The sequence below is a fragment of the Nyctereutes procyonoides genome, unplaced genomic scaffold, assembly GCF_905146905.1.
Source record: "Nyctereutes procyonoides isolate TBG_1078 unplaced genomic scaffold, NYPRO_anot_genome, whole genome shotgun sequence".
Taxonomy (NCBI): domain Eukaryota; kingdom Metazoa; phylum Chordata; class Mammalia; order Carnivora; family Canidae; genus Nyctereutes; species Nyctereutes procyonoides.
Genome location: NW_026575136.1, coordinates 18,881,282 through 19,010,543, shown reverse-complemented (window position 1 = coordinate 19,010,543; position 129,262 = coordinate 18,881,282). Strand labels below are relative to the sequence as shown.

At 40.5% G+C, this 129,262-nt stretch overlaps 1 protein-coding gene across 1 annotated transcript; it reads left to right on the top strand.

Moving 5' to 3' along the window:
• Positions 1–32,964: 32,964 nt before the first annotated feature.
• LOC129495443 (methyl-CpG-binding domain protein 2) lies at positions 32,965–95,341 on the top strand. Its single transcript, XM_055302938.1, has 7 exons — positions 32,965–33,642; positions 48,439–48,598; positions 65,178–65,315; positions 86,560–86,650; positions 88,152–88,329; positions 92,743–92,881; positions 94,867–95,341. Exons 1-6 carry the CDS (start codon positions 33,092–33,094, stop codon positions 92,867–92,869), a joined length of 1,245 nt encoding a protein of 414 aa, XP_055158913.1. The 5' UTR covers positions 32,965–33,091; the 3' UTR covers positions 92,870–92,881; positions 94,867–95,341.
• Positions 95,342–129,262: the final 33,921 nt, after the last annotated feature.

Here is a 129,262-nt window from a genome sequence, read left to right as displayed (position 1 = left end):
GGCCAACGCGGCATCAAAAACAGAAAAAAAGGTGTTTTCAGTGTCGGGAGGTTGAATGAACTCACGAAAGCTACACATGCTTGCGCATTCCCGTGTCTGCAAAGCCCGGGCGCCCCGCAGGTGCTCCGCAAATGCTGATTCCCTTTGCCGCCCTGAGGATGCCCGAGGATGCCCCGAGGATATCCCGAGGATGCCTGAAGATGCCCGAGGATGCCCCACAGATGCCCGAGGGTGCCCCAAGGATATCCCGAGGATGCCCTAAAGATGCCCGAGAGTGCCCCGAAGATCCTCGAGGATGCCCTAAAGATGCCCGAGGGTGACCCGAGGATGCTCCGAGGGTGGCCTGAGGATATCCCGAGGATACCCCGAGGATATCCCCAAGATGCCAGAGGATGCCCCGAATATTGCCGGAGGATGCCCCAGGATGCCCTGAGGATGCCCGGAGATGCCCGAGGGTGCCCCGAGGATGCCCGAGCGCCCGCGTGACTTCCAAGAGACGGGGTGGGGCATTTCTGTCTGCTGAGGACGTATTTGCGCTTACGTTCACACACTCGTTTTGCCTTTCTTTTTTCTCCTATTTAAGGCAGGATTCTGTTCTTTCAAATAGGGTATGAGACCCTTGACAAATCCTTTAGACAGGCTGGTGCATCCTTAACATAAGAAGGAATGACCCACAGAACTGGGGCTTGGTTTGCAGACCAGCTCTTCCTCTGTGGGTGTTTCACTCTAAGACATCCGGGCCACACTGATCCCTTAAAAGTCTCCAGTCCAGGATCTAAAATATTTCGAGCTGTGCCGCTTTCTTTGCGAAAGCTGTTGGATAATTTGGATAAAGAGCTTTTCAAGTAAGTGCCTCTCAAGCTACTAAGTACGTCTTGGGCTCTCATCAAGCATCCAATTTCTTATAGACAACTGAAGTTTTTTTATTTTTAAAGATTTTATTTATTCATGAGAGAGAGAGGCACAAGCACAGGCAGAGGGAGAAGCAGGCCCCACGCAGGGAGCCCGACATCGGACTCGATCCCGGGACTACCGGGTCACGCCCTGGGCCGAAGTCGGCACTAAACCGCTGAGCTACCCGGGGATCCCCCCCCCCTTTTTTTTTCAATTCCTCCGTGTTGAGAATGAAACAAACCCCTAAAATGCTATGGCAAATTAAAATAGGTCCTTCATAATAGCACTAGGCTCACTGACACTCAATAGCTTGAGTAAAAGTGAGCCCGCATTGAAAAACAACACACACAGTCAAGCCCTATTTGGTTAGTGACATTTATTTCCCTGTCAATTGTCAGATTGAAGAGGGGGTTTTAATTTAGTGGAATAAACAAAGGGAAGGTTGAGAACCCTAGGGGAGTAAGCAGGGCTGGCTTTATGAGAGTACAGCTTGTGCAGTAGCACAGAGAGCCCCCTGCTCACAAGGGCCCCTCACTTGGTTTAATGTTTTGTATTGTCATCTTGAGATTCTTAATAATTCTTGAGCAAGAATTTTTTATTTTGCACTGAATCTCACAAATTATTTATCTTGGTGCTAGGAACAAAGGCGGGAAGTGGTATAGAAATGACACTAATAAAAAACCTGTATGGGGGATCCCTGGGTGGCGCAGGGGTTTGGCACCTGCCTTTGGCCCAGGGCGCGATCCTGGAGACCCGGGATCGAATCCCACATCGGGCTCCCTGCATGGAGCCTGCTTCTCCCTCTGCCTGTGTCTCTGCCTCTCTCTCTCTCTCTCTCTCTCTCTGTGACTATCATAAAAAAACAAACAAAACAAAACCTGTATGTCCGGCACAAGGCTAAAAGCTTAAAACATGATCTCATTCAACATGCCCTTGAAGGTAGGTATCATCATTCACGTTTTACCAAAAATGAAACAGGACAGCAGAGACTAAGTTGCTTACTTACTCAAGATTATTAATTTAGTAATGGTAAATCAACTTGTCACAATTCTCCATAGAGAAGAATTTGTTTTTGTTTTTGTTTTTTAAGATTTTATTTATTTATTCATGAGAGACACAGAGAGAGAGAGAGAGAGGCAGAGACACAGGCAGAGGGAGAAGCAGGCTCCATGCAGGGAGCTGGACGCACGGGACTCTATCCCGGGACACTGGGGTCACGCCCTGGGGCTGAAGGCGGGGCTAAACCGCTGAGCCACCCGGGCTACCCATAGAGAAGAATTTGCTAATAATGTTTCTTCCATACAGGAATCACTTCCTCTGCCCATTTTCCTTGGTGCTTCAAATACCAGGTAACTTGAAGTAGGGAAAATAAACATCCATTGCATATATTAAGATGCATAAAATACAGTTTATTCGAGCTGATATGTGTTTCTTTGTTGTGCAATGAATTAGGAAGTGATTTTTTTTTATTCTATAAATCCCATCCTCAGTTTTCATTACCTAGTTCTAATCTAGGATAATTTCAGGAAATAAATATGTTGAGCCTAGATCATAACTGCCTACTTAAGGACCAAATGAGAGAATTGCAAGGCAAAATAAACATATTGAATTAAAATTATGGTTGAAACAATATTCACATGGGAGCATGGGTTGGGGTCTCAGTGTGACTAGCAGATGAAAAAAAAACCTGGGTATTTGTAAGCTTCAGTAGTCAAGACACCATGAACTTAGGCTCATTGCAAGTGACAAGCATGAACACTGATGTCTGTGGAGGGTGGGAAAGTTACCAGTGCCTGCTTCTCTCCTCCAAGCCAAATTGGCTACATAGGGCTCAGAGGAAGAGCTCTAGACAATGTTCAAGGGCCTCTACTTGAAAAGTGTGAAGGTGTTTGTGAGTGTCTTCATTGTATGTTTGGTAGTTAGGTACGTAGAGGTTGACTCTGAGGTCAAAGGAACAATTTGAATTCGCAAAGGTACAAAGCGTTTGGTTTTGTAGGGTTCGGGGCCTAGTGCAGTGGTTCTCAACTGGGATTGATTTTGGTGCTAGGAGATATTTGGCAATATCTTGGTGAAACTTTTTGGTGATCACATCTGGGGACTGGCATCTAGTGTGTAGAGGCCAGGGATATTGTTGAACATCCTAAAATGTGCAGGACAGCCTTTCACAGTAAAGAATTATCCAGCCCAAAGTGTCGGTTGGGCCAAGGTTGGGCACTTTGACCTAGTAGTAGCATTGTTACCATCCTGCTCCCAACTGTCTCCTCAGCTTCAGGTCCCCAGTTATAGTGAAGAACCAATCTTTGGATATGTGCTTTTAATTAAAAATAGACATTTTTAGAGAAAGAAGATAAGAGAGGGAGAGAAGTATTATTTAATTGCCCCTCATTGTGGGAATTTACATTCTGAGGCTAAAAAAATGAATGCATTTGCTAGAAAAGAGATTTAAGAAAAATATCGACATTTTTATGGAGCTTGTGAGTTGCCCCTAGGGTGAAAAGCTGATGAGTCAGAAATAATTTATAAGTCTTAGAAGTTGAAACCAGAAAACACAGAAAGGCTTCAGTTGGTTGAAAGCAAACTATAATTATGACTTGCTGTCATACAATGTGCATGTCATGCTGTATTTACTTAACAACTTTTATCCAAGGATCTCAAACCCTTTGCACAAAAACTTTAATCACTAAGAAACCCTCTTCTCTCTCTGTCTCTCTTTGCACACCAAGGCTGCAGCTTCAGATTTTCTCCATGTAACCTAAAAATATTTGCTTCATACCATGTGATTGTGGCTATGAGAAGGTGTAAGAGGCTACAGTTTTTCTAACAGTCAGCTTCTCTTTGCTTTGACCTTTCTTTGTGGTTCTGTAGAATTCTAATGAAAAGCCTGCATAGTTGTTTTAGTAATGCCATTTAAAACACTGTCAGGTTGTGCTCAGTGGACCTTGCTTTGTCATTTTGGAGAGAGATGGGGATCAAGGTGATCACTATGCAAGTGATTTGGTCCCAGTTTGTAAATAAAGTCTGCAAACTTCAGCCACTGTGGGAAAGAGAACTACTGGATGTCATATAGAAAGTGCAAGCAGCTTGAAATATATCATGTTTACTATGTTATATTTATAGGCACCCTTAATGTAACAGTTTTAAAAAAAAAAAGAAACCCTGTTTCTGATTGCAAAGGTAATTCATGATTATTATGGAGAATTGGGAAAATATAGAAAGGAGGTAAGAAGAAAATAGAAATAATCCATAAGAATCCATAATTTGGGTGCTCAGAAATAACCGTCCTTTAATAGTCTTTTCATAAAGCACAACTTAGAAAGATATTTTTTAATTTAACAAATATATTTCTGCATCTATTTATTTACCAAACCACAAAAACCACTGTGAGATGTATTGTCAGAACAAATGACATAGAAAAACATTATACATTTATTTGCTTTTGATATTAATTTGAAGGAAATGAATAAATATGGTCTCACCATCATCTTGGAGATGTTAATAATTTCAGTTTAATCAGTAACCTCCATGTTCCTGGTTTGAGTTTAATATAAACTCAAAAACAAAAATAATATTTATATGTTTAGGACTTCTTAAAGTTGATTCAAAGACTTTATTAAAGTACCTATTAATCCTAAATGTACTGCTTGTGACTGATTTTTTTAAAGTTATTTTTCTTCTCATTAAGATTTTCTTTTAAAAAGTATAAGGTGTAAAGTGAAAATCTTTACATATCTTTCCATAACCCCCTCTGCACCTTGATTTAGCCACTGTTAACAGTTAACCACTATTAACAATATAGAGATGTAGGGACGCATGGGGGGCTCAGTGGCTGAATGTCTGCCTTTGGCTCAGGTCATGACCCAGGTCCTGGGATCAAGTCCCACATCGGGCTCCCCATGGGGAGCCTGCTTCTCCATCTATGTCTCTGCCTCTCTCTCTCTCTGTGTGTTCTCATGAACAAATAAATAAAATCTTAAAATATATATATATATATGGATATATATTGCATCAGACTTTCTATTATAATGCTTAGGATAGGATAGACATAGTGATAATCATTTCTAGTTTATGTGAGTGGGCTCACACCATACAGACTTTCTGAACTATGTTTTTTCAATTAGTATCTGTTGAACATTTATTTTCCATGCACACAAATATGCTGTATTCTTTTTAGTGGCTGCATTATTTCACAATTCCAAATTGATAGACACTCATCTCTGATTTTCTGTTGCAGTAAACATCCTTGTACATTTGTCTTTGCCCTTCTTCAGGAGTGTGAACCCACCCTTCCCTAGGACAAATCTAACCTCAAGATCTAGTAAGAATGTTATTTTTATCTTTTTAAATTAATAAAACACCATGTGAAAGCACACCGTGATACATGAGGCCTATCAGTTCTGCTTCTAGACATGCTCTGAAATCCCTCCACTCCTCTGAATTTGCACCAATGCACTCCATGTCCAGACCACATACAGTTGTTTCTGGTTTAGCCTATGGCAGTAGCCTCCTAACATCTTCCTTTTACCATATATGGGCCCTAGAATGATATTTTAATGATCTATAATTTCATTTGCTGGCTATGAACCTTTCAAAGGCTTCCCACAACCTTTAGAGTAAAAATCAAACGCCTTGCTTGCCATGGTCTTCATGGCACCACTGGGGCACACTTGACCTTTCTTCCTTACTTCTTCTCATAGCTGTTTATCATTTTTCCTTGCACTTGGGCCACACCAGCCTCCTTTCTATTCTGGGGGTAAATATTAGTCTGCAGTCAGCAATCTGTAGACCTAGGAGAGCTGGATATATAGTTCCAGTCTGAGCCCACAGGCCTAAGTATGAGGCAAGCCAGTGGTGCAAATTCTAGTTTGAGTACAACTCTGAAAGCAGAAGACCAGTGTCTTAACTATTTGGTGGGTAGAAAAAGCAAATTATTCCTTAGTATCGGAAAAAAAAAATATTCCTTAGTTCGTTTTTTGGCAGTATTCAGGCCTTCAGCAGACTGGATAAGGCTATCCACACTGGGGAAGGCACTCTACTTCATTCATTCTACCAATGTCAATGTTAATCTCATCCAGAAACATTTTCATAGACAAACCCAGAATAGTGTTTAACCAATATGTGAGCATCCTGTGGCCTAGTCAAATTGATGCATGAAATTAGCCACCGGACAACCTCCAGCCTCCAGACCACTCTATCATTCAAAAGTTTTTTTTCACATTAACTGGCTTATTCTCTTTCTCCAGTTCTCAATTCAAATGTCAGCACCTCCAACTGACTTTTCCAAACCACATTCTCTCAGATAGCCTCCCCCAGAATCACATTCTCTTATGACATATTACGTATCATTTATAACACCCAAATATGTAACATTTTATTTGCTCTTTACTTGATTTGATTTTATTTTTTTTAAGATTTTATTTATTTATTCACGAGAGACCCAGAGAGAGAGAGGCAGAGACACAGGCAGAGGGAGAAGCAGGCTGCACGCAGGGAGCCCGACCTGGGACTCGATCCCCGGTCTCCAGGATCACAGTCCGGGCTGAAGGCAGGTGCTAAACCGCTGAGCCACCCAGGGATCCCCTCTTTACTTGATTTTAATCTCTGCCTCCTACTAGAATATAAATTGCATTGCAGCAGGGACCCAGTATATCTTGTACCTTACTGATACTTGCCAAAAATATATATGCAGTAAATGAAAGGCATTATTTCGACATCAGCTGGCTAACTTTTCATGATGTTAGATTTTTAAAAGTCCTGCATAGACAAATCTTTCAAAATAAAACCTCAAGTTTGTGGAAATACATCAATGTTGATTTCTTAATTTTGGCCAAAGTACCGTAGTAATAGAAGATGTGAACACCTGAGGAAACTGGTAAGGAGCAAGACCTCTTTATTATCTTTGCAACTTTTCCCTAAGCATAGATTTATTCCAAAATAAAAGGCTTATTTTAAAAAATCACAAACTAGAATTTCAAATATTTAAATATAAAAGAACACAAAAACGATAAAGACAGTCCTCTAGATTCAGCGCGCACACACACGCACACACACAGGGAACTAACTCTGAGGTGATGGTTGTGTTAATTAACTTGATTGTGGTCATCATTTCACAATGTGTACATATATTAAATCATCGTGTTGCATACCGTAAATATGTATAATTTTTATTTACAATTATACCTCAATAAAGCTGGGGGGGAATATTACATGTCGCTGCTGATACTCGAAAGTGCAATGAACACTTTGTTTATTAGTTAGCATGTGTATAAATTGATAACTACCGTCTTCTGAATTATGTTTACAAAATTTTTAAGCCTCCTAGGTCTTAACTATTGTTTTCCACTTCTATTACCATAATGTAAGATTCCTTGAAAGATGCTATCTGTGTAGTTAATGCCCATTTAATTTTTATAATTGAAGGATATTTTTGAACATACTGGTACCTGACAGATAATTACTACTGTTAAAATCATCACTCCATAAAAAGAGTTTCCACATGAGATGATTCTTACTTGTCTATAAGTTTTAGCTTATTTTTCTTTTGAATAAAAGCCAGCAAGATTATTAAGAAATCAGTGGTAATGAGAACCTGAAGTCAGAATTGCTGAATGTGCAATCCATCTAAGGTGATGGACATGGAGTACTGCCAGCAGATTCTTCTCCAATGTCGGGAATGGTTCTTACTATAAGGTAGTAACTACCCAAGAGCAAAAGCACTTTGTTACTTTTGTTGTCACTCAGGCAGTTATATTCATTCAGATAGTGGCATCTGCTACATTCACTTGTATAATGACAAATTAATAAAAAATCCACTGTAGAAAATATCCTACTTTTGGATTTGTACAGCATTACCTAAGAATTCTTACTTGAGACATTTATAAAAATGTCAACTTCAGTTTTTTTTCCTACATGGAGGCACAGATCAAAATAAGGAAAGACTAAGGAAGATGAGAAAATGTCACAGATTGGAGAAGACTAAGAAAATGTAGCAAATAAATGAGAGCTAGGATCCTGGATCAGATCCTGGGACAGAAAAAAGGAGGTTGGGGGGGCGGAACCCAGTAAATTTGAATAAGCTATGCAGTTAGTAGTTTTGTACCCGTGTTTGTCTCCTGCTTCTAATAATTTTATCATGGTTTATGTACACTGTTAACATCAGAGAGACTGACTAAAGGGGAGACAACAATTTTCTGAATTATTTTTGCAGCTTTGTTGCAACTTTTGTAAGTCTAAAATTATTTCAAAATAATTTTTTTTGTAATTGTGTTGGAAAATTCCTCAGGAAGTTGTTACTTCAGAGAGAGACATACTATTTCTCAATAGTTCCAATAGAGCTGGTTTTCCCTCCAGCTCTGAAACAGAGCATCGTTTCTTTGGTTGAGCAGTAGATAAACGACAGTTACTGCTGTACTTGCTTTAGGAATATTTTGTACAGAAATACACATTTCAAGATACCAGATTTATACTTTGCACTGCAAAATGTCCCTACTTGGAGAGGCCCACTGGAGGTAAGACCAACTGAGAGAAAGATCCACATTTCCCATCTTGTGTTTATGCCAGATTTTGGCTCATTGAGTGGGTTATTTAGCTAAATTGCCTAGACAATGTAACATTGGGGAAATTTTTTTCCTCTTTCCATTTTGTTCTTTACTGTCAAGTGCATATAGCTGAATTTGAATAAGTAAAGTGTAGATATTATTTGACTTCATTGTGGTCCAGTGGAGGAAGTAAATACCCAGGAATTTTGCTAGTCGAGTGCTAGGGGAGTTTACTCTTTGAGATCATCTTGTAAGTGATAATCATTAAAAAGAAGTCCTTTTGGCAGTTCAGCAATAATATATACCATTTTCTAATTACTATTCAGTAATCACCTAGCATGTGCTTACGCACTTGTCTCTCTCTAGTCTAATACATAACTCAGGAAGAAACATCTCTATTTTACAGAGGAAGGGAAATGGAGGTTCAGAAATGTTAAGTCACTGCCCCAATCTAGGCTTTGACCTCCGATTGGGCTGTCTCTAAATGTCTCACTATTTATATTTGTCTGCAACAAATTCTACCCTTAGTGTAGTTGTGTCATAGTGAGATTTCACTATGACATATTGGCAATGTTCTGCTAATTTTAAGAGGAAATGTGATAGTTGAAAATGGTCTTATATATTTATATTTTCTTCAATATGTAGAAATACATGAGGAAATCCAAGGTCTAGGTCTTCTAGTTGTTATAAGGTTCTATTAGTAATGGAATGTATTAAGCTAATAAATTATGTATTTCATAAATACATTAACTTAACTATATCAAGATCCTAGAGTGACTTTTAATAATGTATAGGATGGCAGTATAATAAATGTGTTTTTTTTAAATGTGTTTTTTAAAAGCTAGAAAAGAGGTCAGTGATCTAAAAGAAATAACTCAATGTTTACTTTAAAACCTCTACTTCTTTAGCCCTTTATTTACCACTCAGAACTATAGTGAAAAATGTATGGGTAATCTCCTTGGCACAAAGTCACCCTTTCAAAGCAAAGATAAATAACCAAGCTTACTCTGATCTCTTTGAAAGTCCCAACTAAAAAATTTAATTATGGACTTTGGACATGGGAAATATTATTCAGTTGAGCTTTTATTCTAGAATACAGATGCTCTATAATTGGATTGGTAGACAAAGATCATTTACTTGATGTAAGAGGGAAGGAAAACGTTGTGCCTGTTGCGGCTTTCACCTTACAATTAAAGCGACATAATTAGATACTGTACCTTCGCACCCTGTTATAAGATACAGGTTTAAACCTATCCCCTACATCACAAAAACCAACACGTTTCATTCCCTGTGCATCAGCAGCCCTTCTCAGTGAAGTCGACATGCAGTAAAGGGGTTCTGAGATCCTCTTTGCCTGATCAGATCACATTCTCTCCAAGGAATGTAAGAAACAAAGAACACCAGTACTCCCAACCTGAGTTTTCAAAACTACAATGTGACCTGGATGATCACGGTTCCCTAAACTTTCCAGAGCACAAGAATAATCTAGATGCCAATTTAAAATACCTTTTCAAAAAAAAAAAGTAAATAAAAATAAAATACCTTTTCCTAGGCATGTCTTCTAAAAATTCTGATTTTTTTATTAGATTTTTATTTACCCACTTGAGAGATTTTATTTACCCATTTGAGAGATAAAGAGCAGAAGTGAGAGAGCACAGGTGGGAGAGGGGCGTAGGGGATGGTTTGTGGTGGGGGAGTGGAGCAGAGAGAGGGAGCAGCAGGCTCCCCCACTGAGCAAGGGATCATGACTCATGCAGGAGGCAGATGCTTAACCAACTGAGCCACCCAGGCGCCCCTAGAAATTGTAATTTAATAGATTGTAGTGGGGCCTACGGTTCTGAATTTTAGACAAACATCACAGATGACAAGGCATATTTGAGACTCAAATTTTTAAAAATAAAATAAAGCATCTGGTACCCCTATCAGGTGTTATCGGCACCCTAGGGATAGTAGAACTTAGGCTATTTGTCAAATTTCAGTTTTCCTCGTTTATGGATTTTTTAACCTCTCCTCCAATGTCTATTTTTTTAATTTATTTTTTATTGGCCTTCAATTTGCCAACATATAGAATAACACCCAGTACTCATCCCATCGAGTGCTCCCCTCAGTGCCTGTCACCCAGGCACCCCCACTCCCCGCCCACCTCCCTTTCTACCACCCCTAGTTCATTTCCCAGAGTTAGGAGTCTTTATGTTCTGTCTCCCTCTCTGAATTTCCCACTCATTTTTCCTCCTTTCCCCTATGATCCCTTTCACTATTTTTTATATTCCCCAAATGAATGAGACCATATAATGTTTGTCCTTCTCCGATTGACTTACTTCACTCTGCATAATACCCTCCAGTTCCATCCATGTCGAATCCAATGTCTATTTTAAAAAGCAATCATAACATCTACCTCTTAAATTTATAGTAAGTATTAAAGATGAAGGATCCGAGCTCCTGCTCAGGCTCTAGACTCTTTGGGGGGCGGGGTGATCAGCAGTTAGCAGTCACTGAGAACTTATTAAACACGCAGAATGTCAGGCCCTGCCCCGGACCTGCTGAATCTGTATATGCTTATTAAGAGGATGTCTTGGGTGATTCATAAGCACATTAAAGTTGGTGAAGCTCTGAGCCTAGTCACTGAGTGAGTGTTCAGGAAATGCTAGATTCTTTTCTTCTCGTTACAGTCGTACCAATAATTCAGTTCTGCTGGGGCTCAGTGACTGTCACCACCGTTTCTTGTTGCTAGTCTCAGCCCAGCAGCTACACTTCCATCCCTTGCCCGGTGGAAAGGCATCCGTAAATAAACAAATGCATGGACTAAAATTGGGCTACTGCAAAAGGTAACTCAGGATTTCTGTGTTTGCTCCTTCACACTTCCCCAGGCACGAAGCTGACAACAGGCATTTTACAGTGTCTCCTAAGTATTATTTCAGAGCTTCTCGAGTGTACCTCACTGAGAGTTTCCTGCACAGCTTTTTGCTACCATTTAGCAATTGTTGGTGGCGGAGGAGGCCTATTAAGTTAATGATTAAACTGGTCACTGCTTGAATACGAAATTGGGGAAGGTTTCATACAAAGGTTTTGGGGCTTCTTTCTTTCTTCTTCTTCTTCTTCTTTTTTTTTTTTTTTTTTTCATTCCAGGTTTGTCATTGAACCCTGCAGAGTCAGAAGAGGAGAATTAGGTAGAACCTGTCTTACTGCATCAAAGACATTTTCAGTAATTGCCTGCATTAAGATGCGCAGCAGCACATGTTAGTACATGACAAATGAAAATGAAGACTGTATTTTAAATGTCAGGGGTGTACTCAGGGAACAATGGAAAAGGCCGGCTGCTACAATTAACATTTTAGCTGGAATGCTTTTTTATTAAAGCTGTAAATAAACTTAGTTTAGTGTTTAAAAATAAATAGGCTATTTTTCAGATGTATATAGTTTTCTAGCCACAAAAAGAAAGTCCTCTTCAGTGCCTTATGTTTCTTCATAAGTTTGCTCCCCAACAGAACTTAGTGAAATCTGGTCTTTGCTAGTGTCTTTTTTTTTTTTAAGATTTTATTTGTTTATTCATGAGAAACAGAGAGAGAGAGGCAGAGACACAGGCAGAGGGAGAAGCAGGCTCCATGCAGGGAGCCCCACTTGGGACTCGATCCCAAGACCCCGGGATCACGCCCTGAGCCAAAGGCAGATGCTCAACCACTGAGCCACCCAGGTGCCCCCTGGTCTTTATCTGTGTCCTATCACTTCTATGTTCTTATAAAAATAGTCTTTTTGATTTTCCCACAGGTGACACAGGTGAATGCCCATCCTTGGTGGCTTCTGCTTACACTATACTCCAGCCAAGCCTGCAGACTGACCTCAAGCAGGAGCACACCTCTCATATTTTCTATGCTCTGCAGAGAGTGGTAGATGCATTCTTATCTGTTGTTCTTAAGTTCTTGGGGAAAGATCCATATATTCAAAACCTGAATACTAAGTTGAGTATTCCTGAATTCCACATGTAGGTCTTTGAAATCACTACCCATCCTTTGCAGTGTTGTGGAGGGCAAGCTCATCTGCCCTCTTCCCTTTTGGTTGGCTAGATTCAGTAGTGAGGCCAGACAGGTCTAGAAATTGAGAAAGTTAGGGAGAACATCTTACACTAGGATCAATGGATCACCAAAGAATTAGGTCTTCAACTAAAAGGGTCTTGTACCTAAATTCACCAATTAAACCGTCCTTCATGTTATAGGTTGAATTGTATTGTCTCCAGATTCCTTTGTTGAAGTCCTAACCCTCAGCACCTCAGAATGTGACATTACTTAGAGATGGGGTTTTTATAGAGGTAACCAAGTTAAAACGAGCTCTCTAGGGTGAGTCCTACTCCGATATGACTGGCGTCCTTCTAAGGAGAGGGAATTTAGACACAGACACTCACCGTGGGAAGACTGTGAAGAGACATGGGGTGGAGATGGCCATCTATCAAGTCAAGGAGAAAGGCCTGGGACATATTTGTACTGCACAGAAGAAACAAACCCTGCTAAGGCTTTGATTTGGGGCTCCTAGTGTCAAGAACTGTGAGACAATAAACTTTCTATTTGAAGCCACCAGTCTGTGACACTTTGTTGCGACAGCCCTAGCAAACTCAGACACTTCCTGAGTCCCTGGGAAGAGCAAACAGCAAGGGATGTTGTATCAGTCAGGATTAGGGTGGCTAAACTGACTATAATGTGCTTATAGTATAAAACAACAAGACTACCCATAGGATTTTTTTTCCCCATCTAACCTTGGCTTGCTTTTTGCTGAGTCATAACGAGGTCTATTATCACCATAGTACCTATTATGGTCATATTACCTGCCACAGTTCAGGAATGGTTTCACTTGTGTGATCTCATTATCGTTGGAAAATATTTTCTTATTTGTTAAACCTTGAGCCACACGGGAGCTTAGCACATCATCTTCAAGCATGGAGTCAAGTACCAGGAACTTCACTAATACGTCCTGTCTATAAACCCTGCTGATCTTCCGTATCCTTATGGAACTGGGTAGGATTGTACCCAGCCCCCCAACCCTGGTCGGGAATAGTTGTGTCAGGTAGGAACAGAAAGCAGAACATACCTATTCGGGTTTGTCCAGAAATTGTCTGGCTGGCAAATCAAGGGAGAAGTGGACCTAAGGACCTCTTTGTATGGAAATGGTGAGATTCGAAGGTCACTACCTAAGGATTCACACCGTCTCACATCTCCACGGTACTACCAGCGTCCCTGAAATTGGATTCTGGTACAGCCCTTTCCTTTGTTCAGGGCAAATATCCCTTCACGAAGTTAGAGATTTGACAGGAGAAGTTCCTTTGGGTGCTTGTGTGGGGAAAGGCAAAGATTTGTGGGAAGGGACAAAGATTAACTCCCCAATTACAATCGACTTAAAAATGATACCTATAATGCAAGGATGAATAAATGCAGCTTATAGTCACCTCCCTTGATTGAATTCAAGGGCTTGTCCCAGCTAATCCAGCTGACTTTAAAGGCCACTTTCCTTTTGAACTGAATGTCTGCACAGAAGTCACTGAGTTTCCTGAAATTTATAATCCAGACTGGTTTTTATATAACCTGGGAGTTGGCAAACTTTTCCTATAAGGGCCGAGTAGTAGATATCTAAGATTTTTAGACATAAGATGTCTAATGACTAACACAACTATTCAGCTCTGCCTTTATAAGTGAAAGCAGCCATAGACAATATATAAACAAATGGGCATAGCTATATTCCTAACTTTATTTATGGATACTGAAATTTGAATTTCATAATTTTTATGAGTCATAAAATTATTCCCTTTTTGTTCCTCAAACATTTTAAAATGTAAAACCAGTCTTGGGACACCTGGGTAGTTCAGCAGTTGAGCATCTGCCTTTGGCTCAGGGTGTGATCCCAGGGTCCCGGGATTGAGTCCCGCCTTGGGGTCTTCACAGGAAGCCTGCTTCTCCCTCTGCCTATGTTTCTGCCTCTCTCTCCGTGTCTTTCATTAGTAAATAAATAAAATCTTAAAAAAAAACTAAACTAAAAAAATAAAAACCATTCTTAGTTCTGGACCCTACAAAAGTCATCTGTAAGCTGGATTTGGCCCATGGGTCCTCTTTGTAAACCTCTGATACAATACAGCTCCCCGCCCCCCAACAGTTGAACTCCATTACTTCATAATTGAAATCATTCTTAAAGCTCAGCTGGTTTGGTAACTTTGGGAGAAAAATTTTGTATTGAAGAAGGGGAACCATGTGTCATGTTCTTTTACCCCTTATCACACCAGTGTGTATTTCCTAAATCAAGGAACTCATTTTGGCATGTATTCACCGATCTTTTTTTATTGCAGTCTAACCCTTGAGTTTATATCCTTTCCTGGTTTCAATTCTTCTAACCTGGTACAAATTTTATATTTTTCACATGCTTTTGCTTTTCAAATACTCTCAGTCTATGAGTTTTCCCATTTTACCTCACTGACTAGTGAGTTTCCCAATTCCCTGTCTTCAGTTGTGGCGTTGTTCTCCTACTGCCTCCTATGCTTTATCTCTACATTTCTGGTAAGGAGTGGTCATAACTGAATCATAACTTTGCTCCACACTGCCACTTCAAATTTACCCTCCCAGAGCACAGCTATTGTCTCTCAATCTCTTATAATTACCCCCATATTCATATTACAGTAGAGCACTGGTGATTTTTATTACTTTTATGTGTTACTTCCTTCTACTTTGAGCTTAGCATGGTCTCACTAACTAAAGGCAGTATCAGTGGTAGAAGTAATTCATGCATATAATTAGTGATTCCAAATAGGCTTTCTCTTAGGGCTTTTTGTGGCCTACACAGAAATTTGTGGGAACTAGAAGACCCCAGTTCATGTTCCCGTCCTCCTATTTATCACATAGGTAATCTCTTCTGATCACCAATCTTCCTAAAACCTTAGCTGCCACATCTAAAATGATACCCACTCCTCTATCTATCCTGTAAAGACCTGCTTTGCCTACTTTAGTGATTTTTTTGAAGGATACAATGATAAAGTATAGTGAAAAGGCTTTAAAAGAAATCCCAGAATATTTTAAAACTGTATTTATTCAAACATTCCGAGTTGGGAGAGATCATAGAAATTATCCAGTCCAACTGGGTCATTTTACAGATGAGGAAAGTAAAAACCAGAAAGATTAACTAACCTGCTTGTGGTCATTGAGCTATTTAGCAGAGCCAGGTTTCCTGGTTCCTAAACCAGTGCTTTTTTTAAGTCTTAACAAACTCTTCCTAGACAATGTACCTCTCAGGGTGTTCAGCTGTATGCTTTGATGGTGTGAAAAGCACAATCCTAAGAGCCAAATACTTTTAAAGCACCAATTCTGCAGGGCATAAGTAAATATACAAATTTACAAAGAGCAAGACAATTCAAAGATAAATGCACAAGGATTATAGGTAACTTAGAATTTTTTTTGACATTATTGTGAAGTATCTGTCTGGAAATGATTCTTGCTCACTGAGATGCAGGTTTTATAAAAGTATCAACAACAAGGATTTATGTTAAGTTTAAACAGATTAGCCTTTGCTTCAGGGTCAATAAATGGACAACACAAGCTGTCAATGATCATCATTTTCAAATGATTTCATTACAAAGATGTTAAACATGGGGTAACAGGTTAATAGTGGAATGGTCCTGCCTGAAGTTTAATTCAAATTGATGTAAAAATTTAGACCTGGAATTATTGAAGGGGATACTGACATAATTTTTAGATGAAATAGACAACAGATTAAATTTGTTTCCGGTGTTGAATTTTGGAAGCATACTCTCTTGGACATTGGATTGAATCCACTCTTTGTCCCTTTGAACAGAATCTCACTGGTAGAATTTAAGATAGAGCTGGTGAGCTTCAGAGTTCTTATATCTCAGTCAAATCTTTGAACTATTCTGACCACAAAAGTCTTCTCTCTATAACTTATTTAATTCAAACTTTTAATTCAAGTGAATAAGGAAGTATTACTAGGTGTCAAATCAGAACAGACTATAGTGGGCAAAGTTTAGAACAGTTGTCCTAGGATATTAGAATGGAGAAGGCCTCCCAAATTTTGTCAGTTGGGCTTCTGTAATCTCATGCACGGTTCTCACTGAAGTTTCAATGACCAGATCCAGAATTTTATACATATTTTAATAGATAATAAATTCAGAATAAAAATGAAAATTATTGAGTTCTCAGATGGCCTCTTTGGAGTCAGTGCCTCTAGCTGGCTCACTAGTCATGGACGTTTAAACATGAGAAGGATAAAGTTAGTTTTAGGCTGGTACTGCTCTGTTTCTCTATATCTCAGGCAAATTCCAAGACATGATAGAATTTGAAAGCCCACGATTTTTGACCTGGCCATTTAAAAAAGTATTGCTACAACCTTGATCATAAAGAACACACAGCGTGAGGAGCAAATGCACCTCGAAGAAATATGCACGTGTTTAACTCAATAAAGTAGAATGCATCTACTTTAGCAACAAACCAGATTTGCTAGCATTAAATATCTACTTCAGTAGGGTCACCCTTGTCCTGTGTCACCATTATCCACTGTTTAGGAAAAATTGCTAAGTAGATTCTCACATTAACATCATGTTCTCAGACTGTAACTCTTTTATTTAATGCTTTCAAATCAGCTCTTTCTACCTTGAAAATTCTTTTACTTATCCTTGTGTTTATTATGCTTTCCCTCATTTTCTACAAGTCTCCGCAAATGCTTGTGTAACACGCAGTCTTTTTACAAAGTATCTCAATACCTTAGTATTAGCCTGGAGAAGAGAGTTTAGTCTTGAAGGTATATACCAAAAGGGTGGGGCAAAAACAGAGCTCACCATGAACCACATCAAGTACGGGTCCTCTGAATTGGGCAATACTTCCATGAAGGCAACAGAACAGAGTCACACATTTACATAAGTCAATTCAAGCTTTTCTTTCTTTCTTTTTTTTTTTAAATCTCACAGCCCATAGCACAAATTCCTTCCAAATCTACTAACTCAGAAAGAGACCCGAGGAAACAGAAGATGTTTTCATTCTTAACTTTATTAGTGGCAAAACGAGGTTTGAAGGAAAAGACGTTTTCTTCCCCCTCTACCTCCCAGATCGCCCTACCCACAGTGAATTGAAGATAAATAGCCCCATGTGAATAGCCAACCTGACTTTCCCACCCAGTAACAGGGTAAGAAGCTAGTTTTGAGACAGCAGAGGCCTGTCGGGGCATGCAGGAGCCCCAACTCACCTGCCAGTTGACTGATTAGAACCTGGAAGCACAGTGTGCCAGCAATGCCTCAGGGGAGGTGATCCAGGAGGGATTCTAAAGGCTTAGCACGTTAACCCCACCTGGCCTTAAGATTGCTGGGCCCTCCTCCTCACTAATTAAGTAAATACCTTCTGGCCTTGGGGAAGAGCAAAGAAAGGATAAAGAAAGAAAAAGAGAGAAAGTAAATACATTGCCTCCGGGGGAGTAGAGCAGAGGTCCTTTTTGTTACTAAAATATTAGAAGCAAATGTTTAACACCACCTCCCAATCTATAATAGTTGGAAAAATAGGTAACCACTATTATTTTGGGTGTGACTCCATTCTTTTATCTGTATTTTATCAGGCAATATTGATTTCAAAGTCCAATTATACATACAACTTAGCTTTGAGATTTAAGGTATTCAAGATTTAGAGTAAAGTGCTATCAGTCACTGTCTATGGAGTTGAAAATATCTACCCTGAAGAGGGTAGTGAGCAAAGAGAGCTAAAACTGGTTTTCAATCTCTCTTGTTTTAAATAGTGCTAATTCAAGGGTAAATATAAGGCTTCCCTTAGATTTCTACTGGCAATATTTCGTTATTTATTTATTTTTAATATTTTATTCATTCAAGAGAAAGAGACAGAGACAAAGCATGAGCAGTGGGGAAAAGGTAGAGGGAGAGGGAGAGGCAGACTCCCCTCTGAGCAGGGAGCCCAAGCAGGGCTCCATCCCAGGACTAGGAGATGATGATGGAGGTGAAGGCAGATGCTCAAGTGACTGAGTCACCCAGGTGCTCCTCATTTATTTGGTGATCTAGTTAGAGAAGAGTTTTCCATTTAAGTTGACATACTCTCCCTGGAGGGATAATCATAAAATCAGACACAAAAACTCTTCTCTCATTCTACATTGATTGTACCAATTCCAGAGCTCATATCTCCTATAATAATATATGTTACAAGATATGAAAGATATAAATCTAGAGGTAGAGGACATCTAATATACTAAGTGATCAGATCATGCAGCACAGAACAGATTCTTGTTATAAGAGAGGAAAGTAGCAGTTGCCTCAAAGTTGGTGAAAATCAAAACGATTGACTTATCATTTGCAGAGCCAAAATGTTCAACATATGGAAATAGGTTATTTAGAGCACAAGTCTTGGGATCCCTGGGTGGCTCAGTGGTTTAGCGCCTGCCTTTGGCCCAGGGCATGATCCTGGAGTCCCACATCAGGCTCCCTGCATGGAGCCTGCTTCTCCCTCTGTCTGTGTCTCTGCCTGCCTCTCTCTCTCTCTCTCTCTCTCTCTCTCTCTCTTTCTCTCTCTCTGGGTCTCTCATGAATAAATAAATAAAAATCTTAAAAAAGAGAGAAAAAAATAAAGTCCAAGTCTTTTCCAGACATATTCATTAAAAATACACTGGACAACCTAGCAAGAAAATGGTCAAAGAATTTAAACAGACACTTAACAGATGCTTAGCATCATTAGTCATTGGGGAAATGTAACTTAAAACCACTGCAGACCCATTAGAAAAACTCAAGTTCTAAAAACTGACTACACCAAATGTAGATAAGGATGTGAGCAACTCAAACTCTCATACATTACTCATGAGAATGCAAAATGATGCAATGACTTTGGAAAGCAGTGTGACAGTTTTTTTTAAAAAATTTTTTATGATAGCCACAGAGAGGCAGAGATACAGGCAGAGGGAGAAGCAGGCTCCATGCACCGGGAGCCCGACGTGGGATTCGATCCCGGGTCTCCAGGATCGCGCCCTGGGCCAAAGGCAGGCGCCAAACCGCTGCGCCACCCAGGGATCCCCTAGTGTGACAGTTTCTTAAAAAGTTAAACGTAATATTGCCATATGTCATTCCATTCCTAGCTATTTGTTTTAGAGAAATGAAAATGGATGCCCAAAGACCTGTATATGAAAGTTCTTATCAGGTTCATTTGAAATAGCTGAAAATTGGAAATAACCCAAATGTCAATCTGTAGTGAATAAATAAACAAAACTGTTACATCCATACAGTGGAACACTACTCAGCAGTAAAAAGGAGTGGACAGGGCAGTCCGGGTGGCTCAGCGGTTTAGCGATGCCTTCAGCCCAGGGCCTGATCCTGGGGGCCCGGGATCGAGTCCCATGTCGGGCTCCCTGCATGGGGCCTGCTTCTCCTTCCGCCTGTGTCTCTGCCCGCCCCCCCCCCATGTCTCTCAGGAATAAATAAATAAAATTTTAGAAAAATAAAAAGGAGTGGACAATTGATATTCATTACAACATGGATGAATCTTAAAATGAATGGCTGAGTAAAAGAAGCCAGGCAAAAAAACAGCAATTGCATGAAAACATATATAAAATTCCAGAAAACGTTAATTAATCTATATTGGTAGAAAGATCAGTGGTTCTCTCTTGAAGGGAGTGAAGGCAGGGAAGGATTACCAAGGGGCAAAGGAAATTTCTAAGGCTATGGGAAATGTTCATTATCTTGGTTGTAGTACGTGCATATGTTAAGATGGACCAAAGTGTACTCTCTATACGTGTGTGATCTGGTACACTTCAATAAGATTAGAGAGAAAAACACCTTGAGAAACCTAACACTTTAGGACATTTAGATTTAGGTCATTACCTGGCCCCATTCCAGGAGAGGAAATCTTAGTCATTTAGGAGGCATATACCAAAGAATCTGTTCTGTTTGGAAAATTGTATCGTGGACTTTACGCAGCCTACAGTTACGTAAAACCATAGCTGACCATTGAGGGAACTGGCCTTCTCTGATAAAATGCATATAGTCAGGTGGTGGTAGGAGACTCATATATTCAGATATAGGCTTTACTCAGGGACACAAGTTGAGCTATTGTACATCTTTGTAAGAAAGCATGAACGGGGTCTTGCTTGGATACAACAAGCCCTTTGCTGGGGGAGGTGATGTAGGTAGTCCTGTTACATGCGGTGGATGTACAAATGGTCAAATTATATAGCAGTTCCACTAGTCCTTCTAAAGAAATCATTGAATGAAATTATTGCTTGAATAAGTTCTGAATTTTCTGGATTCATTCATTAGCTGTAGACTCAGCTTTCCCATTACTATTTTGTTCAAACTTTTTTGTGATTTTCAAACTTGCTTTTAAAGCAATAGACTTTTAGGGCACTTGGGTGGCTCAGTTGGTTAAGTGTCTGCCTTCAGCTCATGTCATGATCTCAGGAGCCTGATCGAGCCCCATGTACCGGGGAGCCCCATGGCAGGCTCCCTCCTTAGCAGAGAGTCTGCTTCTCCCTCTTCTGCCCCTCCTCCTGTTTATACACTTCTGTTCTCTCCCTCTCTCTCAAATAAATAAATAAAACTTTAAAAAAAGCAAGACTCTTTAATCAAGTAAAATTTCACCCCAAACACCACCTCAATCATTGTCCCTGCTATAAAGTAAAAACTTATGACTCTATGTTTATTTTATAATATTATGTTTTGTAATTCTTATCAGTTAGTGCAATGCAACTAAAGAATTCAACCTATGGTTAGTGGATGATTGTTGTTCATATATCAACCTCAGCATCTATTTCTTTATCTTGTTTGGATTATGGGGTTTTCAGAAATTCCAGAATCATAGAGATAAGCAGTTTCAAACAACATTTTTTTTTATCAGTGCCCAATTTAAGCTGAGTATTCTCTTCAACTGAACTGATCCAGAAGCTGGAGAGGATGTTAATAAATACCTCTAAGTTGAATCACCAATAATATCTAACAACTGATTTCATTCCTTACCCCAAAAAAGCAGGCTAGAAGCACTAAAAATTTGCAGTAAGTGTTAAAATTATTTAATATGAAAGTATCAGAACCCAAGGTGCTGTGCGTTTCCTGTTATCATACAACTTCTACTCTGTGGTGAGCACACGTAAAGCACACATATCCAAGTCTCGCCTGATATTTCACAATGGTGCACACATGTTGCAACAGTGCTTTTGCTTGTACAGTTTTATGTGTTCAGACATGTGAGAATCTAAATTCAAACTGAAAAAAGAAAAAGCTGAGTCAGAACTGAGTAACAGACTCAATAGCCAGTGAAGTAACACAAGAAGTTCAAGAATCTACTAGTCCAGATGGCAAAGGGGTTTTGCAGGTGTAATGAATGTCCCTGAGTGGTTTATTTTGAGTCGATCAGAAGGGAGATTATAACTGATAGGCCTGACTTAACCAAGTGAACCCTTTAAAAGAGGGTCTAGAGATCAGAAACAGAAGCCAGAGACTCTTCTGTTGTCCTGAAGAAATAGGCCACCCTGAGTTCTATGGCTACAAGGAAAGAATGCTGCTGCCAACCAAGTGAGCTTAGAAAAAGACCAAAGCCGCAGATTGAGACCTTGGCCCCAGTCAACACCTTTAATACTCTCTAGAGCAGAGGACCTAGCTCAATTGTGCCCAGACTCCTGATCCATGAAAACCATGTGATAATAAGTGTGTGTTGTTTTCAGATGCAAAGTTTGTGGTAATTTATTCTCCTGCAATAGGAAACAAATGCAGATACTTTATTCCCAGGCAGATAAATACCATGAACATTTCAGGGCCATCATTCAGTGTTAACAATTCTTTAAGCTCAGAAGTGTAGCTGAGAGTAATCTCGGGTCAGCTCAGAAAACTCAAATCAAATAAAGAAAAAACAATATGAAGAGGTATTCAAAATTATATAGGGACCCGTGTGATATAGTAAGCAACATCCTAAACTCTACGCAAACATGAGTTAAGCTACCGACTTGAAATGGCCTCCAATGAATTAAAAGCTGATTTATAACATATTCAAGTGTGTTTTATTATCATTTAAAAAATTTTAGTTTACACACCTAAAATGTATAAATTACAAAGGTAAAAAATGTAACTTTACAGTGAAAGAGCTTTCCAGATGCCACCTTAGATAAGTGATCAAAGTGATCACCAGTAATGGGACAAAAAGAAATCCTGTGTCAGCTGATAGGCTGTAATGAGAACACAGTGTCACTTTTGTGATGCTCTTACTGAAGATGCACGTTACCTAAATTTAATCGTGAAGAAACATCAGACAAACCCAAATTGAAGGACATCCTACAAAATACCCAACCTGAAATCTTCAAAAGCTACAAGATCATGAAAGCTGGCAAAAGACTGGAGAACTATAACACAATTGAAGGAAAGCAAAACTACATGACAATCAAATGTGCTGTTTGATTCTGGACCAGTTCTTTCTACTGTAGATGACATTGCTGGAACAATTGGTAGAACTTGAATGCTGAGGTTGTGTATGCTCATGTGTGCTCATGGTTGTGTATCAATGTTAATTTCTTGATTTGATTGTTTCATTGTGGCTGTTGTAAAGAAAAATGTCCTTATTTTTTAGAATTACACATTAAAGTGTTTGAGGTTATACAACACTACGTTAGCAATTTACTTTCAAAAAGTGAGGAAAAAATGTTCTTAAAAGTTTTCTGGAAGCTTGATTGTTTTAAAATAAAAGGTACACAGAAAACTTTGGGACTTTTAAGAAAGTATGCATTTAAGGAATCCCTAAAGTGCTTCTCATGAAATTCTGATTTTAAAAAATCTGTTTTGTTTTTTCTCCAAAATGGATACAATATTAAACAAAACTATCTTTAATCTATATGGCAACCATACAGTTTTTTCTACTTATTTTAAAAACTGTAAAATTTATCATTTTTCCTTTCTGCTTAATATTTTTCTTTTTAATAGATCATGAATTGCATAATCATAGGCTTTGAAAAATCTGAGTAAAACATCCTTCAGTGGCTTCCTGGGAGGGATCTCTTGGGTAATTCATGTTTTGAGATTTATCTTGCAGTTCTGAAAAATGTTTTTTTTTTTAAGATTTTATTTACTTATTCATGAAAGACATACAAAAGGAGAGAGAGGCAGAGACACAGGCAGAGGGAGAAGGAGGCCTCATGCAGGGAGCCCGACGTGGGACCCGATCCAGGGTCTCCAGGATTGCACCCTGGGCCGAAGGCGGCACTAAACCACTGGGTCACCTGGGCTGCCCTGAAAAACGGTTTTTGACAGGGTATAGAATTCTATTTTGAAAATAATTTTTTAAGAATTTAAAGGCCTTTTTTTTTTCTCGCAGCTTTAAGCGTTGTTGAGAAGTTCAGTTGTATTCTTATTGCTAATGCTTTATGTGTGGATTTTCTTCTCTCTGGGAGTTTTTAAGACCTCTCTTTTACCTATGATGTTCTGAAAACTCACGATACTCTATCTAGAGGCGAGTTTGTGTTTTTCATTTGTGCTGGGACCTATCAGTCTGGAGACTCATGACCTAGGAAAATTCTTAAATATTTGTTTTTGGGTTATTTGACTTTTTGATTTTTCTATCTTTATTTCTGAAATTCTTATTGGCCAGATGTTGGACTTGCTAGTTTGATTTTTTTTCAATATTTTTCTGGAAGATCTTCTTAACTTAATTTTTCATTACTTCTGATTTTTAAAAGCATTCTGTGATCATAGTCACACTTCTAAGAGCTCATTCTTGTTCTCTGATTTTTTCTTTTTGTTTTTTGATTTTTTTCTTTTTAATATCATCTTGTTCATCCTGAAACATCTGAGTAAATCTCTCAGTATATTAATTAAATTTTTTAAAAAAGCTTATTCAATTCATTTCTGTTTCTTTCATTTTTTATTTATTTATTTATGATAGTCACACACACAGAGAGAGAGGGAGAGAGAGAAAGAGAGAGGTAGAGACACAGGCAGAGGGAGAAGCAGGCTCGTTGCACCAGGAGCCTGACGTGGGATTCCATCCCGGGTCTCCAGGATCGGGCCCTGGGCCAAAGGCAGGCACCAAACCGCTGCGCCACCCAGGGATCCCTCATTTCTGTTTCTTTCAAAAAAGAAAATCTTTTTTACTTTTTTTTTACTTTTTTTTCCTTTTTTTCCCCTATTTTTAAGGGTTTTCTTCAAGTGTCTAGAGATTCTAGGCTGCCCATATTAAAGACTAAAATATGAGAAAATTGTTCAGAAGCTCTGTGCTCTTGTACAGGAAAGATTTTAAGACTGTCTTGATAGAATAAAGAAGTAGTATAATACAGAGAAAACAGGGCATTTACCTAGAAGACTTGGGGATAAGTACTGAAGAGTTAAATAATATCTTTTGAGAAGAAATAGGATTGGAAGAAACCAGAGGTTGGTGCTTAGACCAACCTGGTAAAACAGTTGAAATGTAATCAGTTGAAAGATCTTATCTGATTAAGATGCAGTGAGAAAGAACCATAAGAGCCTAAGAATGGGGTGGTGTTATTGAAATGATAGCAAGAGGGACGCCTGGGTGGCTCAGTGGTTGAACATCTGCCTCCGGCTCAGGGCATGACCCGGGGGTCCTGGTATCGAGTCCCATGTCGGGTTCCCCGCAGGGAGCCTGCTTCTCTCTCTGCCTGTGTCTCTGCCTCTCTCTATGAGTCTCTCATGAATAAATAAATAAAATCTTAAAAAAAAAGAAATGATAGCAAGAGAAAACATTTAGAAGTGCATTAAGGATTGACTGTTAGGCTGAAAAATCCAGTGATAATATTTTAACCTTAGAGCAAGAAAGAAAAGTCAGTAGTCTGGGCATTGTATTGCTTCTATGGGGGTGGAAATGACATAGGCATGGTCTACCTCTGGTTAGGAAGACAAGACTATTATCAAAGTACGGATAGAATAAAGGAATATTAACATTTGGTATTCTGATTCTCTCTCTATATTTTACAATCCAATGATCTCAGCAAGGGACATGCAAAAAGTTCTACCTGCAACACCCTCTATTCCCTGCCCCCCCATTCATGTATATTTTGAATAAATAGTAGTCTAAAATGATATTTCTCTGGCAAAGAAAATTCACATTCTCAGAAGAGATAGAATGAATGGGAAATTTGGGAAAGAATAGGATCTTTGCAGTTCAGCTCCTTCTTCTCTTTCTTCCCCTTGGCATTCTGCTGCTTGCTCAGCCCATTTGTTCTTGATTATTCTTGGCCATGTTATAAAGACGAACAGTAAAGGGACGCCTGGATGGCTCAGCGGTTGAGCTCTGCTTTTGGCTCAGGGCGTGACCTTGGAGTTCAGGGATCGAGTCCTGCATCGGGCTCCCTGAGGGAAGCCTGCTTCTCCCTCTGCGTATGTCTCTGCCTCTCTCTCTGTGTCTGTCTCATGAATAAACTTTAAAAAAAAAAAAAAAAAAAGAACAGTGAAGACCAGACCACTGGAGAGTGGAGGGAGAGACTCTATGGAGTCTGTTCCTAATCTCCCAGGTTAGTCTATTGCATTTTGGGTTCAGTAACAAGCCTATTAAACTCTCACACTCCGATATGTCCTCTGACCTAGGCTTTCTCAGTGAGAGAGGAGTTTTATTGGACATCACCTTTTATATTCTTTTTCTTATTTCTTTTTTAATCTTTTAAAATATTTTGTTTATTTATTCATGACAGACACATATATAGAGAGAAAGACAGAGAGAGAGAGACAGAGATAGAGAGACAGAGACACAGGCAGAGTGGGGAGCAGGCTCCATGCAGGGAACCCGATGTGGGATTGATCCTGGGTCTCCAGGATCAGGCCCTGGGCTGAAGGCAGCACTAAACCGCTGGGCCACTGGGGCTGCCCATCTTTTTCATATTTCTTGATTTGATTCTCTACTCAAGAATGATAGATGAGGTTCCAGGTTTTGGATCCCTCAAGACCTCAAAAGTAGCCAACAAGTATGATTCTCTTTTTCATCTGAAGAACCACCATAAGGTATTTATAGTAGGATGATCTTGCCAATGCTGCCTAAGCCATGCTAACATCACAGGATAGGGCTCAATTCCTGTGGCTAAATCTGGTGAGTAGACGACATTGCCAAGGGAGAGAGTGTTGAATGAGAAGACAAGAAAAATTAGAGCTGAGACAGAGGTGTCCCTTGGAATGCTTTCCCTTCCATGAGTGTGAAAGGGAGATTGTTATTGATCTGTTACTGCTAGGGGCACAGTTTATCAACTATTGTCCTTTGATCTTTTGCTCTCTCCCTTCTCACTGACTCTCTACTCTTTGCAATCTCTTACTCAGAGGTTTTAAGCTTGCGAGATGCCTAATTTTCAGTAAGATATACTCTACTCATTGAGGGAAGGAATTGCATCTCAGTAAAGAATGCTTTCTGCTGCAATTGTCTAAGACCCCGACAGTGGCTTAATCCAAAAATGGTCTAGTTTCTCATGTACTATAGCAACCTGGAAATAAATGGTTGCAAGACTTGGTTCAGCTGCTCAGGAAGTTCATTCAAGTTCTCCATCCTCTGGCTCCCCTGTTCTTATGGTGTTTGCCTTTTATCTTTGTGATCTCTGCTTCATAGTTGTAGGATGGCTGTCATGGCTTAAGAAATCATGTCCATATTTAAGGTAGGAACAAAGGGAAGAGGATAGGGCCAACCCTGTTTTTGTTTTTCTTTTCTTTTCTTTTTTTTTTAAAATGATTTCCTCTTGTGGGCTTTTAAAAATATTTTATTTATTCACGAGAATACACACACACACTCACAGAGAGAGGCAGAGACACAGGCAGAGGGAGAAACAGGCTCCATGCAGGGAACCTGACATGGGACTCGATCCCGGGTCTCCAGGATCGCACCCTGGGCCGAATGCGGCGCTAAACCCCTGAGCCACCCGGGCTGCTCTGTTTTGTTTTAATAGAGAAGTAGAAACTTTTTTCAGAACCACTCCCAGCTCTCCCCTCTTCTCACCTAGACTGGGAGGGTGACTATTTAGATTTCCTAGTCTCTATGATGTAGGTTCATAATGGGTGTTGGGTTAGACTAAGTAATGTGTCTCTCACAGATGGTGACCGAGAAAGTTACCTCATCACTGCTCTTCCTATCTTCCACCTCAGCAGACTTCCAAGCTATGTGGAAGAATATGTGACATACATAATAGATCCTGGAAATAAGCAAAAAGAGCACTCAAGATTAACTGTGCAATTGTGATGAACTTGTTGGGAAGTCGAGATAGATGAAAGTTTGGGATATAAAGTCTGAAAGTACTTCAGAATAGGATCATTAGGGCAAATCATGGGCTCTCTATTATTTATTATTATTTTTTAAGATTTATTTTCTTATTTGAGAGAGAGCAAGAGTGAGCGAGTGGCTTGGGTGAGGGGCAGAGAAAGAGAATCTTCTAGCAGACTCTCTGCAGAGTATGACACCTAAGGCAGAACTCAGTCTCAAAGCCATGAGATCATGACCTGAGCTGAAACCAAGAGTCAGATGCTTAACCGACTGAGCCACCTAGGCACTCCTCTCTATTAGTTTTTTTTTTTTCTAAGCTATGCTAAAACCACAGACTAGGGGTAAATTAGAAATTAGTGAAGCCGAAAAGAAAATACTCTGAGAAAAACTTTGTAAAAAGATTCCACCATAACAAAATATATTATTTCAGATAACAGTAGGAATCAACTTATTTGTAGTCAGGGAGCAGACATAAATGTAGATAAATATACAAACTCAGAAATGGTTGTTTAGAAGTACAGTCTCATTTTGTGATTAAGACTTTTATGGTACATATTCCACAATCTTTTTGAGGAACTGATGAATAAAATTACTTTCAGTTCATGTAGAAGAGACCACTCTAATGAAATTGTTAAACTGTCTTACAATCAAACATGTTTGTAAAGTGAATTTAAGCCTCACCTTTAATTAAGTCAAATTTATTGTTAAATATCTCTTGGGACCTGGAAACTTAATCACATTTTCTAACTAGAACAGCACTTTTTTCTTTGCACTGGGGATGCTGGGGTGAATATGAAGAACAGCTTTCTAGGTTGGTAGGGGGAAAGACAATGAAACATCCAATTATAATAAATGGACAGGGCTAATACCTAATGGTAGCACAGAGCCCACGGGTGGTATCAAAGGTGAGGAGACCTCACGGATGCGTAGGAGTCAGCCAAAGAGAGGCACAGAGGTAGGAGTGGAGGTGGAAACAAAGGAGCCAACTCCAGGGTGAGAAAGCAGAGACTTGGGTTCTAGTCCTAGCTCTGCTACTTCCAGAAACGTGTGAAAGCCACTTACAGCACAAAATCTCCTGGCAAGAGGCATTTATGTATTTACTTGCTTGCTGCCCCTCCCCCTGTGGTGAATATCAGCCACATTCAGCCCTTATTTCTCTTAGGATCACGTGTCCTAGCAGTTTGGTGTTCTGCAGCCCGAATTAAGCTTAAAAACTACTATTTAGTGTGTTACGTGGTACCTTGGGCTCTGAAACCCAAAGAGCATTTTCTCTTTACCGATAGTACTGTGTTTTCTATTTTTAGGAAGTTAAATCAAATCAGCATCTCTCCATCCCTTAATCCTGAACACTTAACACTAGCCACTTGCCTATAGCTAATGTAACAAGCAGAAAAATTTGTGTTCTGAAATAAATCTTCTCAGTTCAAAATTTACCTCTCCTTGTTTTCTCTTGCTTTCCAAGTAATTAACTCTCCTCTTTTTAGTTTGAACTATGCAGTGTAAGATTCCTCTGTAGTCATTCCAAGTGGAAAGCAATTAAAAAAATCTTTATTTATACTGCATGTACTTGAAAGTGTCAATCAGCTTCCTGACGTGCCATGCCAACAGCATTTCATTTTGGTTGGGAATTAGGTGAACAGTAGTTGGGCCAACTCAGTGAATCATAAAACCTGCTAATTGGAGTTGGAAAATATTTTTTGGCTATGCCCTGCCTCCTGTTTTAATACTATGACAAATTCTGACCATGCTGCTTGAACTCTGTGAAAGAGGAAAGTGGTTGCCCCTGTCGTCACTTGATCCAAATATGCTCCTTGGAAAAAGTAAGGTTTTTCGACGTTTAGATCCTTCTTTTACTGGGTATCTTATTACACTCATAAATTCAAAAGTACATTATTCATTTGTCAATAAAATATACAGGTCTCAAAACAGGCATTACCTCCCAACAGGTCTTTTTAGTTTCATTCACCGAATTTGTTCTATTTTTCTTAATGGAAACACAAACTAACACGCATGGTGTTTTTCTCGGGAACTACTTTTTCTTTAAGGACTTAATCCCAGTTTTCCCAGGCACACAATAGAGGGGAAAATAATGGATAGTTTTCCAGGGGTGACAGCTGGTGTTTCAGTACCTGCTTTTACATCTGGGAAGTGGAGATCAGCAGTGGTTAAATCTCTATTGTTTGTTTAATAGACCCGATTTCATACTTAATTCTTGCCCATTGTCATTTTTCACTTGCCATAAAGTAAGGCTAGCAAGACCTTTTCCGCTTTGAGAGAGATGAAACTGAAAAATTTGGTCACAACCCTACTGCTTGAGGAAAAACAATGCTGCCATTCATCAAGGAGTGAAATAAAATGCTTTTCCCCATTAGTATAAGTGGTGTATTATTTGTCCTACATTTTAAGGGAAACAAAGTGAGCTATCTTGCAGGTATTTAGCAATCTGTTCTCAATACTTTTAGGGTCTCAGTCTAGATTCTGTAAGAATTTAATGTTTCCTTATTTAGATTTCTTTCTTCTTTTGGGAGAATTAAAAAAATCAAAAAATTTTTTTCTTAGTTTATGGTATCAGAGCAAGGAAAATACAAGTGTGACCCCCAAGAAAGCTTTTGAAATACCTATGTGAGCTTTCTCTTAATGGAGGGAACATTAAACTATGATCTAGTAAATGGAATCTGGCAGAAGTCAAAGTGATTACGTTGGATTCATAGTAATTTTTTTTAAAATTTATGATAGTCACACACACACACACACACAGAGAGAGAGAGGCAGAGACACAGGCAGAGGGAGAAGCAGGCTCCACGCAGGGAGTCCGACGTGGGATTCGATCCCGGGTCTCCAGGATCGCGCCCTGGGCCAAAGGCAGGTGCTAAACCGCTGCGTCACCCAGGGATCCCAGATTCATAGTAATTTTATTCCTTTAAATGTGCTTTTGTATCCATTATATCACTTGATCTATATAGCCTTTCCATGACAGAGCACGGGTGAACAATCCAAAAGTGTATCTTTTCCCATGTATTGTTTCGACGATCATTTTTACTGAGATTTTTGCTCTTGTTTACTCTGTAGGTGTAATTAGGTGTGAAAATTGAAGGCCTTTTCTCTTAAAGCCTTAAAGACTTTATCTCCTTCTCCCTGCAAGTCAGTATTTACTAACCTGTGTTGCTGAGGTCTGGTGGCTGTACAAATGATCCCTATACTGTAATAACAGAGTCAAGATACTAGAGGTGGATATTTGAGTCATTTACACTTACACACTACACAGCGAACTGATATTCATGATGCATGGTGGTTTTATTAGTGATTGTGTCTGAAGCCTTGAACTTCCAACGGCTTCTTATGTGTGAAACCTTCCAGGTTTGCTTCTGGTAAGTGGGAATCTGGGTTCACCGCCGCCTCCTGGAATACCTCTCTGCCTGCCCTTCTGGGTTGTTTTCAATGCCATTAGTCAAAGTTGGGTTTGCCATCTCATGCACAGGATATCTTGTGCTGTTCCTTGCTGTCCTCCATACTGTTTAGGCGTCTGGGAAAATCAATCTTACACAATTAGTACAGAATATCTTCAGAAAATGGGAGACAACAGGAGAGTAGATAGGAAACGAGACCGAGAACTTTAAGATTTGTTTCAGACCAAATGTTTTTCACGTAGGATGCAAAATGTTGGCACGTCATAAAAATATGGATGTGTATCTCGTTGTGCTCAGTTGGTAGTGATGGAAAATATATTTTACTTTGATCAAATAAATGCTGGAATATTAAAACAAAACACCCAGGCACCCCTGTGGGTACAATTTTAATGTTAGTAATAGCAATAGGAAGTTGGTTCCTGCCCAGATGGCAAAGAAAATAAGAGCTCTTCTTGTTGTCCTTCACTTAAATCTGACTTAAATCGCTTATTTGTGAGCTGGGTGTGCATTCATTTATAACTCTTTTTTTCATGGGCTCTAAAGAATTCTGCTAAATTTAGGGGAAGGAGGAGTCACCTAAGGACAATAGATCAAGAAATCACACGGTTTTTACGCAGTGCGTCCTGGGAAGTCAGTAGCCCCATAACGGAAATGAAACCTGTAAGACTTCGGGGTATTCTGGAACTTCAACCATTTTCCCAAATTGTTACTTTCTTATTATTTTCTGTCTTCCCCAAGATGAGCAGTAAAGCCTTTACACAAAGGGGGGAAAAAACAAACAACAGAAACAGGCTGTTTGTCATCCAAACGTTGATTTCATTTTTTTCTCTGACTTTAACGCCCTCACCTGAGCCAAAATGCAGGTGTTCCTTAAGCTTTAAATTCTTGGTCCACTCTTTATTTTTATTAAAGGAAAAAAAAATCATCGTTGTTACGATCGTCATCACCAGGTAGGTGCTTCCTCGGGAGCGGGGCTCCCGGCTGCCTGCAGACTTGCCTTCACGGCGCGGCGGGCCCGGCTCTCGGCTCTGCGGGCACGTGTCGGGGCCGCCTCCCCGCGGAGGCCGTCGTTTGGCACATCGCCAACCACACCTCAGACGGGCCCTGCGGCCGGGCCCGGACACCGGCCAGAGCGTGGGGCGGAGTCCGTGTCTGCGCGCGTTGCAAAGGCCCGTCAGAGAAATCTGGGTTTTCTATCACAATTTTTTTTTTTTCTAGACATTAAGCTCGGCCCTCGACTTTTAGGTCCTGTGTGTCTAAAAACCGGAAGGCGCCATCCATCGCTGCGGTCGCTCTGCTCGAACGTGCACGACGCCCTTCGGCCTCCCGACGTGCCGCACGCTGTCGTCTTCACTCGCAGGAGCACGTTCCCGGGGCTCTGGGGCGTCGCACGCGAAGCGCGCTGCTGCCGGATTTGAATCCGGTTTGTGGCATCCGCTCCGACTGCGGCCCGAGGGGCGAGCCGGCGGATCCCGGCGGATCCCCGGAGGGTCGTGGGACTTCGACCCAACTAGGCCGCGACGCCAGGAGTCACGTGCGGGCGGCAGGGGAGACGTCCCCAGGCGGTGACCCCGAGGGAGCCGCACCCCGGCGCAGCGACGTTCACCTCCGGGGGCGCCACGAGGTCGCGCCGAGCGGGCGCCGCCGGGCTCCCACCGCCTGCTCAGGCCAACGGCCGGGTCAGCGACGGCAGGCGCACGCCGGGGCCTCAGCGGCCGGGAAGCGCAGCGACGCCCGGAAGGACGCCCACCGGCCGGAAGCCGCCTCACCGCAGGCCCTCGGGCGCTGCCCCGCCTTCCGGCCGCCGCGCGCGCCGCGGGGGCGGGACCGGAAGGGCGCGGCCGGAGGGGGCGTGTCCGGAGGCGGGGCCGGCAAGGCTGCGCGGCGCGCTTGGAGGACCTGAGAGGCGGCGGCCGCGGCCACGCCCCGGGCGGGAGGGCCGCTCTGTGCGCGTCCGCTCTATGATGCTTGCGCGCGTCCCCCGCGCGCCGCGCTGCGGGCGGGGCGGGTCTCCGGGATTCCAAGGGCTCGGTTACGGAAGAAGCGCAGCGCCGGCTGGGGAGGGGGCTGGATGCGCGCGCACCCGGGGGGAGGCCGCTGCTGCCCGGAGCAGGAGGAGGGGGAGAGCGCGGCGGGCGGCAGCGGCGCTGGCGGCGACTCCGCCATAGAGCAGGGGGGCCAGGGCAGCGCGCTCGCCCCGTCCCCGGTGAGCGGCGTGCGCAGGGAAGGCGCTCGGGGCGGCGGCCGTGGCCGGGGGCGGTGGAAGCAGGCGGGCCGGGGCGGCGGCGTCTGTGGCCGTGGCCGGGGCCGGGGCCGTGGCCGGGGACGGGGCCGGGGCCGGGGCCGGGGCCGCGGCCGTCCCCCGAGCGGCGGCGGCGGCGGCCTTGGCGGCGACGGCGGCGGCTGCGGCGGCGGCGGCGGCGGCGGCGGTGGCGGCGGCGCCCCCCGGCGGGAGCCGGTCCCTTTCCCGTCGGGGAGCGCGGGGCCGGGGCCCCGGGGACCCCGGGCCGCGGAGAGCGGGAAGAGGATGGACTGCCCGGCCCTCCCCCCCGGATGGAAGAAGGAGGAAGTGATCCGAAAATCTGGGCTCAGCGCCGGCAAGAGCGATGTCTACTACTTCAGGTACCGCCCTGGGGGGGGCGGGGCGGGGTCGGGGGTCAGGCGGGGTCAGGGGTCAGCGGCCGACCCGGGCCGGGGGTCTTGGCGGGGGGGCCCGCCCCGGACTCGCCCCGCGGGCCGGGCGCAGCGGGGGCGCAGCGGGGGCGCAGGGCGGCGAGCGGGGGGGCCCGTCACCCGCCCCGGCCGCGCCGCACCCCGTGCCGCGCCCACAGGTCACCGGCGGGTCAAGCCCGGGGCTCCGGGGTCGCGGGGTGCGCGGCCCCGCCAGCGGCTGTGGACTCCGGTGGAACTTCCTTGACACGTTTACTCACTTCGTCTATTTACTTATTTTTTTTTGTTTTAGAAGATTTTATTTGTCTATTCATGAGAGAGACAGAGGCGTGGACACAGGCGGAGGGAGAAGCAAGCTCCTTGCAGGGAGCCTGACGCGGGACTCGATCCCGGGACCCCGGGGTCACGCCCTGGGCCGACGGAGGCTCCACGCTGAGCCGCCCGGGCGGCCCCGAACTCGCTAACTTTAAAACATAAAGCATCTAGTTGATAGAACGTGAGCGTGCTGTCCGGCGGTGAGCGGGGCCGCCCTCCGGGCTGGAGGCCCGGGTGCCAGTCGGCGGGACGCTGCCCTCGGCGCGCCCCGCAGCCCGCAGCCCGCACCCCGCACCCCGCAGCCCGCGCTGTGCTTCCCACCGGGCTTGCAAACGGTCTGAAAAATACACGACCGTCTGTGTGTGTGTGTGTGTCCTCGTGAGGATGTGGTCCCCGGAGTAATATGTGAGTGTGGACGTCGCCCCGATGTCCTGATCGTCCCGTCGTCACACGTACGGGACAAGGGTTTCCGTAAACTTCTGTCATCTTCTCAAGGAAAAAAAAAAAAAGTGAAAGTGGAGTTGCATTAGAACTTATTTTGTCAGTTGATCTGAGACCACTTGTTCTGAGATCTTAGAGGGTACGATGGCAGACGTTATAAATATTCAAAAGTAATGATCTTCTGTTTCCCCGTTATTAAATATTAAGTTTACTCCACTGACGCTGAAAGGGTCACTGCGGAACAGATTAATATTCCTCAAGGTCACGTGTTCCATTTAGTGCTATTCAGTTAATCACTTTTGCGCGCTCTTTCTTTAACAAGTTCTGTTTTCTAAGCAGGTAGTTCGCTGCCTTCTCTCTGAGCTGTGTGCTGGTGCCTCGTAGCCAGTCGTGTTTTAGGAGAGTTGTCTGTGCTGGGGATTGAACTCCTTGAGGAACAGGACACTAGTCTATTCTCAGTGGAGCATCTTAGCCTTTGAGTTTCACTCTCTATGTCATTTCTCCTGGGATATAGTTTGTTTGGTTTTGGGATGACGCATTTGTTCAAACTGACTTTGGGTTATTGCAGTTTGTTTTGTTTTGTTTTGTTTTCCTTTCAGTAGCTGGAAACGTTATTTCAAAAGGTCATCTTGGTGTAGTGCTCGTTTTGATTTGTCATCCCCCTTTTTTTTTTCAAATGTGTTTTAAGTTTTTTAATTTTTTTTAAAATGTAAACTCAGTAAGTATTTTACGGTAGAAAAGCTAATATAATTATTTTAAAGTGAACTTTCCAAACAAATTCATTTCTCAATAAATGAAAAACCAGTGTAGTGATAGTTATTTTCCAGATTAGAGTCTTTTTATTAGTGCAGCGTGATTTGCTTTTTACTCCTTTATACAAAATGACAAGACATTTTGAACAAACAGATTTGTGCCACGGGTGTTCCTCAGTGTAGGGTTGGAAGGAATGTTGCCTAAATGTTCATGGACTACCTGGGACATATTAGTTACTTTTCAGGATTGTAACCTCCAGTCTTGATTACCTTCTGAGACGTTACCTTCTGAAGTCCTGGGTCGCAGGGTAGCATGACGTATTTGTGATACAGCAGTTATTCTGACTTTGACTTCTGCTTGCGGTGACGAGTGATGGAGGGCACCTACTCCTAGTGAAGGTGAACACGTTATTTTTCAGTCAAACTGTCGCAGCTTTGCATATCAGCATCCCCATATAGGCCTCGCCCGTTAAAAAACCAGTAGCTCACAAAACACGGGCCATCTCTGTTAATAGGTGGGTTAAGAGTTAACGTTCCCATTGGTAATGTGAACACCTGCACCCATTTGTTCACACAGATTCTAATAATGCTAAGTCCTGAATTAGCCTGCCCCTGGGGAGATTAAACAAATCTGTGCCTGTTAACGTAGGGTGTGGCTTACGTTTATTAATTGGGCTGAAATGAAGCTCATTAGGAAAGCCTCAAATTTTGGTAAAATGGTGTTTTGGCTGTTTCCTGAGACTGCCAAGTACTAGTAGGAAGGCGTGCCTCGAGTTGCCAGTTAAGCAATATAATTATGCCTTCTGTCAGGATTACTGATAGCGTTGTGGCAGTTCATGTATTATCATACAAAGTGTGTTTTTAAAAAAGGTGTGGTTAGATAAAGTGCTAGATCCTTGGTAATAGTTTCTGAAAAGTTTGCTGCCATCCTATGAACCCATTACGTGAACAATGATTTTCTAACTGGCCTCCTCGACTCTTGTCAGTTCTAGTTTTTGGTTCCTTGTACTTGCTGACTGGTATTTTTGAAATATGATTTTCCTCTGCATAGGACCCTGTAGAAACCAACTCATGCCGTTTTTATCAAGTCTAAACTTGTTGGTTTTTAGATTTTTGGTTATAATAAGGGTTAAAGACCTGGGAGTCATGGTAAACTGTTAAGCTGCTGCCTTGAAATAGGTGGTTGGATTTTGGAAACATAATAGTAAATATTTTTGATTCTTGTATCAAAATGATGATGCATTTGTACCCTATCACATCCCTGAAAAAAGGATACAATGGAACTGGAGAACAATTAAATAATCGTAGGGAACAGGTGCATGAAGAGAGACTAAAGTTATTTCGCTTTGATCTGGAAAGAAGAGGACTCAGAGGCAGTGTAACCGAGGTCTGTAAATCATGAGTGCTAGGATAAACGCAGAAGTCTCTAGGGAAGGCAGCAGAGCTCCGGGATGAGGAGGTCTAGCTAGAGTTGGTGCTATTCTAACTGCGCTTAACCATTTGGTGCACCCTTGAGCTTGTCACTCACACTTCCTGGTCCTGTGGTTTGTCGGTTTGTAAAGTGCACATGATTTTACCTGTACTACATAGTGTTACAAGGATTCAATTTCAGATCAGTAAAATGAATACGGAGATCTCTTGAAGCTTCGGATATGTTTAAGGACTAATTAAGGAAAACAATTCATTAAATCAAGTTGTATGGGCTGAACATAATAATGAATAGGTTAAAAAAAAACGTGTTAGGTATATCTGACTTGTTACCAAAGGCTGGTATGGTGCCTTGAGGGTATGAATTCTGAATCATTGAAGATGTCAGAGTTCAGCCAGGCCTTTCCCTCTTTTTTTTTTTTTTTTTTTTTTTTTTGGTCTTTTGCCTTAAAAAAAAATTTTACTCTGCCGTATAGTCTTTGTTGGAAAAAACTAGCTGAATGGACCCACGGAGAGATTCATTGTCACATTTCTTAAAAAGTAAAGTCTTTTTGGCTTTCAATAAATTCTTTTCCCCTAATATCTTCTCTCTGGCTGTCCCTATGTAGTTCAGCCTGGTGTCTTTTGTGTTACTCTCCTGTGTATTTCCATAGAACCTATAGCTTCTCCCCCTCTACCCCCCCTACCCCCCCAGCTACAATCCTGAACACATAGATGCCATTAAGTAAGTGTTTATCAATTGATGTGACTCTTAAAAATTTGTGAAACAAGTCTTAAATTACTTTTTAGCTATTGCTTTAAATTATCTGGTGGTGTGCTGGGATGAAATTGGTTGAAATATTTTATTCGGTCCAAACATTTTCCAGTTCCCTATTTTCATCATTAATGTTGAGGATATTTTAGAAGTCTGGAAAGCATTGTAGAGATATAGTGAAATGGTAAGTAAAATGCTCATAGTGCAAAGATAGATACAAGTGAGAAATCAACATTTGAATTTCACTGAATTTGTAGTAAAGGGTCTTTTTTAGTATTGGGTCTTATGTGTTTTAATTCTTTGTGCTGTTTTTTCATTTTTAAAGATTTTATTTACTTGAGAGAGAGAGAATGTGCAGAGATCAGAGCGGGGAGAGGGGCAAAGAGAGAAGCAGACTCTCTGGTCCATCCCAGGACCCTGGGATCATGACCTGACCTAAAGGCAGATGCTCAGCCGACTGAACTCCCCTCCCCGCTGGTGCCCCTCTGGTTGTGTATTGTGTCATAGTTCTCATAGTCTTGGCGCTGTTAGTATTATTTTGCTAAGTGCTATCTTATTGGGTTCTTTTAACCCTGTTAGCTATAGGTACAGTTGTCTCCGTTGTACAGATGGGGACTTGGGACAGGGAAGTTAAGTAATATGCTTGAGGTTGTACTTTTGCTAAGGGGAGAGTTAGAATCCTGATGCAGGGGATTTAACCCCAGAACTTTTACCCCCCTGCTCTGCTACCTCCCAAAGAGATCTCTACTTGTGACTCTTAGATACTGCAACATCTCATGCCTCATCTACTTTATTGAGCTCGGTGGCCTACTGAAATGATGTAATTAGTTATTACTATTATACTTGCACCCTTATGTTGACAAAAGGTAAATTTTAAATACTATTTGGTGGTGGAGCTGTTCTATCAAAAGATAATCTTGCAGCTCAATATAATATTGGAGAAAAAAAATAGAAAAATTGCGATAAATAAATTAAAGCAGTTTTATTCTGAGTAATAGAAGTGTTCATTTTGTTCAGAAATGTTTCCTGCCTTTTCTCTTGCTTGCTGTCTCCATTTTTGTTTAACTTAACTGAGGATTGACCCTGTTATTTCTGTTTTTTTTTTTTTTTTAAGATTTTATTTATTCATTCATGAGAGACACACACACACAGAGGCAGAGACACAGGCAGAGGGAGAAGCAGGCTCCCTGCAGGGAGCTCAATGCAGGACTCAATCCCAGGACCCCAGGATCACACCCTGGGTGGAAGGTGGGCGTTCAACCGCTGAGCCACCCGGGCTGCCCATTCATAGAGGCAGCATGTTCCCTAAGGAGCAAGCTGTAGGTCATCTTCATTTTAAGGGCTTTCACTTAAATTAGAAGAAATCAAATTGTAACTTGAGGGCTAAATTGTAGCTTATCAGATACTTTTATGTGTTTCCTGCAAAAAGCTCATGTACTTCTTTCATAGTTGAGGTACAATTGAAATGTGCCCTACAGACCAATTAAAAAAAATCTCTTTAGTTGAGAGGAATGAAATGTAATGTTTATTACTAAGTGCTTACTGCATAATTGCACGTTTGACTTGCTTTTAGTCTTTTTTCTTGATATTACCTGATTGAAGCCTGGATCTGGAAATAAAAGATACGCAGCTGTGGTGGAGATGGTGCTCTGATAATTCTCTCTCAGCTGTACCGTTGCAGTTTTTTGTGTTGTAGGAAACTTTGTTAGGGTGCAACATTGCCATCTGTCCTACATCTGATTTTTTAAATCTGACATGCAAAGTCTCACCTGCCAGAACACCCATAATACCTGTAGTAGAGGAAATACATAGCTCAGAAGGAACCGATACACATGTTCTAAAAATAATCTCAAACAGAAATTGATGATTTTGTCAGATTGCTTTTAAAATTTCTTTTGTGAGATGAAGAGCCATAATTTAATTTTTCATGATTTTAATTAATGGAACAGAAGCTGGTGATTTGCAAAGGAGGTGATACTTTGTGTTTTTGTGTCTCTGGTTTTTTTAGATTTCATGGTAGGACTAATAGAAATTCACAACTTTTTAGCCTGTGTTTGAGATCTTTTTAGATCTGCATGATGAATTAGAAGTAAATCACCAGGGGGTGCCTGGGTGGCTCAGTGGCTGAGTGTCTGCCTTCAGCTTAGGGTGTGATCCTGGAGACCCGGGATGGAGTCCCACGACGGGCTCCCTGCCTGGAGCCTGCTTCTCCCTCTGCCTGTGTCTCTGTCTCTCGCTCTGTGTCTCGAATGAATGAATAAATCACCAATTCTTATTTTATGGACTTTTTGGCTTGGAGTATTCATTTCCTTTGCAGCCCTTGTTTATTGGTCCTTTTTTTTTTTTTTTTTTTTTAAGATTTTAGGTATTCATGAGAGACGGGGGGGGGGGGGAGAAGCAGGCCCCATGCAGGGAGCCCAACGTGGGACTCGATCCCAGGTCTCCAGGATCATGCCCTGGGCTGAAGGCGGCACTAAACCGCTGAGCCACCCAGGAATCCCCTGTTTATTGGTCTTTTACTGCTATTTGCCATTTCCACTAAGAAATGACTAGGCAAATTGTAAAATGAAGTTTTGCTTAACCTTATCAGAACTTCTAAAAACTAAAACTTCCCAAAGAAGACTAAAAGTATGGAATAGAATGATTTAAGTTAATATCTGTGGATCTTTTTTTTTAATTAAAGATTTTATTTATTTATTAATGAGAGATACAGAGAGAGGGGCAGAGACACAGGCAGAGAGAGAGAGAGAGAAGCAGGCTCCCTGCAGGGAGCCCGACGTGGGACTAGATCCCGGGTCTCCAGGATCACGTCCTGAGCCGAAGGCAGGCACCAAACCTCTGAGCCACCCAGGTGTCCGAATATCTGTGGATCTTATGATTTTGCCTTGTCTTACAATATAAATTCAAACTCATTTGTTTGGGAATTTGATTGCATGAGCTGTAAATGAATATAAATAATAGTAAATATAAAAATTAGATTTTAAAACAGCATGTCACATTTGTCAGGTATAATTATGAGCTATTTACAAGTGAGAGGAAGAAGAACATATTACAGATTTTTGAGGTATATTTTGGTGTTCTTTTTGTACTGGAAGAATCCATCGGTTAAAGCAAGGATGAAAGTCTGAATTCAAATTATTTTTAACATCTATACGTTGATATATGCATCTCTTTAAAAAGGACTTTCCTGGGGGCCTCTAGCAGAAATGGGCAAGTGCTGTGGCATTTTGAGCTAAGCATAATTCTGTTGACCTTTACCACTTTTGCTATAATGGTTGACTGTCTTGCTGACCACCAGATTCTGAACCTCCTCAAGGTCAGTGGCTGAGTCTGATTCATTTTTAAATCTCTAGTATCATCCACAGTCCCTGCTATACGGAAAGCTCTTAAGAGTTGCTTGCTGAATGAAGTTAGTAATTCATACATTTTTCTAAGTGATACAAAAAACTTCTGGTTACTGCTGGCTGTAAATAGAGACCCAAGACCATCTCTTTGGTGGTGTTGCCGCCCAGCAGCCTGTCTGTCTTGCACTATACCAGGTATGCAAATATTGGATAGCTGAAGTAAACATTCTTACGTGTGTTTAGTGTTTGTGTATATATTGTATATAGATTTTTAGACCTGGAGGGATCTCTATAGGGCTTTTGGTGTCCCTTTTCATATTAAAAAAAAAATCCTTTTATCCGTTGCTTTAAACATCTACCATCAAAAATTGCCTTTGTATCATCATGAGAGGATAATATATTTCTATTTACTTTTAACTAATTTATTATTTCTTTGTGCTGTAACTATGAAATTGTTTTAGTATCTGGTAGGAAGTTTATAATAAAAGATAAAAATAATGTAAAAGTAGACATACAAAATACATGTTGCAGCTTTTTACTGCTAGATCCTACAGTCCTAAGCTTACCTGTCAGATTACCATAGCAGTTTCTAAATGCTTTCTCTCCACTTCTGCTTATTTGAAGACCAGTAACCTGTCAGTACACTACACTTGTGTTGCACTGGCTTAGAATAAGAATGGAGACTTTTGGGTCAGAGAATTGGAACTTGATCTTGAATCTTGCTTTACTGTTTTAACTGGGACAGATTTATAAGCTTCCATAAATAAGCCCCTGATTCCTCATATGTAAATCAAAGGTAAGAAATCTACCTCATGGAATTTTTTGAGACGAAATGAAACATGTAAAGCATTTGGCATGTAATAGATGGTCAGTAGATCAATAAGATGGTAGTTTCTTTCCCTTCACTTAACATAAAGAGGTATGTGCTTGTTAATTATGAGGAGATTCACAGTATGTTGTTTTATTTTGAGATGTGATTATGGCAGATCTTAGGTTGTTGTACATGTTCATCAGAGTTTTTAGAAATATTTAATTTTTTCCCCTGATTATTAAATGACCCATGCTCAGTGTGGAAAACTGGGAAAATATGGAAGAGTGTAGAGAGAGCAGTGACAATCAGCCTTATAGTCCTAAAGAGAATCAGTGTTAAGATTTGGACACATTGCCTTCCTCCTGTGTGTATATGTGTTTATGTTCTTCTTTGTTCTTTTTATACTGGAAGAATCCATAGATTAGAGCAAGGATAAGTGTCCTTATTAAAATTATTTTTAACATGTACGCAGTGTTGTATTCATCTCTTTAAAAAAGGCCTTTCCCAGAGACCCCCAGCCCTTTTTTCAAAACATCGTCTGTTTTGGGGGTATACTTACTGCCTATTTTCTTTATCATGGAAGAATTCAAACAAATGCAAGAGCAAAAGTAGTTAGAAGAGTATAATGAGCCTCTCATCTGCTCATCAATGAGTTTTAACAGTTATCAACTCCTGGCCAAACTTACTTCATCAGTATTAAACCCCTTTTCCCGGGATCCCTGGGTGGCGCAGCGGTTTGGCGCCTGCCTTTGGCCCAGGGCGCGATCCTGGAGACCCGGGATCGAATCCCACGTTGGGCTCCCGGTGCAGAGCCTGTTTCTCCCTCTGCCTATGTCTCTGCCTCTCTCTCTCTGTGACTATCATAAATAAATAAAAAAAAATTAAAAAAAATAAACCCCTTTTCCTGTTAATAGTTTGAAATAATTCCCAGGTGTATTTAATTTCTGACATTACCCTAACAGTATCCAGTCACCAATTCAACCAAAATAACCAGTGTGTTTCCTTTTTCCTTTCTCAAAAAGTGAGTGCCTTAAGGCAGTAGGATGGGATTAGGTACAATTCTACATTTATTCACTTTTCTGTTTTTTAGTGGATCATGTTAGCTTATATTTTTTAAACTATGATATAGAGATAATAGAATCTACCAGTGATATACTGTTTGCATGTAATTTTTGTTACATAAGTGATTGTTAATGGCATAAGAATGATTGGTACAGAATTTGAATTATACTTAAGGTCTTTTATACCATTTAAAAAACTGCATTGATGATTTCTTAAACATTTATGTCAAGGGAGAAAGTGGAATGTTGTCACAATTTACCGGCAGCCAAATAGTGAATTTTTCTCCTTAATGATACTTTAAAAATAGTTCTCTACTCCTCCCCCAACTGCTAAGGAAATTCTTTAATGCTCAAATTTGCCCAAACTCCCCCCCCCCTTTTTTTTTTTTAAATCTACTTTCCAATTTTCAGGGAGTATATCCTGTTTGTATACTTCAGTGTTTATGTTCTAAACATTTTATTTATAGAAATTTTCAAACACATATAGAAATGTAAAGAGAATCATATAAGAAATTACTAAGAATCCAGTTCAACAATTGTTCATCTTATTTCTTCTATATCCCAGTCCACTACCCGACTCAACTTTCATTATTTTGTAGCAAATCTGACATCATATAGTTTCATTCATAAATAATTACTTCAGTACGCTGTTTGCGAAGACTTAAACTTGTAGAAGTTTTATAAGCTCAGTATTTCAAAACTAGAATCCAAGAGATGCCAGCGGGCAGTTCATGATTCTTTACCTGATACTGGCAGCAATTGCTCTATGGTTCAGAGGAAGGAGACATTTCACTACTTCAGTTGGGAAGGCTTATGGAGGAGATACAATGTGCATTGGTGTTTCGGGGCTCTTGGGGATTAGGGCTGGACTCATGCGTTATAGATCAGGTTAAAAGATAGGATTTGCAAAGGGCTCAAGAGGGGAACCGTCCAGCCTGTTCAGAACAGAGTGAATAAGCCAGTATAGTTGGAGCAAAGGTCACTGGGTAAGAGGAGTGGAAAGTAGGGTTTAAAGGTTCAGAGGAGGCTAGATGAAAAAGGATCTTAAATGCAGGGCTGAGATGTTTGGTTCCCTTTTGCTAATGGGGTAAAGTCATTAAATGCTTTTAAACTGGAACCGTATGGTCAGAGTGGTGTTGTAGGAAGTGTAATTTGGATAGTGGAGAATGCAGAGACCATTAGAGTTAGCCTGTCCTAGTGATTTAGACTCAAGCTGATAAAGACTTGATTTAGGCAATGGCATTGGACAGGAAGGGTGGGTTTTTTTTTTCTTTTTTTTCTTTTTTTTTTTTTTAAAGATTTTATTTATTAGAGCATGAGCAGTGGGGAGGGGCAGAGGAAGAAGCAGACTCCCCCCACCCAGGGCTCAATCCCAGGACGCTGGGATCATGACCCTAGCCGAAGGCAGCCACTTAACTGACTGAGCCACCCTGGCGCCCCAAAAGGATGAATTCAGAGGTGAATATGAAGGAACTGGATTTAATAACTGACAGGAGATGGGAGGATATCAGTACGACAGGAGAAGATAAAATCTGCAGAGGAGTCCCTTTGGGAAAGGCCTGCATGTGAGGGTTGGGAGGAAAGGAATTCGAGAAAGATGGATTAGGAGCTAACTTGTATTAGATTTCTCTGTGCGTATGGGTCACAGCTTCGAAGCAGTGGCAAATATTATTTGAATTAATTGATATGGCACTTTTCTGATGATATATTTTTATACCGAAGTACAAAAAGATCATTTCAATTTCAGATCTTAGTCTCCGCCAAAACTTGGCTTGCGGAGACACTTGAGAAATCTTTTTCTTCCAATACTTACTTTGTAACTAACAAGTAAGCGGTAACATTTAAAGAGGCAGAAAACAATAGAAAGTTGATGTTTCTTTATTCTCACAACTTTTCCAGTGCTGTAGCTTAGAGAATTTTTAGTGTGGAGGTTTTTATTGTTCCTCACAAAGTAGAGGGTGATGCCCTTGGGAATATGATCTTTGGCTACATAGCTGCCGTCTCCTGTCCATATTCCTCCTCGTCCCTCATAGGCCAGCTTCACCTTATTGCACTCGGACTGTTGCCACCCCCACAGTTCATCCTGTTGGAAACTGGCTTGAAAATATACTTGTGTTTGCTCAGACTCTGGTCTCCTCATAATATTTGACTAAATGTCACGATGATCCATGTTACCCAGGTAACATGAAAAAATAGGTTCTGCTCTGTTAGAGGAGGGTTTTCCGAGTGCAGTTTGCAGAGTGCACGGGCAAGCCACAGGTTCTCAGAAGAATTAATTTTTACGTGGAGACTAGCAGGGCATGTTACAGTTGGGTAGCTCAGGGAATGATGATTATAGGTGAGTTTATAGAGTGATAAAATGTGAATGTCACTAAATTAAGGTAACCATAATCTAAGTAGTTTCTGGTATCTCAATGAAAGTTTCGTAGAGTTGAAAGTCAGATGCCAAATAAAATTTCTTTCTTTTTGATAATCTATAGTTAGAAACCTCTGAGAGTTAGGCTTAAGAAGTGCTTTAGACGGTTCAACCAGAGTGAAAGCTGGCAAAGACATGTAGCTCAAATGATGAAATGTTCGTATATGAAAATAAAACTCATGTCTTTGGTTTTCATTTAATCATGACTTTAGGGTATTTGGAGGGTAGGAGAAGTTAAAGGTGAAATCACAAGTTGGTTCAGGGCTGGCATATCGAGGGGGCAGTTGGTAGGGAATTTTTTTTTGTGGTTGAAAGTGAAATATTAGTATTTCATTACTGGGATTAGAAGTAATCACTTTTGGTTAGAGAAAACAGAAAATGACTAATATCCTTCCCTACTCTAGTAGAATTTTTTTTTGAAAGTAATTTCCCTAAGTTATAATTTATTGCTTTTAGAATAAAAGCTTAGTCACGTTAAGTTCTGGTGTGTGTGAGACTGGGACCTACCGCAGCCATCTTATGGGCTGACATAACTTAGGCACTCTGGGTTAAGACCAGAGCTTAAATGACATGCATCATTTCTTCATCTAGCATTATTTCATCTGCCACTTCCAGGATCATTTGGTGCTACGCAGATATCTTAGATCTGATGGGCAGAGTTCTTAATGAACCATTCCGCTGGGCCTTACCTTTCTGTGCACTTGCCTTCATCTGGTGCAGAGGAAGAGCCCTTGTTTAAAATCTCCTGGGGCAGCCAGGTAGACTTTCCTTAAAGCATCAAGCACAAGCTACAGCAGTTACAGAGAAGACAATGCCTTGTACCACTGTTCTAAAGGCAGCAGTGTGTATGACGAGTACTTGGAGCTATCCAATATAGATGCTTCGTAGAATTCCATCTTTATGACAGGGCACAGTGATTTGGTATGAATGACTGGTTGGTTACCAGTTGATAATCCACCTTTTTTTGAGATATGTTAATAGTTAAACTTGATTTCCACCTCTCTTACTTCATTACTGATTAAGTTTATTAGTGAGTGTCTCAAGGCCTTTCTCAGTTTCCATTTGATTTTTTTTTTAAATCGGTAAATATAGGAACAATTTCAGCCATATTACAGTACTAATTTATTTATTTATTTTTTTTAAAAAATTTATTTATTCATGATAGAGAGGCAGAGACACAGGCAGAGGGGGAGAAGCAGGCTCCATGCAGGGAGCCCGACGCGGGACTTGATCCCGGGACTCCAGGATCGTGCCTTGGGCCAAAGGCAGGCACTAAACCTCTGAGCCACCCAGGGATCCCCTACAGTACTAATTTAGATCATAAATTGGGCAATCACATTTCATGAGTATGGCCTTTTAACTGGGTTAAGTATTTGGATTTCCTTAATTTGGGGAGTAGTGTCTACAACCGATCTCTAATGAGTTTTGTTCTATGGAGGAATGTCGTAGTGAGGCTCTATAGTATGCTTTCAACAGCAGTTTGGAAATGGCATTCCAACTGTTCCATTAGGAATGACTCATTGTAGGGCTCATTTGCAAAATTAATCAGTTGATTTCTTTTTTTTTTCTTTCTTTTTAAAGATTTTAAAACATTTATTCATGAGACAGAGAGAGAGAGAGAGAGAGACAGAGGCAGAGAGAGAAGCAGGCTCCATGCAGGGAGCCTGATGGTGGGACTCGATCCTGGGCCTCCAGGATCACGCCCTGAGCCAAAGGCAGACGCTTAACCGCTGAGCTACCCAGGCGTCCCAATTGATTTTTTTTTTAAAAAATGACTTTCTAGTTGTCTCTAAGCTATATCCTTAAAAATAATGGTGCTTATCTTTTTGGTAGAAGTTGCTACCTTAGTTTTTCATCTTCTGGAACACTAGTATATCGAAACTAAATTCACTCTTAAGCTCAGCTTTTACTGCACTAATGAGATGTCTTATTAGTGGGCTGCTTGAGAACTGTCAGTTGTTACTTCCATCTGTAGGTTGAATTTTAGAACTTGAATTGTGTTTCAGGAACACTTACATTATGTGATTGTGGAAAAAATGCTGATTTGATCATGATTTGTCTTAAAGTCAGTGGTGGCAGAATGAATACCAGAGTTTGTGACAAAGTGTGGTGTGTTGCTTTGGATTTGACCCAGAGAGAAGTTTTGTTCTTCCAGGGCAGTATTTTATTGCTGGTTTCCCAGCTAAAATTCTCCATTGTCGTCGTCTTCAGTTATTTTTCTTTTATTGTGGTTGATTGGTACAAGGCTAAGTTCTAAATGGGATACGTTGGCTTTTTGGAGAAATATTTTAGAATTCTTACAGTTTTCTTCTGGAAACATATCTGTGTCGACCTTTAACAGTTGATTTTAGCACATTTGGCTCAGAAAACTTATTAGATAAGACAGGGGCATTTTTCCTAGAAGAATTTTCTTATAGAGCAATGCCAATGCCAGACGGCAAAAAAAAGTTTTAGGAAGGAATGGTTTAGCTTTCTGTATAATTCTGGCACTTCTATAAATTTTCAGCTTTGACAGTATTTCTTATGAGAAGTAAGTAATTCTTGATAAGCTTTCCCAAGGTCAGAGTTTGGCTAATAAAACTCATGTCAGCAGTGTATAAAAACAGTTGCAAATGTTTGCCTTAGTTTTCTCCTTTAAGTAGTTTCATTAGGGAGCCATTTAAATATTGTTGGAATTCAATATTTTTTTCTATTGTAAATATTCAGAGTTCAAATTGATAATCCGAGGAGTATACATGGATTCCAAGTATTTGTGTGTGTGTGTGTGTGTGTGTGTGTTTAATAAGGATTGTTGACTTCAGAGAGTTTTTTCTGAAATTCTAAATACTACTGACATTGTGTATATGTAATACTTATCTCCCTCCCCCCAAGCATTTCAAAAGTCAATTTGGAAATAAGTTTGTAATACTGAAGACATTTGTAGTGTGCCTATTGTGCTGTGCATGCAGTTCTTATGGGGTTTCTGTCCCAGGCTGCTGAGTGACAGGGCGGGGAGGGGGGGATAATCTGCAGTAACATCTGTTATGTACTCCAGTGGGGTACCTAGTGGAATGTAATAATTCAGTGACACATTATCTCTTTTTACAGGGAAGTTATGACATTCCTTTAAAACTTTACCGTATCTTTTGGGGCACCTGGGTGGCTCAGTGGTTGAGTGTCTGCCTTTGCCTCGGGTCATGACCCCCGGGTCCCTGCTCATTAGGCTCCCTGCAGGGAGCCTGCTTCTCCCTCTGCATCTGTCTGTCATGAACAAATAAATAAAACCTTTAAAAAAATAAAAAAAAACCTTTACCATACCTTTCAAAAAAAAAAAAGTAAAAATGTGGTGTAACAATTGGGATAGAAAGAAATGTGAAGAAAGGTTTATGTAGAGATCTAGAGGAAACATTGTTATCTTTTGTACAATGAATGTTCTCTTTCTTCTAGTCCAAGTGGTAAGAAGTTCAGAAGCAAACCTCAGTTGGCAAGGTACCTGGGAAATACTGTTGACCTCAGCAGTTTTGACTTCAGAACTGGAAAGATGATGCCTAGTAAATTACAGAAGAACAAACAGAGACTGCGGAATGATCCTCTCAATCAAAATAAGGTTGGTGAATTTACTTAGAGCATATGGATGCTATTTCAGAAGCTCTCCACAAAGCATTTTACATTGTAATTATGTCACTAGGATTTTGGCTGGCTGAATGTCCCAGTCTCTCCCCCCCACCCCCCCCAAAGCATTTGGATTTAAAAATCTGATTAATTTTCTGGTAGTTGGCAGTACTTTGCATAAGTAAATTGTGCACAGTTGAAAATAGTATTTCAGGATCTGTCTAGGCCAACACCACATTTTTGGCCCACTGGGACTGTTTACAAAAGATTTCTGTGTGATGTTACTTGCCTCATTTTTTTTTTTCTTAAAATAGCTCCCGTTGCCCAAAAAGAGGCAAAATTTTAATGTGGCAAATATCCTTACCACATAGTTTATGCTTGCCTATCAATTTTCAGGATTAGGATTTGAGAAAGGGCAGTTTTTTAAACAAGTAGCATTTGAATTATTATGCTAATTTAATTGTATTAGAGCACCCAATATCTTTACTAAGAAAGCTTCTCCCACATCCATGAGGACAACTAATCTCATATAACCATTTTGCCTCAATTTTTCTTCCTCTAAATTTCAGAGATATATGTGTATTGCCACCCTTGTCATTTCACATTGACTGTGAAAATAGTGGAGGGAAAAGTAAGGGCTTTCCTTTCCAGGGCAGATATAACCTTGATACAACCTTGCATGCCACTTGGGAGTACTGTGTTCATTTTAGGAACCCAGAGGCAGTGTGTAGGATGGGATGGGCTTTGGAACCAGGCAGGCATGATTTGATATACTGGCTCTACCACTTACTGACTGGCTCAGGCAGTCATGGGTAACTCTTTTAGCCTCGATGGTCTCAGATCTCTCATTTGTAAAACTAAGGTAATGAACTCTTTCCCTTTGCATTATTGCAAGGAGTAAATAGGAATTTATATGAAAACATCTAATAAAGTATTTGACCCATGTGAGTTCCTTTCCTTTCCCCCCTGTACCTTCCTAAGCACCAGGCTTCCTTGGTGAACAATGTTGCTTGGTGGCCACTGTACACGGACATTTTTTGACCCAAGATCTCTTCCTCTGTATCTTTTTACTTTTCCTGAAGGATATGGGTCTCTGCTTCGTATCTCTCTTTATTCAGAATTCAGCTTAATGGTTTGTTAATCATTTAATTTCCAAAAATTTGTATGGGGGTCAGAGTACATTGTTTTTTCATCTGTTGCATTGGTTACCATGCATCGATTTGTCACAGGGACAGTGTCAAATAGCTTGTTTATAGGCAGAATGGGAAGAGAAGGCTGAAATTGCTTTCTCTGTTGCTTAACAGTGGGGTTACTTTAGGTCGATAGCTATGAAGGTGTTAAGGGTAAAAGATAGTGGTGCTAGAAGGGAGCTCAGATACTGAAAGTGAGGACTTGTAGTGTGTATAGCTCTGTGATTCAGTTTAAGAAAACCTTTATTCTGGGTTCATTTTGCTTAAATATACAGAAGAAAATTAAGATTTAGTTTTCTAAAACTGCCTTTTAAAAAACTCTAACCACAACGCTGGGTACCTATCCAAAAGGCTCAAATATTTATGAAATGAATGGAATGCTTTCAAACTGCCTTATTGTTGTCAGTGTCAGAGTTAAACTACACTAAGTATAATATGAAGATATATTCCTGATAGTTATGATTCACTAAAAACCAAAAACTAATTCGTCTCTTTAGTTCGTGTGCACCTTTATGCTCTAGCTGCGCTGGACCGCCCGTCGTCCTGCACCATGGCATGTGCTTTCAAGATTCTGCTTGCTCATGTGCTGTTTCCTCTGCTTGGAATGCGCTTCCCCCCTTCCCCTCCACCTGGTGAGCTCCTCATCCAAGGCCCAGCTCCATTGTCTCCACCTCTGGGAAGCCTGCCCCTGCGTTCTCCAGGCAGAACCAGTCCCTCCTTCCATAATGCCTCCCTAGTGCTTTGCCCTTGTACCTGTTACTGTTTGTCTGCTGCAACTAGACTGTGAGCTCCACGAGGGCAAGGGACTGTGTCTGGTTTGTTTTGTTTTGTTTTGTTTTTTCTGTATAGGTAGTGTAAAACCTAGCACACGGTAGGTACTTAGTAAATGTTTGCTTCATATTTATTTGCATTAATATCCACCTCATTCCAGAATTTTATAGTGGCCATAAGTATTTATTGAATAAATTAATATTCCACACGTTATTTTGAAAGTGCCTTTCATTGTCATTGTTTTCTGAAGTTTATCTGAATTTTTTTTGGGGGGGAGGGGCCCTAGTCTTATATTTGCAGTTGATTTTATTTTAATGAACCAATCACAAAAATGGAATTTTGCAGTTTTAAAAATAAGCTCTCTTGGAGTAATGTCAACATTTAATATCTCTATAAAGCAGAACGTGTATTCGTGGCTAATTATGTATTCTATCTTTTTAAAAAATAATGTAGTATGGAGAACACTCCATTAGTAAAAGGAATGTTAGCTAGTTTTGCTGTATAGTTATAAACTTGGCTGAAGTGCATTATTGATTGTGTTGTTTTTGAGGTTTTTAAAAACCCTTGAAGGAATTTGAAATGTAATTAACAAAAATAAACTTTGAAACAGGTTAAATTGTAGTTTATAATGACTGATTATAATGAGACCTTAATACATGTTCTATATCAAAAGTGAGTTTACTGGGTATGTAATATTTCAGGTATGGTTGAGAAAATATCTTTTGAAGATCTTTGCAAAGTGGTAATTATTTTAGAATGAGCAGGTACAGTGGAGTGGGCCTTGTCTTTTGATTAATATTTGCTATTTACAGTACCTAGTCCTGCTTGTCTCAGTCTTAACCTTACCCTGAAAATCTGATCCATTCTTGATTATACCTTACTGATTTGCTACTACCATAATTATTTCTAGTTGCTACCTCCATCTTTCTAACTGATAAAGTATTTTCAAGTAGGTTACTGAAGATATTCCATTAGGTTAATGGAAAAAGACTAGACAAAGATTTGGAAGTCATCAAGTTTGAAGTAATGAGCAGCTTTCTTAAAGCTTACTCGAAGGGAGAAATTATTAGTTACATAGTCATAGAAATGTTTTAGCCAGCAGCCACCTGTGGTTGGCTGGTGAGTAATTGGAATGTGGCTAGTGAGACTGAATCACTTGATTTTTAGTTTTATTTAATTAAAGTTTAAATAGCCCCATATTTCTAGTGGCTACCGTATTGGTCAGCATTGAGAGCTATGCCTCTCCATATGTAAATAAGACAAAACCTTTGCTTTGAGAGCTAAATTTTTTTTTTTTTAATTGATTGATTCATGAGAGGCACAAAGAGAGAGGCAGAGACACAGGCAGAGGGAGAAGCAGGCTCCCTCCGGGGAGCCTGATGTGGGACTCGATCCCGGGACCTAAGGATCATGATCTGAAGCAAAGGCATACGCTCAACCACTGAGCCACCCCGGTGCCCCGAGAGCTAAATATTTAGGCATTCGTGCAGGCTTTGATCTTTTAAAGAGGGGAGATGTTCCAAGGTTTCAAAGATATGATCCTCAACATTTTAAAAATGAAGCTAATTTCTTAAAAAGGTAAGTTTCTTTAAAAAATGTAACTGGAAAGACTAGGATTGGATAAAAAAGAGTATAGTGATTCTGAGTTCAAACTATGTTTTGGGAACTCTGCTAGTTTGTTTTTGTTGCCAGCAATTCCTATTGTTTCAGTGTTTCAGGTTTGTAAACATTAAACTGAATTCCTTGTCCTAGTCCTTAACAACACTAAACATAAATCTACAAAACTCATAATATCTAAGTTCCCTAACATTAATGTAATGTATATATTTTATAAAATGCTCACAATAGGAATATGGCATGGGATAAGTTACTTTTTAGGTTGGCTTGTCAGTGCTACTAATACCTTGGAAAGACTCAGTTCTTTCATCACATTTCTCTATTCACACAGATTGGGTACATTTGGAGATAAAGAGCATCCTGTTTTCTTGAATCAATTGTAAAAGTCTGCCATTATTCATTTCTCATGAATTACTTTGGTTTATGGTATGGTATGCTATTGTGATTTTATAAACACAGCCTTGGATTCTATGTGTCTGTGACCTAGGTATGTAACCAAATGATCTAAAATGATAAAATTAAAATGATAATTTTAATTATCCTCAACAAAGTAAAAAAAAATTCCTGTAGAGAGCTAGTATGTCTTCGGGGCAATTTCTGCAGTTTGAGAACTTAAGTGAATAGGTGGTGGTGGTTTTGGTGGTAGGAATCAGGTTGACTATTAGATATAGAATGGGTGCAGTATGAAGAATGGATTTGGGAGATGACACTAGAATTAGGGATAGTGGTTGGGCTGTTGTAGTCTAGAAAAGCAATGATGGCAACTAATTCTATAGCAGGGGTTATGGAAAGGTGTGAGATTCAACTGAGAAATTAGTAGATAAGTACTGATGATTTTAGAGAGGCAGAAGTGTTCATGCCTGCTGCAGTTCTGGCTTGAGTCACTTGAGGTGAAGGTCAATAAATGCTAGGGGAGGAAGAACAAGTTTGGGGATGAAGTGAAGAAGACCGAGTTAAAATAGTTTTGTTTCTTGGAGTTCTGAAAGGATCTCTTGCTCCCCCAGGAACTCCCAGGTCATGCTTTGAGAAGTCCTTTCATTGTGGTTTGTCATAACTGTTAGGATTGCCTAACAAAGGGGCAAATAGGAGAAAAGTATCTTGTCACATTGTTAGTAGTGAATAAATGAAATAAATTAGTCTTGTGGGGAGTAAGAAGGAACTTCTTCTAGAAAGGTAATAGGAGAATCAAGAAAATGTAGTGTACTAAAAACCTAAGAAAGAAAACTTTTGTTAACTGACATGGCAAGATCAAGGAGGCTAAAGACTGTAGTATCTATTGGATTTCCAAATTAGAAGGCATCTGGTGACCTTTCATAACCAATTTTGAGGAACCAGAAGTCTTATTTAGAATGCTGAAAAGTTTCTGGGAAATGAGAAATTAGAAGCAAAATGTAGCCTGCTTATTTAAAAGTTTTAAAATTTTGATTTGTTACTATTTGATTAGGTAATTTGTACACAGGGTCAAAGTATATTCAATAAAAAAGCCTCCCTCCCTCTCCAGCCTCTCTGTTAAGGTCCTCTTCTCGAGAGGAAATTATTGTTAATCTTTTTTTTTTTTTTGTATGTCCTTCCAGAGCTTCTGTGCATTTACAACATGTACATACATATATGTGCATTTTTAACCTCTCTCCCCATAAAAATGGTTAGACTAGTCTTACAGAGCTTAAATGAGGGAGGGAGGAGAAAGGACAGTATTTAGAAGAGAATGCATTACTAAAGAACATTATCATTATTATTTTTTCCTTTGATGGATGAAAGAGGCCAATAGAGAACCAATAGAGAAGTCCGCCCGGTGTCCAGCCTGAGAGTACATTCTTCAGAAGGCCTCCAGGAACCTTTGAACTGAGTGCAGTAGTTTCTGTTATGCTTTTTTTCTGAGGAGAGAGTCTATTATCTTTATCAAATTCTCAAAGGAAAATGTAGCTGAGAAAGCTAATAACCACAGTTTAGAAGCAGGAGGGGAAGCAAGGCCTTGGCAAGATATGAGGGACCCACTTACTTGCTGTAGCTCAAATTAGGCCTTTGTTGAACAAATTAGGGATTTTTCAGTTATTGAAGATAGTATCTTAGTTGGGCTGACTTATTTCTGTCCTTGGGAGCTTGTACTAACCAGTACTAATGAACTCTGTGGTAGGATCAATTCTGATTACAAGCTCCTGATAGCGCACACTATGTGCTCTATCCAAACTGCCCTTTGGATTCTTCCTAGACTCTTTCCATCCACACTGAAAATAGTGATCTCATTCCTTCTACCAATGTTCTTGGCTTGTAGAGAAAGTAACTAAGATATTTTCCAAGGGTGCTTGCTGGTGTCCTCTTTATCAGTGTATTAAGTACTTGTTGAATGGAGTGTCTTCTTGTATCTCTCTAGTGGATATAATTAGGGTGGAGAGGGAGAGTGAGCAGATCACAGGTGATAAACTAGTATTTCTAGGCCTTCGAGTCCTTATAAGGGATTGTTGGCATCTCCCTTAAGTGTGGGCCACTGTTGAGTCTAGTTTCTGATAATTTGAAATGAAACGGACAAAAGTGGAAGTGAGCAGCAAGTACCTATAGTAGTGTGCTAATAAATGGTGATGGTCTGGATGTGTGGTGGAGAGAGGTGGGCAGTTTCTTGATCTGTTTTTTTTTTCTTGATCTGTTTTGAATGTAGAATTTACATGATTTGCTATTGATTGGGTGGGGGAAGATGACAGAAAAGAGAAGACTTAAATGTGAGACCTTAGTTTTTATTTTATTTTTTTAAATTAAAAAAAATTATTCATGAGAGACAGGCAGAAAGAGACATAGGCAGAGGCATGGGGAGCCTGATGTGGGATTCAATCCTAAGACCCTGGGATCATGCCCTAAGCAGATGCTCAATCACTTGAGCCACCCAGGTGTCCCAAGACCTTAGTTTTTAGATGAGTGGGTAGATTGGGTTACCGTTCACTGAGGTCAACCTTAGGAGAGTTCATATGGATGGATAAAATAAGTTTTGAATAAGCAAGAGGTTGAGTTGCTTATTAAACATCCAAATGGATATGTATTGTATGCAGTTAGTGTGCTAATTGAGAGATCTCAACTGGAAAGTCATCACATAGGTAGTAGTCTAAGTAATGGGACCAAAGGAGATTACCCAGGCAATAGGATCCAGAACCAAGCTCTGAAAATATTCAATAATTAGAACTAGGTTAGAGTGGAAAGAATCAGCAAAGTGGATTGATAAGGAACAGCCAGTAAGGTAGGAAAGACAAGGGAGAGGAGACTGCTTCAAAAAGAAGACTGGTTAGTTGTATTGATGCCACTGAAGGGTTGAGTGGAGGACGACTGAGAAACTTCCATGAATTTGGCAACACGAAACTAATTAATAACCTTGGTTTACATTGGTAACAGAAGCCAGATTGGATGGGGTTGAAAGTGAGTGAGAGATAAAATTAGCGTGGACAAGTCACTCAATAATTTTTTTTTGGATAGAGAAGAGAATCACTGCATGGTAGGTGAAAGAGATGCTGATTTAGACAGTCTCCCAAGTTAGACGACTTTGAAAAATTTAAGAAGAATGGGGTCTGTAGCTCAAATGGAGAAACCACAGAGGTCAAGAAAGTTAAGCACATTTGCATTATAATGATGGACGTAGAACCTGTACTGGATAGGGAGGAATGTGAAAGGGGTTAAGGCAGAGTGAGAAAATAGGACAATGAATAGGAGATAACAGCTGGGGTGAAAGAAGTGCAGAGGGCAGTTCTGAGAAAGTGCAAGGATAGGAAGTAGGAATTGGAGAGCTGGATGCTTGATTGAGATACTGGAGATGACGTAGTTACTAGTGTTGACAAGCCTGTGCCTATAATGTTAGGTGAGTGAAGGTGGGTGGACGATTAGGTGAAAGGACTCAGGATGTTGGGTGAGTTATCCATATGAATATTGAGGTCTCCCAGAATGAGGACAGGAGTTGGGATGGAAAGGAAGACTGTAAGGGAAACTAAAGTCTAGTGAATGAAGGAGGAAGGGAGGAGAGGAAGACATGAGTACAGCCAGACATGAGTTTCAAAGAACTGGTGTTTTTGAAGGATCAAAAATGGAGAAATTATTTGAGAAAAATGGGAGAAAGGAGAAAACTACCATCTCTTGGCTTTTAGATATGTAGTTGAGAGTGATAAGGAGAAAGGGGAAGTGGGAAGGGAGGGATGGAAAGAGAAAAAGCTTCATTTGAGAGAACCTTTTGAGGGGAGATAGTATCTTCAAGGGATGGCCAAGTCACTAAGTGCAGGAGCTGCAGAGAATATTCAGAGAAAATATTGAGGATGTAGGAAAGTTTGGTCAGTCATCAGGAGTTACAGTGTAAGGATTGGGGATGGGATGGGTCAAAAAAGTTTGAAAGCCACTGGACAATGGGGTAGATGAGTGGATGTAAAGAATATTACGGGGATGAGTGATGGGTGATAATGTAGGATTGGAGGGACTTAACTATTTGGTTACTACTGAGATAGGAATGTGATGTGCAGTGGTATTAATTTTGATAATTGTTAGAACAGAGTACACAGTTAAAATATTATGGTCCTGGCTGTGGGCTGTCTTTGTGACTCAGAGGAAGACCCTGGTCAGATACCTATAAGTATTCGTTGAATAGTAATAAATGGAGTAAGTCTTGGGACTGCTTCTCTTATGTTGATAATCTCAAGACAGATAATAAAGATGACTCTATTCTTTACCTAATAGTTTCGAGATGGATATTGTAGACTGTATTGAATTCTACTTTCCATCTATGTAGCACCTGTAAGTTTAAAGCAGAAAATGAGACTATTGAAGGGTAGGGTCTGCATAACAAGACTTTATGTGTAGTAGACATTTTATGCATCCATTTATCCCACAAATTTTTTAGCATATTCTATGCTCAGGTGTTATTGCAGACCCTGGGAATATAGTAAAGGAAGTTTCTGTGCTTATGGAACTTTAATTCTAGTGGCATTACAAACTAATACACAGTATAAATATTAAATGTGGTACAGTGAATTAAGTAAGGGTGATTGAGACTGATTGGGTGGCTGTTTAGGTTGAGCAATCAGTCTCTCCAAGAGGGTGATTTTTTTGGCTGACATATGAATGACAGAGTGAGCTATACAAAAACCACAGGGAAAAAGCACGCCACGTAAAGGGAATAGCTAGCCAGTGCAAGATCACTATGGCAGGATACATTTTGCCTGTAAGGGCAGTGAAGGCCACAGTGGCTGGAGTTTAGTGAGTGGGAGAGGGGTCTAGGTGAGGTCAAGGCTGTAGACAAACCTAATCACAAGGCTTGTCAAGCCAGAACAAGGAGTGGTATGGGATGCTGTTTTCAGACTCCATGTAAGGAGCAATAGGATCGCTTTGGCCGGTGTGCGGAGAATATCTTGTAGAGGTGCAGAAGTGGAAGTTGGGTGCCAGTTTCGGAGGCTGTTGTATTTATTGAGGCAGGAATGATGGTGACGTGCTTGTTTAGTGAATCAATAAAGGAAGAAAGGATAAAAGCAAAGGACTCTCATCTCAGAACCCTTTAGTATTTTGCCCAGAGTACTTCTAATTTTTTCATATGCAGAAACATACTTGATAAAGCTAACAAGTGAGGAAAAGTTATTAGCTAACAACACCATTCTACTCTTTTGGCTAATTTGACAGCGGATACAGTTGATCCTTCAACACAGGTTTGAAATGCTCAGGTCTACTTATATGCAGATTTCTTTTGATAAATACAGTGCAATACTGTAAATGTATTCTCTTATGATTTTTTAACATTTTCTTTTTTCTAGCTTATTTGTAAGAATACAGTATATAGCACATATAAACTAAAAATATGTATTAATCAGCTGTTTATGTTAACTGTAAGGCCTCCAGTCACAGTAGGCTATTAAGTTTTTGGGGAATCAAAATTATATGTGGATTTTTGACTGTGAGGCATTTAGGTGCCCCTAACTCCTGCACCATTGTTCAGGGATCATCTGTATTTAGATATTGATTGGACAAAGATTGCTAAGGGGGACCAAAAAGTAAACAGAAAAACTTTACATGTTGGCAAAAAGGCTTGCTGATGAGAATAATCTGTTCAGTATGATACTAGGTTTATCATTAGAAGTTAGTGCTTTAAATTTATCCAAGTATGAAAGATAGGCCCTTTTGAGAGGGTTGGGATTGGCTTTCATGCTAATAAGATAGATTTGGAGACACAGTTGCCTATGCTATGGCTTTGGCAAGACTTCTTTTGGATGCCTAGGTTTTTGTTGACAATCGAGGCCTATTTCACTATTATATAGGGTCCTGAAGAGTTCCCTGACATTGTAGACTGTAGGTCAGCAAAAGAAACCTATAGAAAATAATTTGTGTGACTATTTCCACAACTCTCCCAAGGATGTGTACACAGCTAGTGATAACCAGATGTAAAGGGAGATAATGAGTTCCACATAGTGGCTGTCTTAATTTGAGTAGGGCTGTTCTTAAGTACTGGGTTGAAACTCCCATTCCTATGTTTTGCCATAAGTCCTTTAATGACCCTCTACTCACTAAAGCTGCAAGAAGTTGTTTTTGAAGTAGAACTTTTCAAAACTTGTGTACAATGATGAATTTTAATCCTCCATCTCTTCATTTAACTACAAGTCTTTTTTAATGAGCTCAATGTGTAGTACACCTGTTTTTTTTTTTTAATTTTTTAAAAATATCTCATTGATCTTAAAAAAATCTTGTTTCTCAAGATTAGGATATTCCACTAAGTGGATTTTCAGTACAAAATAAAAAATCTCAGATATTTTTCTTTACTTTTTTGTGAAAGCCTATGGAGTTTGCACAACTTTGTGAATATACTAAAAAACATTGAGTTTTGCACTTAAAAATGGTGAATTTTATGGTGTGTGAATTTTACCTCAATTTTTTAAAAATCTGAAAGATTGTCAAGCACTTTTTACATTGTTGGTTTTTGATTTTGTGAAAAGGCCTTAACTATAGGCTACTGTACATATTCTAGAGCAAACCTGAAATTATTTTTTGACGATAATATTGGTTTGCTGTGAAGACGCCACTCAGTCTCCCCTCTCTGTGGACCAGGGGATGGCTTTCCTCCTGGAAAAGCTTAATAGGTTTAAGTTCCTAAATTTCAATAGCATGCTCAAAAACATGTTAATGCTCATGATAGAAATAGCTATTTATTCAGAATTTACATGCTAACATGACTATAAAATACACACCTGTTACGTTAATTGTTGTCTTCTACCCCCAGACTGTAAGCTCGGAGGCAAGGACTTTAGTGTTTTGATGATGACCGTATCCCCAGCATGTGCCTGGCACACAGTAGGCAAATTTGTTCAGGATTTGTTCAGTGATCAAAAGCTGCATTAGGCAGAAACATCACACATGCATTATCTTGTTTGATCTCTGTAAGAATCTTACGAGTGGTTATTGTTATCCTCATTTACAGATGAGGAAAGTGACCTTAGAAAAATAAAGTGCTTGCTTTTCAGATTGGGGCATGAATATCTCTTGTGGGGGTATGTACTATATGGGAAGCCAAAGAATTAAAATGATACTTGAAAGTATCCATTTTATTTGAGCATTTGGGTAGGTAGGGCAACATTTTTACACTAAAACAAACAGCTAATTTTTAAACTGCAAAATTTGCAGGAATTTTAAAAATAAAAATGGCTCCTTTTGACTCTTGTCATAGAATATGTACAATTCCGAACTGTTACTCAGCTTTATTTCAAAGCCAGGCTGGGAAAAGTGACACTTAGAATAAAAAATTAAATTCCTGCTGTTTATAACCTTACATAGTATACAATAAGGATGATTTTAAAGGAGTATTACTGTATCCTTAACTTTCATGTATACTCTTTCTTGCAGTTGATGTGAGCATGCACCTGAGATGGAGGTACAGGTTCTTTTTCCCTCAGTTCCCGTTTTACAGAAGAGCACACTTTTTGTCTGCCTTATTACCATTGTGCAAAATGTTTGAGATCTAGTTAAGGAATAATTTGAAACACTGGTATTGATGCTAAGAAAATGAATTACTTGATAATAGTCAAGTCTTTCTGCCAATATAATTATCTAAAATTTATAGAGAACTTAATGTAGATGTCGATTATTAAAAAATTTTGATGGTTCACTATGTAAATTTTGACATATAACTCAAAAGAAATTGAAAGACTGACAGTAAAACTCATTCTATTTACTCATTTATGTGAACAAGATTTCTTGGTGTTCCATCTATAAAAAATGAAGAATAGGAACAGAATTGGTACTAAATCTTGACCCATTCTAGCAGCTAGTGATACTCATCCAAGACCATGAAGTTAATTTTGAATTAAAAACTCTCTCCTTTAATATGTCTAATTTTTATTTCATTTATTAATATGTAATTTACTATTTGGGGGCAGTTACATACTACTGATGTAGTAAACCAGAAATTTATTTTTTTAAAAAATCGTGGTCACAAAAGGTTTAAAAAAAATCATGTCATGATCTATAAATGATCAATTAAAGGTTTTCAAGTTTAAAAATAGGAAATAACTTTGGGAATGGAAGTATTCAAAGAGAAAGGGAAATAAAATGTAACAGTTGAAGATTTTGTTCATGTGTAAGTGGGTATATTGATGGTGGGTATATTTAGGTTCTGTTTGATACATCTCTAAGTGGTATGTTTATTATCAAAGTGTCAGTATTTAAACTTGTAGTACGTGCATTTTTTGCAATTAAAGTTTGATGTCAGCTTTGAAATGTAGGTGAGGTATACATATTTTCAAAAGTTTTTTAGCTGCTGAGAGTGCAGAAATGTTTGAAAATCACTTGTTTATGACATACGCTCTTCGTCTACCTCTTTAATTATCCTCATTTCTTGCCTTAGTCAACTTAGGTCAACTGAAAGGTACATGATAATTAGACCACACTGGTGTTTAGTCCCTTTATGAATCACCTTCTCTAATTTTCCTTTATATGTTCTTCGCTTTTAAGGAAGGTCACTGAAAACGAAAAAGCATTTGAAATTTGCTTAATATTTGTTGTATGTCAGTGTCTTTAATTTTTTTTTCTAGATTTAATAGCAGGACACTTTGTTTTCCTTATTAATTGGTATGCTTCCTCTTCTCTGACCTGATACCTACATGATTTAATGCTTCTCTTTTCACCCAGGCTTCTAGAAATTTCAGCTCCACTTTTGATGCTCAGCTCTAGTATTGATCACTATTAATCTTTTCAAAAGGAAATATGTTTTCTCCCTGTCACTGATTCTTTGTTTTAAAAATTGATTTTTTATTGCATATTCATTCTGAGTATACATAGATCCACCTCAGATATTTATTGGAAAGAGATGAAATAAATGTCTTTTTTTTTTTAATTTAAAGATTTATTTTTGTATTCCTCCTAGCACCTAATGGGGTAGAAGAGTCTCAAAAATTGAGTTGAGTACTTCCAGCTTAATATACCTATTATTATAAAATACATTAAATTTTGATTTGAGGGATAGCCTGTATACTGAGAAGATTTATCAAGGTTGGAAACTTTTTCTTTCTAATATTAGAATGTGTGTGTTTGCCATTTTAATTGTGTGATAAAGGATATAAGATTTCTGCCCTCCTGGGACTTACATCCAAGAGGGACAGAGAAAACTTCTGCTTTACTTTTTCTGACACTGAAAGGGAAGATTACAACTACAGGAATAGTTTTAATCTTGCCCGTTAAAAAAGTGTTTCCTTTATGACTTCTAAGTTTATGGAGGATTGATAGTTATTTACAAGGACTCAGACACAACTGGGCACAACTTTGGCACTCCTCAGGTGAGAGTGCTAATACAATTTAGTGTTTTTGTGACAGTTTCTGGGAGAACCAGTTAGGCCAGTTTTTCAGATTACATGCCACTGTTTTGGAATACAAAATTAATTAGTAAAAAAATTCTCTCTTCAGAGCTTTCAAGTTAGTTAAAAGGAGAAAACAAGGAAAGTCAAAATAATCTCTTACTCCATTCCACTGAGGAATGCACTGTCTCAGACAGTGGGAATTGTGTATTTTGAATATTTTAAGCCAGCTTTTTCTTCTAATTTTTACTTATTGCACCAAAAACATAAGTTAATTAAAAAAAGGCAATCTTCCTGTTATAGCACCAATAGTTTTATATGTTTCATGCTTCCTTCCAGTCTTTGTAGATTCAGGATTCATTTAGAATAGTCCCCACTGTCTCTAGTCATCCTTTGTAACAATGAAAATCTTAGAGACTTATAGAAACCGTGGCAGTGTCCACTAATGCCATCTTGTTAATACCAGCAGAGTATATTGTTCTTTATTAAGAATGAAAACATTTAAAAACCAAAGAAAGTATGATTTAGTGATAATAATCATAACTAGTGATAGGAAAAGTTCTCTGTAAGCTTCTTTAGGATTGAATATTAAACATTTTATAATTTGAATGGCTTCACTTAGGGCCTCAGAATGGTCTAGATGTCATAAATCAGAGGTGTCCAAGCCTTCTGTGCATCACAGAATTATTAGGAGAGCTTTTTTTTTTCTTTTTCTCTTTTTAAGATTTACGTACTCATTTGAGAGAGCGCACACATGCATATGTGAGTTGTGGGAAGGGCAAAGGGAGAGAGAAGCAGAGAAGCAGACAGACTCCTTGCCGAGCGCAGAACCCTTTGTCGGCTCATTCTCAGGACTCTGAGATCATGACCTCTGCAGAAATCCAGTCAGATGCTTAGCCAACTGAGCGACCCAGGTGCCCCATCCAAGAGAGCTTTTAAAAATACACATTCTTAAGTTTCACACCTTTAAAGTGGCATCCTAAGTGGTTATTTTGTAGCCTGTCGGTCAAATTTGCTCACTTCTAAATCAAAATTTTTTGAAAATCTATAAAGGAAGCTAAATACCTGAGAAATATTGTTAGTCTTATTTAAGGCGAATATGTCCCTGGCTTCTTGGCTGACTCCGTTGGAAGAGCAGATGGTTCTTCATCTTGGGGTTGTGGGTTCGAGCCCCATGTTAGCTGTAGAGATTATGAAAAGCAAACAAACAAGATGAATCTATCTCCTAAAGGTGAGCGCGTACATTCGGAGAAAAGTGAGTGAGATAAAGGAACGTCAAGCATGCCCAATACATACAGAAAAGAAGGGATGTGGGGAGGGGACACATAATGTGTCCAAGTAATACCATGATTGTGCTAGTTGTCAGTTTGATTTATTCTGTTGCTTACCTTTCTTGCATTGATAAAACATTCTTTAAGCAGAGGTCATAAGCTCAACACCTCAGGCTTAGCCGGGTAATGCAAACTGAGTTGTTGAGGAGTTTTGCTAAAGGGGAACCCTTGTGAGCAGATATTACTAATTAATTATGGCCTGTTGTAGCCAAATCAAGTCCAGTATTTCTAGATCTTTGAGTTTTTAAGCTAGAATCTGGATTTTATGTGAAATCTCCAGATCTTGTAGATGTTCACTTATTTTAATACACTAAAAACAACAAATTACACCTATGGGTTAAACTTGGTTCTTCTGCAACCAGTTTGCAATCTTTGTTGTAGAGTAGTGGTTCTCCAGGTGGTCCCTGGATCAGTAGCATCAGCATTGTGTGCAAGCTTAATAGAAATGCAAGTTCCCAGGCCTCACCTCGTCTCTCCTGAATCAGAATCTCTAGGGCTGAGGCCCAGGAATCATGTTTTAATAAATTCTCTGGGTGGTAGGGATGTGTGCTGAAGTTTGAGAACCATTCTTTTGGAGCCTGGAAGTTGATAGTACAATTTTTATCTGGGGATAGTTGTAAAGACAAAAGTTCATTGAATATCCTGTAGATTTATCAAGCGTATTTATCAAAAATACCAGATGTCTATTGTTTCAGATACAGATGTCTGTTTATGTATATATATTTTTGCCAGAATCAGAAATATACAATGATTAAATCACATTTTGGTTTTTTTTTTCTTCTCCTTCCTTGCCCCTCTGTTCCTCCATTGCAAATGAACTTAATAGTAACTCTGCCACATTTTGACTTTACTAGAACACATCTTAGATTTTATTTACTGGTTGATTAAAATATATGTTTGTTGCTAAATTGAGTTCTATTTTTTAGAACTTCCATTTCTAATTATCTTTTTATATGAGAGTGAAGTTTAACTTATATGGTTTTATGTAAACCTAGCCTCCTAGTAGCTGACCAGGTTATTCACATTTTAAAGGCCAAGTATACCATATTTTCCTCCATTCTCAAGTGTTGAGATGATTGCTGTCCTGATGATTGTTCTGAAAATGCTCCTTTTTGTGTTACCCACAAGCACAATTCGTTCATTTAAAAGTCCTGAATATCTTGCTAATCAAATTAATCATGAATTATGTATAGATAATTTCCTTACATTTTAAAATACACAGAAAGCTTTTTATAAAAAAAATAAAGCTTTTTATGATAGGAAAACTTCATGTATGTCTTGTATAATGAAGTGCTAAAAGTGTCCTTTCGAGTATTTATAATACTGAGATTGAGAAGTTTGGTATAATATGATTTAAAGTAATGGATAATGGTATTTCTCTGGCTTATTTCACTTAGCATAATCTCTAGCTCCATCTATGTGATTTTGCTCATATGTGGAATTTAAGAAACAAAACAGAGGTGCCTGCCTGGCTCAGTCAGAGGAGCATGTGACTCTTGATCTCACGGTCATGAGTTTGAGCCCCACATTGGGTGTAGAGATTATTTAAATAAGTAAACTTAAAAATCAAAGGGGGAAAAAAAGAGACAAACCAAGAAACAGACTAATTATAGAGAGAACTGATGGTCACCAGAGGGGAGGGGGTTTGGGCATGGGTTAAATAGATGATGGGGATGAAGCAGTGCACTAGTGATGAACACTGGGTAATGTATGGAAATGTTGAATCACTGTGTTGTACACCTGAAACTAATACTACACTGTATGTTAACTAACTGGAATTTAAATAAAAACTTAAAAGTAATGGATGATTAATAAAAAATTCACCAAATTATATTTATATGTAATATCTATTAATGAAAACATGCTTATATCCACAGGGTAAACCAGACTTGAATACAACATTGCCAATTAGACAAACCGCATCAATTTTCAAACAACCAGTAACCAAAGTCACAAATCATCCTAGTAATAAAGTGAAATCAGACCCACAACGAATGAATGAGCAGCCACGTCAGGTAAGGATCTAATTGGTTCTCCAATCCTATTTGTCAGTAAATTCTGGTATTTTTACTAGACATAGTTCAAGTAAACTGGTTAAAATGGAAAATATTTGGAAAGAAAATTGTTTTATGTTCTAGGCTATTACATGAATGCTGGAGAATAATATTTAGGTAAAATGTTTTAAGAAAAAAGTTACTAAAATGAATCTAAATATTATGGACTACATTTTTATGCTTTTGTGTGGTAATGTACATCAGATTTGCTTTTGCTAATCTTAGTTTTTTAAGATTATCTTTCCAGGGGATAATATTTCCAAAGGGGATGAAGCATGCAGTTTGTGTTGCCTAGTTTAAAAATATTTTCTATTACATAGAAATTACTTTTTGTTCTGATTTCTTATTATATGAAAGCCGTCCCTCCCCTTTTGAAAAACAGAATTAAATAAACTTTGTCAATATGGTATATTGTCCTGTGACTTCCATTTTTGCAGAAATTGAGTTTATATTTCTCTTTCTTATTGCTTCAAGCTGTATTACACCAGAATCTGTTCTTAGAAAAAAGTATTATCTGAGAGGCCTCCCTACTGCTTAATAATGTCACATAGCCCGGGGAGGGAGACTTGACAAAATGCTTACCTTTCCAAATAACCTTGCTTATTCACTCCCTAATTGTGGTCAAAAAGTTTAGGTACTTCGGAAATTTTTAGTAGCAATTGGGGTGAGGGAGTGGAGGGAGAAACATCTGTGCATATTTTTTCTCTCCTTTCTCTGCCTCCTCCCACTTACAGAGTAGAAATGCTGATTTACCTACGACGGTTATCTTTTGCTCTCGTATTCCCCATTTAGATGCCTCACTCCACCTTTTCATTTGAATTTTGTTTTTCACTAGTCCCTCAAGTGTCTCATCTCCAGACTTCATAAAGGATTGAGCCAAAACTTTCAGACAGTTGCTCTAGAAGAAACTACATAAAGAAATTCAGTTCCCACATCCTCTGTAGTGTTTTTTCCTCTTCAGGTGAGCCAGGAAAACAGAAGATATTTGGAGCCACATTGGATCAGCATCTTGCTATAGATGTCTCAAGATTTGAAGTTCTAAACTTGCTTTACTGTTGGTCCCCAAGAGATTCAACAGGGGCCATGTAAGTGTATCACATCCAATATAAAAGATGCGTACCTGCATGTGCCTTTAGGCTCTTGTCACCACCTAGGTTTTCTCTGGGCCATTCAGCTTTCTGTACCAGGCTTTCCCCTTCTGTTTTACTACTGTACCCAGGGATAGTCACCAAACCGCTGGTGGTTTTAGTATATTCATTACAACAGGGAAGGAATTCCGCCATTCTGACCTCTGCCCGCCTTGGTAAAGCCATTCCCTGATTGTATTCTCTCTTAGATACTGTCTAAAGTCTTGAACATCTTGTCCTTTGGCTTTTTGGTGATTTTAAAATCATTTCCTTGTACAGATTTTTATCAGTTGAAATTTTCAAAGCATGTAATTGGGTAAGACAGTTTGCCTCAAAAAAGCCCAAAAGATAAAGTGGAATAACTAGTAATAATAGTTCCATACTGGAAACTGGAGTTGTCTTATTGAGAATAGGTAGTAGATGGATTTTATCCTCATCTTTTCTTTGCCAAATCATTCTCAATATAGTCTATAAACGCACATATTTTACAGGCCAATTGAGTAGCAGATTATGGTGATTTAAACAGTAACTTAATTGTTTTCTGTACCTAAGTTCAGTTACGGATTTTAACAACTGCACTAACTGTATTTGCTGGGTATTTACCTGGCTCTAGAGAACAGTGGTAACAGAGTTTTAAAGCTGAAGTAATCAGATCAGGTGTTCCTTATTCACTGATACATTGAGTCGTTTTACATTTTCCTTCTTTTATTAAAGTTTGTGGCATTGTTCTCAGATGAAAAGAGCATGTCAGAAAAGCTAAATCCCTCCCCTCCCCACCCGCACCAAATCTTATGTCATTTTAACCCAGATCTTTTGAGGATTTTATCTTCCTTTTAGCTTGCATAGACAGGAAGTGTTAAAATTATTTAGGAGGTCAGCGCTCCAAAAGTTTGAACTGTTTTCCCCTTTATCCTCATGTCACCTGACAGTTTTTGCTGTTTTTGATTATACCAAGGCATTAGTTGTCTTTCCCCTATCTTTACCTTCAACATAAGAATTGAGGTAATATTTGGCTTCTGTCTCACTAATAGGATTTCAAAATAAAGGACAGGGCATTGGCCAACTATAGGAAAATAGCAGAGACAACTTTTATACTACTGTTTTAAAAAAACAATCTGTCATTCTGATTATTCCAGTATAGGTTCAGGTTTCTAAGTAAAGGAAAGATGTTGATTTAAATTACATTTTGACAGATGTGTGCTAATCAACTGTTGTTGTTGAGGAGATAGTTGACCAAAAAAATAGACAAAAATAATTCTTCCAACTGTGCTTTTACACAGCCTCGTTGAACTAGATTGGCAGTATAAATTGCCAGATATTCCATTTGGAGAAGTTATTTTGATCATTCAGTAAAAAAACTAGACAAAGAGGTTTCTATTTTTGAGACTCCTGTAGATATAAATGTTTTTATTTCTTAACCATGTCACAGTCTTTTAAGAAGGCATTCAAACTAGTGGTATTATAATTCGTTTTAGAGGGTTGAATTTTGAGACCTAGAACTAGGATTAGATTTTTGGATTTTTAATAGGTTCTACCTTGAATAGGTTAGGTTGAAGTGAAGCTATCATAGAAATTAATAATTCTGTCATATATAACAAACATCCTATGCCTGCGTCATTATATGGCAGTCTGATTTGAATTTACAGAGTAGATGATGTATAAATTTCTAATGTATTGATTACTTGAAAAATGCCTTAACTTTAAAATTGCAAATTAGGGCATGTAATCAAAAGTGCAGTAAACAGAATTCAGCAGTGATTTCTGCCTATAATTAAAGCCATATGGTAGAGATGGAATTTGTAAAACCTTCTGATAGGGTGAATAGCTAGATATTTATATATATACTCTCAGTATATTTGATAAGTGCTTATCTTTTCATTAGATTAAAAAGAAATCTGGAGTGGGGTGAAGCGAACTCTACCAACTATGAGACTATTATCCCAAACTGTAAGATCATGTCCAAAAATCTTTTTAACCTAATTGATTTATGATTTTGCTGTTAAGGTGTCTTTCCTAGCTTTCTTCCTTCAATATTTGAAGAACTCACATTTCTGTTTCATTCTTACGTCCTTGATGCTGTCATCTTTGACACTTTCTGGTCTCTTGCTTTTTCTTTTATCCTCAATTCAAAGAAACTTCCATCTTTGAGCCATTAATACTTCCTTCTAATTATTATGTTATAGGGTGCTAATAGGCTGTAGGTGTTTTTAATAGTCTTTGAGAATTAATTACATTCCTTACAGAATATTCAAATTTTTTTAACTGAAAAATAAATATTTGAAAATCAGCAAAGTGGATTTAAATGTTCTATTTAATCTTAGATTTTTTTCTTTTATTTGCTTATTCTTCTCTCAAAAGATACGAAACTTTACTTTCTTCTAGCAGTCAGCCTTTTTTTTTTTTAGACTGATTTTTTCCCCAGCTTTATTGAGATATAATTGACATATAACATTGTATCAGTTGAAGGTCTACAGTGTAATGGTGATTTGAAACACATATACATTGCAAAATGATAATGTAGGTTAGATAACATGGCCATCACTTCCTATAATTGTGGTGGTGGGGTGGTGGTGGTGATGGTGAGAACGTTTAAGATCTCTCTTAGCAACTTTCGAGTATACAATACAGTATTGTTAACTGTATTCATTCACCATGCTGTGCATCAGGTCCCCAGAACTTACTCATCTTATAACTGGAAGTTTATACCCTTTGACCATCACCACTCCGTCCACCCCCACCCCTGGCCACCACCAGTCTTCTCTTTGATTCTATGAGTTCAGTTTTTTTAGATTCCACATATAAAGTAAGATCATGTAGTATTTGTCTTTCTCTGCTTGACTTATTTCACTTAGCATAATGCCTTCAGGATTCATCTATGTTGTTATAAATGGCAGGATTTCCTTCTTTTTTTATGGCTGGTAATATTTCTTTAACCATTCATCTGTTGGTAGATACTTAGGTGGTTTCCATGCTTTGGCTATTGTGAATAATATTGCAGTGAACATGGTGGTGCAGATACCTCTTTAAGACAGGAATTTCATTTCCTTTGGATACGTACTTAGAAGTGGGATTGCTGGATCAAATGAGAGTTCTATTTTTAATTTCTTGAGAAACCCCCACACTGTTTTCCATAGCAGCTGTACCAATTTACATTCCTACCAACATTGCATGAGGGTTCCCTTTTCCCCACATTGTTGCTAGCTCTATCTCTTGTCTTTTTGATAGTAACCAAGAGTGAATATTTTAAAATGTTAGAAGAAACTTTCAAAATGAAATTAAATTTTAAAAACATGTGTACTCTAAATGTCTGAAGACCTTATATATGAAAGTTTGTAAAATCTTTCAGTATTTAATTACTTTCACCCATAAGATTACTCTTCATTCTAGATATTCTAACAGCATTTACCTTTTCCTAACCTTAGCGGGTTATTTCTAGTATAGTCTTATTTTAATGTTCTTATGATTGAGAAAAAGATAAGCTAAAGCATAGAGTTCCATGGAAGATATTATATTCCTTTTCTCTAGCTAGAAAAACTGGCTGCCTGGGCAGAGGAAATAGGTGACATGTTGTCCTCTACTAACTTTAAAAATATTATTCTGGGTGATGGAGGAAAGATGCCATGTACAAAGGGTCATATAAATACTACAGACCAGTGCTGTAGGTGTTCCAGGGAGTGGTTTTACTGTGGCTGGGACGGTTGGGGAAATCTTGAGAAAAGATAAAGGACATATGCTGGACTTTGCAGATTGAGTGGGATTTAGAAAATCAGATGGGAGGGCGAGGACATTCCAGTTAGGGAAAGTAGTAGTGTTAGCAAAGCTGTTATAATGGGAATGAACAAGGAATGAGAGGATAAATTTGGAGATCAGGGTTTTCATGGGAAGGAGTGGGAATTGAGAATGTTATAATGGGTTTCCTTAAATGTCAATCTTTACAAGTTTTAAAACTGTTATCATTTGCTATAAGAGAAAGAAATTTGGGATAGATAAAAGAAAAAAATTCTCATTCCTTTTTTATAATGCAATTACAATAGTGTTTTAGCATTTTTAAATATTCTTTCAATATTTTAATGCAACTTTTGATAACATGGTCATAGAATATATGTATATACATACTTTAATATGTACACATGCCATTATATTATATACATTTATCCATGTTTTATATAGTTTATGTGCTATGATTTTATAATTCATTTATATTGCTCCAACAATTGTGTGTTATGCTAGCATCTAATTTACTTGACTATTAACTTAGTGTTATTTTCAGTTTTTCACTATTATAGGTAGTACTCCAGTGAGTCTCTTTATAAGTTCCTTCCTATATTTTACATTGTTTCATCAGACTCTAGTCTGATTTTATTTTATTTCCAGAAATACAATTAGTGTGAATATTTACGATTTTTGATACATATTGGCAAATTGATTGCCAAAGGGTTACACCACTTTAAAAGTCTATGGAAAAATTATGTGCATTCCAGTTTAGCTTACCTTTATTGCCATTGAGTATTAACTCAATATATAAAAATGGTTTTTCATTTAAAATTTGCATTTATTTGAATACTACTGTAGTTGAACAAACTAAAACATGTGTTTAACTTTGCAAATGAGAAATGTTTAGAGGTATTTGAATAAGGGACTAAGTAGCTTTTTTATTACCCCTCTTAACCGAATGTGAACATACCTCCCTGTGGCCTAAAGCTAATTCAAACATCTGTGCTCCCCAGATGCATTCCCTCCTACCTTCTCAGAGATCTCGCCCAATGGATTATGTCCACTACATTTCACCGTTGTCTTCTCTCTCTAAACAGCCTCTTCCCCAATTCTTTTCCTTTTACAATCAAACTTCTTAGACTTTGTAGGTGTGTATTTAATATCCACCTTATCTTTTAGGGTTTTTTTTAAGATTTTATTTATTTGTTCATGAGAGAGAGAGAGAGAGAGAGAGAGAGAGAGAGAGAGGCAGAGACACAGTTAGAGGGAGAAGCAGGTTCCATGCAGGGAGCCCGACGTGGGACTCAGTCCCGGGTCTCCAGGATCACGCCCTGGGCTGAAGGCGGCGCTAAACCACCGAGCCACCCAGGCTGCCCTCTTAGTTTTTATATCTCTGAAATACCACTTTTGTTTCCGCTCTGCCATTTGAATGACTCTCATCATGAAGATTGCTGATGATCCTTATTACATTGGATGGATAAATTTCAGTCCTTAAATTGCACTACATGACCTGCTTTAGCATTGGGAACTGTGGCTACTCCTGGATTCTGAAATACTCTTTTATTCTGTGACACTGTACTTTATTGCTTTTCCTCCTTCCTTGTTTTTTTCCTGATTCCCTTTCTTAGTTTCCTTTTGCTCTCTCCATCTTTTAGAATTGTGAGATTTCCCAGGGAATACAGTGCATTCTTCTCTGTATCTGTATGGAGGACTTCATTCATTCTCACGGCTTCATTTATCATCTAAATGTTAATGATTTCCAAATTTACGTCTTTATCCTAAGCTTCAGTTGTTTGTATCAATCCACCTACTAACATTGTTTGCTTGGAAGTCTTACCAGCACTTCTAATTTATCTTATAGTCTCCTTCATCATCCTATCAAACCGGCCTGTTCTATGTGCTTTTTCCCAGTGAAATTCCCACTGACTCAGCATTATCCTAGACTCTTCCTATCATTTACTCGAAACATGTAATTAGCTAACAAATCCCATTGACTCTGCCTCTTTAAATACTCACTTGCTGTATCTCCTCCATACCAGGTAAATGTCATTTCATCTCATCTCTCTGCTTCCTGTCTTATTCTCTTCAATTCTTTCTTCATTTTGCATCCAGAAACTCCATCTGACATGAAGATCTGATAGTTCTATTCTTCTGAAAATGTTTCAATGATTCCTGTTAAATTTTAAGGGAAAAAAAACCCCAAACACCTTAAATAATGCTGTACAAAATAAAAAACACCTGACATGACTTACAAAGTACTTCATCATTTGGCTTTTACTTATCTCTTTGGCCTTACTTTCTTTCCTTGTTCTACACTCAAATCACATGAAACTTTTTTCAGAGTTTTGAATGTGCTGTTCATTCCCCACTCCATGCCCACATCCTGCTCTTGCATTCTCTGGTCATATTCCATGCTGTTTTCTTTCCTACATTTAATTACCTATTTTCTACTCCTCCTTCAAGTCTGAACTCACTTTACCTGTTCAGAAAAATCTGGATTTAGAGATCCTCCTTAGCATCCCTCCTTTATTCTTTTCTGATCTAACTGTATTAATTATTCATCCTTTATCCACAGTATCTTCATTATGTCAGTGCTTAATATGCATTTGTTGAATTAATGAACTTTTTAAATTAAAAAATCTTTAACTGAGCCTTCAACCTGTGCCAGATACTTACCTAAGTAGTGGGGGTACTGCAGTGAACAAAACAACAGCTCCTGACTTCATGGCTCTTAACTCCTAATGTAACAGGGAGAGAGACAGACAAACGCGTATATAATTATCATGGTGTGATAAATGCAATGAAAAAAAAAAAAGCAAAGGAAAGGAGAGCCTACATGGTCTTCAACAGCAGAGAAGTATGGGGAGAACATTCTATTTTTTTTTTTTTTTGAGAACATTCTAGATAGAGGTATTAATCTGGTTACTGTATGTAATATGAGGAATGACTTAAGGCTAGTAGAACACTGAAGAAACTATAGGAAATTAGGGCAAAAATGAAAGCTTTATTTCATGTTGGTCATAAAGTAATTGACAAAATTTGTTGACTTATCAGCCATGCCTGTAAGAAGGAGTCTCAGAATTTAGATAACTGGGAGAATGATGCCATTGACAGGAATATGGAAATACTGAGGGGTAGCTCAGTTCTTTTTATAATAAAATATGAATATGAGTATTAGAAAATTTGTACCCTTCTAGCAATCATGGGATCTCCAGGTAGTAAAAGACGATGGGTTAGAGCCCATAAGAGAAAACTGTGGTTTGAAGACTTGTCAGTCTTTATGGAGGTAAGAGTCACAGCTGAGAGGTTAGATACAAATTTTTTAAAAAAATTAATGAATCCATGGGTTATTCATTCAGAGTAACCTCTACTCATCATGTATTTTTGTGGTTGGTCCATCTAAAAATATTTCAGCTATCATGTGGGGAGATCCATGACAGTTTTTGACATTTTAATATCTATGTAACACAGGAATATAGATGAAAAAAATACTAAAAATGTTCTGTTTCAAAGAGTAGTTTTCTACTTCTTATGTCTTCTAATTTCCAGAAGGATTTTTTCTTAATTCTGGCTGTTTTCCTTTATAATTACCTCTGTGTTTCTGAATAATATGCTATTTCTTTATTTGTTAATTTTTGACATTTGACTTCTCACAATGGTAGATGAGTACATAGTTCTCTCTGTTCTCATGTTCCCAACATAGTTGTATCATGTTTTTAGTTAAATAGTATAGTCAGGGTTTACATTATTATGACTGAAAATATTCATGGGTAGAGCAAATAATGCCCTATCATCATCAGAATGGTTTTCATAATTTATTGTTGTTGTTGTTAATCTTAAGAATTGTATGCTAGGTTTCTTTATGATTATAGTTAATCTTTCATAATGCTTTAATATTTCTGCCACAGGCCCATTAATAATATTTTTATTATGCTGAAATCCATGGGATTCCGTCTTGTATTTTTCTTGGAGTCACCTCAACCGGCCTTAGGCTGGATTCGTTCTCTGGTCCTGCTGTGTAGCTGTGGCTCTAGGGATTTCCTAGGCTGTACTTCTGCACTGGACTTTCCTGGATTTCTGTCTTCCTCTGTCTCTATATACGCCCTTAATTATAGCTAATCCTCCAGTACCTTTCTCATAAAATATATTGGGAATAAGAACCTGCACATTAGAAATAACTTTATTCTTTCTGGACACAATCAGGTTTGACCCCAGCATCGTTTACTGAAAAGACCATTCTTTTTCATTGCTCTGCATGGTCATGTCATAAATGAAACGTGAAAGTGTGGAAGTCTTATGAAAGTTAGTTTTTGGGCTCCCAGTTCTATTTTTGGTCTATTTGTAAATGTGAATCAGTTTCTACACTCAAGTCTGTTTCATTGGTCTGTTGTTTGTTTCCTAATACCTTACTGTCTTCATTACTATAGTTTTGCAAAAGGACTTTTTTTTTTTTTAAGGTTTTATTTACTTATTCATGAGAGACACAGAGGGAGAGAGACAGAAGCAGAGACACAGGCAGAGGGAGAAGCAGGCTCCATGCAGGGAGCCCGATGTGGGACTCATCCCAGGACCCCAGGATCACGCCCTGAGCCCGAGGTGGATGCTCAACCACTGAGCCACCCAGGCATCCCTATAAAAGGTGTTGCCATCTAGTAGTGTATGTTTCCACCGTTGTTATTCTTGGTTCAAGATTATCTTGGTTGGTTTATGGCTATTTGCATTTCTACATAAATTTTAGATTAATCTTGTCTACTGTTCTCCAAAACCTGCTAGGATTATAATCTATAGGACAATTTGGGTGAGAATTATCATTTTTACAATGTTAAGTCTTCCAGTTCATAAATCTTATATATCCTTCCATTAAAATATAAAATTATATCAAAATTACAGTTTTCAGTCTAGTGATCTTATATATCTTTAATTGATTTCTGGATATTTGATGTATATTGATGCTACTCCAAGTGATTACATTAATTTTTTTTTGTTTTCTAGTAATCTGTTGCTATTATGTAGAAATAAATTGATTTTGTAGATTGTACTCACTTATCTTTGTAAATTCACTTATTAACAGTGAGCCTTTTCAACCTTATACATGAACATCTGTATAAGGTTGCATGTCATCTGCAAATGAGAGTTTTATTTCTTTCTTGCTAGCCTTTAAACCTTTGATTTTTTTTTTCTATTTCACTAGCTAGGATTTCTAATATAATCTTGAATAGGAGTGATAACAGGTATTCTTCTCTCATTCATGCTACCAGGGAATGTAATATTTCTCCATTATATATGATACTTGCTGTAGGGTTTTTTGGTAAATACTTCTTGTCAAATTAAGGAAATACAATTTACTTCTTTTCCTAGTCTACTAAGAATATTTTTCATGAATGGGTATTAAATTTTATCAAATTCTTTTTCTCTACCTAGTTAAAAGCTGCAGTGGTTTTTATTCTTTATTCTGTTAATATAGCAAATTATAGTGTTTAGTTTATGAGGTAGTTTGTACTGCTTGATTCTTTTGAATGTTACACAAATATTGAATTCCTGGATTAAGCCCAATGTAGTCATGATGTATTATCACTGTTACTGCTGTTCTGATTTGCTGTTATGTGATTTAGGATTTTTGCACTTATATTCCCTAGAGAGATTGACTTGCATTTTTCTTTTCTCCTAATTTTCTTCTCAATCTTTTAGTATAAGCTGGGAGGTGGTCCTTCTTTTAAGGTTCCCTGAAGACTTTGTGTAAAATTGGTACACTTCTTTTTATGTTTGGAAGAATTAATTGTGAGGCATCTACCCCCGCCCTTTTTAAAAATGGGAATGCTTGAAATTACGTTCAACTTATTTGATAGGCATGTGGATGAGTATTGATATTTTCTATTTCTTCTTATATCAAATTTGAGAATATGTTTTCTAGGAATTTGTATATTTCATAATTTTCAAACTTAGTGGTTTAAGATTGTTCATAACATTTTGACAAGTATTGTATGCCCACTTTGTGTAGTGCTTATGACAAAATCTAGACAAGCAGCTATAGCAGATGGTACTGCATGTCCGTCCCCCTCAACTCCCTCAACCCCTGATTTTTGCTGTTTGCTTCATTCTCCCAGCTTCTTTAGCCCAAATTGTTATCTTTTGCCTTAACAAGCCATCTCACTGTAGTTTGCACAGCCACATGAGTCAAACTTTTCCTTGATTTACATAGTAATTTTCTTGTCCTGATCTTGCCCTTTCTTTCTGGGCCACTCTCACAAAATAAGGAGGTAGCTACGGTTTGACTTTTGATGTTTGCAGTCCATGGTATTTAAGTTAAGTTGTTTTTGCTGACCAGAACTAGACAACTCAGATATCATATGGGATTGATTTGAAATAGAGCATTTTATAAACTGGACAGTGAATTCCTTCTGGGCAGGAAACATCATTCCTCTGTATAGCCTTAACCCAGTGTCTGGCATATTTAGTTTTTCATGAGTCAGTGAATATAAAGTGCACATTTTCTGGGTTTTGCTTTAGTCTACAAATACGTAACAAGGCCCTTTGTTCTTTGATTAGATTTAGTAAAAGCCTTAGAGAAGTGAATCAAATATTCATCGAATTTATGAAATTCTAACATTAGAAAATGAGAAATTAGATAAAAATTGTATATGTTCAAAGCATTTTCTCATTCTGTTAAATTAGTGTTTTGATGACCTTCTGAGATGGATAAATGATTGGTATTTCTATTTTACTAATGAAGTTACATCCAAGGAGATTGTCAGTTGCCTAAGTAAGATATCACATTTATTTAATAATTGAGTCGAGACAGAAGCACTCAGCTTCCAAACCAGTATCTTTTTGTTACCCTGTACTCCTACCTAGCCACAAATTCATCTCTAAAACATTTTAGTTCCACTGTTGTGTCTTACATCCTGCTCTTGATAGAGATGAAGACTGCAGATTAAAACTCTTTAAGTAGTGAAATTTTAATGGTAACTTTTGGTTCTTCTCTTTTACAAAATATTAACACTTCTGTCCTCAGATACCACAAAAGGTCTATCACATTTATATATTTTAAATATTTGTTTTTGTTAGATAAAACTGCTCATAGTATAATTTCTTTGAGTCTTACCATTAGTTTTAATTTGTTGCTTAATAGTAATGGAAAATACAGAAGCATACAGAAAAATAAAGGGCAGACTTTTATAAGTCTTCTGACAGTAGGCGATTTCAACAGTGAGGTAGGGCAAAAGAAGCTTGAATCAGGAACTGGATTTGGTAATTGCAAGGTTACGGTGACCTTGGGCAGGTCAGTGTTAACAGAATAATAGGAGTAGAGTTTAATTTAGAAGGAAGAAATGAATGGAAAGTGAGGAAACAGAGAAAGTTTCTCTTTCAATAGAAAGCAGAAGATAGAGCTGGTTTGAGGGAGAAGTAGAGTGTATAGGGACATTTTTAAAAGTAATCAGTGTTGAAGTATATGTTTCTTCCGGGGAAGAAGCCCAAAGAGAGGAAGAAGCCCAATGAAAGGAAGAAGGAACATGGAAAATGTGGGAGGAGAAGTTGGACAAATTGTTCGGACAAGATCAGGAGGAGACAAAAGATATGACCAAGAGCCAAGTGAAGAGATAAATCCGAGAAAGGCAGCAGGATACTTATTCCTCTGAGACAAGAGATAAGTGAGGAAAGGGTTAATGGTGCAGATGGAATTTACTGTGGAAGGAATATTGATTGTTAGGACAATAGCTACACATTAAGAAATTATGGAAATTAATGTTCAAGATCAACCTTTTGTTCTTTTTTTTTTTTTCCTTTAAAGATTTTATTTATTCATTTGACAGAGAGAGATTGAGCACAAGCAGGGAGAACAGCAGAGGGAGAGGGAGAAGCAGTCTCCTGGCTGAGCAAGGACTCCGACTCCAACATGGGGCTTGATCCCAGGACCTCGGGATCATGATCTGAGCTGAAGGCAGACGCTTAAGTGACTGAGCCACCGAGGCGCCCCACAGTCTTTTGTTCTATTTTGTTGTTCTACCTGTACTTGAGTACCTAAAATCATTCTGCATGGAGATGTGCCTTTCTCAGTAGTCAGTGGCAGATTTGCACATGCCTGTGGTCTCTGATCCTTTGGTAGCAATAGACAGCTCCTTCTAACATCTATACATACAGATTCTTTCTAACTTACAGATTGGGATATAAATGTCATGGTTGTTTGGAACTCTACATCTTCCAGCAGAAATGATATTAGAAATGGTTCTAGCATCTCAGATCAGCCTATAAAAGACCACTTTATCTTATGTGTGTGTGAATTATTAAAAGTAATTACTGTTTATAAGCATGTTTGTATCTGGAAGTGCCTTACTTAAATTTCAACTCTTAGGGTAAGAATGTTTCTCCCACTTCTGCTTTATCTTACACCGTCATCTGGCATTGACAAAAGAGGCACCCAGCTCCAAGCCACCTAGAGTAGTTCTTACAAGGCCCGCATTGAGGACCTGGGATAGAGACTCAAAAGTTGAGAAAGGAGCGGCTGCACTCATGGCATATGCCAACAGAGGGCTCTTCTATGTGTTTCGCCTATGAGATTTGGGCCCCTAGCATTGTAAACCTCCTCCCGACCCTCTTTCTCTTTCTCTGGACCATGGCCCTCTCTTAGACCTGATTTTGTCCTGTCTTCCCCCATTTATGCAGGGACATTTGGCAATGTCACAGCTGGGGTGGTGCTACTGGTACGCAGCAGGTGTAGGCCGGGGATGCTGCTAAACATCACAACAAAGAATTATCCACCCCAAAATGTTAATAATGCCAAGATTGGGAAACTACTTTAAACCATAGTTCCTGGTTCGAGTTTGCTTCTCCCCCTTTCTCTTATTTCACTGCAGAGCAGAAATGTAGTTTGTGTTCACTGATTCTCTCCTACCTTCTATTCTTGAAATAAGCACAGAGCCCTTTTGCGGTTTTCTAAGGGATTTACTGTCCTCACAACATGGAAACAGATGGAGTAAAAATAACAAGAAAATGACAGTTTCAGGAAATCTTAATTAAAAGCTACCCATGTTATCTGCTGGCCTTTAAATAGAACAAAATTCTGATCCTTCTCTAGGCTTCCTACCATTCTTCCCATTGTGGTTTTCTCATTCCCTGAGTCCCCTCCTTCCTCAGTCATACTACTCATCAGTGGAGAGCCTTGGCAGTGATCCTTTCGGGGTCCTCCACATGAGCAGTGGCCGGAGGGATGAAAAGCCCTTGGGTTATTTTAACATGGAGCGAAGGGAAGGTTATAAATACTTCCCTTTGTGCATATATCCAGCCAGAGCTACTTTGTGTTTCCCTCCTTCTATGAAATCCACTGAATGAGATTATATCACAGCATTTTCCTAAGTCCTACTGCATGGCATGAAGATCTCCTTTCTCTACTAGTTTCTCCTCTTTTCCCCCTTCACTATGCTTCCTACCATTGCCTCGAAGTTATGGGAACACAGGTGCACAGGCCCCGTGCTTAGAACGGCCCAGGCCTCATTGAATGCTCACTGTTGTGATCCTGAAATTCTTCTTATTTATTTATTTATTTATTTATTTATTTATTTATTTATCTATCTATCTATCTATCTATTTATTTATTTATTTATGATAGTCATACAGAGAGAGAGGCAGAGACACAGGCAGAGGGAGAAGCAGGCTCCATGCACCGGGAGCCCGACGTGGGACTCGACCCTGGGTCTCCAGGATCGCGCCCTGGGCCAAAGGCAGGCGCCAAACCGCTGCGCCACCCAGGGATCCCATGATCCTGAAATTCTTAATATTTTTTGGACTAGTGACCCCATATTTTTATTTTCATTCACTGGGTCCTGCAAATTATGTGGATGGTCCTGTTCACCAGAATTCTTCCAACCAACGTTGGTCTAGGCGAGAAGCAGCCTGGCTAGGATGAGAAGATGAAAAGGAAGAGTTTTAAGATACTTGTAGCAAGAAAATCCCAGCCGAAAACCTGGGAGGGAAGGGCAGATGCGTGTGCATGTGCTCTGTCTTCATGTATGAATACTCACCTTTCAGAGTTGATTGCTTTTTGATTTATTTATATTTGTTAATTTTAATAAGATGACCAGTTACTTATTGAATGCTGTTGTTTGATCAGTGTGGTGAAAGACATGGGTGAAAAATGTAGTAAAATGATACTTGCTTTGTACTGGGCATGTTCAAGTGTTTGTAAAACCTCCTCAGTTAGTTTCTATAACCCTTTGAGGTTGTTTTTATTGTCCCTTTCCATAGAGTGGGAAACTGATATTGAGACGGGTTAAATTATTTAACTTCATAAAACCAGTGACAAAGCATGGATTTGAACTCGAGCCCACTGTCATTCACTCTGCTACTCAAAAGTTAAACCTTCCTAACCTTCCTACTCTTGACAGTTGACTGTCAAGTTGATGTTATGAATATAAATAGGTCAATTTCTCTTTATCAGTGAATTTTTTTTGAACACTACACAGATGGATCAGTGCTTTTCAAATTAAATATAATGGATGAATATGTAATACTGGTATTTTGATCTACATGTTTTTCAATGTTTCATGAGAAATAGATACTAATATAATTAACCTAAAATAGTATTCTTATAGAAAAAATTCAAAAGTCTTCAGTTTTGTATGCTCAGTAAAACACTCCCCTACTCCTGCCTGATGAAATGCCTACTTCTGCTCTGTTGTTAGTGGGACTCATCCGAAAGCATTTTCTTGGGTTAGGGGGTCTCAGACTTTACTTTCCACCCAGCAAATAAAAATTTGGTGTTCGATGGGGTCGATATTTGCAATTCTAAGAAAGCTAATTTGCAAGGAATATATGTTACATCAATTCTTTGGTTTTTTTATCTTGGAAGCTACCCCAAATTGTGGTCTGATACCTTCTTAAAACTCTATGGTAGCTTTAGTCTAAACATATTACAAGGCTGGGCCTCTTAATTCTGCATGAGGAGGAGACAGGCATCAGCACAGATTGCCTACAACTGAAGGCTGACACAGTATTAGTTATTGGCAAATGGATTAAGAGTAACTTGACAGTTTTTGTCACATTTATTAAACTTTTTCAGCCTTTGATGTCATGAGTGGAAGGGTCTGAGGCCTGGTACCTTAATCACCTAACACAGAGCCAAATATGGAAATACTCTTCCAGAGCTTTTAGTGTTAAGCTGAGGACCATTTATTTAATCACATTGATCTGAGTTTTAATTCCAGCTGCACCACTGACTAGTTATGCAACCTTTGGTAAGTGACTGTGTATGGGACTAATAACGTCTTCTTCAAAGTGCTGTAGGGAAGATTAACTCGGTTTCTATACACAAAGCACTGAGCATAGTGCTGGGCCTCTGGAAAGGGGGTATGGTGGGTAAATGGTAGATTGCCCTCTTCCTCCTCCTCTTACTCCACCAGGAGAATGTGCTTGGGCATTAGCTCTTTCTCTGTTTATGCCCACACAGTTTGGTATACTCTTCAATATACTTTGCCGCATGTCTTCCTGCAGTGAAAAAGAGAAAGGAAGATATCTTCCTCTGGTCCTCTGCAAGGATAGAATGGAATAATATATTTTTTACTTTTCTGGTGTAATCAGGAATGAAACTTGGCAACCTTGGTGCTCAGTATACACCAGCCCTGTGTATGCACTGCCATTCTTTCAACACAAACCAAACCAGTCTTTCTCAAACTGAGATTGCTGGGCCTGCATCACAATCACCTAAGACACGTATAAAATACATCAATACTTCTAGCCACATATCCCAGACCTACTGAACAGAATCCCTAGGGCTGAGACCATGGGATATACATTTAAAGTAAGGCACTGTGGTTATTCCTTTGCATTAAAACACTTAGAAATACTGACCAGTACTCTGTCTCCCCTCCTTGCCCACTTAAGCTACTTCCTTGCCTTGCAGTAGTCTTTGCTGCTCTGTAGAATTCTCACACTTTTTTTTTTTTTTAAAAGAGCTGCCTCTTCTTAAAAGCCTTCCCAGATTCTCCCAAGTTGAAGTTAATTTTGTATCTTCACTGTTGTGGTTGTCATTGTCTGTCTTGTAGCGTTTTGCTAGTTTTCCACCAAACAGTAAGCTCTGAGAGGGCAGTGATTGCCAGTTACCCTAATAACTATCCCCGGTGCCTAGCAAAATACTTGCCCATAATGGGCAATGAAAGAATATTTGTTGAATTTGAATCGATCCTCTGATTAGTTTTTTCCAGTACAATGTCTTACCCTGACTTCCCCAGAAAAGCACAAATTCCTTCATAGTTCAGGAAGTACAAGCTCAGGGTGATGGAGGAGAGTACTGATAAACATGACTAGCCCGAGTTCCTGGTGCATCAGAACACGGAGATGTGTGCTTGTGGTTGTGAGGAGTTGCTTTGCAATCCCTGTTTCTTCCTCAACCTCTTCTTTGGATATCCTCTGTAAGACGGGTTGAACAAATTCCCCAAATCTCTAGTTAAGTCCACAGCAATTAAGATGAGAAAATGCTACTACAGTTGTATCGTGGGTTGGGTTTATTTTCAGAAAACAGATTGATCATTTCACTAAAGCAGCAGCTTTCCTAACACAAGATGCCGTTGGGCCCGGGGGACTCTGATGAAGTACAGGCATCCACACTTGCCTGATGTCGTGGATGTACTTCCTACATCCATATGAGGAGCAAAGTTACAGAGATGTGCTCGAGTGTCCAGTAAGGTGGTCCCTGCGAAGCTGATTGCTCCTGTCACTGATATTTTAGACACTTCTGTGGTTTGGGATGACCTTTAATCCCAGCTGCTGCTTCTCCATCAGCTAGTCAACTGGATAGGACATTGCTCAGATTTTTGGCAATGTAATGTAATGCACACAGGAAGGGATCCAATTTTCTCATGTACTGGAGGGTGACAGAGAATGAGGTGTTAGAGGCACCTGGAGGATCTAATTAGTGGGGATTAGGAAGGGATATAATAACTGGGGGTGATAGCACATTTTGGGAGTTTCTCCAAATATGAAATCACTGCTCCTTAAAAGTGCTACATTGACTCTTTGGCCTCACACGGGCAGCAGTGTTACTCTGAGAATATCATTGGACTTGGCAGGTGAAGTCAGATTTTCAGTGGGTGGGTCAGGTATTATGAAAGCTAGAGTGCTTATGAAGGTGTGGTGCAAGAGACCCGATAGCTATTGTAGAGGGAGAATCCTTACAAATTTAGGGAGATTCTTCTTTATTTTTCTTTTCTTTCTTTTCTTTTCGCTTCGCTTCACTACTCTTTTCTTCTTTTCTTTTTGCCTTTAGACTTTTAAAAGCTGGAGAAGTAATTTAATAAGAATTCCTGATGGCCACAACTTGTCACCTAGTAAAAACATGGAATTCTTAAATGAGCAAAACAGGGAATTTTACATTTAGGCCAAGGGAGACTTCTCCCCTCCCTTTACCTCTCCACAGTGTCACGGTTATAAAATGATCAGAGAGAAAAAGCAAAGGTCATTGAATCTGGTGAGAGGAGCTACTTCCTAGAGTAAATTTGGTGAAGATTGATGGGGAAAGGGATGGGGTGATCAAGTTGAAATGGGCCAGGGGGCTGGAGTTAGTGTGAATCAGTCACTGCCTGAGGAACTGGCTTGGAGCATAAAGAAAATGGTAATTCTAGCAGCTGGATAAAGTTTGTGTTTGTTAAAAAACAAGAGTTCAATTTTGGTACCCCAAAGAATTCCCTCACACTGACCCTTTGTAGTCAGACCCCCCTCTCTCTACCCCTAATCCCTGGCAACCATCTTATAGTTTTTTCTTCTTCAGACTATCATATAAATGGACCACATAGTGTGTAGAAGACTAACATAAATTGAATCATACAGTATATGAAAGACTAGTTTCTTTCACTTGGCATAATGCCTATGTCAATTTAAAAAATATTTTAAAAGGCAAAGAAGCCCCTGGCCCCAAAACAAACACACAAAACAGGTGGGGGCCTGAGAAGATGAACATAGGGAAGGCGAGTTAGGAACATAGGGATTTGTAAACAGACGTTTATCTCATGAAGACTGTTTCAGTTCTCACGGAAATTAGGTGAGCCGATCAGTGTTGAATGAGTGGTGGAAAGGTTGGAGAGTGGGGCACTGGTGACCTGTACCCAACATGTGTTTTCTTTTATCAAACTAGCCTTTTTGTCCTTCTCTGACCTTTCCCACATCCCCTACCTCCTCTGGGGAGCGCTGAGTGAGGACTTAGGCACATACACATACGTAAATCTGTGCATCTCCATTTTCGTGGCATAAGCATTTCATTTACACAAAGATCATCAGTGCATATCTGATTTAACTTCAGACTTAGTTGAGGGCTGTCAGATGGCATGTGATGATACCAGGACTTGTAACCTAGAGCCATACACTCATCTCTCAGACCAAGGTTTATTTTGCAAGTTTTCCTCTTAAATTCTGTACCATTTTCCTTCAAGTTAATAGGAATTTAAAAGTTGAGAATTAAAAATTACAGAATGTAAAAAATTAAACTTTTGATATCTAGAATTGGAATTTCTATGTAAAACATTAATATGTAAAATATTAGTAATCATATCTGTAAGTAACTTCTATACTTTGTTTTTTGGTAGTGTTGATTTATTTTGCAAGTTAAGTTACAATTTTATTATAAAAGGACTTAATCTCATATCCACTGATTTTTCCAAATACTTTTTCCTTTTTTCGTTAGGAATTAACTGGCTTTTGTTTTCCTTGCTTTTTTCCCCATAGTTGTGATAATCAGCGCATAGATATTATGTCCCACAAAAAGGAAATAGCAGGTGGGGTTTCTTGGGACATTTACCACATTTATCAGCTGTTACCTTCACCTAACCGTTTTTCACCCATGATGATTAATGCGTTCATGTCCTCATGTATGTTGACCATATTTTCTGCCAGTGACATAATTTATAGGGAGATGTAAGGAGTCGCCGTATACCAGAGGTCTTCAAAAGAGAGTGAAGCCTTCTATTGCGAGTTATTCTTGGTGTTAGCATTGAGGTTATTCAAGATCCAACATACTACTCTTCGGCCAATAACAGATTTTCTTATATCTTTCATTAGTCTGGAGGGCAATTACTTGATACTTTTCATACATCTAGAAGTCAAAATATAAGCCCTCAATGTGGTCAAAATTTGCTGAAAGTAAATAAAAACCTTGTGCCTTCTCCATGACAGGCACTTTACGTATATTGCCTTATTAAACGCCACATTAGTCTCCTGTTGTGCTCATTGCTGTCACTTTTTACAGAAGAGGCCATTGCAGGTTTTGACATCTAGAGCTGGGGTTTCAGCTTGGGTTTGTGTGTCCCTCAGGATCTTCATTCTGAGTCCTGTTACTCCCATATTCAGGCATTCAATATTTTTTTCAGTCCCAGTATTTTTTCAGTACCTCCTTGTGACCGGCCCCAGATATCCGGGATTAAAGACAGATATACAGAGTCCTAAGGAATTCCTGTATCTGTTTTTTGGGGGGCTGCAGTAAATAAGAGATAGCCTAGAAAAGAGATAAGGCTTGAGGACAAAGACACAGTGTATCTCATCTCTTGCCGCATCCACAGGGCTGCTCCTGGCTGGAGCTCAGGAAATACACGTGGAATGAATGAATGACGTTACTGAGAAGTAATAGCTAACTAGGAGAGAAAAACAAAGTATAAGAAAGGGTATAAAAATCAGACAGCAGAACTGTCTTGGAACATTGAGTATTTGACTAAGCAACTGCTTACCTCAGTGGCCCCATAGAGCATGAGGAACCTTCAGTGTTCTGACTCATGCCCAGAATGAAGACGTGGGGCCAGTGAGCGATCTGGGCTCTGCAAAACAGGGAGAGAGTCGCCCATGAACGTGACACCCTGTTTCAAGAGCAAGGAAGTAGGCAAAACATTTTGGAACGTTTCCACTAAAACTGGCTCTTTACCCCTTGAAAGTATGCCAAAGGGCTAAACTTCGGTATTGTGGAAATATCACCTAGGTGGAGGAGCTCTTTCCCTAAATGATTCTGGATAAAAGAGTGTTACATAATATAATTTGTTTTCTTTTCCCTGATAAATTATAACATTAAATTTTCATACCAAATCTTTAAAAATTCAAGCTTTATTCTTTGGAATCTACCTTTTAAAGTACTATGTGTAGTATATAGCATATAAAAATCCTTAGTGCTGTAACAAGTGATAGATTGCATAAAATAAGCCATTTTTTGATTAATATCATTTGAAAGAATTATGATGTGTTGAAATAATTCATCTTTGGAGTGTCATGTAGTGTCTGTAAGGAAAAAATGGGGAAATTAGGAAACTATTGAAATGATTTCAATTTCATCATTCAGCAGCATCGATGCGCTACTTTCTTGTCCCAAGAATGTATATTAACAGTGATGTTTTGCCTTACAGCTTTTCTGGGAGAAGAGGCTACAAGGACTTAGTGCATCAGATGTAACAGAACAAATTATAAAAACCATGGAACTACCTAAAGGTCTTCAAGGTATTACCCAAATTCAGTTGAGCAGTACCTGCTGTGTGCCAGGCTCTGTGTTAGACACTGTAGAGTCAGAAATGATTAAGACAGGGTCTTTACTTGGGGGGATTGTATGCCTTGCTGGATGATGTCCCCCTTGTGTTTTAGTAAACCCAGGGAAAATGTACCTGAAAAGCTGTTTGTTGCAAGGATGTTTTAGATTTTTTTTCTATTTAAAAATTTTGGCTTTAGGTTAGGTTCATCATATAAATTAGCCCATGTGCTGCTTTTAGAACCCAGTGGCACCAAATAGCAGAATTTCTCAAGCTTCCTGCTCACAGCAGCATTTGGCTCCAGCAACCGCTCTTTCACCCTTCCTCTTACCAAAGGAACCGCTAACCACTTTTCTGCCTCTTGCTGCATGCACTGCTGCTGCATGTAGCACTGGGGACAGATGCACTTTGGTTCAGGAACAGCAGCAAGTGGGGGCTGGGGTATAGAACTCAGTTAACTAGTGTGCCTGTCATATCACATGTTAATTCCAATTCTAGAGAAGCATTATTCTTCAGGTATTATAACTTTGGCTTCTAATTGTTGGTATAGTGTGGATTGCTCAAAATTCTCATAATTCATGGTTGGGACATTGCGTCATCCCTCTATGTTCTTGGAAATTATTGCTCTAACTGGTTTAATAAGTGTAGGACTTTAAGCAATGCATTTAAATGTTGGCCACGTTGCTAGTCTCCTACAAGTAGCCAAGACGTGCAATTATTAATTCTGTTAACTGGGATATTTTGTTAGGTATTTGAAAAAGATGTGAAAGCTGCAGGTAGAGCATGCTTGCATTGGTTTTTCTGTCGAAGTCCCAAAACAAAGGAAAGCGTTGAGATATTGCTAGAAATTAATGTTAAAACCTGTAAGAGGAGCTATTCTAGGACTCCAGGGATACATTCATAGGGAAACTTGAGTATAATGTGACTTTAGAAGGGACTTAGATCATTAAAATAAATGACCTTGCTTGAGGAAATGTAGCCAACTTTAAAAAGTTTAGTACCTTGGAAAAGGCATCTTGAAGTTGTGGTAAAGTTTTATTAAAATGCTTGGCCATTTTGTTACAATTTTTTCTTAAAGATTTATTTATTTATTTATTTACTTGTTAGTTTATTTTAGAGGAGGGCAGGGGCAGAGGGAGAGGAGGATAGTGAAGCAGACTCAGTGTAGAGCATGGAGCTGACATGGGGCTTGATCCCATGACCCTGAGATCATGACTTGAGCCAGAACCAAGAGTCAGATGTTTAACTGACTGAGCCACCCAGGCGTCTCTTGTTTCTATTTTTTAAGTGTTAATTTTTTGGTATACAGCAACTGTGAAGTGGATACGATATTATCCTTTACTTTGGCTTCTGTCAGTTTTAAATAGATGATCCCAAACAAACATAAAAATATCAGTTGTGTTAGGCTACATAAGATTGGCTTAGCACATCTAGAAATTTCCTAAAATTTAACTGGCATATATTTCTAATTACAGGAGTTGGTCCAGGTAGTAACGATGAGACCCTCTTATCTGCTGTTGCCAGTGCTTTGCACACAAGCTCTGCACCCATCACAGGGCAGGTCTCCACTGCTGTGGAAAAGAATCCTGCCGTTTGGCTGAACACATCTCAACCCCTCTGCAAGCCTTTTATTGTCACAGATGAAGACATTAGGTAAGGCAGCCTAACATAACTGCAAAAACTTGTTCTTTACCTTGGATACATTTTATACTGCCTCTTTGTTTCTGTGGCACATCTAGTAAATGATGCATCAGTCAGAGAGCTACACTTTTTTTTAATGGATCATCTGTAAAATTAATGGAAGGTGATCCAGAACATGTAAAACAAATACAAGCTTGGAAAAAGGTGGAAGTATCACAGTCATGTCCGAAGGTCACATCAGCTGCACTCTCTACACATTGTTACTGCAGTGTCCTTTGCACTTTCAGGTGTGGCCTCTCTGCTCTAAAGAATCCTCTTCATTCAGTGATGCCTTTTGTGATTGCTTCCTGTGTTGGTTTGTCTGCAAACCAATCTCTCTTTAAAGCAGATCAGAATCATGCTGCTTTGAGCTGTGTTGATTTCAGTTTGCTTATCTTATGTTTATTCTCTTAAGTTCAGTTTAGACTTAATTTATCTCTGCTTCATCTTGTTTCAAGTAAAGATTTAAGGTGGCTTTATCGACACGCGTGCGTGCGCGCACGCGCGCGCACACACACACACACACACACACACACACACACACACACACAAGCCAGATGAGAAGGAAATGGCAGAGATCAAGCAAAAGGTAAACCCTAAAGCAATACAACAGAGTCAGGAGTAAGGACAGGGCCCAAGCTGCATCTCATAACATCTTTTACTTTCTAAGACTGGGCCACACATTAGGTTTTTAGTTAGAAATAGTGGAAAGAAAGCATGCAACTCAGATTGATAATGCGCAGAAAAATATAAGCAAACCATTGATCGGATGAAGCAGACTATTTCAGATATTAAGACTAGAAAGAAATTCTTCTATGGAATTTATGAACTTAAGTATCATTACCTTATAATGAGACTGTAGTGTATTTTCTTTAACAATAGGACAATGTGTAGCACTTCACTATTTCTACTCTCTGAATGTTAAATCAGGTCTTATTGGATATTATTCCTAGACAAAACCAGCAGGTGGCACTTTTGAATCATATAATTCTAAAATATGTTTTATATTTGTATTTTTTTTCTAAATCCATAAGAAGTTTGTGTGAAAATGTTTTTAAATGAATGAGTCTAGCTGGGTTTGTAATTGGAAAGCCCGTCCTGGGTTTTAAAGTAGTTCCTTTTGCAAAGATGTAAAATGGCTCAAAGTTGGATTTGTGTGTTTGATTGCATGGAATTTATGATCAGCTTTATTTTTTAAGAAAAACAAAATGTAAAATCAAGAGGAGGAATCAACTTGCTCTTTGGATTATTCTTATCCTCAAGGAACGAAATTATTCTGGAGACAAACTCTTACCTGTGTTGGAATGAACACCCAGTTAATCAGCAGGGCTCCTTCCAGGTGATCATGGGTGTTGACTGAGGGCCTCTGAGTGGTGTCCCGGGAGTACTGGTGGCTTCTGCAGCAGGTCTTTTGATAGTAGAGGAAACTGTGGCACAGCCAGACCTGCATGATATCCTTTTAGGGTAAACTTGTTTAACAAATTGTCCATTTGATTTAATTGTCATAACAAATTATTAAGCAAATATTTCTCGTTGAATTAGTGAAGGTTCAAAATAAATTACTGCATATGGAATTGTTGCCCTTTCTCTAATTGTGCAGCCAATATTCTGTTTATATTAAACCTTCAACTAAAGGTCTCAACATTAAGTACATTTTTTTCAGTATATTTGATAATATTTTCATCCATGGATGTATTCAGGGTTTTTCTTTCTTTTTTTTTTTTTTTTTTTTTTAAGTAGTCTCCATGCCCAGCATGGAGCCCGAAGGGGCTTGGACTCATGACCCTGAGATCAAGATCTGAGCTGAGATTGAGTCAGATGCTTAACCAACTGAGCCACCCAGGCACCCCCTTACTTGTTTTCTTTTTCTTCTTCTTCTTCTTCTTTTTTTTTTTTTTTTTAAGATTTATTTGTTTATTTGAGAGAGCGAGAGAGCACACAAGCAAGTGAGTAGGGGTAGGAGTAGGGGGAGAGGGAAAGAATCTCAAGTAGACGCTTTGCTGAGATGGGAGCTGGAGGCAGGGCTTGATATCAGGACCTGAGATCAAGACCTGAGCTGAAATCAAGAGTTTCCTGAGTCCCCCAAGAGCCCCTGTATTTGTTTTTTAATATGTGTAACAAGTTCTCACAAACTTAACAGCCTAAAACAACACTCATTTATAGCTCACAGTTCTTAGATTAGAAGCCGGGACCGGACATGACTGCCTCTCTGCCCAGGGTCTTACAAGGCTGAAACCAAAGTGTGGCTTAGACTGCATTCCCTTCTGCGTCACAGGGTCCTCTTTCAAGCTCCTATGATTGTTGCGGAATTCGTTTACTTTTAGTTGTAGGACTGGGGTCCCTGGTGTCTTGCTGGATGTGTGTGTGTGGGGGCTGTTCTTTGTGGTCCTGAGAGGCTGATAGCAGTTCCTTGCCCCAAGGTCCGCTCCACATTTCCTCTCCAACTTTTTTCAGGAATGGCATAGCCCCTTTTAAGAGTTTTTCTTAACCGACCAGGACACCTCTCTCTCTTTTGATCAACTCAAGGTCCATTGTTTAGTAACCTAATCATGGAGGGACACCTGAGCCCATTCACAAGCTCGGCCTGTTCATAAGGGGAGGAAATTACACAAGGAGTCTCTCCAGGGCAGGGACTACATTGGAATTCTGCTTGCCACAATGGGTAAATGCTGTGATCTCAGCTTCCCTCAGTGTGGGAAGTAATGCTCGAGACATATGACAGAGGCTGGAGAGCTCACACTGACTCAGTGACAGCCTCTCTCTCTCCGTGAAAATTCATTAAAAAAATGGAAGCCCTAATATGTTTTAACTTCTTGTGTTGTTTTGGACTTTAGTAAAGAGGACCTCTACAGTTTGGGTGGCTGTACGATTTATGTTAGCTTCTCACCGCGGGCACAGTCTCAGGAGACAGAGAGACACGTCGGCTGGCATGTAGTAAATGTAACTTTACAAGTGGTCGAGTACGCAGGAAGTGCATAGTCGGTGAAGCTTAGCATAGACCTCCAAGACACTGTCTTCCTACTACCCTCCTGCTTTTCCAGGTTTGAGGCAGTGCTGCACTCTGAGAAAAATCACTTTTTTTCTTTTCCAGCCTGCAGAGCCCTCCGTATCGTTGTGTCTCTTATGTGTCACTGGGCTGTTCCATCTCCCTCTGTCCGTCCATCCTAACCACCTTTCCTCTGGTCTCAAGAGGTGATTTGTCCTGCTTTGAGTCAAGGCTAACCCTTCCACCTGCACCTGTGCAGCTTTCCCTTTCGTGTTTTTTTTCTAAGACTCTTACTTACCAATGTTCTCCTTTCCCTGTGTTTCTTCAGCCTTGGCCTCTCCCCTTGGCTCTGGATGTGAATTTCCATTTACCGTCTTGGCTTCCTAACTGTTTTAGGAATCCTCTCTTGTACTGTCAGGGAGCTATTCTGAATTTTTTTCTGAATTTTAAACATAGAGTACATACCAGTAGACTTTCTTTCTGTGCTTTGTTTCTCATCAGATGGTTCAGAACCTTTTTTTATGACTTGGTCTTATTAATTTTCACTTTTGAGGTCCCACTGCAATCCCCGAGACACAGAGAAACTCATGGCATGTTCTTAACTACTCCGCTCATCTCTCATTGGTACATCGGATCATGTGGTCTTGGTTTCTTCAGGATGGCCTGCTGCCAGCAGGCCTGTGAACCCGGGAGGGGCTCCGTCTGGCTTTCCCTTAACCTAGCCATAGAATGCCAGGCTCCGCCGTGCCCCCCTTATCATGCCCACACTTCCTCCGTCGCTCTCTATGCTTCATTGTACAAATCTCGTCTCCTTCTCTATTTTCTTTTCTTCTCTCTCTCTTTTTTAATATTTATTTATTCATGAAAGACACAGGTAGAGAGAGAGGCAGAGACACAGGCAGAGGGAGAAGCAGGCTCTATGCCAGGAGTCCGACGTGGGACTCGATCCCGGGTCTCCAGGATCAGGCCCTGGACTGAAGGCAGCGCTAAACCGCTGAGCCACCCAGGCTGCCCTCCTTCTCTATTTTCGGTATAACTTCTTTCTTTTATCCCTGCTTTCAGGTTATTTTTAATATCCTTTATAGCAATAATCCCAAACCTGCACATACTTGAAAGGTTTGAAATTGAAGAAAAAGTCATTGAAATAAATGTCGTCCTACCAGAATTCTCTGTGAGGCGTGAGATACCTGCCTGTCTGAATATTCCTCTCTTTGGCAGGGCTCCGCTCCTGTGCACTGTGGTTTTGTGGGTGTATGAGAAGCCTTGCAAAGTCTAAGGCGAAGGAAATGTCTTCTTCTCAGGAATTTTCGTGATTTCGAACTCCAGATACACTGTAGTAGCAGCTGCATGTTCCGTTAATTGCCAGATTATCAGTGTCCTTTTACTCTCTTTTGTAAAAGGAAACAGGAAGAGCGAGTACAGCAAGTACGCAAAAAATTGGAAGAAGCCCTGATGGCAGACATCTTGTCGCGAGCTGCTGATACGGAAGAGATGGACATTGAAATGGACAGTGGAGATGAGGCCTAAGAGTATGATCAGGTAAGCTGAGAGGCTGCAGCTGCCGCTGTGCTGTCCCCAGCTTTTGCTCCTTGTGGCCCACCTCGGCGGTGTAAGGAAATCTTTTCCTCTGCAGAGGTAGCAGGTGCTGTCGCTTGGCCTCCTCTCCATTAAGGACCCTACCTATCCTTTGTCCTCCTGATGTGAAGACTTTCACAGCCCTGCCGCCACTTGCAAGGGCTCTAACCTCCCTTTAACGCCAGGTGGAAAACCTGCAAGGTGCTGTTAGAAAAACTCAGGGGAAGAGAGCAAGGGCTGCCAGGTGTGGGGGGCAGTGGCTGCAGGAGATGGAAGTGGCTTCATCCCCAACTGCTATTCTGGGGTCTGTTGTCCCCCCAGAATTATGGCTGTAAAGTAGGCAATAGGCTTGATGCAGAGAGCCTGGGCAGGGCATTTTCTAGGATAATAATCGACTCTATTTGTTTTTGAACCAGTCCTCCCGGCCCTTTTGGCCTGGGGACCTGCACCTCATCCCACTAGTCGTTCTTGCATCGGTGCCAGTCCTGGGGACACAGTGGTCGCCACAGTCTGGGGCGCGTCTCCTGTCTCAGGGCTTCAGTGACCTGGTCTCCAGAGCGTGGGGAGGGCCCCGGGATGGTCGCGTCTGGGCTGCTCACGACCGGCTCTAGGAAAGCTTTTTAGCTTTTGGTGGTTTTTCAGACTTTTCTTCAGAAAACAGTTTAAGATAATCAAGGGTCATCTAACTGAGGTGTCACTAGAGCCCTGCTTATTTCACAGGTGACTGTGCAGATGGATTTCAGGGCAGCGGTGCCCTCATGTACACGAGCGAGCATGGGTGGGGGGACTGGGCACTAGGCTCAGATGGAAGCTGGCACTGCGCATTGCCTGGCACAAGTGCAGCTAGCGGTGGAACAAGCTAGTTAATATTGAGTGATTAGGGTTTTAATACATACTTAAAAGAGCCATTATTTTGGTATGTTGGGGAGAGAGAGAGTCATAGTGTGTGTATCATATCCTACACTTGAACATGGTGTTGTTAGGCCAGCCTACTGGACTGGAGGGCCGTGGAGGAATTAGAAGCCCTTGTTACCAGCATTAAACTCGGCTGACTCCCTCATTCCGCCCCCTCTGCACCTGAAGTGTTTCATAAACCAGAGCATTGCCCCACTCGATGGAATTGGTTCCTAACAACCTGTAGAATAGATAGAACGTGGCTTGACCAAAGGGTAGGCGGTGGCCAACTTGATGTGGCTGGTGAGAGATGGAACCTGCAGCACGTGGTATAGGCCTGCCAGCCCCGTCGTGCTGCGGCTGTCCCTCACGTCCCTTACTAGCAGCATGGCCCCTTATACTTATCCATCTATGTCCTCGATGACAGATTTACTGCGTCGGTTAAAACTGTACGATCACGGAGGGCTACTCGGGCTATCCGAATTTTAGGGCTGCTTGCAAGAGGGTGAAAACCGTGAAAACAAAGGTGTCAAATACTTAGCTACAAACGAGATCCAGGATCAGACATATAAATAGTTGTATCCACAACTGCGCCATACAGCTTCAGCTAGATTAAATAATAATGTGTGCTATTATTATAAATACTCTGAAGTAAAATAAATCATTGTTGTAGAAGTTTTTCTACATTTTTGCAAAAATGTTTGGGTTTGGCTGTGTCTCTTACGGGTTTTTTTTTTTTTATTTGTATGCCCTATGATTTCTCTTTTTATACATATTTAATTGACTAAAGATAGAAAATATTTGTGTTAGCATACAAAACTGTACATGATATTTTTGAAAATGAAATGAGTATAAATTTATTATCAAAGCACTTGAAATAATGAGGGGATATGTTGGGCATGTTTTTAATGTACAAAGTGCTGTAACTAAATGTTAATCAAGGCTTTAAAAGTGTGGTTCTAAGTGAAATTAAGCCTCTAACTACTTTTTAAAGTTCTGCTGACCTCACCTGAGGAACCATTGCATTATTTAAGTTTGTTTGTTTTTCCTTACAGGTAACTTTCGACCAACTTTCCCCAAGAGCAAATTTCTAGAATTGAACAAAAGCGTTTCCACTGGGTTTTGCCTGTTAAGAAAAAAAGTACCCGAGCACATAGAGCTTTTTAATAGCGCTAACCAATGCCTTTTTAGATGTATTTTTGATGTATATATCTATTATTCAAAAAATGATGTTTATTTTGAGTCCTCGGACTTAAAATTAGACTTTTGTAATATCAAGCAGGACCCTTAAGATGAAGCTGAGCTTTCGATGCCAGGTGCAATCTACTGGAAATGTAGCACTTCGCGTGAAATATTTGTTTTCCCCCCTGTTTTAATATGAACCGATCAGGAGTACCAAATAAATCTCCCAATTAAAGATTATTGTGACTTCACTGTATATAAACAGATTTTTATACTTTATTGAAAGAGGACACCTGTACATTCTTCCATCATCACTGTAAAGACAAATAAATGATTATATTCACAGACTGATTGGAATTCTTTCTGTTAAAGAGCACAGATAATAAATAGCACCCCCACCCCCTCCTTAGGATTCCTGATTTTCAGTCAGCTGTGACCCCTGGGCCTTAGGTTTCAAATGGAGGTGGCGGAGAATAGCTGGTACATTTGCAGTTTCCTCCGGAAAGCGTGGAAACCATGCCGCCTTTTCCTGAATTCTTAAGTTGCCATCTAGCATGTGTTTGGGTTTGTTTGTTTGTTTTTTTTTTTTCCTTGCCTGTGACTAGTACTTTTGTTAGTGCTATAAAAATAAAGCATTTTCTTCCCTTGGGCGTGAGTTAGGTACACAAGTACCCTTCAGATGGCACTGGAGTCCATGATTGTTGTTTTTTCTTTCTAGGAAATTTTGCATTTTCGAATGTCCACTGACTCTGCTGAGAACAGGTGCAGGTTAGACCCTTTGCCACAGAGAGAGGCAGCTTTCTAGGCAGAGGTGCTAAATGAGCCAGATTGTGATACTTTACTAATCAGTACCCGCCCTCCACAGTATTAACGTTTTGTTGTTGTTGTTGAAACTCTTCAGTGTAACTTCATTACCACTTAAATTCCTTGATACCTAATTACTAAAACTGGCACATTATTAAATGAATTTTAAAATCAAAACATACTTAAATTAATCTGCTGCCAAGGAAAGGAGGGAGTGGTTATCATCAAATTGAAACACATCTTGAGAAATAATATCTTTCTTTGGGAAGGGTTTATGTACTTCTTCACTCTGAGTTCTTTTAAAATTAGACCCAGAAATGATGTGGTCACCCATGTGACCAATTCCATGTAAATGTCACCTGGACATTGTATTACCACTACCTCCAGCACCCTTCCAGTTCCTGAGGAAGGGAAAGAAAAGTAGTCAAAGCAATACGACTGGCGAGGTTTGGGCTGTTGTCTTCCCGGACTTAAAGCCAAACTACATGAATAACACCCTCTTAGAATTCCTGATTTATGTTCAGCTTTGATCTCTGGGCCTTAGGCCACCAGTTCCCTCAGAGGGGTCTTGCTGGCACATGAGCAGGGATGCTTGTAGACTCTGGGCTGTGCGTTGGCCAAGGATGCCTGGCCCCTCAGACTGCCCCAGCCGGGGTGGCAGTGGGAAGTTAATACTGATTTCTTTGTAAGAACTGGTGTGACTACTTTAGAATGGATGTCCAAAGGCTTTTCTTAGACCCCCCTAAGTCCAAGATTTCTCTTTTGTACTCAAGCTTGGGGTAACTTCACCTTGGTGATCACATGTTCTTTTTACAAAGCTATCCAACCAAGATACACATGCTTTTGTAAACAGCTTTTGTAAAAGCAAAAACACAGCGTACACACACAACTTTGATTTCTGTTCATATGTACTTTGCTCAGGTAGAGAACAAGGTGTGAAAGCCATTACATGGTGTCCAGCTGGGACCATCCCATAAATCCAGGTGTTCCCAAGATTTCCACAGGACGACATGTCCAGGATTAAATTCATTATCTTATCCCTTGAATCTCCCACCATCTTGCAGCCCCTAAATCCTCTGATCCAATTGCTCAAGGCAGATGCCTGTGAGTGATCCCATACGCTACTCCTCCCCTTCCCTCCACTGTCCCATCAGTCCCGTTAGAGCTACTAAATGCACTTCTCACACCCATACCTCTTCTCCATTCCCTGAAATCCCTGCCTTCTGCAACCAACCTCCTTTTCCTCTCCTCTGGACTCTGGGTGGCTCCCTCCCTCCCTCCCTCCCTCCCTCCCTCCCTCCCTCCCTCCCTCCCTCCCTCCTCCTTCCCTTCCACCCACCCAGCCATCCTTCCCTCTCTCCCTTTTCCTTCTCTCTCCACCTCTCCTTTTTCTCCTCCATGTAGCCATCAGAATGGTCCTCAAAGCAAATGTGACCGTATAATTTCCAAAATTTTCGAAATTTCTCACTTCTCTGGGTAATTTTTAAGAATTATTTTAAAAATGATTTTTTTTAAGAGTGAGCACTTTGCAATGAAGAGAACCTGTGTTTGAACCCTGATTTTGCCATTTGTGTGACTTGTCAGGTTACCTAATCTCTTTGAGCCTGTTCCTCCTCAGTGAAATAGGAATAATAATACCTACCTCATAGAGTCGTCATGAGGACTGAATGAGATACTGTTTATAAAGTGTGTAGCACAGTGCCTGGTGCACAGTGAGGGCTCCCGTTGGGGCTTGCCGTTGTCATAACCCCTGCAGGTGTCCGTTTTATGTCACAACCAAGAGGCATTTTCTAATAACTGTAACTGCTCTCTGCCCCCACAATCCTCATTTTCTGCCTCAGCATTCTGTTTTTTTTCCCTTTATAGAAATCTTCTAAATCTGTATTTATTTGTTGACTTTTTTTGTCTCTCTCTCTACTAGAATGTAAGCTCCGTGAGAGCGAGGATGTGTCTGTCTTGTTCCCTGTTATGACCCCAGCACTTAGCCTAGTGCCTGGCACACAGTAAGCACTCAATAAATGTTTGTTGAATAAATGGATGAATGATCAAAAGGCTCTTCATGATCTGATACCTGCCTATTTGTCTGGCTCATCCTGCCACTCCCCACTGCACCTTCAGCTCAAGAAAAACCGCATTACTTGGTCCTTTGAAGTGCCCCCTTGGGCTTCCGTGTCTTTGCACTTGTCGTTCCCTTTGCCTGCCTGTCTACACGGCAGATTCCGGGTTACTGGTCGAGTCTCAGCTCAGTGGCCACCTCCTCTGTGAAGCTGCCCCTCATTTCCCAGGCAGACGTTCTTCCCTCTTCCGAGTTCCCACTGTACTTTGTAAATACCTCCGTGGAAGCACTTTACTGTATCGCATTGTAAATTCGTGTGCGTGTCTGTTTCTACTTGGAGACTGTAAGCACCGGGAGGGCAGCGATGGCGCCTCTCCTCCTTCAGGACCCCACAGCCTAGCACAGTGCCCGGCGCGTAGTAGTTCTGTTAGGAAATATTCGTTGAATGAATCTGTAAATGAGCAAAGAGTCTTGCAGTTGGACAAGTGTCACGAGGCGGATGTATCAAGGGAAGGAATGCCCATGGTGGCTTCCAGTGTATTTCTTTGTTCTAGAAAAGAGATCTAGAAAGCATTATGTAATCTCTCTGAATATAAGATTACCTGTTTGAATTTCAAAGATAAGTTGAATAATATAGATCTTCGTAAATGATTGCAAAAGACATCAAAAAGCTTTGTGATCTCTCAAATGCTACCGAGTCCAAAATAAATATTTGCACTATTAGTATTTCCATAGTAAATGCTATGCGAAAATGTACAGCAATAAATTTTGAAGCTTTAAAAATGTTTGTGTAAGTCATCTTCAGTGACTTGATCCGTGAGGGACATCTCTGGCCTGTGTTTCCTGGACACGAGGGGATTTAGATGGGGGTTTGGGTCCCCAAAGCTCTCGGAGCTTTTCGGTGACATCACTTTCATTTGCTGAGACAGTTGCTCCCCCCTATGCCAGGATGTCGACTGAGCGGAAAGTCGACACAGACGCAGAGACGCGCCACGCTAGACCTGGAGAGGCCACAGCCCCGAGACCCCGCTGGAGCTGTCCTAGCTCGCTCATCCTACCTGCCGTCCCTTCTGGGATGCGGATGTGGCCTCTGCTGCCCTTCCAGTTCCACTGGTCACTTGCAGCAGGGTTAGCTAGGAATAGCTGTGGGGTTGGGAACTGGGGTTGGGAACTGGAGCCGGGAGCTCAGTCTGCATGTCTCAAAGGGTCTGGGTGGGACTTCAAAAATTTAAGTTGCACGCTGATTTCTCTAGAAGGACACAGGTAAGTTACTTTGTCAATTACTCAGCTTTTGTTTTTATAGCTGGAAGACGCGTTTTTATTTCATTTATATAGCATTTCATAGTTTATAGAGCAGTTTCACGCCCACTCGTGCCGGGCTGGAATTTTAATTTAGTAAGTTTAAGCTGTGTTACATGCACGTGTCATCCCCGCTCAAGAGCTGAGGAGTCCAAGAAGCAGACAAGTTAAATGGCTCAACTTGAGCCAGGAAGGTGCAGAGAAGGGAATTTGGGAGATCTTCTGTTTCCAGAATGCCCTGCAACCTTCCAGTGCTCTTCCTCACTTAGGTTTCAAGCTGCATTTCTTTCTGTGACAGAAAACAACACGGTTTGGTTTATTAAGTACCATGCGAATGTGGCCTGGAAGCTTATATAGGGCAGTGCTGCTTTATAGGAACCCTACTTCCATGTGGGGAGAGTCAAAGCTGTTTCATTGATCTCTTCTGCTGAGCCATCTTTACCAGGATTACTTCTCTTTTATAAGAAGTGGGGACAGGTGCAGTTTCTTACTTAGTCACGGAATGTTGGAAGTTATTTTTATCTGGGAGGTTAGCAGTTTCTGCTACTGTAGTACTTTTGGCTTTTTGCTTCATGAGCTTGATGCTGTGGGAAGTCTGGCAGCAAGACGCAGCTGGTCCCAGGGAGGCCCGGAGGAGCGCGGCTCTGACATGGGGCGTGTCTACACAGGCATCTAGGGCATGAATAAGAGCATTCACCAGGTGCGGGGCGGGGGAGGGGGGTGGGACGCAGCAGGTGCACCAGCAGGTGCGGGCAGGGGGACGCAGCAGGTGCGGGGGGGGGGGGGCGCAGCAGGTGCATCAGCAGGTGTGGAGAGGGGGATGCAGCAGGTGTGCCAGCAGGTGTGGGGAGGGGGACGCAGCAGGTGCGCCAGCAGGTGTGGGGAGGGGGACGCAGCAGGTGCACCAGCAGGTGCGGGGTGGGGGGTGAGGACGTAGCAGAGCTGTCGGCCCACCCGGTGACCCCACCCTGCAGTGAGCGTAGCTCTCTCTCTGTCTCTCTCTCAAAGCCTTTGCCAACCTGCTGACCCGCACGCCCAAGTGCAGGCCTCGCGTTCCGCGCCAGTATTCAGCTGGTCACCAGGAGTCCTGTCAAGGTTTCTGTCTCCTTATCATTTTTCTTCTGTTACTCCTGTCGTAGGCTTTTGCTAAGAACTCTGGCTGGATGACTACAGTGGCTCCTCTCTGCTCCCTTTGCCAGCCCCAGGTCATTTTATTTTTTTATTTTATTTTATTTTATTTTATTTTATTTTATTTTATTATTTTATTTTATTTTATTATTTTATTATTTTATTTTATTTTATTTTTTATTATTTTATTTTATTTTATTATTTTATTTTATTTTATTTTATTTTATTTTATTTTATATTTTTTGATTTTTTAAAAAAGATTTTATTTATTTATCCATGAGAGGCACAGAGAGAGGCAGAGACCCAGGCAGAGGGAGCAGCAGGCTCCATGCGGGGAGACCGACACGGGACTCGATCCCAGGACTCCGGGGTCACGCCCTGGGCTGAAGGCAGCCGCTCAACCACTGACCCCCTGGGCGGCCCAGCCTCATGCCATTTTAAATATTGCTGCCAGGTCTTTCTCAAATGCCTCGTAGATTATCTGATGCTCCAAGTCACATTTATAGTGGGACCAGGTCTGACTCCTCAGGTGACAACCTTGTCGTTGGTCCACACAGCTTCCCTGTGGACACGCCCAGCTAAAACCCTTAGCGAAGATAGAGACCCTCCTATCAGGGATGGCATACATTGTATGCCACCAGATGAAGCCATGGTTAGTCTTTTTTTTTTTTTTAAGAATTCTATTAAAGTTTTTTTTTGGGGGGGGCAAGAGAGTGGGGTGAGGGGCAGAAGGTAAGGGAGAGGGAGAGAATCCCAAGCAGCCTCTGAGCTGAGCACAGAGCCTGATGGGCTCCATCTCAGGACCCTGAGGTCACAACCTGAGTCAAAACCAAGAGTCAGACATGTCACCAACTGAGCCCCCCCCAGGTGCCCCTAGTCCTTTTCGGTCAAGGCCAAATTCTTTACCATACACTTCGTGCTAAGTATTGTGGTAGCAGATACTAACTCGGTTATTACCAGGATCTTCAGCAAAGTTCTGTTGATAATCAAAATGATATTTAGGTATTCGAAAACGATCATCCTTAAAGAGCAATTAGCATTTAGCGCCGTTCCACTAACGCCTTATTTTTCAACTTTACTTTTACTACTACGTGGGAATACCTCGTAGTACTCATCGCATAAAATACGCAAAAGAATCTCTCTGCTGCTCTTTCTTCACAAATTATATAGGATAATTAAGACATAATTGCTTTCTTTTTTCTTACTCTGGAGCAAATAAATGGCATAAGAATAAACAACCAAGGCCACAGACTGAGTAATCTTGCAAACACTTTACCTCCTGGAAAGAAAAGGCAATAGTCTCCATTAAACTTTAGCAATAATAATGACTGCCGCAATTACAAAGTCATAGGTCTTTCCTACCTTTAACACTTTTTAGACTTTTAAAACATGTATCCTTTTATCTATATCATATTAGTTTTTTTTTTTTTTTTTTTTGGTTCTGTACTTACAACTCTGGTAAAAGTGGTAAACCACCTCAGTGAGTCCACAGGACAGGAGAACAGAAGTCTTGGTGAATTATTTCTACAATGGAGTTATCACATCCGGGGGGTCCTGAGGTCCCAAAGTCATCAAAAAAAGTGAAAATACATATATTCAAAGTTACCCTCAAAAACTCTAAATCTCCTATAAGGTATGCCATATGTAGTTTGACATATACAACTCCATAAAGTAATTCTAAAAACCAGCCTAAAGCAGCGATTCTCAGTCTGGAGTGATTTTGCCCACTTCCCCAGCTCCCTCCACCAGGACGTTTGGCAACGTTGGAGAATTTTGGTTGTTACAGAGAAGGAAGAGGGTATAGTTGCTACTGACGCCAAATGAGTAGAGGACGGGGATGCCGCTAAAAATCCCACGAGGTACAGAACAGCACCCGCAAATGTCCATAGTGCCAAACCTTGGTGTGAAGATAGAGACATTATTTTATTTTATTTTATTTTATTTTATTTTATTATTTTATTTTATTTTATTTTATTTTAAAAAAAGGATTTATGGGAATCCCTGGGTGGCGCAGCGGTTTGGCGCCTGCCTTTGGCCCAGGGCGCGATCCTGGAGACCCGGGATCGAATCCCACTCGGGCTCCCGGTGCATGGAGCCTGCTTCTCCCTCTGCCTGTGTCTCTGCCAATCTCTCTCTCTCTCTCTGTTTGCCTATCATAAATAAATAAAAAAAAATTAAAAAAAAAGGATTTATGGAGACATCTGAGCTTTTATTTTGCCCTTCAGGTAAATGTTACTCACCAGAAGTGAATGGGAGTAGGCGGGTAGAGAATTCTGTAGTGCCCCCACGTGCCTGAAGGTCACATACCATTCTGTTGTTTTTTTTTTTTTTTTTTGAAAAAATAATGATTTAAAGAATCATATGCACTAATATTCAACCTTTTTGATGTACAGGCCCATGAGTGTTGACTGATGAACATGTGCACCTCCATAATTGATAGGGGGAGGCTCTATCACCACCACCCTCCCAAATTCCCTCGTGCTACCCTTGGTCGTCAACCCCTTCCCTACCCTAAACCCTTGTCAGCCACTGATCTGTTCTCTATTCCCCATAGTCTTTGTCTTTTCCAGAATGTCACAGGAATGGAATCACCCAGGGTAGAACGGTGTGGGACTAGCTCCCTCCACCTAGCATAACGCAGTTGAGAATAAGTTCACTCCTTTATGGCCCTTGGATGTTTGTTTATCTACCGTTCTCCATTCGTCTGTTGAAGAGCGTTACTCCACCGTTTCAAGATCAAGACTTGGTCATCTTAACACATCTATTTATTTATTTATTTCACTTTTTAAAAAAAAAAAACCTTAACACAGTAAAGGATTTGTTTACTGTTGAGAGGATCAAACAAAAGAGTAGCCTCGTGTTCCATGCATCACTAAGTTCTAAAGTCAACATAAGTCAGATACATGTATGAAGCAACCGCTCCGTTTTTGATCCTTCCGTATTTTGCTTCAGAGAGTTGTATTCCTTCGCCTGAATACATGCTCAGGGGTGTGCTGGACACACTAATGCAAATACAGACCACTCCCCAAATGAAACGCGTGAGTCAGGCGTCATCTTTGTCCTCTGGCCTACTCCAGTGTGATGTGGCAATGCTGTTTGCGTGGTTGTCGCCATCAGTGGAAGAGGAAAATGCTATCATATAATATTGATGATATTCTTATGGATTCATAACTGAATCCTGACATTCCTTTTAACTGCTCTTTAGTATTTTGAACAACCTCTTTCTTGCCTTTTGGGAAGCACACGCAACTATTTCGCCCTTAGTGATGAGAATTTCTTTAGCTCTCGTAGCATTAAACAAACATGGATAAGAGGGCTCTCGGGCTACAGCATGTACCTGCTGATGCACAGAAGGGATCCAGCTGATCCGTCGGGGAACGGGGGTGCTGCCCCTGTCCTTTATCAGTGTGTGAGCCTCCCGAGGCTTTGCAAAGGGGAAGATCTCCGTCAGCGTTGGTCAGATGTGGATCTTCTGTTACTGTAGCATCTTCCTTAGGGTAAATTTCAGTTTTTTCCATTTCTTTCCTTCCTTGGTGGCTGACTCATTGTTTCGTTGGATGGTATTGATGACAGATTTTGGTTAATTTCTGAAGAAAAAATGCTGACATCTGATTTCTTCTTCTTCTTCTTCTTCTTCTTCTTCTTCTTCTTCTTCTTCTTCTTCTTCTTCTTCTTCTTTAATATTTTATTTATTTGTGAAAGACAGAGAGAGAGAGGCAGAGACACAGGCAGAGGGAGAAGCAGGCTCCATGCAGGGAGCCCGACGTGGGACTCGATTCTGTGTCTCCGGGATCACACCCTGGGCTGAAGGCGGCGCTAAACCGCTGAGCCACCCGGGCTGCCCTGCCTTTGGTTTGATGTCAAAAGTGGTTTTTTTAGAAAACTTGGATGATGCAGAAATTATGGGTAAGAATTTAGGCATCTTGTGATTTTGATGTCCCGTTCCTGGGATGTTCCCAATGGCGTATTCATTCTGAAGGAAGAAATGGCAACCGCAGGAGGGGTGAAGGGGAGATCTGGTTTCTGTTCGAGTTTTTCAAATGGTTTGCCTTCTGTGCTTTAGACAATATTTCACTCAAAAATATGTTTAAGACTTATTGGTTGCAAAAAAAAAAACTTATGGATTGCTTACTCGGTGCCAGGTACTGTGGAGGAAATGGCATTTTTGTTCTGAAAGAGCGAGACAGAGTGATTGCACCCGTGCACGGGGAGGGGGAGCGGCGGAGGAGGGCGGGGAGAAGCTCAAGCAGACTCTTCACGGAAGGGCGGGGCTCCGGCCGGCCTCCTCTCACCATCCTGAGATCACGACCTGAGCTGAAACCAGGAGTCTGACCCTCAACTGAGCCCTCCAGGCGCCCTGAAAGTGGCATTTAAAAGTGCCAGGGAAAGATTCGCAGGTGGAAACCCATGACCAAGCCTCATTCGAGTGGTGGTGCAGAGTTTGGAGAAGAGAGAGGTGAGCTCCCGCCGGAAAGGCCGACTGCAGGGCGCCCCTCGTGAGCTCCAGGGCCCAGAGTAAGAAAACGCAGTGAGGCGCTGACAGGCTCCTTGTGTCTTTGAGATGTAGACAGTCGAAGATCCTCGAGGGCTTAATCTCTGTGGAGTCTGGGTTGTTCCATTCTTTTTATTATTATTATTATTTTTTTATTTATTCATGAGAGACACACAGAGAGAGGCTGAGACCCAGGCAGAGGGAGAAGCAGGCTCCGTGCAAGAGCCCGACGTGGGGCTCGATCCCGGGTCTCCAGGACCAGGCCCTGGGCCCAAGGCAGGCGCTCACCCGCTGAGCCCCCCGCGTCCCCGGGTTGTTCCATTCTTTGCCAAACCAGCTTCTCTCTTCCCTTTCCTTAGCTCTCGGTCTATCTTCCTTCATCAGAGCTGTTGCTGGTTTGGCAGCACTACGGTGCCTCCTGATGAGGGGCGACCAGGCCTAATTCCAGGACGCGGACACCGTCTAAGGGTTCCTGACTATGCCCGAGACTGATGTAACCATCCTGATCGGGTCGCATCAGCTTGGGCTGAGGAAGATGCTTGTGACAACACATGCTCTTTCTTCTGGTTCTTTCCTGTCCCCCAATTTGAGGATCTCCAAAAGCCGGTTATTTTTAGAGTCTTCCAAGAGTATGTCAAGTTGCTCACGAGAATAACCTTTTCAGCCCCCGCAGGGAAGGCAATTCTCATCTCCTTTTTCTCTGACAAACATCTTCTGGCAATTTCCGCCGAGGCTCTTGGTGATGCTGTTGGCTCCAGCACGGCTCCTGGGGGGCTGCTCTTGCTGCCGCCCCCACCTGGCCAAAGCTGCGAGGTTGTGCCCCCTACCCCACGGGGCCCTCAGCCTGGGGCTAAAGGCACAACTGTGCTGCAGCCAGCTGCTGCCCGGCTCCCTGCGTGGGACAGTGGCCTGCCGTGGTGACCCGGAAGACGAGATGGTCTTTCCCCCAGTTTTGCATCACCCCCCCTTGGTTCCAAGGCAGTGCGACCTTCTGCTTCTAAAGTAACAATGGAAGTAAAAAATAGACCTGGTGTCTGTAAGTGGTGATCGGCTTCCTAAAACCCTAACATCAGCCCGGAGCTCCTTGGGCCAGGGACCCTCTGGATGAAGGACCCCCGGATCCCCGGTCGGGGCCATGGGGCCAAGAGGCTGGGCCCGCAGCTTCCCGGGTGCCCCCTGCGCAGGGCTCCTCCTTGTCTCCTGTAACGACGCCTCTGCGGAGGGGACTCCACTACCTGGAAGCACACGCCCAGATGTGTCTTTAACACCATCAGGATGGACCCATACTCTTGCCAGTTCAGCAAGAACTAAGATGCAGGCCGCTTTCCGTGGCCGCAAGCAGAGCGGGGAGACCGGAGAGGCTCGAGCCGTCTTTCCACCAGAGGGCAGATATGTCACGTCTATTGAAACACACTCAGGCCATGTTTCACAATGAAGACCGCGTTAGTACAAGTGGTGACATAAAAATTATGTTCCTGTGTCCTTCTCTGCACATCCCTGATATCCACAAGCGCCTACGGGGCGTGTTGGTGTATAGAGTGTTGCTATCTGTCCTAAGCGAGTGTGTGTATTGTGAGTGGTTTAACTTAAACGTTCACTGATCGTGGTTTTATGGAACGGACAGGGTAGTTAGCAAGAGGAAGTGTTTCACGTTATGCCAGGTTTCCTCGGAAGCGTAAGCCATACATCACAAAGGAGACTGTGAGAAGAGATGAGTGTAGAATTAATTGGCACGGACGGCATGGCATTTTGCAAGAACCTCTGATGTCATACCCTACTTTCGTCTGATGTGTCTTTGAAACAACAGTTCTGGTATACGGATCTATTTCTATTTCAGGATTTTTATTATCAGATGGAGAAGAGCTGTCTGCAATTTCTAGGTGGCACTAGAGGATCCTTTTTGCTGATTTACCCCAACTGAAAAGGAGTTGAATCCTGGTGAATGTTATGACTAATTTGTGGTTTCAGGGAATTCTCTAAACCACATAGAAATGGGAGCCTTATAATGGCAATGTGAGGTACGTGCTATTATGGATTTCTCTCTGGCTGCTGAGAAAAGGTGTAGGAATTATCCCGAGGCCCCGCAAAAGAGAAGCTCTTTATATACCTTTATTTAGGCCATTGCTTTTTAAAAGTTGGTGCAATGGCCTATCTATAATTTTTTGGTAAATATGTGTTGCTAAAAATATCAAACTGTTGTCTCACAGTTAGTTTCAAAGTTGATCCAGTGCTCAGAGCCCACAGGTGTTCTGGGGCTCATGTACTCCCTTTGCCTTAGTTCAAAGGAAAAACTTTACATATCCACACTATTCCAGGACCATCTCAAGAGAGGAAGGGAGCCAGAGTAAAGGCATTACGTTAATTTTGTTGAAAGAGTGAACATAGGGTGGCTCAGTGGAACGGTATTGCCTGAGATCAAAGCTAAAACCTCTGACCATCTCCAGTATGTCCTGCTTTTTCATTGCTGTTAGGAAATAACAAAGACTCGGCCGAAAATGTAATGCTGGCTGACTCCCTGCACCAAACAGAACCCGCCCCCCCTCCCCACTGCCCCCCCCCCAAGCAAAAGTGGAGGTGGATGGGAGTGTTGCACTGGAAGGAAACATGAGGAACAGGAAATATTGTCTCAGGGGGGTTCCTCTTTCTCTGTCTTTTCCCCTCCCTGATATGGTTGGAGACCTCAAAGACGCTGTGCCTGGATGTTCAGGTTGCTGACAAATCATATGCTGCAAGGTATACTTCTAAGCGTCTATTTTAGGAACTTAGATTCTTGCCATGTAATACGGTTCATGGACCAGCAGCATTGGCATCACCCAGCTACTTGTTAGGAATGCAGAGCTTCTGTGCCTTACCCCAGACCTCCTGAATCAGAATCTGCATTTAAAAAGAAAAAATCCAGGTGACTCATGTGTGCATTAAACTTTGAGAAGTGTTGGCTTAGATGTCTGTCTATCTATCTATCTATCTATCTATCTATCTATCTATCTATCTATCATCTATCCTCATCATCTATCATTCCTCTCTCTCTCTCTCAACCAGGGTGCTGTAGAGCAAAGTTGCCCCTTTCTCATTCTGCCTATTTGCTGGGATACTGGTCTACCCAGTGCAAGTTATCCAAAAGCAGAACCACGGATGTCATGAACGTGACAACTAGAATGCATATGGACATGAAGTCTGCCAGTTAACTGAACTTTCTTTATACTTCTTTTAGCATACAGTATAAGGTGCGAACCTATACTTGCCTTGCATTAAGCAAACTTTGATAAAACTCCAACTTACAAGACATAAAACAAGGGAGTGATTATTCACATTGTAAAATAGTCTCTGCTTTACAAGGAAATTTACTAAATTGTTTCTTTAAATTGCTCTGGGATACGTTTGAAATAGAATCTGACTCGAATGTTGATTCACAATCCTATTTTTGAGATGGCACATAATACATAAATGGAGGCACGATTGCAGAGATAGCAGTTTTAGGCATATTATTAATAAATTTCTGGAAGAGCCCTTGACTACCCTCCTCATTTCTTTTTCCCATTTCATTCTAATTTCTCTAAGTCTACGATGAGGAATGACTTCTTTTTATTCATCTACCAACTCATATGTAACTCAATTGCTTCACATTCCTATGAAGCAAGGACTCCACTGAGCTTGAATTAGCGGAGAAGATACCAAGAGATGAATCCAAGGAAAAATGACCCTTTAGCCTGATGAATAGTAATAGTGGTACTGTATTTGATCTGAGCCTGTAAGATCCTCTGTGGTAGTAAAACCCTGACAAGTGGATCCATTCCTGCAGAACACTGAGCAATAGCATGAAAATGTTCCTCAGGCCCCAAGGTATTATCGACAACTGGTAAACTACATTGGAACAACAACCCAAATCACCAAGTCCTTCGTGTTCTCATGGCCTTTGCTTACATCTCTGTAATTGTACTTAGGTTTCTATAGTGCGAGCTCTGTTTTTGGTTTTTCCTGTAGGAGTTTTTGGAGGGCAGAAGCTTTGCTTTTTTTTTTCACCTTTATGCATCCAGTGCCCACCGTATAACAGTATTTCATGAAAGTGTGTTGAGAGAAAGATTTAGTAATCTACTACGTGATTACTGATACTTTTAGAAAGAGCAAGATTTTGACATCTGAATAAAGTATCTATAGAAAGTGGGGCAGATACTGATCAGTTAGTTGCCTCTTTTCACCAAGGCAGCAGTAACATGATTCATCTGAAATAGTAGATAATAAACACTAGTATTTGGCTTAGAAACTGTGGCTATTTTTGGATGCTAAGAACTATGAAGCTTTGGAAACACCAAAAGACAACAGGAAGCAGAACAGGAGGAGAAGGAAAAAGAAGAGATGGAAAAGTAAGGGGCGAGGGGGGCAGGGAGGGGGAACACTATTCCTATGTCATTGAAAACTTGACTATCCTCTTACACCTCTGGCTAATCCTATTGGTGAACTGAGGCATTTCTTAGGTCAGAACAAAGAAGTCAACTCTGCTGGGAACCTACCTTGCTTGTTAATAAAAACAGATAAAGTTTTAAAAAACCAGGACTCCTTTTTTCTAGGTCTTGCTTAGGAAGAAGAATCAGAATCACATGTTTGTCATTTAAGTAGCAAAGTAAATGGAAAGAGTACTTCCAGGCACATGAGAAATCTGATGAGGTGACGTATGAGAAGGTAGGTGGCCTTCCAGGGTTCCGTTCTTTGTGTAGTCAGTGACTTCCCAGCCAGGTTTTTGAGTCCTGCCTGCTGTCAACATTTGGACCCACCATTTTCAGATCTCTCCTTCCCATGCTATCCGGAGGTGGTCTTTATTTCAGAAATTTGTGAAGATATATTAGTTCATAATGATAGAACTCATCCTTTGGGATGAAAGTTACACAAATTTTCTGTACACTTAGAAAAATAATTATGTACAACAAATTAAAGGTGATATCAGGTTCTGGTATAATTCTTCCTCTTAAGGAAATGATGAGTGGATGTAAACAGAAGGGGCCCTGTTCCTGTCTTGTAGGATGTCTCTTCTTCAATTACATAAATTGTGGCTATCTGAAGTATTTTTTTATAGTGCTAATTTTCCATATTGGTGTAGCCAGAGATTTCACTTGTTTCTATCATGGCCCCAATTGGCTGAAAATACTGTTTTTTTTTTTTAAGATTTATTTATTCATGAGAGACGCACAGAGAGAGGCAGAGACACAGGCAGAGGGAGAAGCAGGCTCCTCACAGGGAGCCCGGGGATCATGCCCTGAGCCAAAGGCAGACGCTCAACTGCTGAGCCACCCACGCATCCCCTGGCTTTTTTTTTTTTTTTTTTTTTGTAAAGAAGAAGAAAAAGATTATTTTATTTATAGTATTTATCTACTATATTCATCATGAAGCCTATTACTTCCAGCAAAACTGTCATTTTTTGATAATTATTATTTTCCCAAGAATGGGATGTGGGTTGTTTATTCCCTTAGCTTTCTCATCCTCTACTCCAGTTGTTGTCAGGCTTTGGCCATCTGCCCTTGTGTTTTCCATGATCTACCCTTTAGTGCTCAGAGGGAGATGATTTCCCACTGTTGACAGGAAAATTAACTTTCTGATCAGAGTGAGAGCTCAAAATGGATACCTTGTTGGGCAGAAATGTACATGCCCAGGTGCTTCCCATGTGACATTAAAATGTCCCCCCCTAATTACAGCAGCTAAGGAGTGATTCTATTAAAAAACACCATACCCTATATCCCACTGGGTTTCTTTCTTTCTTTCTTTCTTTCTTTCTTTCTTTCTTTCTTTCTTTCTTTCTTTCTTGATTTTATTTATTTATTTATTTATTTATTTATTTATTTATTTATTTGAGACACACAGAGAGAGGCAGAGACACAGGTGGAGGGAGAATTAGGTTCCACGCTGGAGCCTGATGCAGGACTCAATCCCGGAACTCCAGGATCATGACCTGAGCCAAAGGCAAATGCTCAACCACTGAGCCACCCAGACATCCCGATCCCACAGGATTTCAAAAATAGAGTTGGTGGCAAGAGTGCAGAAGAGCAAAATGCAGAAGAAGATCAAATATAGTGGGGGTACAATTGAGCTGGCGTTAGCATTGGTCTAGAAGCACCAGATTTCTCGCGAATGGGACAGAATAGAAAGTTAAGGTTTCTTCCTTAGTGATTCTTGGAGTTTCATGACAGGTAGTCCTCGTCCTCCTCCTTGGGAAGCAGCTAGCGCTCGGAGATGTGAGACTTGCTGGAATCGTTCACTTTACTCAAGCCTGTTCGATTGTTGTTGTTTTTAATTTTGAGGGCTTACAGCCACATTTCACTGAGCATTTCAGAAGTGAAATTGAATACACACTTGATTGATTTCCTGGAATGTCAATCTCTTTTTGGTGTGGGTGATGCATGGTTAGTTGATGAGAGGTGAGCTGTGGCCTGGGACCAACGAGGGAAGGGAAGTTTTTGAGGCATGACTGGGTCCTCTGCATTTTCTCACTTGGACTTTACAAACTGCTTGGTCCCATGGACTTGTGCATAACGTAGAGTGTCTAGGGAACTTTTTTTGTGGTTAATGGCGGTGTGATCGCAATTGTTAAGAAAAGTGGCTCAAGCAGTTGACAAGAGATAAAACAGTTGATCTCTTGTCTTTCATGGGCTGTTATAATGCTGTAAGCACCATCTTGAAGGAGCTGGGAAGCAAAGCTGGTGACTTTCGTTCCATTTTGGATGGGTTAGGTTTAAGATGCTTGTTCCCAGAGAACTTGTTGGGAAGATTAAATACACCTTAGGGTCAGACAGGTCCTTTTCCCAGAGTGTTCTAACTAAGAGTGAAGATGGAAGGATTCCTCAGACTCACGTTTTATACTACAAAGATTACTACTAATTAGTTGGGAATGCTGGCTGTTATTGTTTCTTTTGCATAAAAGGATTTGGAATTTGGGGGTTTATCCAGTAACTCAGAGTTATCAATCCCAATTATCCAAAGATCAGAACCTCTTGCCATTGTCTAGAGTCATTGGAAGAAGCTGTCTCATGATGCTTCCAGGCTTCTCAACATCTATTAGCCCATTTAGAACTGTTACATTAGCCTATAATTGCCATTTCCAATGTCCAAATTGTTTCTGGCCAGGAAGCTGTTTGGAGTGCATGATGTACTTCTTGGAAATATTTATAGGAGAAAAATCAAACTTCAGCATATGGAAGGAAGTATACAGCCAGATCCGATCTATGAGAAAGCAGAGAGGAACACAAAATTTAACCTTAGCACTTTGGGTATTCCTTTTGAGTATTAATTTCCCTTTTCTGTATTTCTCATCTGGCCTGGGGATGCCTACTTTCTTCTTTGCCTTAATAATAAATTGTCCCTGTCTTTCTATGTCAATAAAGTATATATATCCATCAACAATTTTAATGGCTGCTTGTTATTTCGTTATGTATGTTTTTTACCAAACTATCTGATGGACATTTACGTATTTATATAAATTTTTATATTTATACTTCCAGTTTTCTGCTCTTCTTTGCAATGCTTTCTAAGCATTTTCGCACATACAACTGTGAATCCTTATTAGATTTCTTAAAAGGATGTCCCTTGAGTGGAACTACTGAGTGAACTGTATATACATTTTAACATGATTTATGTTACCAAACTCCTTTCTAGAAGGTGTCAATTTATGTAATCATCAAAATGCATCGGGGTACTTTTCTTCCACACCTAGTCTGTACTGGTCTTCAGAATATCTTTCATCAATTAGGGAAGTGAAAAATAGTTACTAATTACTTCAATTTTTACTTTTTGATTATTAGTGATTTTAAGTACCTTTCCATGATTTCTAAGAGTTCTATGGTTTTAGTTCTTACATTAAGGGCCAATTTAATTTGATTGTATCCTATGTGGTGTGAGGGAGGGATATGACTTCGTTCTTTGGAGTGTAAAATATCCAGTTGTCCCAGCACCATTTTTTGGGAGGACTATTTTTTCTCACTGAGTTTTCTTAGCACCCTTGTTGAAAGTCAATTGACTGTAAGTGTGTGGATTTATTTCTGGACATCAATCCTATTCCATTTTATGCCAGTACCATATTGTCTTTTTTTTTTTTAATATATAGTAATCTCTACACCCAATGTGGGGCTTGAACTCATGACCCCCAAATCAAGAGTTGTCTGCTCTACCAACCAAGCCAACCAGGCACCCCTGCTGTGTTTTGATTACTGTAGCTTTGTAGTATGTTTTGAAGTTGGAAAATATGAATCCTTCAACTTTGTTCTTTTTCAAGATCATTTTAGCTATTCTCTTCATGATTTCATGGACTATTTCTCTTTCTTTTTGAACTGCCTATTAATATCTGTAACAATTTATTTATTTATTTGTTTTGTGAAATGAGAAGTTTCTTCATCTCTTCTGGCTTTGGGGAATGGCATGAAATGAGATTGTGATGTGAAACCCAGCATAACATTTGGGGGTTTATCTATCTTTTTAAAATTTTATTTATTTAGGGATCCCTGGGTGGCGCAGCGGTTTGGCGCCTGCCTTTGGCCCAGGGCGCGATCCTGGAGACCCGGGATTGAATCCCACGTCGGGCTCCCGGCATGGAGCCTGCTTCTCCCTCTGCCTGTGCCTCGCCTCTCTCTCTCTCTGTGACTATCGTAAATAAATAAAAATTAAAAGAAAAAAAATTTATTTATTTATATATTTTTATTTTTTTTTTTGGTTTTATCTATCTTTTGTTGACTATCATGTGAAAAAAAAATCTAGATAAGGCAAAATTGTGAACAGGAAAAAAAATTAAGCTTCAGTTATCAGCATGAGCAAGGCTCCCTTAAGACAAAGATGGCAAGTCAAAAAGAGAAAAGTACATTGGGGTGCCTGGTTGGCTTAGTCAGTTAAGTGTCTGATTTTTTATTTTGGCTCATGTCATGGTCTCACAATTCTGGGATTGAGCCCTGTGTCAGGCTCCACATTCACTGGGGAATCTGCTTGAAGATCCTCTGTCCTCTCCCTCTACCCCTCCCCCACTCATGCTCTCCTCTTTCTCTCAAATAAGTAAATAAATTTAAAAGAAAAAAAGAAGAAGAAGAAGACACAATAATTAGAAACATAGGCTGCCTCAGTCAACTTACCAAATAGAAGAGTGAATGTGGTTCAGGATGTGAAATGATCCACTGATGGGTGGAACAAGAATATTAACATTTCTTTTTAAATTAATTTTATTTCATTAAAAACATCTTTTTTTGCATATGGTTTATGATGTTTATGATATATGACTACAGTAATACATGTACGCAAGTTGTAATAAAAGTACCTCTATTAGAAGAAGATGTTTATTTATTAAGAATTAATTTATTTACTTGAGAGAGAACAAGAGAGAAAGAGAAAGAGAGCACAAGCAGGGGGAATTGGCAGAGGGAGAGGGAGAAGCAGGCTCTTCACCAAGCAGAGAGCCCGACGCGGGGCTCAATACCAGGACCCTGGAATCGTGACCTGAGCTGAAGGCAGATGCTTAACTGACTAAACCACCCAGGCTCCCCGAAGTAGATATTTAAATTGCTTTCTTGGTAATGGTGACAAATAAAGAAAAATAGAGGCCACTGGTCTCATTGTCTCAGGCCATCTGGTGTTGAGCATTCTCAGGCATTTCCTTTACTTCAGTGCATATCTCTGTACGGATTCAGTTTTCCTGTAACTTGAATCCAGTTACTTGGCCATCCAATTTTAGCTCCTCCCAGTGAGGTGGGTCATGGAAGGTTGAACATTCTGGATGGGTGCTAATCTCTGCCTTTGAAAGTTGCCCTTAGCTTCTTACTCATTGGCTGTGCACACTCGGGACTCTGCTTAGGGCCATCAGCGCTTAGAGCAAAATGCTTCTCCCCCTCCTTCCTGCTCTCCTCATCACTCCAGCCGTTCCCAGGTCTTTGTCATGTTTTTGGTCACTGTGGAAATCTCAAAGCACTAGACCTCATTTTTGATTTCTTTGATACCCATCAGAGTGTATCTGGGCCTCATTCCCAAGTGCCCTAACCTGTGTACTAGTGAATCCGATAGTAAAATAAAGCAAGATCGTGGGAAGAATACTGGGTCTGGAGTCAGAAGCACCCAACTGTCAGCTGATATATCGGATCTTCCCAGTCCTTTTAGGCAAGAGACTGAAAAAGCATTTTCACATTATTTAAATTTGTCAACAAAGTATTCCCATTCTAAATAATCTTAAAAAATGGCTTCTACACATGAATGGTTGGGGGGAGAGCGAGTCTGACTACAGAAGAGGATACCTTTTCTTGCATAAGACAGAACACATGATAACATGAGACACTGTGTTGTTATATAATTATAATATCTTGTTACAATACCGTATCTCATGTACATTTAGCAAATTATTGGCAACTGAACACCTTCTGCATCATCACCGGGCAGGGCTATCCCTGCATTTTTTATGTGGGTAGAATGCTTTGTCATTTCAATTCTGAGCTCAGACTATATATTTTTCAGATGATATCTTTTAATCTAGTAATTACATCCATAGAAATTTATCAGAGATTCTAAAACATTCACAATGTTAGCAGTGATTACCTGTCAATTAGTGGGTTCAATTTTTTAAAATTTTCTGTTGTATCTTCAGAATTTAAAAAATTTTCTATGAGAACTTTCAAATTAGAAAAACCCAAATATCATTACAAATGATTCCCTGAAAAACACGGCATGTAGAAATAACTAACAGCAAGCCACCACTAACTAACACCGTGAGCCATTACGTATGTATCGCAGACTCATTTTACATAGAGGCTTTGCCACTTCCTACCTGTTGTGACCTTGGACAAGCAACCTTTCCTATGCCTCATTTTCTCATCTGTATAATGGGGATTTCCAACAGCAATAGCTGAGCATCTACTATATGCCCAGAACTATTTAAAATGGTGGAGATAAAGTAGTGAACCCCAAATAGAGAAAAATCTTTCCTTCTTAGAACTTACATTCATCTACTTTATCAGTTGGGACAATGGTCAACACAAAGAAAGTAATATGTATTAATTATTATTACAATGATTATTAAGGAGCACCATACTGTTTTTTTTTTTAAATGGGAAAATGAGGTCCTAGTTGAACTAAAAGGCAAATATGTGAAAGGTGAATGTTGGTAAGTCAGGACTTGCCTTTCTCAGAGCTGTGTCAGGGCCTAATAAGTGACTTATACAAAATCATCTTGCCATATTAAGTAACCCAATTGCTTGGTGGGTCCACAAACTGGTACAGGAGAGATGTGTAGGTGGACAGTTCTTTTTCCTCCGGACATAACATGAACTCAGAGGACTAGGGCATTTCAGTGGAAAGTCTCCCCATCACTCAAGCCAGTGCCACGGGATCCTACAGGATCTATTCTCTCCGCATTCTCTCTTACATACATTCTGAATTGCATCTGTTTCTTTTTATTATTATAGTATATAGTGGAACACCTCGGGGAGAGAAGTCTTTCAAGAGAAATGATGGCTCGCAAAGTTGCCCTGCAGGGAAAATACAAAACAAAAATAAAAGTTGTCTTTGAAACACCTGTCAGCATGTATTTTCCTATGTGCCAGTTACTGTTTTAGGGGATTCTCTTCAGAAGCATGAGTATATATATATATATATATAATTTTTTTTTGGTAGGCTCAGAGTTCAATGTAAATAACTTGAAGTTCCTTGTCTTATTACTTGTAAGATGGAAAGAAGAGAAAGATAAAAAGAAAAACAACAACAACAAAGAAAACTCATGTCTATTTTCTTCCTCTTTACCAACTTTTCTAGTATGTAGCTTAATTGAAAATACTGTTTTCTGTTTTTTTTTTCCTGACCCAAATCCCTTGAGAGTATGCTGTGCAATTTAAAGGCTATTATACAACTCGAGAATCACATTGTTATTATTTATAACAAGCTCTCATTGGTTGGGGGGTAAGGTCACTACTGCAGCTGAAGTAATCTTTTCTTCTTCAGGGAAAAAAAATACCTAAGCTCTGCTGACAAGAAAATTAGATCATAAGGAGAAAATGGGACAGTAAGGTTTATTTTGTAAGCAGTATCTGTTTAAGAGATACATTGTTTAATAGGAATTTTACAGTGCTTCTGGCTATATGCCCGTCTGTCATATTTAGTGAGGAAGTTTACAAGGTAAAAAATTAAATACCTTCAGGTTTTGCCTCAGGCTCCATTTCTGTCTGGCATAGATCTCAGCGAAGCACAACGTAAGGATTTTGTTTAGAGTTTTGTTTAAGACAATGAACAGCAAGTTATTGAACATCCATCTTTGAACAGGTCTTATCATCAGGGATGTGCATTTGAAAAGGTAGAGATGAGATGTAATTTTGCTTTTGAACAAAAATTAGTTGGCTTTGTGCCAAGAGCACTGAACAAGGATTCAGAGTTGCTGGGGTCTAAGTATGGCTTTGGCCCTCACTGGTGGTGTGTCTTTGGGCAAGTGGCTTTACTTCTCTGGGCTTCAATATATACATACATACAACAGAGGCATTAGGCTGCATTTTGATAATAACTAGCTTTTAAATCATAACTAGCATTTTAAAATAACTAGCTTTTAAATAATTCCAGTTACAACTCACGGTAAAGCATACATTTTACATTATTATCCAGTACACATATATACATAGATACCTAAACATAAACATTTTGTAAGAAAATTATTCTTGGTCTATCTGATGCCCCGATATTTTCTATCTATTCCATTCTAGTCTCTTTCATTTAGAGAAAAATGTTGATTGAAACTTACTGAATTGATTTCACTCCTAGGTGGTTGCAATCAAATCCATAAACAGGGGGTAGATGGTGTGTGAGGTCTTCTTTGTTAGATAGAAAAACTCTTACGTAGAATAATGAGGGATCATGGAATTGCTCTTAAATAAGAAAATTCATTCAAGTGAATGAATAGCTCCTTCCTTTAATGGGACTCACCAGCATATTTGAAAAAATCAACTAGAGGAGAAGGTTATTTTCTGCATCTCAGGTGTGGTGGGAAATCCATTAGCTTCTGGAATCCTGTGCCTTAGTGACTGCCTCCCTGACCTCCAGGCCAGATTCAGGGCGAGTCATGGAGTAGGGGACACCTGTTTGCGTAATCTCCCCCTCCTCCTTGGCAAGCCTCCTCTGAAGGACTTTTAGGCCTTTGAGCATTTCTAATCCCAAGCGTAAGGCTACCTTCCTATCGGAATTTAATGCAGAGGAATGTGGGGTTTGAATATTTATGCTTCCACCATATGAGATGGATGTGTTAAGCCAGCCAGCTGTATTAAATATTGAATTCATATGATGCCTTCTCCGCCCCTCCTGCCCCCATGGCCCCGATTTGGTACTGAGCCTCATTTGATTCTGGTGTGACTACGTAAAGGGTGAGTGGGATAATCATGCAGGGCAAGGGTTACTGTCCATATGATTTCTTCCCTTTTAGTGTCTACCTCAGGCTTCTGTCTGTTTTTACCTATTTCGAGTCTTTCTCCCAAGGCCTGGGGAATGCCCTAGGGTGCTCCTGGAAACCATTTACTGTTTTTTCAAAATGGAGGCTCAGATCCTACCAATGTCTCCAAGAGTCGTCCCCGTCAAGGGACTTCAGTGTCTCCCAGAATCATTCATGTGGGACACACTTAGATACCTTCAAAGGTCCTAGTGTTTCACCAAGTGCTGGCCCCTTCCCGGCAGCACTTGCCTCACCTGGGGCCTTCTTGGCGACACCTTGGAAGAGAACTGACTCATGTCACATTAAATGTGTGATTTTTTTTCCTGATGGGAAACAAGAGCCTAGGAGTTGACAGCGTTCTCTATCAAGACTGGATGTGAGTCCCTGTGGACAGAGGAGCTAAGAATGAAAAGGACACAGTGTCCCTACACATCCCGCGTTCAGCGGTGGAGTGTCTGATATCCTAGAGATACGAGACTGCCCTTCCAGGCTTCCTTCCCCCAGCATCCTGCTTCCCTGGTAAGTGTCTGGAGAAGTTGGTCTTTTAAGAAAAGGTGTTGATGGCTGAGAATAGTCTACTGGATTCTCTCTTTGGGGTAACTGCGTTATGAACAGTGGTCTCTACTGTCAATCAAAGGCAGAACTCACATTTGAATTTTAGTTCAGGGCATGAGGCAAAGACCCCTGTACAAGGAGGCTGCTGACTCATTCCTGGCCCTGCCTGGGAATTTCACGGACCGTGGGATTTCAGGGTTTGTAGACAACAGCAAAATTGTGGCATCTAATTAGTTTAACCCTCTTACGATTGAGTGGACGACTCGAATAGGAGTTAAAAATGAAATCAGCATGTTGACTCCTTGTCAGGAGGAGTGGCATGCATTATTGTTGGAGGTAAGGGTTGTGTGATAATTATAATAATGATAACAATAATACTTAGTGTGCATAGCAAGTTACAAACTGACACCTTGTCCATATGGATGTTATTTATATATATAAATAGATATGCATATAGTTTTATATATGTAGTAATTATTTAACCCACCAAAAAATGGACATTATTCTTATTTTACTAGGGAGCAAGTCAAAGCTCATTTAATGTGACTTGCCCAACCAACACATCTACGAGGTGGAAGGGTTTGGATAGCATCATTTTTAGTTCAATCTCTGGCTGATGTTGCTGCCCAAGTATGAGTTACTCCTTTTTAAAATTAGTTTTTGGCAAACATTTTAGAGAAGTGTAACATGTAGAAATAAAGTATTCGTGTGATGGGTCTTCACAAAGTGACCACAGGCATGAAAGCAGCACCCAGGACATGTCCACTTCCTTAGAGGCCCCACTCATGCTCCATCCCAGGTGTTGGGTCTCCCCACCTTGGCCACTAAGGAAAACCATTGTCCCGTGTTTTGATACCAAATATTACATTTCTGTCTTTTCAAACATTATAAAATTGAAAGCCTAAAGTATGTACTTCCTTGTATATGTGTGTGTTTTTTTTTTTAAGATTTACTTATTTATTTGAGGAGAGAGTAGGGGGAGGAACAGAGGGAGAGGGAGGGAGAGAATCCTCAAGTGGACTCCCCACTGAGCCTGGAGCCCGACGCAGGGCAAGATGCCAGGATCCTGAGACCATGACCTGAGTCGAAATCAGGAGGAGTCAGCCGCTGAACTAAGCCACCCAGGTGCCCCCCTTGTGTCTATCTTTTTAAAAAGGAAGTATTAGGAACTTATAAATATTTCTTTAGTGGAACGTACGTATTATTTCAGATGATTTTAATTGATTCCCTTTGATGAGCTGTTTTGTTCTCCCCTGATGAGTCGAGAAGGCTGGCTTTGAGATGAAGATGAATACACTTCTGTCAAAGGGAAGTTATGCTTGATTTGGAGCTCTGTTTGAACAGGTCAATTAATCAGATCGTAGTGTTAAAATATTGCCACTTTCAGGAATCATTGCAGGTGGTATTAAATTATGGAGTCTAGTCTTGATGTTTATGAATAACTCATAATAAATAAATAGACTTAGCATTTTTACAGAGTGACTAATAGAGTTTGACTTATTTCTGTGGGCTGATTTAATGTATTCAATCAACTGCCAGGAATGAGTGCCAGGGAGGCTTTGCCAGCGAACAAAGTTAAGAGGAACATTTCTGTCAAGGGAGGATAGGGCATTGTTCTTAATGGATAAAACCTTCAGACCTTTTACACGAACCACATGGGTCTTATCAACTTGGGGAATTTCTTCATCTGCTGGTCAGCGGGCTCTAGCAACTAGGCCGTTTGGTTTTTCTAATGTACCCAGAGAGCTACCATTAATGTTTAAGAGGAAGCTACAATCGACTGGCTCTCAGTGCCTTGGTTTTTACATCTTTCAATTGGGGATGATGATTAGATTTGCTGCATAGTATTTTCGCAAGGGTTAAATGAGATAATACAAGTAAAGCATTCAGGATAATATCTGGTGCATGGTAAGCACTCAGCCGGTGTTAGCTACCAGAGTAGGCTAAGGTACAAGGAGGGGATATGGCAACCTACATGGTGTTTTCTGAGGGCTCCAAGAGATTTCCATCTACAAAACTCCAAGAGAGTTTGTGGTTTTATTGAATGTCAGGGCAACACATCGGGAGGGCAATGATGTGAGACCAACCCACTGCCACTCACTCAATCTCTTCCAATAAATATGTCTACGACTCTCTCCTAGGCCCTCTCGTTATTCTGTTCTGTTGTAGAGGCTGCTAATGCAGACGGTCTATTTGCAGTCTGGACACATGAAATTGAGCTCCACAGCCCATATCCAATTGCCAATAGGGTAGTTTCAACTGGATATCTTATAGGCACCTCAATCTGGACCTGTTTCCATGTGACTTCACCATCCTCTCCCCTTCATCTAGATTAATTAATTAATTAATTAAATGACTCACTTGCTCATACCCGCATCATGATTATACTCCATGATGGTACCATGGCAGCACCAGGATCACCGTGACAGACACCATGGGCTTGGCCCTGTCCTCATGGAGCTGATAAACCAGTGGAGCATTCAGACAGGAGAAGAGCCATTACAGCACCACGTGGGCAGTGCTGCCTCGGGCAGTGCATGGCGCCATGGGAGTATACACGGGAGGATTAATTAATCCAGGCCTGAGCATTCAGGAGGACTTCCGAGAGGAAGTCACATTTAAGATAAGACCAGAATGAAGTTAGCTTCAAAGTGGAGTAGGGCAGGTAAACGCCAGTGCCTAGGTTGAAACTTGGCATTATGCGAGTGTTGCTCCTTAGCCCTTATTTCCCATCTGCATCCCCAAAGCCTGTTGACTCGGATACATATGGGGTGTGTGTGTGTGTATGTGGGTGTGTATGAATAAGAACAGTAATATTTACAGACGTGTAATACACGCCGCACAATTTCTTGGCTCTTTTTTTGTTTTTAGATTTTAAATTTATTTATTTATTTGAGAGACAGAGAGCGAGCGAGCAGGGGCAGGAGCAGAGGGAGAGGGGCAAGCAGACACCTTACTGAGTGCTGAGCTCGGAGCTCGATGCGGGGCTCGATCCCATGACCCCAAGATCATGACCTGAACAGAAATCAAGAGCCACATGCTCAGCCGACTGAGCCAGCCAGGCAGCCCCAATTTCCTGGCGTTTGACACATTTAGAAATCGTCACAACTCCAGGAGGTAAATCCTACACTGCTCTGATTTAATAGGTGAAAACACAGAGGCACAAAGATGTCAAATAACTGCTCCAGTTAGCACGACAAGTAGAAGGGAGGTCTAGGGGTCATTCCTGGATGTGCTCTGGCCACCCCTTTTCTCAGCCACTGTGCTTCGTGCAGTTTCTCCAGCCCATCCTCTGCCCTGGGCCTCCCTGTAGTTTCCTACAGGCCTTCCTGGCTTGCACCTGCCTTCTGGTGATCCCATCTGTCTTCATCCTTACTATTTGCAAACGGCCTCCCACCCCGTCCCTGGGTAATCTTTCTCAACTAGGACCCTGATCATATAACCCTTCCTGCTAACCTTCCGTCCTATTTCCTGCTGGAATGCAGAGTCCAGTAAGAGCCCCTATCTTGCCACGTCTGAGCCTCTGTGGGCCATGGGCCCAGGCCCCGCTCCTGCAGCGAGCCCCACCAATGCCCGGGTGAACCCCAAGGTTCCTGCAAGGTGACTCAGGGCCTCCCCCACTTCCGAATCAGCGCAGCATTGCTTCCTCCTGTGTTTGCCGAGTCCCCCTCTTCTTTTTTGTTGGACTGGTTCTTACATGTGCTTCAAAATTAGGCTGTTCCCTCGTCCCCACCCCCTTCTGAGTCTGGGTGCAGGGGCTTTATCCTGTGTTCTCACAGCACACATCTCCCCTCACCCCTGCAAGCCTCTTCCCCGGCCCCCCCCCATGGCCCTGCCCGCACTCCCACAACCTCCCATTCCTTGTCTTTCTTTTTTTTTTTTAATAATAAATTTATTTTTTATTGGTGTTCAATTTGCCAACATATAGAATAACACCCAGTGCTCATCCCGTCAAGTGCCCCCCTCAGTGCCCGTCACCGATTCACCCCCACCCCCCTCTCCCCATTCCTTGTCTTTCTGCACCAGACTCTGTAAACTGTTGGGCCAGGGCTACTCTGATTTATTGTTACCTTCTGTCCATCGCCAGGCCTGGAGTAATGTTCGATAAATGATTGATGAACGAATAAGTAAAAGGATGTCGCACCCAGAGAAGGGCCCTGGGGCTACGGGCCCTGGGAGAGCGGAGAGGGCGCACTGGGTGGAGGTACAGCAGGTGGAAGTAGCAAAAGGGGGGCACTTGCCAGCAGTGGGGGATTTAATAGAAGCCAAGGCTCCCTCACGCAGCAGGGGGTGGAGTGACTGAGGGACGCAGAGAGAGGGACTGTGTTGCTGATTCTCAGTGTTCCTGTCGACAGCCTTCACTTTTCTTATTTATTTATTTTTTTTATCCAGTACGGTCCCTGGCATCATCCAAGGTGGGTAACAATTAAAAAAATCACTCCCACTACTTTCCTTCCTTCCTTCCTTCCTTCCTTCCTTCCTTCCTTCCTTCCTTCCTTCCTTCCTTCCTTCCTTCCTTCCTTTCTCTCTCTCTCTCTCTTTCTTTTCTTTTTTCCTTTTCATGCCTTCCTTTTATTAAAATGACCATTTAAAAGTACAAAATTAATATATATGCTTTGTTAAAAGTAAAAACTCAAGGTGAAGCAGAAGTTTGAGCAGTGTTACTCTATCTGTTCAGGGCTGCCGTGACAAAGCGTCACACATGAGGTGGCTTAAAACAATAGAAGTTTATTTTCTCACAGTTCTAGAGGCTACAAGTCTAACATCCAGGTGTGGGCAAGATGTTCCTCTGCAACCAGGAGGGGAGGATCTTTCTTTGCTTCGTCCAGCTTCTGCTGGTGGCTGCTGGCCCGTGGTGTGCATGGGCCTGCAGCCACCTCCCTGTGACCTCTGCTGCCTTCCTTACATACGGCTTTTCCTCTATGTCTTCACATGGCCTCTCCTCAGTGCCTCTCACTTCTTTTTTTTTTTTTTTTAAGATTTTGTTTATTTATTCATGAGAGACACACAGAGAGAGAAAGAGAGAGAGAGAGAGAGAGAGAGGCAGAGACACAGGCAGAGGGAGAAGCAGGCTCTCTACAAGGACCCTGATGTGGGACTTGATCCCAGGACCCCAGGGTCATGACCTGAGCCCAAGGCAGACGCTCAACTGCTGAGCTCCCCCGGGTGCCCCATGTCCCTCTCACTTCTTATAAAGACAGCAGCAAATTGGGTGATGGACCCACCTGCTCCAGGACGACTTCTTTACTAATTACATCCTCAGTGACCCTGTTTCCAAATATGATCACATTCTGAAGTCCTAGGGTTAGGATCTCAACATATCTGCCTGGGGATGATTCAATCTATAGCAACTACATTCCTACTGCTCAGAGATAACCACGGATAACACTTTATATTTTTCTCATCTTAAAAAAATGCATATGTATATACTGCAGTTTTTAATCAAAATTAGATGATACTATATAGTATATATAGTATTATATATATATATATATATCCTGTTTTGCACCTGCTTTTTTTTTTTAAGTTAATGATCTAAAGTGATGACCTGATTAACTTTCAGTGTCTGTTTTCTCTTGTTTCGCTTGCATCTCCTGTTTTTGGGCTTATTTATTGTGCTTTTCAGCCATTGTGTCTGAAATGTGATCCTATAATGCTTTTTTTTTTTTTTTTGAATTCTCAGCGTATTTTCTGATTATTAGGGAAACTTGCTGTGTTCCCTGTGGAGATGAAAAAGAAAAAAGAAACAGATTTAAAGGTCCCATTTCATTATGCATAATCCAGGTAAACATGTCTTCCGGATGTTTCTGCTCTAACTGACATTCAGAAATTGAAGGCCATGCTGAGCCCCCACCCTCCACCCCGGTGGAGGAGGGCTGAGGTCAAGTGTGACCCTCGTTTGAATCTCTCCGATTAGATTCAATGAGCTGTGTGCCTAATGAAAAGTTTCATCTAAAGGCTCATTTGTTCAGGGGAACTTTTTCTTAACCTTTCTTCCCTCTGTGTAGTGTAAAAGTCTGCAAGGAAAATTCAAAAGAAGGAAGCTCTGCTGGTGAAGCATAATCTAGATCATCAGGCCAGTGGACTAAAATAAAATGAGACATATTAGGGAGGAGGCTATTATCTAATCTTTATTTTCCATCTCTCTCTCTCTCTCTCTCTCTCTCTCTCTCTCTCTCCCCCCTTTTCCATTTTCCAGCTGACCCTGGTGCTTTTCAGAAATAAGAACTTGTTTTCTGCCTAAATAAAAAGAACCCATAGTGTTTGTGATGACACTAATGCCTGAATGGGAGCGGTCCAGTGGTACGAATAGAAAATTGATCTCCCAGTGATCACGTGTGGAATCCCTCTGAGACCAGGGTTCAGCTCTGGGTCTTTTTGAGAGAGAAGGTGGCAGTCATCACTGTGGGAGGGTTTATGGGATATTGGGAATGCACTTCCTGCCCACAAATATTTTTTTCCTACTGACTGACCAAGATGCCTGATGTCATGACATTATGCACGTCTCCTGGCAATGTCATCGAAGGGCGAGCCTAAAGCATGAAGGTTATCTGAACTCGGTGTATACACAAAGCCATTGTCCTCAGTCATGTACTAGCTGCGAGCTTGGGACCATCAGAGGCAGCTGATCCAGGACAGAATACAGGAGTGTTGAGCTTTGTTGGAGGATGAAGGCCAAGAGCATGTGGGTGTTTAATTGCCAGTGGTACAGATGTCACGGCTGGGGGGGGGGGGCTGTCATAAGGGAGGCAGGAGTAGGATGGAAGTAAGAGGGAAGATGTACAGCTGCTGATGACAAAAGGCAGCCCACCGTTTGGACTCAGACCACGTGGGTTCAAATCCAAGCTCTGCAACTCACAAAATGGAGACGTGGGTCAATTTATGGTCTCAGTTTCTTTATCTGTAAAGTGGGGGTAAAAGCAGAATGATCTCAGAGGGTTGATGTAAGTGTTAGATAAAAGAAGGAAGGCAATGTGCTAAACACAGAGCTTGGGACATCGTAAATGTCCAAAAAATATTAGCTCCGATTATTAGTTATGTTAACATATTAGAGGAAATGTGTTCAACACTAGCCAAGGAACTTTTACAGCGGTGACTTTAGCAACATTTTAACTTTTCACTGCCCAACAGTTCTACCTAGTACCCCCTTCTAGAGAGGAAGAAATTGAAGCTTACAAAGATTAAATAATTTGGCTGGTTTTAGGTAGCTAGTAAATCCCAGAGTGGATTTGAACCTAAATCCCTCCCAGGCTCACTCCATGATGTGTGGGCCCTGCAGGCCACTGATTTTCAAGGCCAAGTATCTCTGGTTGAGATCCATTGGTGCAGGGTCCAGGATGGGATTTGGAGACAAATGATTTAATGATGGAGAACCCTTCAGAGAAGAGCCTATGGGGGAAGGAGGAGAGCAGGATGGGAAGGAGAGGGGCCCCTAGTGTAGATGTGCTCTAAGGCAAAGTCTTAGCAGGGGAGAGGTGGGGGAGAGGGCTGAGAAAATAAGTCACACATCACCATCGTTCCTTCTTGGGGTACATAGGCTGGCCTTACTCACCCACTGGATCGATCAGTCACTGGCTTTGGACTGACCTCTTCTCCTTCCCCTTTCACCTCTTAGATGAAGAGGCTCTTATTCCTGGGTAATTATCCAAAGAACAAGTGTGAGCTGTTAGTTTTCGATACTCTCAGCAGCTAGGATGGGGGATCAGCCTAGGACAGGTGTATCAGATGACGGCAGGTCTACCCGGGTACACCCAGGAGATCTGGGTGGGGTGCCAAGAAAAAATACCAGACCAGAAAAGTTGGGTAGATAAGGCCGGAACAAGGTCAGTCTGGGAACAGTATTAACTTGAGATGAGTTGGAGAGACCTACTATCATGTGAAATGACAACCTAATCAGGATAAGTGTTCACATTCATTGAACCCAAGGGTCATGATGAAGTATAATGAAAGAAAATTTTGTGAATGTATTGCTAAATCACGAAGTTGTGAAAAATCTGGTGAGGCCAGGTCAGGAACGAGTGAAATCAAATATATTCCTTCCTCTCTCAGTGTATGGGCACTGATCTGTACAGTCTTAAGGAAATGTGACTACGGGACATGGAAGGAGGGATTGACCCTATAATGTGACTTTCAGGATATACTGCAGGGCAGGACGAGGTTGCTTAGGAGACAGACTGACATCTCAACCAATAAGGGGGTGATCTAACAGGAGAACAGGGGGAGCCAACCAGGAATGGTGGCAGGCATTTAGGGGTGATGGAGCATAAACCAGACTTCCAGTTCTCCTGCAGCACACACCGTTCTTTACCCCTGTGGAATATGGGCTTCTCACTCACAGGAATGAGGATGTCCTCTCCAGCTATAAAACTCAACTCTGTTTTGTTGGCACTCAAGGCAGATCCCGCTGAAGTGTGGCTTTTACCCAGATTAGATGTGACACTCCCGATATGTATTACCAGTGTTGAATGATGGGCTTACTGCTTATGTTTTTGCGTTTCACTTTGAAAAATCAACGAGAAGCTTTGGAAAATTGGTTTTAGTATTATTTTTTTAAGTTAGTTTTTTTTTTTTAAAGTTTTAATTTTTAAAATTTTGAGCAGGTTCTATGCCCAGCATGGAGCCCAACGCTGGGCTTGAACTCACAACCCTGAATCGAGATCCAGATGTTCAACAGACTGAGACACCCAGGCACCCCTAAGTTAACTTACATTTTTTTAAAAAAGTAAACTCTCCACCCAATGTGGGGCTCAAGCTCATCATCCGAGATAAGAGTCGCATGTTCTATCAACTGAGTCAGTGAGGTGCGCCTGGAAGATTGGTTTTACATCACACTGAGAGAGCACATGTTCTGGTAGAGATGGGTGGTTATGGCCTGGAAGCTTCTACATTGGGAAGTGAGAAGCCTATGAGGCTGACGTGTCCATGGTGTTTGGGGGAGGCCTGGTTATCACCACTCCGGGCTGGCAAGAACCACAGTCCCCAGAACTGTAGCTCGAGGGCCATTTGATGCTGTCCTTCCAGATTTGGAGCAAAAGGGTGACCCCAAGTGGTAACCTCTGGTCTAGCAACACAGTCCTGGAAGCCGTAGTCCACTGCCCTGGACATCCAGTAGCTGCGCTGGTTCTGGTTCGTAGGATCTCTGGTGTTGCCTTGCTCACTTAGAATCTTACTTTTAAGGGGATGAGCTCTCCTTGGTTCTCTCTGTGTTTACAGTATCCTCCTCCGCCCTCCTGCCCACCCCCCCCCCTTCTCTGGCCACCTGCCTCCAATTGGTTTAGCCTCACCTACTAAGGTAATTGAAAAGTAGCACCTGGATATCATGGTCTGGATGATGTGCCAATACTTTCCGAGTAGCTATTCAGAGTGACCCAGGGAGACTGAAAAAGAGACAATAAGAGGACAGTCTTGAGCGGACACTCTCTGGTATTCCTGGATGGAAATGTTCTCCTTGAGCTCATAGCAGTAAAGGGTACATCACATGCAGGGAGGAGGATTTTCTTAATCCCCTGCTGTGCCTGAATGGACGCTTCTTGAGTCACGGGCCTAGTACCATGCACATGTCATCTTTTAAAAAATTTACCTATCCTAGCTACGTGTTTGGAAAATGTTTGCAACTCACTGAGGCACATGAATTCCTTGATGGAGTTGACCTTTGAGGGTTAAGACAATTTTTCCCTGAGAGTGCAGGGGGTAAGCATGTGGGAGACTGGCTCTCGCTCGCTCCAGTAGGTGAGAAACAGAGCTTTTCTCTTCCAGTTCTTATCCAGAAGTTTTCTGGGCCCAGGTCCTAGGGCTGAGTGAACTGTTCATTCAATAAAAATGTACTGAGAGTCTATTACCACTTGCTTAAATGGCAAGAAGTAAATCAAGGTCCGCTTAAATAACAAGTATAATTTAGATTGGAGTTTTAAGGAAGAAAAATTTAGATCACCGTACAAATTGGGCTGTTTCACGCACCACAATATATCGAGCGGAAACGAGGGCCTGATTATTCCCCTGCTCTCTGAGTCCCTTCGTGATGCAGCCTGGTAAGACTCTCATGCTTAAGGCAGCCCCGATGGCTCAGTGGTTTAGCACTGCCTGCAGCCCAAGGTGTGATCTGGAGACCCTGGATCGAGTCCCACGTGGGGCTCTCTGCATGGAGCCTGCTTCTCCCTCTGCCTGTGTCTCTGCCTCTCTCTCTCTCTCTGCATCTCTATGAATAAATAAATAATAAAATCTTAAAAAAAAAGACTCTCACGCTTACCCTGACATGAGGCTCATCTAGTGAATCATTCTATTTCATTAAGGCCACGACCTTCAATGCTTTTTGCTCCAAGACTGACCTTCTAAAGAAAGACCTCTGTCTTCCAAGCTGTCATGAACTTCTCCTCTGCTCTTAGGCTTTATTTATTTATTTATTTTTATTAAAAAAAAATTTTTTTTTAGCTCTTAGGCTTCAGGTTTGGGAAAGCAAACACAGTTCAGACTTGTCCTTTCAGGGTGCTTTGTTTCAGGCCCCTCAGAGCCTGGGGGGCACCCCTG

Excerpts from the sequence above, each read along its gene's own strand:
- LOC129495443 (XM_055302938.1), top strand. The coding sequence starts at position 33,092 with ATGCGCGCGCACCCGGGGGGAGGCCGCTGCTGCCCGGAGCAGGAGGAG. Across the intron at positions 48,599-65,177 it reads ATCCTCTCAATCAAAATAAG|GGTAAACCAGACTTGAATAC; the intron begins GTTGGTGAATTT and ends TTATATCCACAG. Across the intron at positions 65,316-86,559 it reads TGAATGAGCAGCCACGTCAG|CTTTTCTGGGAGAAGAGGCT; the intron begins GTAAGGATCTAA and ends TTTGCCTTACAG.